Source organism: Gastrolobium bilobum, unplaced genomic scaffold (genome assembly GCF_033153095.1).
Source record: "Gastrolobium bilobum isolate Gb01-03AN ecotype WA unplaced genomic scaffold, APGP_CSIRO_Gbil_v1 utg1479, whole genome shotgun sequence".
Lineage (NCBI taxonomy): Eukaryota > Viridiplantae > Streptophyta > Magnoliopsida > Fabales > Fabaceae > Gastrolobium > Gastrolobium bilobum.
Window position 1 is genome coordinate 13,782 of NW_026896211.1, and position 144,179 is coordinate 157,960.

The 144,179-nt window shown below is 36.4% G+C and overlaps 6 protein-coding genes and 1 non-coding gene across 13 annotated transcripts in view; 1 reads left to right on the plus strand and 6 right to left on the minus strand.

The window, feature by feature from the left end:
• The first annotated feature begins 10,383 nt into the window (after positions 1-10,383).
• On the plus strand, positions 10,384-21,075 carry LOC133298259 (phosphatidylinositol/phosphatidylcholine transfer protein SFH9). Of its 2 annotated transcripts, XM_061497524.1 has the most exons (16): positions 10,384-10,488; positions 11,276-11,320; positions 11,428-11,728; positions 12,167-12,266; positions 12,507-12,773; positions 12,867-12,944; positions 15,594-15,695; positions 15,777-15,826; positions 15,919-16,018; positions 16,118-16,204; positions 16,309-16,401; positions 17,272-17,362; positions 17,893-18,275; positions 18,376-18,450; positions 20,559-20,711; positions 20,819-21,075. In XM_061497524.1, exons 2-15 carry the CDS (start codon positions 11,314-11,316, stop codon positions 20,610-20,612), a joined length of 1,788 nt encoding a protein of 595 aa, XP_061353508.1. In that variant the 5' UTR covers positions 10,384-10,488; positions 11,276-11,313; the 3' UTR covers positions 20,613-20,711; positions 20,819-21,075. The 2 variants fall into 2 exon arrangements, with proteins under 2 accessions (XP_061353508.1, XP_061353507.1); XM_061497523.1 differs by lacking the exons at positions 10,384-10,488; positions 11,276-11,320 and having other exon boundaries at positions 11,418-11,728.
• Positions 21,076-38,574: 17,499 nt separating this feature from the next.
• Positions 38,575-57,325, minus strand: LOC133298262 (endoribonuclease Dicer homolog 3-like). 2 transcript variants are annotated; one of them, XM_061497526.1, is made up of 8 exons: positions 56,869-57,325; positions 56,556-56,765; positions 50,781-51,263; positions 50,225-50,491; positions 49,681-50,007; positions 39,949-40,192; positions 39,191-39,302; positions 38,575-39,051 (listed from the first exon to the last, which is right to left on the minus strand). In XM_061497526.1, the coding sequence occupies exons 1-8, from the start codon at positions 57,031-57,033 to the stop codon at positions 38,844-38,846; spliced, it is 2,016 nt and encodes a 671-aa protein (XP_061353510.1). In that variant the 5' UTR covers positions 57,034-57,325; the 3' UTR covers positions 38,575-38,843. The 2 variants fall into 2 exon arrangements, with proteins under 2 accessions (XP_061353510.1, XP_061353511.1); XM_061497527.1 differs by lacking the exon at positions 39,191-39,302.
• Positions 57,057-75,643, minus strand: LOC133298263 (endoribonuclease Dicer homolog 3a-like). 4 transcript variants are annotated; one of them, XR_009749764.1, is made up of 18 exons: positions 75,551-75,643; positions 74,791-74,909; positions 74,512-74,692; positions 74,252-74,365; positions 73,614-73,748; positions 73,426-73,495; positions 72,953-73,017; positions 72,735-72,866; positions 72,435-72,587; positions 71,526-71,655; positions 70,533-70,638; positions 70,272-70,464; positions 70,034-70,194; positions 59,809-59,860; positions 59,439-59,704; positions 58,353-58,624; positions 57,632-58,263; positions 57,057-57,068 (listed from the first exon to the last, which is right to left on the minus strand). XR_009749764.1 is itself a non-coding variant. In XM_061497528.1 (14 exons), exons 1-14 carry the CDS (start codon positions 75,590-75,592, stop codon positions 63,212-63,214), a joined length of 1,623 nt encoding a protein of 540 aa, XP_061353512.1. In that variant the 5' UTR covers positions 75,593-75,643; the 3' UTR covers positions 62,896-63,211. The 4 variants fall into 4 exon arrangements, 1 of the variants encoding a protein (XP_061353512.1); XR_009749765.1 differs by lacking the exon at positions 57,057-57,068 and adding an exon at positions 57,484-57,631 and having other exon boundaries at positions 57,734-58,263; XR_009749763.1 differs by lacking the exon at positions 57,057-57,068 and having other exon boundaries at positions 57,484-58,263.
• Positions 75,644-81,106: 5,463 nt separating this feature from the next.
• On the minus strand, positions 81,107-105,920 carry LOC133298258 (chromatin modification-related protein EAF1 B-like). Of its 2 annotated transcripts, none has more exons than XM_061497522.1 (23): positions 105,559-105,920; positions 103,684-103,861; positions 103,524-103,578; positions 103,346-103,443; positions 101,810-103,208; positions 101,591-101,710; positions 101,166-101,432; positions 100,148-100,339; positions 99,822-99,902; positions 99,590-99,647; positions 98,983-99,497; positions 98,833-98,886; positions 97,216-97,273; positions 96,934-97,127; positions 96,793-96,846; positions 96,599-96,679; positions 88,905-89,042; positions 88,671-88,787; positions 87,509-87,609; positions 87,109-87,324; positions 86,466-86,847; positions 84,383-86,135; positions 81,107-81,647 (listed from the first exon to the last, which is right to left on the minus strand). In XM_061497522.1, the coding sequence occupies exons 2-22, from the start codon at positions 103,824-103,826 to the stop codon at positions 84,468-84,470; spliced, it is 5,991 nt and encodes a 1,996-aa protein (XP_061353506.1). In that variant the 5' UTR covers positions 103,827-103,861; positions 105,559-105,920; the 3' UTR covers positions 81,107-81,647; positions 84,383-84,467. The 2 variants fall into 2 exon arrangements, with proteins under 2 accessions (XP_061353506.1, XP_061353505.1); XM_061497521.1 differs by having other exon boundaries at positions 84,383-86,192.
• Positions 105,921-130,426: 24,506 nt separating this feature from the next.
• LOC133298269 (small nucleolar RNA snoR77Y) lies at positions 130,427-130,511 on the minus strand. The gene has a single exon (XR_009749768.1). It is a non-coding gene; the product is annotated as a small nucleolar RNA snoR77Y (small nucleolar RNA).
• A 1,605-nt stretch (positions 130,512-132,116) lies between these two features.
• On the minus strand, positions 132,117-138,957 carry LOC133298267 (pentatricopeptide repeat-containing protein At5g48730, chloroplastic). The gene is made up of 3 exons (XM_061497532.1): positions 138,411-138,957; positions 134,632-135,038; positions 132,117-132,981 (listed from the first exon to the last, which is right to left on the minus strand). The coding sequence occupies exons 1-3, from the start codon at positions 138,834-138,836 to the stop codon at positions 132,267-132,269; spliced, it is 1,548 nt and encodes a 515-aa protein (XP_061353516.1). The 5' UTR covers positions 138,837-138,957; the 3' UTR covers positions 132,117-132,266.
• A 3,161-nt stretch (positions 138,958-142,118) lies between these two features.
• LOC133298266 (G-type lectin S-receptor-like serine/threonine-protein kinase At1g11330) overlaps positions 142,119-144,179 on the minus strand; it is a 3,799-nt gene continuing 1,738 nt past the window's right edge. The window contains exons 3-7 of the mRNA XM_061497531.1: positions 144,050-144,179; positions 143,763-143,973; positions 143,038-143,275; positions 142,814-142,964; positions 142,119-142,713 (exon numbers count right to left, since the gene is read on the minus strand). The exon at positions 144,050-144,179 is cut by the window's right edge and continues 40 nt beyond it. Of these exons, the coding sequence (XP_061353515.1) occupies positions 142,405-142,713; positions 142,814-142,964; positions 143,038-143,275; positions 143,763-143,973; positions 144,050-144,179 (1,039 nt within the window). The 3' untranslated portion in view covers positions 142,119-142,404. The remainder of the gene's footprint in view (positions 142,714-142,813; positions 142,965-143,037; positions 143,276-143,762; positions 143,974-144,049) is intronic.

The following is a 144,179-nucleotide window of genomic DNA, read 5'->3' on the forward strand; positions in this document are numbered from 1 at the left end:
ATTCTTCTTAAAGAAATTTAGGCAATCAAACTCAAATGGGCCATAGGCCCATTACATGGTTATTGACCCAACCAATCTCCACCTCCATGACCATATGGGAGAAAACCACAATCAAACTCATCACTTGGAATCCATGTGTGCAAGCTCCTTGCATAATTCAAACCTCTCTCAAGTAACAGCTTTAGTCAACATGTTTGAGACATTTTTGTCGATGTGGAACTTCTTAATTTTCAATAACTCATCTTTAACTGCTTCACGTACCTAATAGTATCTCATATTGATATGCTTTGTGCAAGAATGATAAATTGAATTCTTGCTCAAGTCAATAACAATCTGACTATTACAGTAGATCACATATTCATCCTGCTTGAAACCTATGTCTTGAATAATATCTATTTTCCAACTTCTATAGCGGCACTCAGCCTCCTTAGTAGATAATGCAACATTTTTTTGTAGTTTGGATGGCCAAAACACAATTTTCCCTACAAAAGTAAACAAGAACCCTGAGCTAGACTTTCTACAATCAAGGTCACCTGTCATAGCAGAATAAGTATATCTTTCCGAGATTGGATTTGAACCTCCAAAATATAAGCACATCTTGGATATTCATCTCAAGTATATGAAGATCCACTTCACAGCTTCCCAGTGGTCTTTTCCTATATTATTAAGAAACATGTTCACCATACTAACTGCTTGTGTTATATCAAGTCATATGCAAACCATAGTATGCATAAGACTTTCAACTGCATACGAGTATAGAATAGCTGGCATGGCTTGTTTTTCTTCTTTGGTAGATGGACATAACTTCTTACTTAATTTAAAGTATAAGAGGGGTGCTAATAGATTTAACACCATGCATATTAAACCTTTGAAGCACCCCTTAACATATTTTTCTTGTGACAACCATAGCTTCCTAGCCTTCCTATCATGAACAATTTCCATGTCCAAAGTTTTCCTAGTTGGCCTTAAGTCCTTCATATCAAGGACTTGAATAATTACTCTTTCAATTTCCCAAACATACTTGCATCTTACCCAACAATCAACATATCATCAACATAAAGCATAAGAATAATAAATTTACCATAAAAAAACCTGCAAAAATATACATAAGAATCTGCATGATTTCTTTTATATCTAAAATCCACATAAGTGGATCAAACATTTTGTACCATTGCAGTGATGCTTGCTTCAGGCCATAAAGACTTTTCTTCAACCTATAGACCATTTGTTCATTTTCTTTGATTTTCTAAACCTTCAAATTGCATCATATAGATTTATTCATCTAAATTACCATGAAGAAATGCAATCTTCAAATCTAATTGCTCATCCTCAAGATCCAAGTTAGTTGGAAAACCCAAAATTGCTCCGATAAATGTCATCTTCACAACTAGAGAGAAAATCTCATCAAAGTCAATTCATTTCTTTTGTCTGAAATTTTTTACCATCAATCGAGTCTTGTGTTTCACTAGCTTGCCATTAGCATCTTTCTTAGTCTTGTACACTCATTTATTCTTTAATATTTTTTTTCCTTTCAAAAGTTTTATCTGTTGAACCATAGGTCAAACAAGACCAAGATGTGAAGTTTTGATGATCAACAAAGCACCAACTAGCTCAACATGCTTGCACAACATGGAAAGACAGTGCAATAAGTCCCAAGTAAAGCAAGAAAGCTAAATCAACATGCAAAAATGGAGTACTAACTTCAAAGTGCAAAGTCAACTCTAAAGTCAAAGATTCAAGTCAAACAAAGATAGAAGATTCAAAACATGAAGACAAATGAAAAAACATGAAGACTCAATTATGCTATATAGTTTATTATATTATTATAAAGTCTAAAGAGTTTATAAGTTTGAGTTTATAAAGATTATTCTCAAATGTGCATTATAGAAGCTATAAACTCATGCATAAAGGGAACCCTACATACACGATACGCTCATACATGACTCACACACATGAAATACTATTATATCAATGCTAGAAGCATACAGATATGTGTGAGAAGTGAGTAAAAAATCACTTAGAATTCATTCAAGTCGAAAATTTGGTTGCTATCTAGAAATATCTGGATATGGATATTTGAATATCCAAATATTTGAACTCAGAATATCCAGATATCAGCTCGATAAATATCCGGATATTGGCACTATCATGTGAGTTACTTAAAATCTGAAGTTGTAACTGTTATATTTGGGCATCGTATCTTTTCTACACCTATATAAATAATCAAGGAAGGTTTACAAATAAGATTTAACACAAAAATCATCAGAATTCAAAATTGAGATATCATTCACCATATTGGCCATATTTTGACATATTAGAGGAAATGCTCTATATCTCTTTCATTTCTTAATCTTTTTCTGAGATTCTTTTTTACATTGAACAAGGAGAGTTTGCTCCATTGCTGTATGAATGAATTAGACTGTTGTAAACAGTTCTTGGATGATTTGAGAAATCCTATGGGTGATAGGTTGAGAGTGATCAAAGGTTTGATCATAGTTCTTGTAAAAACACTTTGTAAAACGATTTCTTTGACACCAGTTGGAAGCTAGTACATAGTGGAATCTACGACATCAGTCTGGACGTAGCTCTCAAGTGGTTAGAGAGTGAACCAGAATAAATCTATGAAGTGCTTATATGCACGGGTAAAGATGAAGGTTGACTAGAATCAACTTCAACATATATCTCAATAAAATTTTGTACTTTTCGGTTAACAAATGCATCTATGGCCCACCCCATATCTTCATCATCATTGATATTGTTACCAATGTAGTATATTTTATCGTTACCAACTATAGTCTCATACTTGGCTATCAAGCGGTGAATGCATTGGTTGCCTAAGAGCTCCAATTTTTGGTGAATTATCCTCTTGAATTCAGTGTATGTTGTGCCATGTTTGATTTTTATCGTTTTTATTTTTTCTTCGAATTGGGCACCATTTAGACCTTCAAATTCCTCTCATTATGGTAGATAATTGCAACATAAGTGTTTGAACTTGAGCTCACCTTTCACACGAAATTAGGATTAGGGTTTGGTTTGGGTTCAACTTTTTGAAAAAAAAATTGGAATACGTAAGTGTAATGACAATGATTTCACAAGATTAAGGGTTTAGAGACGGTGGAGTGAAATGCAATCTTGATGGATTGGAATAGAGATGATAAACGAGTGAAATTTTGGGGTAGAAAATGATTAAATGGAAAAATGAGGCCGAAACCCACTCATTGGGGTTTCTGTCCGTGAGTTACTTGAGTACAAAACTTGTATACTTGAGTAACTTGTGTCATACTAGAGTATTTTGGAGACATACTCGAGTAGAAATTCATGACACATACTTGCTACCTTTCATCACGAAATTTACTCAAGTATGTTGGCAAGGTATTCGAGTATAAGGTCCAGTCAACAGTCAAACAGGGCCAAATTTGTGTTATGTTTAGGAAAAATGTCAATTTTTTAAAATAGTTTAAAAATGGGGCACAATGATAAAAAAGCCCCCTAACATTCCTAAAATTTGAGTTGATTCAAACAAAGTCTCAGAGTTGGATTTGCCGAATAAGCCGTTGTTTCTTTTTTCTTTTTCTTTTTTTCTCTCACTAGTGGCACACTGTTGTTTCTTTTCTTCTTATAGCAATTAAGGTAGTCAAACTCAAATGGGCCATAGGCCCATTATGTAACATCCCTGTCTCGAACCGGTTCAATTAACATACATATGATAAAACAGAAAACAGCGGAAGACGTAACTTCTGAAAATACGAGCTAACTTTTTCTTTTTCTTTTTAAATTCTCATTCGTCGTAAACGAAAATCGGGCAGAGTTTCCTCTATAAATCGGACAACTGGGGATTTTCCAATCCCACACAGAAGCATTTCCTGATAAACAGTTTATACAAATATAATCAAATGCCCATCCATGGGCGCATGCATAACTTGGCTCAGTGCCACTATATCTAACAACATGCAATCCAACACGTAAACATATCTGAATACTACCTCATCACATAACGTGCCTGAGTACCCAAATGTACATGCATCAAAGCGACAGACGTGTACAAAACATATACAGGCCATATACAAAATAAAGGATCAATATCATGATCCATCAAATGCGAAAATACTAAAATACATCAAACACTCCAAAAAGGTAGTAGCCTACAGCCACTCAAAATCCGATCTGTCAACTGCCTCAGCCACGTGTCGTGTCCCTGCCTAGTGAGGACTCACCGGGAATCTGGGCACCTGAAAATGTGTCCCCAAAGAGGGGTGAGATTACAAATCTCAATAAGCTCCAGGTTTATAGAGAATTCTCCATACCCCTGGCTCACTCCTGCATGAAAGTCAGATACAAAGTATACGAATACAACATATAACAGATATCATAACAGAACAGAGCATATATCCATATCATATCAGAGATGTGCGCCGTCATTCCCAAGGGAGGACCCCAAGCGGAAATCAACGCACGTGTTCCCGAGGGAGGACCCCAAAGCGGAACCAGACATATTAGAGGCGTACACCATCAGTCCCGAGGGAGGACCCCAAAGCGGACGTCCGGGTACTATACAATCAATGGCCAGAGATTGTTACAGAAATCATATTACAGAAGTCATATCAGAGCAAAACATATCATGTTATCAAATAACTCTATATGAATGCATCTATACAAAGCATCTAAATCACAGTCATACAGTCCAACCATAGTTCACTAACCATGGTGGAGCACTCAAGCAGGAAAAGACTCCTTAAACATAGAGCTTACCTCTTGAAGCTTTACCAATACGCTTACTTGTGGACCAAGTTACTTTTATCGCTTCAAGAGATTTCCGATCCTTCTCAATCCCTAGGCACACCTAGAGAATAATTTACAATGCATCAATAAAATGATACTATGCCATGATTATTTCATAAGCATACATTTTATCGCTTATTTTCCTTTCTTTATACTTTTGCCAATGTTATGCCAATACACAAGTCTAGACCACCTTATACTAGTTAGCATTCTTTAATTTTAATCAAGTATTCACTTGAGAATTTTCAATATCATTCATGCCATTTTACTTCAAATGCCGCGGACATACCCTTAGGAAATCAAAGTATTTTTCAACCATTTTTCGAGTCATTTCACTTCTTAACTCATCAATTTTATACAATGAGTTACAACACATTTTATTTACAATAAAATGTAGCAAAATATACTCCTATACCACCCTCTAGGTCGAACACTACAAGGACATAGACAAAGGTTCTTTTTCTTCACTTACACGTAACTTACACATACAAATACATGTTTTCATAAGGTTCCAACTTAATTTTTGGAGCATAAAGTCCCTCCAAAGCCCCACAAGGCCTAAACCTAAGGGCATATTTCATATAATTTTTCCCACTTTGGCATTCTCACTAATTTATCAAATTTCCACTTAATTCCTACACATTAAACCTTCCTAATACTTAAGATAAAATTTTTGCACAACAACCTACTCTTCACCTATGATGGCCGAACATGTAGAGGAAATCATAGGATTTTTTTCTAATTTTTTTACATACATACAAATGCTTATTTTCATTTCTTACATCCAAGACATCAAAGATTCATCATTAAATCAAAGTTTAATACACAATGCTTTCCTACCAAAACATACTCATAACTTTTATAACTCAAATCATCAAAATAATACCATGGAAATAGAGGTTCATTACCTCCCAAAGCTTATACAAGGTCTAGAAGGTGACCAACAAACAAGACTCCACCAAAAACCCCCTTTTTCACCTTGGATGAATAGTAATCCAAAAATGGAGTGATGAATATCTCCCTCCACAAACGAAATCAGCTCAAATGGAGGGGTGGAATAGCTTCCTTGGATGATTTCCTATGAGATTGGTATATTGGGTGAAAGATTTGGTGGAATATTGGAGGAGAAATCAAAGAAGACAAAACCAAAACCCTCACCCCCCTTCCATAGCTGCTGATCGGTTCCAAGGAGAGAGAAAAGAGTGTTTTTCTTTGAGTGAATAGTGATCACATAAGTCACTTATGTTTTATAGCACATGTGGCTTTTACCCGGGTATTTTTCTTTCGCGTATTTTCACTTAAACTAACCCGGAACTAACTCAAGACTACAAATGTATTTTTATTTTTTCTAATATCATTTACATAAATTTTTATTTCCTAAGGAACAACATTCATAATTCACAGCATGGTTTTTGCACCGTTTTTGACGAAATGCACTGTGAATCGCTAATTGTGCTTCATTTATTTATGAAACTTAAAACTTATAAACTTATCATTTTCTTGGGCCTATATTGACTTGCTTGGCATATATTGGACTTTCTTATTCTTATTTCATCAATTATTTATTTCTGGACTCTACCGGTTGCTTAAACAGCAGTACAAAATACCCGGTAGAAACACTATTCACGAGATTTTCACGGAAAGTGCCAGACTATACAATTTTTCGTTCTGAACTCATATTTGTCGTCAGAATTATCAAATTATGTCTCTAAAATTATTTTGCTCTTTTAAGCTCTACCGGTTAATTCACAAACTGTAAATTCTCCGGCAGAACGCACTGTTCATAACATAGTCATGATTATAGTCAAAATACTCGGAATCACTCACTGAATCTAATTATGACATTTAAATCCTTAAATTAAATCTCTAATTAAGATTTACTATTTAGGGTCATTATACATTACATGGGTACATACACAACATAATAGGAGTTCAAGTTGCCTTTGCATGATTATTCGTGCCTGTTTGAATCCTTTTACTTTTTGTTTCTCTTCTCCTTATAAGCAGAAGTTACGCCAAACAGGTTTTAAGAAAAACTCTTACAATGAAAACTCTTTTTTTATAATAAAAAAGTCAAAAGTTTCTAGGAGGAGCTTTTTTTAAGCTCTTATCAACTTTTCTTGAAATGTGTGTTTTTAAGCTATCTTTTAGGGTTTTTTTTAAGTTTTTTTTTAGCTTTAGCTTAAAAAAAAAGGATCCAAATATGCTCCTAGTTCATTGAAGACTGCCATTTCCTTTTCACTTTGTTTTGGTCCTATAACTTATTCTTTTTTACATGTTTGAATAGATGATATTAAAGTGCTCATTAACCACCAATAACTTTTGATTTCCAGTGACAATTAATTTATGGATAATATTACTCTCATGTAACATGAGAGTAGTTCTCTTATGTTACAGAGAGAATCCAAGTAGGGCCCGCTATTTAAAAGAAAAAAAGAAAAAGAAAAAGAGGCACGATTTTCGAAGTGAGAGAAAATGAGATAACTACCTTATGTAAAATGAGAGTAGTATCTCCCTTAATTTATTTCCTTTAACAATAGGTTTAGAGTTTAAGTTTTCATAATAAAGAAAATGATATTGGGAGAGTCACATTCAATATGAGTTTAACTTTACTCGAATCGAATTACACTAGGTGTAGGTTAGATAAAAAGAATTACCCATTTAGCTCTCGTATTTGGAATGTGGAACCATTAAAAGTTTAATGACATTCCATCATTTTTTTATAAGAAATAAATAAATGCACCATTAGGTGATAAAATAAAAAATATTTGTAAAGTAATATATTAAAATTTCATTAAAAATCTTTAAAATAACTTGTCAAAATCAAATGAAATTTTGATAGTAATAATAAATAATAATATATTGACATTTCTCTAAATAAAATATTATAAAATTAGATTTTTTAAATTAGAATTTTGAGTTAGCATGCTTTCTATGAGTGATCTGTATTATTATTAATTTCTGATTGAGAATTTTTTTTTAAGAAAAGTGATGTTATCATATTCTCAAGGCAATGCATGTCATGAGTATCAACTATCAACCAATGAGTCACTAGTACCTTCAAATATTTTAAAATTTTTATTCATACAGTGTTTTATATATCACTACTGTTTTATTTTTCTCATGCATATATTATAAATATATGAATATATAACACAATTTAATATTTTTCTTTACTAAATCTCGTTTATTGACTGATTGACCAATTTAATAAAAAATCAAATACTGAAAAATTTCAAAAAAATATTAACCAAATTGGAACTGTTTGTACGCATTATACCATCTAACACTGTTAAGATGTCACGTAGATTGATGACAACCTTTATAAAATATTGACCCAACAGCACGCCTTTTACATTCTCAGGCATGGCGTATTGGTTTGTGTCTTAATCTTTGCGACACACATCTCTAGAGGTAGGTTTCTGGTTTGATCCCCTATAGGTTGCAAATTCCAAATACTTTTGTTTTCGATCTTAAAAAACAATAACTGTCCATTCCTATATGCTTCGAGAACACAAGTCCTTTTCACATAAAATCACTATTTTATTTAAAAAAAAGGGCACTATTTTAGCCACCTAGCCACATAGTGGAAATTTTAAATACCTTACCACGTTGAAAAAGTTAAAATTAAATTATATTCATAATATAAATTAGGATAATTTTTTTTTCTTGGTATAACTTGGAGACAGCTCGAAGGCTATTTCTCATTGGAACAACGAGTGTACGAAGACAGTGTTTAAACTCCTGATCCAAGCAAATTCTTGAAAGTTTTCAATTATCAATTAAGCTACCCTTCAGAGGTATTTAAATTAATTTTTGTTTAGTAGTAAAATAGACTATCATGATAAATTAAATCTCTCTAAAATTATATTTAAAAAATATCGTGACAACTAAACACTCTAAAAATGCAATCCAAAATTTATACAAAAATAAAGGAGGACTTATAACAATATTTCAAAATTGTCAATAGAGATAAGTTATTTTCGGTAAGCACAAAATGACATCATTTTATGATAAAAATCAAAGTGATTTTGTAATTCTAATTTATTGCAGAGTTATATCCGTCTTTATCATTATAATTTTTTAATCTTACAATTCTAAAACAATATCATTTTAGCTCACCGGAGATAATTTTATTTCCTGAAGTAATATTTTTCTTTCAAAATTTATCAAATTAAACTCAACTTTTTTTTTTTTTTTTTATAACAATTAAACTCAACTTTACCGATACAGTTCTATCCTATTCTAAACCATCAAGCCAACTTTCATTACCCATAATTTTAACTCATTCTTTCTCCATTTGTAACATTTTAGTCTTTTTTAATAACGCGAAGCATATCCTTGCCAACGCGAAGATTCGTGAGATTGGGCGAAAGGTCCGAAGAAAAAGCACGATGAAATAGTCGAAAGCCGAACGCAATAAAACACGGCATTAGTCAAATTAATATATTTATTTTTTCTGTTGTCTTTTGTTTTTATTTTTTTAATAATTAAGTAAGCATCGTAAGAAGGACCCACAAAACGGCTAATATCACGTGAAGGTCACCCACAGAATCGGAAATTTTGCACCCTTTTACTGAAAGAGCCACCTTTAACATCATCACCGTCGTGCCTCCACGTGGCCCACAACAACTGGTCGGTGACGTTGTAGAATAGTCAATAGAGAACCACCAACTTCCACTCTACCTTATTTTATTTTAGATAGTTAAATGAAAAGAAAATTGAAAATACACATTCAATTTTTTTTGATGACGTAGCTTTATAATGAGCCTGAATAATGGTTTTTTTTATTTTTATTTTACGACTATTGTTATTCTTATAAGGAAGAAAAAAGATAAAATCTCAACAAATATACTATAATTTTTTTATTGTATTTTAAAATAACATAAAATTATATTCTTTCAAATAATAAATGCTTTGTCCATGAAATAAAATAACCATATTATCTCTCCTTTCAAGTTATTAAGTTTATCTATTTACATAAATAATTAACATAGTTTAAGAGTTAATTACTCTACCGATCTTAAATTATTAAATATTTTAACTAATAAGAAATTTTAAAAAAATAAATAATTAAATCTAAAAACCAAACACTATGACATATATATTTCATTTTCAAAATAAAAAAACTAAAAGCACAAACAATGTGAAAAATAAAATTTTAGTGTCCGTTGCATTAAATTTTAATTGCTGATCCGCTTCCAACTCGAGATTAGAGTAAAATTTATGGAGATATTAAGAGAATCATTTTCATCTCAAAATAATAATTAGAATTGATATTTAAAAAAGGAAAATTAGGGTCATTTAATTTTTTTTTTTGTTCTAACGCTCTTAACGTGGAGTCAAGAGTATCAGATCCGACCTCCACCAGCCGTTAACAAACGGCTAAACGGGAACCAGATTGTTACCAACCAACGAACCCAACAGCCGCCGTTAGCGCGTAGCCGAAGCGGCCGTTGCACGCGAATTCTAACGTTTTTGATAGCGACGTGCCTATCTTTCTCTTTCTCTCTCGTTTGTTCATCGTTTGTTCCTACGGTTCGGTTCCTACGTTGGTGTTCTTTCGTTCTTTCTCTCTCTCTCTTTGTACGTGTCTCTGTCTGCGACTCCGTACGGAATTCGATACTCCAAAGAAGAGGGGGCGCCATTTCGATCTCAGAAAGCGATACCCATTTTGCTTTTGTTCCCTCTCTCTTTCACTCTCATCAGGTATATTTATCATTGCGTCTAACGCGACGCCGTTTTACCTCAGGTTGAGGAATCAATGCAATGCTGTTCTTTTTGTCCCTTGTGGCATCAATCGTCGGTGGATGAGTTTGTTCATTGATCTGCGACTTTTGGGTTTTTGTTCCTTTCATGATCTTTTGATCAGCTCAGCTGTGATGTTTTGATTTCAATTTTTATTAGTGATTGTGTACGTGGATTCTGTGTGTTTGATTTTAGATTTCTTCTTTAGGTATTCTAGATTTCCTCGAGTTTGCATTCGTTGTTGTCAAATGTGGGTCCTTTTTTTCTTCTATTCTCTTCTTGATGCGGAGATCACATAGGAAGTGAAATGTTGATTTTTTTTTTTTTTTTTGGCATCATGGGTTAAATTTTTTGATTGATCTACAGTTTTCGGGATCTAATCCAGCTGAATGATTTACTTGTGTTACACATGAATTCATAGATAATTTTGTGGATTTCTTCAAGTGTAAGTCTTAACTGTGGAACGTTAATAGATTCCCAAGAGTTTGCAATTGTCGTTTTACATTTTACTTTAAGTTTTTCTGTGATGTAGGGGTCATGTAGGTAATGGTGTAATGCAATGTTAGTCTTAGTTGTGTCAAGAGTTAAATATGTTGATTGATCTGTTTTTTCTGGGTTTTGTTCTGTAAGGGATTTAATCCAGCTGAATAGTGTTATTACTTGTGTTATACCTTAACTGGAGAGTATTCTAGATTCTGATTTGCATATGTTGTTATTGAATGTAGTTACTGTTTTTTTCTTGGTGCAGAGGTCATCTAGGTGCGGATTGCTTGTGTCTTGAATAGAATGCCAGGTACAACTCTTGTCTGGCCTTAAGATGTTGATTTTGTTGAACATATCTTTGCTATTCTGTTTGTGTTTTGGGATTGTAGTTTTGACAATTGATGACTATGGGTTTAGGAGAAGAAGTATTAGTTGAAGAAGATGAGAGGGGTAGAAGTTTGGAGCCTGAAACATCTGAGGATGAGTGGCGGAAGTCTCAAGCCAGATCTATTAGGAGGAAAGGAATGACTGCTTCAACGAAACTCACTTATAGTCTCAGGAAGCGAAGTAAGCGTGTAGCCGATTATCAATTTGCTTCAATTTTCATAGAAGATGTCCGTGATGCCAATGAGGAAGAAGCTGTGAATTCTTTTCGTCTGACATTACTTACTAGAGATCTGCTTCCAGATTCCTATGATGATTATCACACAATGTTGAGGTAAATGAATGTGTAACAGAAGTTACTTTTCTATTGAGTATGCAGTTTCTCTTTTCATAGCTCAGTTTTATCACTTTATATGTGTTAAATAAATGGAAATATCATTGTTTATGTTGTTCATATCTCTTGATTCCTCTTCCACGGGTGCAGTTTATTCTTCCTCCTTCAAAGACAAAATCCGCACGGGGAGAGGGGGGGGGGGGGGGGTTATTAATATTACTGTCCATTGTGTAGATGAATTAAATCCACCAGTTTAATTATACGAATTGTTTATCCAGATTGCCATTCTTTGATGTTTGATAACTTTTTTTTTTCCAGGAACTTCTAATGATAATTAAAGAAATCCTGTTTGATTATTTTTCTAGACAATTTTTTTTACAAAAGAAAAATCTTTAGGTGTGCAGTATAATACAGGCTGCTGATGTTTTCATGCTGCAGGTTTCTGAAGGCCAGAAAGTTTGACATTGATAAAACAGTCCAGATGTGGACAGATATGCTCCATTGGAGGAAGGAGTTTGGAGTAGATTCTATTTATCAGGTAAAGTTTTGTAGTTGTTTGTTTTCCTCTTACATAATAGAGAAGCTATTCTTTACTATTTATGCACAAAGATTGAGTGAGCTTTGCTGAATTTTCAACTCAAAACAGCCACCCAAACATGTAGTAGAGTAAGGAGAAATCCTGTGCAGTATTCCTTTTGGAAGATTTTCCCAATATTATTTGCATGATCTGAAATTATTTCAATCTCTCCATCGCTGAAGGAACAGTGTTAATGTGTAGGAATTCATATATGATGAGTATGAAGAGGTTCAGCGTTATTATCCTCATGGTTACCATGGTGTGGACAAAGAGGGGCGACCAGTTTATATTGAAAGACTCGGCAAAGTTGAACCGACCAAGTTGATGAGTGTCACCACAGTAGATCGGTTTTTAAAATATCATGTTCAGGGATTTGAGAAAATGTTCAAAGAGAAATTCCCAGCATGTTCTATTGCAGCAAAGCGGCACATAGACAGAACAACAACAATATTGGATGTGCATGGCGTGGTAAATTCTACGTTTGCAACAACTTCATATCAGAATAGCCTAAATAACATTCTATGGAAGTGCAAGCTTCTTATTATTTTGTATATTTTGCAGAATTGGGTGAGCTTTAGCAAAATTGCACATGATCTTGTTATGCGCATGCAAAAAATGGATGGTGATAACTACCCTGAGGTAATTTAAATGTTATAGGAAGTTGAATTTAACTTGGTGAACAAATCATAGTTTATGGGCTTCCATGTTTTCTTTTGCTTTAGTGATCTTTAAAATGGCTATCTCAACTTAGGAATTCAATTGTGTGATCTCTTATGGAGAATTCTTAAAAAATACAAAAAAAAGAAAAGTAAGCAAGCTTATGTTTGTTTCCAAAGGAAGGGAGAGAAAGTGAAATGAACGAGACAGGAGTCTAGATGAACTCCATGGAAGCTGTAGAGGCCATTTTCTCCAAGGGAATAAGAACCTCATCAGAGTCCTTAGATTTCACAAAGCAAGAGTAAGGATGAACTCAAAATATAAAGTCATCTTGTGCAAACTTACTCACACTATCAAGATTCTAGGTGATTGAGGGAACCAAATTTAAATTTTTGAGGTGTAGAGTAGTGTATGGATGGAAAGGTGAGTGAAATTTGGTGGAACCAATGGCTGTAATTGGCAAACCTTGCCCATTCCCCATCAACATTTGATCAGAACCATTGAGTTGAGTGCTCGGAACTCTGAAATAGATTATGGGGATCATAATTGATGTGATGCTTAAATCAAGGAACCGCCTCTTTGATTTCGTATTCTTGGGGATTATAACACGGGGATTTCGTATTCCAGAAGATTGCGTTTTTTAACTTTGAGGTGACATCAGCATAATGGTGTGCTACAGAAAGTGCTTTTGAAAGAGTGGCTTGTCGGTGCATTTCAAGTTGCACCTCTTGCAATAGGAGTAAGGACTCAAGTTTTGCCATTGTGCACGACTTCACACGGCTGTTGATGGAGGTGTTGAATGCCCTGTAATCCTCCAGTAAACCATCGAGAATAATATTCGCATAGTCTCATAGAGTAGTAAATCCTCATCAGCTTGATTTGTGAGAGATATTCAGAATTAGATTGGCCTCCTTTTTCATGCTTCTGAGCTCAGCTTGAAGTTGTCGAGACTTGGCTCGCAATTGAGAGTGAAAGTAATTGTGGATCTCATTCCACACTTGCCAAGAATGTGTACATCCAATGAATCTTGGAAAAACTGATTCAGAAAGAAAGGAGAGGAGCCAGGAAAACAACATTTGGTCTTGTTGCTCCCACTTCTGGTGATTTTCGTTGTCCCTGTTCATATCTTTATCTCTTTCAGAGAGGAATCTCATCAGAATTTCCAGATTGACCACATAATGGTGGATATGTTGTGCCTCAATCACTGCCTCAACTTGCTTCTTCCACAGCAAAAAATTTCAATAATCTAAATGCACTGATTGGATATGAGAACAATACTGGAGCAGATTTTCTCTGGTTTACAGTGGAAGAAGATGCAGAGGGTTGATTTGTGGTTGAAGAACCACCTGGAACTGGAGATTTGGAAGTACTGCTTCATTGTCTTGTGGTGCTGCCGTAGTGCTGTGTATCAGGCCCTAGATTAGGGCTCTGATACCATAAAGGAAACTGAGTGAAAACAAAGGAAAGGGAGAGAAAGTGAAATGACAGAGAGAAGAGTGATTCTGAATGAAACTGTTATTATTGTAAAAAACTAAGATACACTGTTACAGAGAGGAACTATTTATAGAACGATAGAAACTTCTGATACAAGCTAGTGACGCTGACATAACCTAGGAAGCATGGACACTCCAAAAAACAGGGAGTGTCATGTCTGACACGGTGTCCGACGCACGGTTAACATTCCCGACACGTTGACCATTTCGACACGCGAATTTGACCATGGCCAACATGTTCCAACACGGTCAAATGGCATTTTTATAAAAATATTATTTTTTTAAAAAAATTAAAATATATTAATAAAGTTTCCACCTGATCATATCAATTTTTCCCCCTTTTTTCCCTCTTAGGTAGATAATAGATCATCTCAGCACCATTGTTGTCATTCCTGTTACGCCCTTGCTATGTCTCCTTCTCTTTGATCTCTCTCTCTCTCTCATCCCAGTTCCTGTTTTTTTTATTAAAGCTTCCACCTTTATAACGTTTGATTGTGTTCTTGATGTTCTTTTATTTTGCAATGTATTCAGTAAATAATTTTAGATTTGATTCCTTTTCTTTTAGTTTATGTTTTTGCCTTTTGAGAAGAATGTTGCTACGATTCTTAGTATTAGGTGTCAGTGAATTTTTTTTTTTGCTGTTGTTGCCATTGGTTACACTATATAAATTAAAAATATTATTTAATATTAAAACGTGTTCCAACGTGTCGAAATCCAAATTTTTTTAGGATTGACGTGTTAGAGTGTTGTGTCGTGTCACGTATCGCGTGTCGCGTCGGTACTACATAGGACATAACCATAACTGAATGCCAGATGGGCATAACTGCATAACTGAACCCGTAACAACTCTAACAGTTGTCTAACAGCTAGAGTAACAACTAACAAGTTATTCTAGGCTCAATAGCTGGGGATAGCTGTGCACTAACAGTTGTTACTCTAGTACACACATGTAGGAAAGGAACCTGAATCAGGGATACAAACTGCAATTGTGGTTAATGAACCCATGATGCCTATCCGTAACATACTGCATACTAATATTTAAATCTTACTGTGTACTGTACCCTTACCACAAAACAAAAGTTGCCTCAGGTAATTTGGGTGTACAGTCATTGTTTTGAATGTGCTCATTTTTTTTCAGACATTAAACCAGATGTTCATTATTAATGCTGGTAGTGGGTTCAAGCTACTATGGAGTACAGCAAAAGGTTTTCTTGATCCAAGGACCACAGCCAAAATACAGGTCTATAAGTATATTATTTTTATGTGCTTTGACTTTAGAAAGGAATGAGCATAGTTTAAATGATTCTTGCTGAATTTACAGGTTTTAGGCAACAAGTACCAGAGCAGATTGTTAGAGGTTATAGACTCAAGGTTTGTATTGTGTTTGTACTGTCTCAGTTAATTAAGTGCTTCTATCTCTCTGATAATGAATATTATATGATTATTATTATTTTTTTGAACAGTCAACTTCCGGATTTCCTGGGCGGAAGTTGTTCATGCCCAAATAATGGAGGATGTCTTAGATCTAACAAGGGACCTTGGAGCGATCCTGACATTATGAAAGTATGGTATTATTAGGATTATGGCTCCTGCAGTGTATCAACTCACATTTAAGAATTATTGCTCAATTCGACAGCTAATGCTCCCTTGTTCTGTTTACAGTTGTTATATTCTAGAGAAGCAATGAAGCTAACAAAATTTGGAAGTTCTTCTGCTGATAAATTAGATGTCAAGTCATATGCCAGCAAGGTCACTCATTAATTGCCAGTGCAGTAATTTTGCTGTACAATTCACAAATCTTATTCATACTCTTTTGCATGATGTAAAGCTTTACTATAACTTTTTCTTCACAGGTTAGAAGCACTGAAATATCTGAAACTGGATCAGCATCAGAAGCAAGATTGAGTCCTTCAGCCTTCGTGCAATCAGTTACTTCTAGTGAGAAAGTGAGCGGTCTTTCTATTTTCCTTATTTTTGGTTTTTTAATCTTTCTTATACATTTTATATATTAGAGTTGAAACTGTAGTCCGAAGGTATGAGATTTAGGGAATGAAGTAGGGGATGGAAGGGGGCTGTGGACTCTACTATGAACATATGTGCTTGGTCATTGGTTGAGTTTGTCTAAATACTATTTTGTTTTGATATCAACATGTGAAGTTTAATGGTTTAATTGTCCAAACCTACAGATTTCTGGTAAATTCAACAAACAGACTAGTTTTCTTTCCCTTTGACCATTGAGGATCTGCGTCGTCTTTTTTTTTTATCTTGAGATTCTCTGGGTAAAGTTGATGGTTAGTGAAACACTTTTGTTGGTTCCAAACCAGCTAAGCCTGGCATTTGGGCTAACTGAAATATGGGTAGGGATACTTTTGGTGCGAAAATAAAAAATTTGAGAATAAATTAAACCAAAAGAAAAATATCTTTAATGAAATTGGAAATCTATATAACCTTTAACACTTAATTGGTTACTTTTTATTTTGAATTCCTCTGAATAAATTTGATGGTTAGTGAGCCAGCTTCTTGGGTTCCCACACCAGCTAAGTCTGACATTTAGATTGATGGAAATATGGGTATGCAATAACCTAGATGCCAAATTTAGAATTAGAGGATATAATTAAACCTAACAAAAAAGAAGGAAAAAGATTTGGAATAAAATTGTAAGTCGATAATCTGTAATATTTTAATTGATGATTAAAAGACAAATTTCAGGAACTGGTCTATATATATTTTTGTGTGAATATAGTACTTTATCTTGGAACTTTTGTCTAAACTATAGGTTATCTGCAACTCATGTATGATATGTAACTATATTTCAGAAATGGATAAGAGACCGTGCACCTATCTGCAACCTAGTTGAGCCAGACCCAGTCAATGCTGTCAGAGAAGTTGGGGATGTTGATTCAACAAGTATGTGATCCCTTAGCATGTCTTTTGCTAATTATTAGCATGTCTTTTGCTAATTATGGGTTGGTCTGTGTTTTATTGTATTTATTGATATTTATCAGATGATAATAGAACTTGCAACATAACCCGAGATAAATTTGGTTTACATGCATGACTTGAGCCAGGAGAATTTTGATGTAGTTTTAATTTAATAGGAAAATTATTTCACTTGGTCCAGACTTAACCAAGTCATGTGACACATATGCCCTTCTTGGACTTAGCCAGGATGGGATGGAAGCTCCTAAGGCCATCCATGTTTTCAGAACAGTATGGATATTTAATGCTTTGTTTTTCTTTCAGTACCTGAGACTTTTGATTGAAATTTCAATGTGTATGCTCTGTAACATATTATTATTTATTGCTGACATGGTGTATCAGACGGCTTTATTACTTGTTTGGGCCAGTTTGACTCATTGTTTTGTTTCCTTTTCCAGTTAGGAGAATTCCTTATCCTGCACTAATTGTACTTTCTTTTAAAATGGTGCATCTGATAGGTGATTCAAGCAACAATTATCCGAGAAGATCACGGAAGAAGCTAATTCCCTGTATCACAAGTATTTGGGATCAAATCATAGTCAAAGTGTTAGCTTGTATATATGTAGTATTTGCATCCTTGGGGAAATTTTTTGTGGATCGTCTTGCAGACAAACAACGAGGAAGCCATCAGAAAACCCAGTTAGTGGAAACTAGTTCTCCGGAACAATTAAGCACTCCAGCAATAAAAGAGCCACTTTGGCAGAGGTTGCGGAATTTAGAGGCAGTAGTAACTGAGATGGCCAATAAACCAAGAACAATTCCTCCGGAGAAAGAGGATATTCTTCAAGAGTCATTGAGTCGTATAAAATCTATTGAATATGACTTGCAAAAGACAAAGAAGGTAGTGCCAGTCTCCTACCATAAAATTGGTTACTTTGAAGGACATATTACTTAGAGAATTAACTTTACTTGAGTTGATTGAGTTCCCTGCTTCATTTTAGGCACTGCTTGCAACTGCATCAAAGCAAGTTGAGCTTGCTGAGTCACTGGAAAGCTTAAAGGAGAGCAGATTTGATGTAAGTTGCTTTTACTCCTCACTTTCAGTTTGAGAAATGTCAAGATCAACATCATTGTTAGGAAACCACCTATCACCAAAGGGTACACTTAGAGCTGTCAAAATGTTAAGCCCTAGCTCATATGGGTTAGGGTCAAAAGGCTCACAACAATAGAGGCCTGCACGACCCAAAAGTCCTATGGGTTAAGGTCAATTTGTGAGCCATCCAAAGTTATAATTTTAATAAAATTCATTTCTTTTATTGGATTCAATGCATTTAAAATTATTTTAATAAATAAGTATTTATCACTTTCATAAAATATTTTATTCGAAATACGGACTTTTCATAATTTAATTTTCTTAGTGAATTAATATTTGCTGACAAATATACAATTGAAATGCAAGCAAAATTTTAATTATTATCTCAATAATGCTGAACATTCTATCAAAAATATTAAAGTGCTCATTTCTTATGATATCATGGAATAATAATATTTATTATTGAGTAATAATTACAGTGAAGATTTTTACCATTCAGTAAACTTTTGAGTATATTTTTTAGTAAAAGTTAGTTAAACAAGACTTTGTATAGCCCTATCAACTTTTCTGTTGTAACAACGGTCAGCAATTAATGATCAACACTTAGTAATTAATTTGAATATTTTTTCTTTTTCGTTTTGTAAATTTTGTCAACAAAATTGTGATGATTGATATGTTATTGAGCATGTGAAATTCATCACATGATATGATTATATTAAAATTAGATATGAGATGATGCATTCTCATAGGACTTATCCTTGCATGCAATATTTTTTGTTTTTTTGATTCATGAAGAAAAGCAAAAACAAAGGAGAAAGACAAGACACTAACGGCCACCCCTAGGGTGAGGAGTGGCTGAGAAGTCCGGAAGCACATACAAGAGTAGACCAGGAGGAGGTTCTGAATAAACATAATCATCTTCCATGTCCGGTTGATCAAGCATAGAGTTTTATTTAACTCAACAATATTAATTCTTAATAATTAGGAAAATTATATTTTTTTTAACATTCCAAAATTTGGATGACTCGGACAATGTAAATTCCTATTTTAATTTCTCTTAAATTATTTAAATTTTGATATAAGTTCATTTTTAAGTATTGGATTTATATATATTTTAACTTTAAAGTTAATTTTATTGCAAATATCATATAATAATGAAGGAAATATAATTTTAAATAGAGAAAGAAATATCTTTTACTTAAAATAGTTCAGAATAACAATTAAAATAAGCAATTTTTTTTTATTGAATTGTTAAAATATGTATTCTATAAAATTCTATATGTATATTATATTTTTATCATTATATTATATTCAATATTATTTTATATTTATAAATATTTAAATTTATACATTTTTTATATTTTTAAATAATAAAAATTTGGATAAAGAAATTTTTTTGGCATGTGGATAAAAGATATCCTAGTTTGCTAAAACATAGGGTTTTGAGGATTAAAACTATATATAGGGCTTTGCAGTCTGACCTGGGAGTGATGGTAGGTACACTTGGAAGAGCTAGGATTAGAGCTTTAGGCAAGGAATGGGTGTGACTAAGCTTAGGAGGGAAAAGAGTGTATCAGAAAGGATAAAAGAAAGAGCTTAGGGGTAGGAAAGAATTATCTGGGAAGTTCATAGGGGGAGAGAACATGCCTCTTAAAAAGCCTGCTATGGTTTCGTTTTCATCTTTTCTGCTGTAAACATCATATAAGATCACAGATGGCAGGAATGTTAATCCAATATCCATTGTTTCTTGTTCTGCTTCATATGATCTCAATCCAGTTCCAAACAGACTGTTTGACAAGTGATAAGTTTACTTATATGGAAATTTTACTCTTAAGCAAGGAGAAAAACCAACACATAGTTGAATTATGCACATTTGTACAAAGCTGGTTACATTCCGATATATTAATTACCCCTTGATTGTTTAGAAAGGTGTTTCCAGATTGAGTATATTGCCTATATCCCTTGTTATTGTCTAATATATTATTCTCAAAAGATATAGTCATTAATAGGCTTTTTGTGATATTTTTTTCCAACTAAGAACTTCAATTGATTGTTTGTATATACTGATAATGATTACTTCATAAAATACAGGGGACAAACTCATGTTGGCCAAAAAATAGTAAATGTTATGCTCCAGGAAGATGAGTACCCCTTTTCAGCAGCACTTTGCAAAGATTGCTAGTCCATTGTTTTTGATACTCTACAGTTGAATTACTACAAGACATACAGGAAATACTTTTATAGGTGACTTTCCTTCTATATTTTATATCAACACAATTTTGTAGTCTGTCACTCACTCACACACTCCCTGAAAGAATCAGTGGTATCATGTAATGACCTTTTCTTTTCAGGTTTGAGGAATCGGTGGTGGGGAGTAGATACACCCAATCTATACAATGCAGCAAGAAGTTTTTATATGAAGGTCATGGACTCCGAGTTCTTCCTTTTCAGTAGATATAACTGAGTGTGTTAACACATTATTTTTCTTATTGGCTTTTCTGTACAGTGTATACAGATACAAAATATGCTATTCACAATCAGATGTATTTATTTTAATACCAGTAGCATTTGTGCACAACGGGGAACATTTTCTGTGACATATTGTAAGAGATACGGAATGCTTAGCAGTAAATTTTGATTTTACTGGAGGATATGCTTTCCCATGGAATTATAAATTTTATATTTTATCACTCTAGTTTTTAGAGAAATGCTTCTTCGAGAAATTACTTTGTTCGACTTTATCAGGTCAACATATTAGTGAACCAATCTATGTCTTTCCGTTTGCTAGTGTTTGTTCCCTTCTTATGAAAGCTATTTTTTTCAAAACTGGTTGAATCAACTAGAGATTCAGACTGAAGAGTGGGTCATGATTTTCGGTGGAACCAAATAGTTCAATTGTTCTGGCCTGGACAGGCCCATATGCTGGGCCGGACAACTAAAGGCCCATCAAAGGTCCTACTAGTTCATATCCCTTAGGTGAGCACATAATCTTCATCATAGAGAATCTTTTTCTTCATGCACAGCTTACCATCGTACATCCACGGTGGTGAGACAACGTCTCACTGCAATAATGGGTGCAAGGGTTAACTGTTTTGGGTCGCATTTTTTCTCTCTTATCATCATTGAGGAATACCCTCTAAAAACCCATCTTCTCCAACAAAGGAGGCACTTGGTATGTAATATTTTTATGAGTTGTTATTCTGTTGAATTTTAGATTTACCATAACCTACATACATTACCTCTCGCAACCATCTTTGCCATAGCAGTTCCGATGATTTTCCTTGAGTTTTGGTTTATATCATTGATTCTTGGAACACCCGCATATAAATGTACTTCACCCCTTGAAAGATACAGACCTATCTCTTAACCCATAATAGTTTAATAATAAGTATATTCAATGTAGTTGAAAAAGAGATAATCTTATTCATAAAATTTTGTATCACATCTTTACAATTGCTCTCTATTTAAAGAGACTAAATAACCTAATGGGCTAAGCCCAAAGAAGATTCTAGAATGGAAATAAATAAATAAAGAAATAAGCAAATACACTTATTTACAGCATTCCCCCTCAAGTTGAAGCTAGTAAGCTCTTGAAACCTTTCTGAGGGAAGTCCCTTTGTTAGAATATCAGCTAATTGACGTCCAGAAGGGATGTATGGAGTGGTGATCAACCCTTCTCAAGCTTATCTTTGATAAAATGGCGGTCGACCTCAATGTGCTTAGTCCGATCATGTTGAACTAGATTATGAGCTATACAAATGGCAGACTTATTATCACAAAACAGTTTCATAAGTCCTTCACATCTTATTTTAAGATCACCAAGTATAATTCTCAACCACAATAATTCGCAAACGCCTTGCGCCATAGCTTGAAATTCAGCCTCAACACTCGATCTGGCAACCACATCATGCTTTTTACCCCTCCATGTCACTAGGTTACCACAAAGAAACATACAATAACCCGTGGTAGATCGACGATCAATTACAGATCCAGTGTAATCAGCATCGATATAAACTTCTAAAGAGAGATTGCCATTACGCTGGAACAATAGTCCTTTACCAAAGTGGCTTTAAGATACTGAAGAATTCTCTCACTGCCTGCATTAGTTTTTCTTTTGGATTATGCATGAACTGACTTACAATACTGACAGCATAAACAAGGTTTGGTCTAGTATGAGCCAAATATATCAGTCTCCCAACTAACTATTTATATTGTCCTTTATCAACTAGAAGACCCGCTTCTTCATAACCCATCTTGTGATTCTGCTCAATAGGAGTACTAGAGGGTTTACCCAATTTTCCCGCTTCTTTAAGAAGATCAAGGACATATTTCTTCTGGCTGATAAAAATTCCTTCTTTGAATGAACTATCTCTATCCCTAGGAAATATTTCAATCTCCCAAGATCTTTAATTTCAAACTCAGAGGCTAGTCGTGTTTCTAGAAAATGTTTATCCCTAATATCATCACATGTTATAATAATATCATCAACATATACAAGGAGTACAATTAGCTTCACATCTTGGGAGTGCTTGAAGAATAGTGTGTAATCTCCTTGACTCTGTTTATATCCTAAGGCCAGCATAACCTTAGTAAATCTCCCAAACCAGGTATGGGGAGACTGTTTCAATCCATACAAGGCCTTTTTTAACCTGCAAACTTTATTTTCTCCACCCATAGAGCCAAAGCCAAATGGGATTTCCATGTAGACTTCTTCTTCTAACTCACTGTTAAGGAAAACATTCTTCACATCAAATTGATTCATATCCAGTTGTAATGGGCAGCAAGGGACAACAAAGCTCTCACAGTATTCATCTTTGCAACTGGAGCAAAAGTTTCTTCATAATCAATGCCATATGTTTGAGTGTAACCCTTGGCAACTAATTGAGCCTTATATCTCTTAAGAGTACCATCAGAATTATATTTCAAGGCATAAACCCATCTACACCCTACTACTTTCTTTCCATCAGGTCTATCAATAACCTCCCATGTTTTATTTTTCTCCAAGGCATTCATCTCATATTGCATGGCTCGAGCCCAATTCTCATCTTTTAATGCTTCATATACTGATTTTGGGATTGAGATAGAATCTAGTGTTGAAATAAAGCTTTTGTACTGCAAATAAAGGTTAGTAGAAGATACAAAATGAGAGATAGGGTGTTGGGTACAAGATCTTTTCCCTTTTCTTAGGGCAATAGGTAAGTCATCAAAGGTACTGGGTAAGCTATCAGAAGTAACATGCAAATCATTAGAGGCGACATATTAGGTTCAGAAACATGAGAAGTAATAATATTAGGATAAAAAATAAGAGATTCAGGACTTACTAGTGGTTCAGACGGTTGAGGTTGTCGGTGAAGCAATGTGGGTTGCTTTCTCCTGTGATATACCAACTCAGGTGTCACAATCCTCCATAAATCTGGTGTATCAGATGGTCAAACACAAAAGAATTAGAAACAAGATGAAGATGTGTAAGAGAAGACATGGAAGGTCCAGACCCAAAGATAGAATGTGATGAATTTACTGAAGAACTGCTCTCCACCTGAAGATGAGGATTTGGGAAAAAGGACTCAGATTCATGAAATGTGACATCCATTGAGACAAAGAGTTTTCGACTAGCAGGATGATAACACTTGTAGCCTTTCTTATCAGGGGCATAACCAAGGAAGATACATTTGAGAGCCTTAGGATCCAACTTATTACAAAGATGTTTATGAACGTGGACAAAGACAACACACCCAAACACTCGTGGCTGAAGACTCTGTATAGAGGGAACAGAGGGAAATAATGAAGTTATTGAGTGAATAGGACTTACATTGTCAAGGACCCGAGTGGGCAAGCAGTTGATTAAGAAAGCTGCAGTAAGAATGGCATATCCCCAGTAGCACTTGGGTACATGATTTTGAAAAAGTAAGGCACAAGTAACTTCAAGAAGATGACGGTTCTTCCTCTCAGCAACTCCATTTTGTTGAGGGGTGTCCACATAAGTAAGTTCATGAATCATGTCCTGATCTTGGATGAATTTGGAAAGATGCTGATTGACATATTCGGTATTATTGTCGGACCTTAGTTTTTTACTTCTTTTACCAAATTGGGTCTCAATCTTTATAAAATCGAAAGAATAACTGTGGTACCTCAGATTTTTCATGCATTAAATAAACTCAGGTTACACGAGTGCAATCATCAATGAAACAAACAAACCATTTATTACCAGAAGCATGAGGAACTTTAGAAGGACCCCAAACATCAGAATGAACAAGATCAAAAGGTTCAACACTTTTAATGGTACTAGAAGGAAAAGAGACACGATGGTGTTTAGCAAACTCACAAACATCACAATGAAAACTCTCAACAGACTTAGACGAAAATAATGATTGAAATAAAGACTTAAGCAAACGAAATGGAGGATGCCCCAAACGTTTTTGATGGAGCCAAATCAAAGAGTCGGCAATAGACTGAGACTGAGTCAATAAGGTGTGATCCTTAGCATACTTTGCAGAAGATTCTGGCACTAGATAGTGTATCCCACCTTGCTCCTTAGCACCCCCATCGTCTTCTCTGTGGCGAGATCCTGAAAAACACAGTGAGTAGGGAAGAAAGTTATAGTGCAATTCAAATCTTTATAAATTTATGGATAGAAAGAAGATTAGTGGAGAGTTTGGGAACATAAAGAACATTTTGGAGATGTAAGGAAGGCTGTAAATATATGTTACCGGAACCCACAACTGATGTGTGTGAGCCATCAGCTACGACAATTGTATGGGTGCCAACAGTAGGGTTATAAGAAAGAAAAGAGTCAGCACAACAAGTCATATGATCAGTAACACCAGAATTGATAATCCAAGAATGTTTAAAATCAGTACAAGAAGAAAAGAATGAGTAGTGGAGCTCATACTAGTCATATCCAAAGTACTAGTACTAGATGGCTTACTCAGAGAATCGAGCATAATTCGAATCTGCTCCATCTCATCACGGCGAATAGAAATAAATTCCGAAGATACACAATTTGAACTCGCCATAATGTTGAGGTGAGAATCACACAAATGCAAATCCAAATGATGTTTGACTGAAGAGAAAACCCAGATCTGTAAAGAGGAGACTGTAACATCCTCGTCTCAAGCTGGTGCAATTAACATACACATGATACTAAAACATGCATCAGCGGAAGATTTGACTTATAATCTTACATTAGCTTACGAAAATACGAGCTAACTTTTTTCTTTCTTTAATCCACTTCACAAGATATATAGCATTTCATAACTTTCTTCTAATTAATTTTTCATGTGATGGAAACTAAAATCGGACAGCGTAACAACGGTAAATCAGACAAATGGCGATTTAGAAATCCCATGCTCAAGGTTCCCTGATAAACAATTCATATAATCCATAATTTCAGAAATCTCAGATATCCATCAAGGATCAAATACTCATCCATAGGCTCATGCATAAATTGGCTCCGTGCCATTATGTCTAACAACATTCATAACCAATAGGGGTGTGCATGGGTCAGGTCGGGTCAGGTTTTTGTGCCGACTCGATCCAACTTGGATTTTATAGGTAAGGTATTTTGACCCAACCCGCTTTAATTTGATCCAAGTCAGGTCTGACTTGGTTTGAATTATTTTGGACTAGTTCAGAACCGGATCGGATCTGACCTGACTTGGTTTTTGAAGTGGGTCTGACTTGGTTTCTGAAGTGGGTAAAATCCGACCTAACCCGTTTTTGACTTGGTTTCGTCACAAAATTTCGTCAAAATTTCTATGTTGCAAACGACGAAAATTTCGTCACAAAATTATTTTTTCGTCAGAATACTTTTTGTTGAAAAGCGACGAAATTTTTTCTCTAATGAAAATTTTTACAAAAATAAATTTTATATCGAAATTTAGTTTCCATCAAATGTTCTGACGAAAATGATTTCCTGCATCAAATGTTTAAAACAAAACAAGAATTTCGTCAAAAAATTTGACGGAATGTTTTTCGTTCAAAATTTCGATAGGAATGTGTTCTGAGGAAAATTTCAACGGAAATTGTTTTGAGGGAAATGTTTCATTCGAAACTTTCGAAGAAATTTAGATTCTCTAAAGAATTTAAGGAAAATATTTTCGCCGAAAACTTTCACCGAAATTTGAATTTTGTAAAGAATTTTAAGGAAATGTTTTTCCGTCAAAAAATTTCGATGGAAATGTGTTTCGTCGAAATTTTTGATGAATATGTTTTTTCGTGAAATATTTTGACGAAATTTAGATTCCGTAAAAAAATTTGACACAAAAATTTTTCTGTCAAATTTTTTTACAAAAATGTTTTTAGTCACAAATTTTGATGAAAATACTTTTCGTCAAAATTTTTTGCGAAAAATTTTGATGGAAATATTTTCAGTAAATTTTTTTGATGTAATTGTTTTATGTTAAAACTTTTCTTATAATGTAATTGTGATTTTTTATTCTTTTTTTTTTCACATAATGAGTATGAGTCAAGTTTTGGGTCAATGGGTCATTATTAAAAGAAGTCAGGTCTAAAACTGACCCAGGTAAAAGTGGGTCAGTATTTAAACTCAATTAAAAAAAAAGGTTTTTATGGGTCAGGTCAAGGTCAGATCAAGGGCAGAGCAAGTGAACCAGTTTTTTTGCACACCCCTAATAACCAACACATACACATAACTGAATACTACGTATCATATAAATATGCCTGAATACACAAATGTACATGCATCGAAAAGGAAAACATGTACAAAACACATACATGCCATATACAAAATAACGGATCAGACATCATGATTCCCAAAATAAATTGAATACGAAAAACAACATAACAATCCTCCAAAATAACAATAGCATACTACTACCCAAAATTCGGTCTATAACAGCACCTCTAGCTATGGGTCGTATCCTTGCCCCGTGAGGGCTCACCAGCAATCTGTACACCTAAAATGATGTCCCCAAACGGAGTCAGATAACAAATCTCAATAAGCTCCAAGTTTATAGAGAATTCTCCATACCCTGGGCTCACTCCTGTATGAAAGTCAGATACAGAGTATACAAGGCATCATATAAACAAATATCATAACTGAACAAAGCATATACACATATCTTATAAGAGATGTACACAGTCATTCCCAAGGGAACTCGACGCACGTGTTCACAAGGGAGAACCCCGAGCGAAACCAAAGACATATAAGAGGTATACACAGTCAGTCCCAAGGGAGGACCCTGTAACATCTCGGGCGCTGACGAGGGCGAGGAGTGATCGCCGGTGCGAAAGGGCATGGACAAGGAGCGACTCCTCATAGGCTTCCAGCGGGGGGTTACATGCATGAATGAATCGAATCGACACCCGAAAGAGAGGGATTTCAAAGACTGTGCAGGTATGAGACTGTACGGTTTGGGATAACTTATAAGAATTAATTGTTACTACCTATATTAACAAGATGCATCTACTTTTTGGTAGCCCGGGACGGAAGAACCAGTGTTTTAAAACTCCGCTCGAACCGGTCGGGTCAACCCGGTAACCGGTAAACTGGTCCCTTGGCCGATTCGAGTTACACGTCAGATCGCATATGCAGTCAAACCGTTTTTTCCCGGTCACAACCGGGTTCGACCGGCTGGTTTTTTAAAAAACTGAGACCCACCGGGTTATAAACAACCCATCCACTTACGTATACAAGCAACGCAACTTGTGATGACTTCATTCAAAATAGTTTATAAACAGATTTTTTTTTTCATCTCCTCATCGATGTGGAACCTCTTCAACCTTCAAACCAAGATGACAGTGCCAAATCTTCATACAGAGGAAACATTAGTGTCAGTTGTGAGCTTAGAAGAAAAAGGTTCTGTGGGGAAGTAACTATAGAGGTTAATGGACTTGAGTCTTTGAAGCACATAGGGAGATCTGGAAAGTCGAGGGTTTTGGTGATGGTGTTGGTGTTCTTGTTCATGACGATGATGAGGGTCTTGGGATCCGTAAGGGTGGTAGAAGAAGTTGATGGATTTGAGCCTCTGCAACATAGATGGGGATCTAGCAAGTGGTTGTCGTGGAAAATCATGTCCTTGATCTTGAGGATCTTGTTGTTCCCAGTGTTGTTGTTGGTGTTGGTGTTGGTGTTGTTGTTGTTGTTGTTGTTTGCGAGTGCCATTGGCACGGGTTGAAGTGATGTAAATGGTTCCAATAACAAGCTGAAGGACCACAAAGAAGACAGTGGGAGTGAACCAGCTGTTGAGGCCGGACCAGAATGTTGGTGCGGATGATACTGATTCCTCAAGCATGGCTTCGATTTGTAACTTGTGATGGAGAACAAGGTAAAGGGTTTTGTGTCTGCACCCTAGAGCTTTATTAGATACTTGATTGCAATTGTAAAGGTCAGATACTAATAAATTTACATGTTGCAAATCAAAGACAACCTTAAGGACCAACATGGTGGCGCCGCCGGAGGAGCATAGTGATTCGAGTGATAGCTCAGTGGTTTGAAGACAACCTTAATTTGTTTAATTATACTGTTTTTTGTGTGTGTATAATTTGTTTGAGGAAATGTCAAAATTAATATGAGTTATTAATATGAGTAATATATTTATTAATATTTATTATATATTATTTTGAAATCCGGTTGACCCTGGTTGAACCACTGACCCAGTACCTCGACCGAGTCAATGACCGGTCCGAGTTTTAAAACACTGGGAAGAACTCCATAGTTAAACGTGCTTGACTTGGAGTAATTCTGGGATGGGTGACCTCTTGAAAATTTTCATGGGAAGTGTGCGAGTGAAGAAAAAGCACATTGAAAAGTCTCGTGTTAGTATGTGGGGATAGTCATTGATTCTTGAAGCGACCGGGTGTTACAAGTGGTATCAGAGCACGACCTCTCTTCCAGTATGGTGTGGTTCGAGGACAAACCAGGCGAAAGCTGGTGGGCATGTAACATCCCGGGCGCTGACGAGAGCGGGGAGTGATCGCTGGTGCGAAAGGGCATGGACAAGGAGCGGCTCCTGATAGCCTGGTGGGCATGTAACATCCCGGGCGCTGACGAGAGCGGGGAGTGATCGCTGGTGCGAAAGGGCATGGACAATGAGCGGCTCCTGACAGGCTTCCAGCGGGGAGTTACATGCATGAATGAATCGAATCGACACCCGAAAGAGAGAGATTCCAAAGACTGAGCAGATATGAGACTGCACAGTTTGGGATAACTTATAAGAATTAATTGGTACTACCTATATTAACAAGATGCATATACTTTTCGGTAGCTCGAAACGGAAGAACTCCATAGTTAAGCGTGCTTGACTTGGAGCAATTCTGGGATGGGTGACCTCCTGGGAAGTTTTTCGGGAAGTGTACGAGTGAGGAAAAAGCACACTGAAAAGTCTCGTGTTAGTATGTGCTTGACTTGGAGCAATTAACCAGACACACCATTTATTGATTTCATCTTTTACTTATCGATTCTTATGCCAATGATATGTGATCCACATAGAATTAATGGTCAAAGATCATTACAGAAATCACAGCAGAATAGAACATATCATATTATTATATAGGTCTATATGTCAGATCCACAACAAGACTCCTAGGCGCACCTAGAATAGGGAAACCACACAAATATCAATAAAATGGTTTACAACCAAGTAATTAACCAGACACACCATTTATTGATTTCATCTTTTACTTATCAATTCTTATGCCAATGATACGTGATCCACACAAGTCATAACTATTTTATTTTTACTTAACCATATTAGACCATGGGTGGATGTTTCTTTGTTCAACAAATCCCCACATAATTCCACACCTTCACCTAGTGTTAGGATAGCCTCAACTAAAGGTGTGCATGGGTCAGGTCGGGTCAGGTTTTTATGTCGACTCGACCCAACTTGGTTTTTGTAGGTCAGGTATTTTGACCCGACCCGTTTTAATTTGATCCAAGTCAGGTTTGACTTGGTTTGGATTTTTTTGAACTAGTTCAGAACTGGGTCGGATATAACCTGACTTGGTTTCTGAAGTGGATCAAATCCGACCTGACCCATTTTTGACTTGGTTTCAAAACATGTTTTTAATTTGATTTTTTAAAGTTATTGATTTATTTTTTAAACTCATGTAATTTAATTATTTATTTGTTTTAAAATATATAAATTTTTATAATAAATTTAATATTTGTTGAATAAATAAAGGAATGCAATTTTAAGCCCCCGCACATGTGAAGCAAAAATAGTAAAAATTAATGAAAAATAAAGGATGAGAGAACGCTCTTCCCATCTTAAGATGACAAATCACTAATTTTAACAATGATATATTATAAAATTACATAATGTCTAGTAATAGGAAATTCATAAATTTAAACCCAAATTATATTTTATATAACATAATTATTATATTTTACAAATTAAATTAAATTTAAAATTTCAAACACAATTATTTATGTACATTTCACAATACTAAAAAAGATCATATTTTCGATGAAATTTCTACATTGCAAATAAAAATAATTTCGTCACAAAATTATTTTTTCGTTGGAACATTTTTTGTCGAAGAGCGACGGAATTTTTTCTCTAATAAAAATTTTGACAAAAATAAATTTTATATTGAAATTTTCGACGAAATTTAGTTTCCGTCAAAAGTTTTGACGAAAATGATTTCCTCCATCAAATGTTTTAAACGAAAAAAGAATTCCGTCAAAAAATTTGATGGAATGTTTTCAGATCAAAATTTCGACAAGAATGTGTTCACACGAAAATTGTTTTGAGGGAAATGTTTCATTCGAAACTTTCGACGAAATTTAGATTCTCTAGAGAATTTTGACAGAATATTTTTTCCGTCAAAATTTTTACGAAATTTTTTGAAAAAATGTGTTCCGTTGAAAATTTTGATGTAAATGTTTTTTATCAAAAAACTTGACAAATATATTTAGTCAAAAAATTTCGATGAAAACGTGTTTCGCTAAAAATTTCAACGAATTTTTTTTTTGTCAAAAAGTTTAACGAAAATGTTTCGGTCGAAAACTTTCGCCGAAATTTGAATTCTGTAAAGAATTTTGATGAAATTTTTTTCACCAAAAATTCTCGATGGAAATGTGTTTCGTCGAAATTTTTGATGAATACATTTTTTTGCGAAATATTTTGACGAAATTTAGATTCCGTAAAAAAATTTGACAAAATAAATTTTCCGTCAAATTTTTTTACAGAAATGTTTTTATTCACAAATTTTGATGAAAATTTTTTGCGAAATTTTTTGATGAAAATATTTTTCGTAAAAAAATTTGACGTGATTGTTTTACGTTAAAACTTTTCTTTTAACGTAATTGTGATTTTTTTTCACATAATGGGTGTGGGTCAAGTTTTGGGTCAATGGGTCATTATTAAAACAAGTCAGGTCTAAAACTGAACCAAATAAAAGTGGGTCAGTATTTAAACCCAGTTAAAAAACAAGTATTTATGGATCAGGTCAAGGTCAGATCTAGGGCAGGGCAAATGAAACAATTTTTTTGCACACCCTGGCCTCAACAGGCTTTCAGAGCATTCATTACTCCTCTTAGCACCTTAAAGCCTATATTTTCTAATTTAAGGCGGAGTGCCCATTACAAATGAGCTATCATATTTCTCTTTGTATAGTACTTAAACCTAAACTCAGACACCTATATAAGTTATTTTATGCATAAAAGTGTTCTCACTTTGCGAAATGGTATCCCTGAACGTATACCTCATTTGAAAATCGTCAAAACTCATTTTAAGGCCGTATAAAGGAGCTACCTTATTTTCTTTTTTCTTTCACCAAAGCGAAGGTTCATACACCTTAGAATATTATTCCACGCATTAAAGTGTGCTCGCTTTGCAAAATAGTAACTCCTAGCGCATACCTCCTTTGAAATGGCCATAATCACATATAAGGCCCAAAGAAGGAACTTATTTATTTTTCTTTTATCTAACCCAACCAAAGATTTAAAATATGTAATCATATAGTCCTTACACCGTATAAGTCCTCACTAGCACAAACAATCACTCTTAAAACATATTTCCTTTGTAAATGGCTAAGAGGCACATAAAGGAAATCATACCAATTTCATGATTCCAATGCTTTAGTCCATCAAATTCAAGCTTATCACACCTCTAATTCAAGATTCAATAACATATTCATGATTTTCCAAGGTTTCACAATTCAAGCACATAGGCCTCAAAGTGGCATTTTCAGAACCAAGGAATTCTTTAACCATTTAACTCCTACATTCTCTTATACATACATACATATATTTCAAAGCCTACACACATATTCAAACTTTAATTTTCATTTCAAACCCCTAATTAGACCCTAAAGGTCGAAATCTAATTGGAGAGGTTTACAAGGGATTTTTTTATACATTCAATTACTCACTTAATCCATAACAACCACACACATATAAACCTTCACTAATTATTCAATTTAATTTTTTGCACACTAAATCCTTTTTTGCACAATATAGCCGAACCTAGTATGGGTGGTCCAAGGAGATTTTTTTTTTTCAAAATTTCAACACACATTCATGTTCATCTCACATTACCACTTCATATTTAACACTAATTCATCAACAAATTCAGATTTCAACTCAATAATTTCCCTCCAAAATATGCTCATATTCATCAAGACATAAATCATGCAAATCAAACTATAGGAATAGAGGTTTCTTACCTCTAATCACTTCCACAAGGTCCAAGGAGCAAAACCCAAGCTTGTCTTCAACAAAATACACAATTTCTCTCTTGAATGAATAATGACACGCCAAGGGGAGGAGGAAGAACTTTTCACACAAGTACTTTTAGCCCAAACTAAGTGGTGGAATGGTGGATTCACTAGCCTTCCTACTTAATTTTCATGTATGGCACTTTGAGTTTTGGTGGCTAAATGGGTGAGAAAGAGAAGAAAATCAAATCAAAACCCTGACCCCCCCTTTCACCATGGTAGCTCGATTTTGAGAGTGAGAAGAGAGAAAATGGTGAGTGAATGGTGCCATGTTTAAGTGACTTAAGCTTATAAGGACATGTGGCCTTTTAACGGGTGTTTTCGTTTCACTTAATTTCACTTAATGTGACCCGGTACTAACTCAAAGCTACAAACATAATTTTATTTTTTCAAACTCATTTACATTAATTTTTATTCCCTAAGGAACAATATTAACAATTCACAGTTAGGTTTCTACACCGTTTTTGACGAAATGCACTGTGAATCACTAATCGTGCACTGTTTGCACACAAAACCGTAAAACTTATAAACTTAACACTTTTGGTCTAAACATGACTTGTTTGGCATATATTAGATTTTCTTATACTTATCACATCATTTATTCGTTTCTGGACTCTATCGGTTGCTTAAATAGCGGTATTAAATACTCGGCAGAAAACACAATTCACGAAAATTTCGCAAAAAGTGCCAGACTATACAAATTTTTGTTCTTAACTTATATTTAGCATCAAAATTGCCAAATTAGGTCTCTAACCTCATTTTGCTCATTTTCAAGCTCTACCAGTTACTACACAACAATGCACAATACCCAGCAGAAGACACTGTTCATGACCTAGTCATGATTACAGTCAAAATACTCGAAATCACATTCTGAATCTAATTATGACATTTAAATACTTAAATTTATCTCCAAATTAAGATTTGCCAGTTGGGGTCATTATAGAGACAAAACTGAGCAGCTCTGTCGTGGAACATTTTTTTTTGTGAAAAGTACCTGATGAACAGTGTGTGCTGTGAACAATACCGCGATAGAAAAAGAGTCAAACAAAGATCCTCTCGGTCCAAAAGGTCCCCGAAAAAATAAATAAATAAATTCCGGTGGCGGCTTAATGGCAATGAAAGGCAAACAAATAGGATCTCGTTTGAAGGCGGCAGTCGCGGAAGCAGAGCCCTCAGAATCGAGAGCTCTGATACCAAGTTGAAAAAGAGATAATCTTATTGATAAAATTGTGTATTACATATGTACAATTGCTCTTTATTTAAAGATACTAAATAAACTAATGGGCTAAGTCCAAAGAAGATTTTAGAATGGAAACAAATAAATAATAAATAAATAAAATTATTTACAACGAATATAAATAAAATAAATTGTGTAATTTTTCATAATTAAAAAAAATATGTTGAAATTGACTCTTTAATTGTGCTAAAGTGTAAAACAAACACTTATATAAGTTGTTCGCAAAGTTCTGAGCATTTATAAATGAGAAAAGTGTGTATCATTTTAAAGGATGTAAAGTTGTGTCATTTTAAGTGAGTAAAAGAGATAGATAAAGGAAGAGAAAGAGTGGACAAAAAAATATAAAGATGTGGGTTCCACCTCTTTATGAGAGTGAAATGACACAAGTTGTGACATTTAAAAGGACAAACATTTTTCCCTAAATAAATATTGTTAGATAATATTTAGAGAGGTTTCTGCATGTCTCTTCTCGGAGAGATGTTAGCCATTTTATTTTTAAACACGCAGAAAAATAGTGATAAAGAAAATTATTCATTAATAATTTAGTTTTGAACTTTATGATCCTGTTATTTTCTTTTCTTTTATTTTTCAAATTTTGTTCTTTAAGCGAAAGCAATATTTAAAAATAAGATGAATCAATAAGATAGTTGGAGAAGAGAATAGTAATTCATAGTTTAACTGGTTGGACATATTGAACCAGTGATTACACTGCATGACATAATAAACATTTTTTCCATAAATTATATATATAATTTTTTATAATTAATTATATTCACAATCTTTTTATGTACACAATTTTTACATTCAGAGTGAATCACAATTTTATATTTAATTTTTTATATAATATCACTTTAAAGGATAGATAGAGTCTTCTAATCTGATTCGCAATCATGCTGAAGTTCTGACTAGCCAGCGCTTGAATAAACTTTGTTGCCGGAGAGAGGATTCTTTAGAATATTGTTTCTAGGCGGGCCCGTGGAGAAGCTGGAGAAAGTTATAGTGCAAGTTTCTGCCACAATTGCGCTGCAAACGGTTCCATATTTGATTATGTATCACCAAATAATCCATGTACCAAGAATCTACAATTTCTTCCTTGTTTTAAAAACGGATGTGCATGCTGCAGCTCATGGTCGATTTGAAGAGATTACATACCAAGTTGAAGGGTCTGCAAATAGTGCTACAGAAGGCACACCAGCTGAATCACGCCAATCCACAAGCATTCATTATACCGATATATGGGCTCAGAGAGAAGAACCGGAGCTATGTGGTGAAGGGTTAAGAGACATTCGCTTTTATCAAACGACGGTAGTTTAGTTGGCGCATGTGAGTTGAGTAGCAGCTAGAGGTAAGAACATGTGTTCGATCCAGTACCATCTTTGGGAGGGGTTCAAAATCTTAATACTGAACTCGCCTCGAACAGAATTGTCTCCCGTGAAAAATACACGTGGTTTATTCAAAAAAAAAAAAAAAAACATACACCGTAACCAAGCTCGTGATGCATCAAACCTATCAACCGTCAAAGATGAAGGAAAAACCAATAAAGTGGATGACCAAAGTGGTTAATTCCATACTAGAAAGTCTCCTTCTAGGACTGTATCAGATTGTGTTTTCTTGAACTACGAGAATGAATTAGGCAAAAACTAAGATGGCTCAAAGCAAAATGCCAAATGCAGTTAAGAGAGCTTAGAGACCATCAACTAGGAGGTAAACCAAAATTAACAAGCATATCTCTTGACTTTTTATAAGTATTTGGCAAAGCTTGTACAACTTTGGAATTCGGACTAGGGGTGTTCGCGGTGGATTGGATCGGTTTTGAAAGCAAAAATCATCCGATCCAATCCCTTCGGTTTGATCATATAATCATCCATTCGGTTTGGATTTTTTTTCAAATCCGATCCAATTTTTTTCGATTTGGATTGGATCGGTTTTCGGTTTTTTGAAAATCCTAAAATTTATTTCATGATTATTGTGCAAATAACATCTTTTGTATATATTGTCTTTCTAAATTATTATTTTCTGAAATACAAAAACATTAGTAAACTATAATATAGTTTTTTTTTGGGACAATGAGATATGAAGCTCTACTAAGATAAAATTTTGTCGATTAGAAGTGATTAGATTTTTTATTGGGTTTAGTTAATGAGTCTTGGTTTAAAAATTTTTAGGTTATGATTAGAGAAAGACCCAAGTAGGTATAGAGAAATTAATATATTGGATCAGTTTGGATTTGATCGGTTTTCATCAACCCATCCAAAAACCGATCCAATCCAATTAAAAATTGCGATTTTTTCTCAGTTTTCGGTTTTTCAGTTTTCGATTTATTCGGTTTTCAGTTTTTCGGTTCGGTCACCGCGATTTGAATCGGTTGATGAACACCCCTACTTCAGACGACCTTAGGACTTATGCGTGGAGCATTTTTGTTTATCTTACAATCATAGAAGTAATCATAAGTGCTGCCAATTTATTTTTATTAGTAAAGCTTATATCCTACTAAAACTGATGTTCAATTTGTATTGAGTAAATATCTTTTTTGGTTCTCAACAAAATTTACGACGCCTTAGTCCCTAGTAAATAAAAAGGTCCATCGTGGTCCCTAAGAAATTCAAAATGGACCCATTTAGTTGAAATTTTGGTCCTTCACAAATTCAAAAAAGACCCATATTAGTCCCTAAAGGGACTAAAATGGGTCCATTTTGAATTTCTTAGGGACCACGATGGGCCTTTTTATTTGCTAGGGACTAAAACGGGTGTTGTGAAATTTACTGAGTACAAAAAAAGGTATTTACTCATTTTTATTCATTGAAACCCACATAAAAATTAATTGATAATAAAAAAATGTGTTACGAAAAGTATGCTAAAGAAAATAATGTTAACATTTCTTTTTCTGTTACATTAGAAGAATTGAGAAGAAGAAAAATGAGAAAAAAAATGAAAATTAATTCTCATCTAACAGTTTAAAAATAAATACGAGGTAAACAAGGGATCAGTTCCTTCTAAACAAGCAAAATTTATTTCCTTCCCTTTCCATCTCATAATTTCTTTTCATATCTTATTTTATTAATTAAATAAATCAAAACACAGTAAGAAAAAATAAATAAGAAAATCATATTAGATATCAATTATTGGTTGAATAAATAAGGATAACATCTGATAAACAAGTACTCATATTTTAGTATGTTAAGCTACACATGTGATAAAATAAAAAAACTATAACAACAATCGCATTTACAAAAATTGAAATACTAAATTCAAAAAATAAAAAAATATTAAAAACAAAAATAAAGTTATGAGATTTTGGAGTTGAATACCAAAATAGATATCACAAAGGTAAAATTGAGGATGAAGTGACGAATTTGAATACGCAGTGAAATGATGAAGCTTCAAAAGCATGATGGTTAGCTAAGACAATCAATGAGAATGGGTATGTACAGATCTTAAAAGACTGATATGGGATAAATGTAAACAGAGATTAAAAAAGCGAGATATGAATTAAAACATGTATAGAAGAGAGAGGGAATCTTCATATATTTCGTAAATCCTTTTGATTTTCCAGATATGAATTACCATTTGTTAGTGGTTGGATCAAAATCTAGGGATTGGATGAAGTTATTTTGATTTTATATTTTGTTACAAGCAGGAAGATGATTTTCCAGATTTCGCCAAAAGGAAAATTGATTCCCTGGTGCATATTCTATTATTGTTCCGGTCTTCAAATTTTCATATCAAAATGTTGAAATCTTCAAATTATTGTACTCTAAATCAAAGTCGTGTTTTAAATTTTGTTGAAGAATATATATGTATTAATGCTGTTGAAGATCCATGTCCGAATGAAAGAGAACGTGGATGAGCCTTAGATTTTACATGGGGTTTAAATAGCAAGACGTGTTTTCATCTTCTCACACTATCCTTCTGAATGTTAAGGCTTAAAGGACTGTTGTCTCCAAAAATAGTCAATTCTAACTTTCAAGCTACTCGGGACAACATGGTTGAACAAGAGTATATAGGTCTCCAAGTTTCTTCCATTCACAATATCTTACTAATCAAGTTTCTTCCATTCACAATATCTTTACTAATTTATTCCCGTATACTCTAAAATAAATATAAAAACCAGTCAGTGATACAAATTGGTAAAATCAATTTTGTTCTGTTATTATAATGTTAAATGCTTAGTTGAAATACCTAATGTAGACCAAGAAAGACTCTAAATAAAACAAATAAAAAGGATATAAAATTAGATGGCCGTATAGAAGAATTGATTTTGACAAAATACAATAGCTTCCTTTGATTCATTTAACCGAACCCGGCTAAGGACTTCTTGTTGTTATACTAGATGATGACAACCATTGCACAAGAAGTAGATTCTTTAGCAAATTTTTTTCTCAATGCTTCTTAGTTGCTCTTGGAAATTTCCATCAATTTTAATTATGAGAAGTTTTCTGCATCTTATATGAAAGAAATTAAGGCTTACCGATAACTATACTTCTCTTATGTTCGAGTTCATAAAGCAAGGCAATTGCTGCAGAGTCAAATGAACTCTTCTTGTCAGCTCTAGGATCTCCAGTACACTCAATGATGCATGAATTGGGTATCTGCAAGATGATTTTAGATACAAAACTGTTGAAACCACTTCTTTTGCTTGAGCCTTCACCAAATTCAATTGGAGTTCTGTTGTTGTTTTTGTGGGGGAGGAGAGAAAATAATTAGAATGAACTGAATGAAATAATAATATTTTTCTTAAAACCGTAACAGATTACAATTTGAGAAGACAAGTAATAGAGTATAAAGCTTAGTGTAATGGGATCACCTGGATTTAGTTTCTATGCATCTGAATTTTGGCATTGGCCACTGTAATATCTTACATATTCTAAAAAGTGATGTTCGAGGTCCTCCTTTCTTCAAGTCGATTGATTCAATAACTACAGAGATGTTGTTTAATGTTAGAATATTAGGATTACTATTGTATTAGTAGTCTTATCAGGAGTTCTTGGCTCAGGAGAACAGTTGTTATATGCTTTTGCTTGAAGTAGTTGCATGTCTTGGAAGGCTGTATGCCCGCAGCCCAATGTTTTTTGCCTCACCTCACAGCCTCAAGAGCACAGTTACCCTCACAGGAACAAGACAAAACAGACCTAAACTGATTGGAACAGAGCGAAAATGGCCCTGATCATTTGTTGCCATGATCTTTTGGGATATTGGGTGCTTTCAATTTTCTCACTAGCAAGCATCGGTAAGCGTTAAGAGAATGAAGATGAGATGAAATATAATTTGCACCATACTAGTTGTCTAAAGCCAAATCCTAACATCTTTCTTGTATGTAATCAATTCATATATAAAATTTGGCATGCTTCTGTTTTCCAGACAAATTTGAGGACTTCAAAGTTTTTGCTTTTGAGTTTTTGATTGGGGGTGTGGAGAAAAGAAAAGAAAATTATTAAACATGCAGAAGTTTAATTGCATCTTATCGGAAGATTAGACGTGCATGACAAACTTCATTTCATCCGTGGATTATAATTAAGTACCAAAGCTAATCATGATCAACACAAGTGAATATAAAGAGCAAACCTGTGGGGATGGAACTGATACTGCAGGTTTTATTAGAAAGATTGTTGACTGGGAAAGAATCTTCAGTTGACTCTGCTGGGCAATCACTTTCAGTAATCTTTTGCTTTCCGTTGTTAGGAGAATCTTCATCAGTTAATTGGTTACATATTTTGACTCCTATGTCCAGTGAAGATGAAATGCCAACATCACCGAAATCATGTTTTCTCCTCTTGGAAGTGCATTTGGAGTATAAAATATCCTTCTTCTGTTGCATTTCAAGTATCACAACATTTTCATTTGCAAAAGGATGAGAATAAAGAGCTCAATCTGAAATTGGCATGTTATTATGCTACCCATACATGACTGCACTATTTGCTGCTATCAATTACCACCAAAGGATTGGGTGTTTGTATTCATTAAGAAATCCAATTCATTTAACAATTTGTCAAACGGATTCTTGTATAAAAATTATTATTGATTATAATTTGTTAGGATTATTGTTGTAAATAATAATATTTATTTATTTATTTGTTGTATTGGGCTTAGTCTATTAGGTCATGTAATCTCTTTAAATAGAGAACCCTTTCTACACTTTACATACAATTCAATAATATATTTCATTACCCTTTTTCAAGTTGGTATCAAAGCTTTCGATTCTGAGGGCTCTGCTTTCGCAAATTACCGTCTTTAAAAACCAAACCCTATTCGCCTCTCGCCGCCACAAAGCCGCCGTCGGAAAAAAATTTCCGGGGACCTTTTGGACCGTGAGGACCCCTGTTTCACTCCGTTTTCTTAGATCTATCATTCTACGGAGGTTTCTTTTTCATCAGACGACCAGAACAGCTAAAAAAAAAAAATGCGATACTGTTCATCGCGCACTGTTCACGTGGTGCTGTTCATCGGATACTGTTCACAAAAAAATAAAACATTTCCTGCTTGGTTTTGTCTCTGATCTGCCGTCGTTTGGGTGTACGTTGTGTGTTTTTGGTGCTGTTTCTCACTCTTTCTTATCACTATGGCCGATTTAGAAGATGGTTCGATTATTACGCACTCTCCACATGTCTCTCCATATGTGAATATTCAACAAAGGGAGTTGGATCAACTTAAACCCGCTATTGATAATATGTGTAAGCCATCTGACCGTTCTTTGATCTTGTCTGGTAAGAACACACGTTCTACATCTCTTCTTGCTTCTTGCACTGATTTTAAAACCTCATGGATTTTGGATTCTGGTGCAACTGATCATATGACTTGTCGTACTGAGTTTTTTCTTTCTTATCATCCTATTGTTGGTAGTCATACTATATCCATAGCTGATGGATCCCATAAATCAGTTATTGGTTCTGGTAACATTCAAATTCAACCTTCCTTGTTTCTTAAAAATATTCTTTATGTTCCTCAACTTTCTACTAATCTTATCTCCACTCAAAAACTTACAACTGATTTGAATTGTTCTATCACATTTTTCTCTTCTCATTGTGTTCTTCAGGATCTTACCACGAAGAAGACAATTGGAGTTGCTAATGAGCAGGATGGGTTGTATTATCTCCTTCCAGAACATGCTATAAATGATAGCAAAAATCAGTTATTAATGACACATCATCCTTCTACTGCAGAGTCTATGATTTGGCTCCATCACAAGTGTCTGGGGCATCCACCATTCAATCTATTGAAGTCAATGTTTCCTTCTCTTTTTCTAAATCAGTCAGTTGAGACCTTCCATTGCGATGTTTGTGAATTTCCAAAACACCATCGAGTGTCATTTCCTTCTAGCACTATCAAAAGCAGTGAACCTTTTTCTCTTATCTATTCTGATGTTTGTGGCCCTTCTAAAATGCATAGTGTTTCAGGTGCAAGGTGGTTTATTTCTTTTATTGACGATTATCCTCGGGTAACATGGATATTCTTGATGAAAGACAAGTCTGAAGTACCAGAGATATTTATTCGATTTCATCACATGGTTGAGACTCAGTTTGGTAAGTGTATTAAAAGATTAAGATCTGATAATGGTACTGAGTACGTCAACCAACGCCTGTCGCAATTCATTTCAAATAGAGGTATGATTCATGAGCTCACATGTGTTGATACCCCTCAAGAAAAAATCGTCACCTCCTTGAAGTTACTAGAGCACTACTTCTCCAGACATCTGTTCCTAGTTCTTATTGGGAAGAAGCCGTGTTAGCTGCAACCTTTTTGATCAACCGCTTACCTTCACGGGTCCTTAACAACACCCGTCCTATTCATTCCATGACTTCCTTCTTTCCTTCTGTTCCCATTTTGCAGAGCCTTCCACCAAGAGTGTTTGGATATGTTGCCTTTGTCCATGTTCATAAACAACATCGCAGTAAGTTGGATCCTAGGACTCCTAAGTGTGTCTTCCTTGGTTATGCCCCTGATAAAAAAGGGTACAAGTGTTATCATCCACAAGGTCGAAATTTTTTTGTTTCTATGGATGTCACCTTTCAAGAATCTGAGTCTTATTTCCTGGGTCTTCATCTTCAAGGGGAGAACAGTTCATCAGAAGACTCATCCCCTTCTTTCTTTGAGTCTGGATCGTCCTTGTCTACTCCTACACCTCTTCCTAGTGTGTCTGCTCCTAGTGTGTCAGAACCTTCAAATACACCTAAGATACGAAAGATTTTGACACCTGAATTGGTATATCAGAGGAGGAAACAACCCATACTGTCTCACCAGCAACCTCAATCGTCTGAACCACTGGTAAGTCCTGAATCTCCTGTTTCTGATTCTAATATTATTGCCTCTCATGATTTTCCTATTTCTTCTGATACCTCTGATGACTTACCCATTGCTTCTGCTTCTGATGACTTACCTATTGTCCTAAGAAAAGGAAAAATATCTTGTACTTAATACCTTATCTCCCATTTTGTTTCTTCTACTAATCTTTTTGTGCAGCATAAAAGCTTTGTTTCAGCACTAGATTCTATTTCAATCCCAAAATCAGTACATGAAGCATTGAAAGATGAGAATTGGGTTCAAGCCATGCAAGAGGATATGAATGCGTTGGAGAAAAATAAAACATGGGAGGTTATTGATAGACGTAATAGAAAGAAAGCAGTAGAGTGCAAATGGGTTTATGCCCTAAAGTATAATTCTGATGGCACTCTTGAGAGATATAAGGCTCGGTTAGTCGCCAAAGGTTACAGTCAGACCTATGGCATTGATTATGAAGAAACCTTTGCTCCAGTTGCGAAGATGAATACGGTGAGAGTCTTGTTATCCCTTGCTGCCCATTACAATTGGGATATAAATCAATTTGATGTGAAGAATGCTTTCCATAATGGTGAGTTAGAAGAAGAAGTTTACATGGAAATCCCGCCTGGTTTTGATTCTGTGGACGGAGAAAATAAAGTTTGTAGATTAAGAAAAGCCTTGTATGGATTGAAGCAGTCACCTCGTGCCTGGTTTGGGAGGTTTACTAAGGTTATGATAACCTTAGGATACAAACAGAGTCAAAGAGATCACACTCTTTTCTTTAAGCACTCCCAAGATGGGAAGCTCACTGTGCTCCTTGTATATGTTGATGATATTATTATAACAGGTGATGATTTTGTGGAGAGACATATTCTGCAAACACGACTAGCCTCTGAGTTTGAAGTTAAAGACCTTGGGAAACTGAGATATTTCCTAGGGATAGAGGTAGCTCATTCAAACAAAGGAATTTTTATTAGTCAGAGGAAATATGTTCTTGATCTTCTCAAAGAAGCAGGAAAGCTTGAGTGTAAACCTTCGAATACTCCTATTGAGCAGAATCACAAGATAGGTTATGAAGAGGAGAGTCCTCCAGTTGATAAAGGACAATATCAACGGCTAGTTGGGAAACTGATATATCTGGCTCATACCAGACCAGACCTAGCTTATGCTGTTAGTGTTGCCAGTCAGTTTATGCATGATCCAAAGGAGAAACACATGCAGGCAGTGGAGAAAATTCTTCAGTATCTTAAAGCCACTCCTGGTAAAGGACTATTATTCCGGCGTGATGGCGATCTCTCTTTAGAAGTTTACACCGATGTTGATTATGCTGGATCTGTGACTGACCGTCGTTCTACCACTGGTTATTGTATATTTCTTTGTGGTAACTTAGTGACGTGGAGAAGTAAGAAACAAGATATAGTTTCCAGATCAAGTGCAGAGGCTGAATTTCGAGCTATGGCTCAAGGCATTTGTGAGTTATTATGGCTGAAAATTGTACTTGATGATCTCAAAATAAAATGTGAGGGACCTATGAAGCTGCTATGCGATAACAAGTCCGCTATTTGTATAGCTCATAATCCAGTTCAACATGATCGAACTAAACATATTGATGTCGACCGCCATTTCATCAAAGAGAAACTTGATAGCGGGTTGATTACCACTCCATACATTCCCACTAGGCGTCAATTAGCTGATGTATTGACAAAGGTATAATAGCCCTAACCTAATTAATTAGCAAATTACATGTAATTAAATAATTAAACATGTTTTAGTGAGTAAAATTAAGTGTAAGGCTTAATTAAATGAATTTGAGTCACTTTGGAGTTAAAAAGTGTACTCAGTGAAAATTAAGAGTATAAATGGGTACTGGCGAAAGTGCCCAAAATATAAAAACAAAAATAGTAATATTCCTAGAATAATATTCCAGACTTTTGGGTAAAGTTTGGTAATTGATGGAGTTGAATAGATAGACGAACCAATACCCGCTTAAAGTTACTTAACCTATGTTAAGTGACTAAGACACCAAGAAGAGCCCCATTTCCCCCATTTTCCCGTCGAGCAAACAGAGGGAGGAAAGAAGAAGAAGAAAGGGAGAGAGAAGAAGAGAGAGAGGAGGGAGCAAATCCCAACCGTTTTGAGTGATTCAAAAGCCTAAACCACTCTAAATCTTCCCCTCTTTCATAATCCTAGCTTAGTTTTGAGTGGGGAGCATTGTGGAGAGAGATATTGCCTCTCAAAAATTCGGCCCTTTGTGAGATTTTGGGGTTTTGGGAATTTCTACCTCCATGGGAGCTTGAGGAACGCTCCTTGCTTGGTTGGGCAACCATTGGTGGTAAGATTCTACCCCTTGAACCTCATAATTCCTTGAAATTGCATGAGTTAGGGTTTATGAATAGTGTTTTAGGGTTTTTGATGAAATGTTGTTAAATTAGCTATGTTCTAGGAAGAATGGAGCTTAGAGCATGTTGTGAAAAATGCTAGGAACGACATTTAATCGGTGAATATGAGCTTAGATAGCTAAATGAGTATATTTGAAAAATGGCAAGAATATGATGCTTGATATTGGACTTGCTTGCAATTGTACTCAATGGTTTGGTTGGTTGTTGATTATGCCTTGGTGTTGTCTAGGATTGAGGCAATTGGACCAACCTCGAGAGACCAACCATTGGAGCATGCTATGGAGCTTGATTAGCTTCATTGGATAGGTAAGTTCATGCTTATGTTTGGTATGAATTGTATAGCTTGGTTGATAGCTATGAGATGTTATTGGATGCAATATGTGTTAATTGCATTAAACCTTGTGTAGGTTTTGTTTGAGAAGTGGAGTATTGTAATTGACTGACTGTAGAATCCGTGGGTGGTGAACAAAGGTCGAATTGAAGCTTGAGGTAAGCCTTCGGACCTTGGGTGTAATTCCCTTGACTGTTCCACCAAGCCCTGAAAGGGTAGAGGTTGTGATTGTGTATATAAATGCAATAAAATAGTGTAATGCTTTGTTATACGTATGTGTATGCATTTGGTGTGGCATAGGATGGTGTTTCCCTATGTTGGTATGTTGCATGACGATGCGTAAATCATACTTGGTAGTTAGCTGGCCAGTGGGACTATTTGCATCTGAGTTTCCTTAGGACAGCTTGAGAGCTCGAGGGATTTCTCCTGGAGATGTTATTGCTCTTTGCATAGATATGTATTTACTGCATTATTATTTTGTTATTGCTATTACACTGATATGGAAGTGTGGGGTGGAGAGATGCTCCAAGGACCCCTGGTTTACTAGATATATTCGTATATCTCACCCCGTGTTGTGGGGACCCCCTTTCAGGTAAGGATGTTGCAGGAGCCTCTGGTGGCAAGTGGCCATATCTGGATTAGCATATGCATGAAGTGTTGCATTTTTTTGAGATTATACATGTTGTTTTGTAGCTCACATGTATAGAATTGTAATTATAGGCAATGATAGATTTATGATTTGTATATTGGAATGGACTTGGCCTATGCTCATGCCTTTGGTCATCTCTTTTGTTGATGGGAGCCAAGGGAATGATCATACTGTTTTGTAAGCTAAGTTCCATGATTTGTAATGAATATGTACTGTAAATGATGCCTACTTGAAATTCAATATATGCATGTTTTTTATGTAGAGTTATTGAATTGGTTGGGCTGAGAATCAATTCGGTACCTTTTGTTTAAATTGGGAAACGTTGAGAAAACAAAGGTTATGCTGCCCAAATTCTAGCTAAATCTCATGAGGAGAGGTTGGATAAGTGTTAGGATTAAGTGTTGAGGCATGAACAATTGGGGTTTGGAATGGGGGTGCATCTTCCCCTAGTCTTGGACTTGAAAAATGGGAGATTGTGAAATTTCCTGGAAGCGCGCTAAAGAGCCCTGGAGCGCGCTTTAGCGCCCTGCTGCCCCTGTGAGAGCCAATGCTCTCTGTCTCCTCGCGCTGGAGCGCCCAAAGGGGGGCTTAAGCGCCCAGGATTGCGCGTTTGAGCGCCCTGGTTTGCCCTCAAGCGCCCTTCGCTGCAGAAAGATGGGAGGCTTACTGTCTCCGCGGGTTTTAGCGCCCAGAGTGGGGCTTAAGCGCCCAGGGTTGCGCGCTTGAGCGCCCTGGTTCGCGCTTGAGCGCCCTTAGCTACTGAAGGAGGAGATGCTTCTGTCTCTGCGCGCTAAAACGTCCCAATGGGAGCTTAAGCGCCCAGGATACCGCGCTTGAGCGTCCTGGTGCGCGCTTAAGCGCCCATTTACACAGAAAGACCTGATGCTCTCTGTCTCCGTGCGCTTAAGCGCCCAGATGGAGGCTTTAGTGCCCGATAACGCGCGCTTGAGCGCCCTGTAGCGCGCTGAACCGCGCGGGGCCTGTGACCAAAACACACTTTTGTTGCTCTAATTTGTCATAACGCGAGCTACAGTGCTCCAAATGAGACGCGGTTCGAAGCCACGCGTAGCTAATGATTAGAAGAATACAATTAATAACCTTTGGTCTAAGGATATATGAGTATGATGTTAAGCTTAATACATTTTATTCCGCAATGTATTACGGTTATGATCACGCACTTGGTTATCTTAAGTTCGGCATGTTTTAAAGAGAAAAATTTAACCGGATTTTAATTGAACCATATGATTGTAACTGCGCTTAATATCATAATGCGATGTTAACAAACCGGTTCTAGAACGGGGTGTTACAAAAGGGACTTCCTTCAGACATATTTCAAGAGCTTACTAGGGGTGTGCATGACAACCATTCTATTCCCTAGTACTGTTTCTGAAAAGAAACAATTCTTTTCTATTTCTGTGCCTTGGAACAATTTCTGAGAAAAAAAAATGTGTTTGATAAAATGTTCTATTTTTATTCCGAAAATGAGAATTTTGTTTGATAACACAACAAATAATATAATAAAAATAATTCCTATTAAATATAAAAAAATTTGGATCATCACTTTCCTTTCCATATGGTGTGGTTTTGGTGGCGGCGGCGGTACAGTAGTGATGGTGGCAGTGACGTGGTGAAGATAGTGGTGGTGGTTGTGACGGCAATGGCTGCGACGATAGCGGGGTAATGGTGGCGGCGGCGGAGGTAGTGGTGGGGATGGTGGTGGTGGAGGTGACGGCAGTGGCTGCGACAATGGTGGTGGGTATGGTGGTTGGTGGTGACAACAATGGTAGCAGTGGCATAGTGGTCGTGGTGGTGACAGTGGTTGCGGCGGTGGCAGTGGTGGTAGTGACAGTAGTGGTGGTGGTAGTGGCGGGGGTGGTGTAATGGTGGCGATGGTGGTGGTGACGGTAATGACTGTGACGATGGCTGCGGCAATGGTAGTGGTGGTTGGTGACAGTTGTGGTGATGGTAGTGGTGGCGTCGTGGTAGTGGTAGTGGCGTGTGATGGCGATGGTGGCGATGACGGTGATAGTGGCGGTGATAGTGGCAGTGGCGGTGGCAGCGATGGTAGTTGTGGTGGTGGCAGTGACATGGTGAAGATAGTGGTGGTGGTTGTGACGACAGTGCCTGCGACGATGGCGGTGGTAATGGTGGTGGTGCCGGCGGCGGCAATAGTGGTGGGGATGGTGGTGGTGGAGGTGACGGCAGTGGCTGCGACAATGGTGGTGGGTATGGTGGTTGGTGGTGACAACAATGGTAGCAGTGGCATGGTGGTGGTGGTGGTGACCGTGGTTGCGGCGGTGACGGTGGTGGTAGGTGATAGTGGTGGTGGTGATGGTGGCAGTGGTGGTGGTGATGACGATGGCGTGGTGATGGTAGTGACGGGGGTTGTGTAATGGTGGCGGTGGTGGTGGTGGTGGTTACGGTAATGGCTGTGACGATGGTGGTGGTTGTTGGTGGCGGCGGCGGCGGTGACATTAGTGGCTGCGGAAATGGTAATGGTGGTTGGTGACAGTGGTGGTGATGGTAGTGGTGGCGATAGGGTGGAGGTAGTAGCGTGTGATGGCGATTGTGGCGATGACAGCTGTGCTTGCGATGATGGTGGTGGTGGTGGTGGATGGCGGTAGTGGTGATGGTGGTCGTGACAGTGACGGTGATAGTGGTAGTGACAGCGGTGGTAGTTGTGGTGGTGGTGACGATGGCATGGTGGTAGTGATGGGTGGAGGTGGTGGTAATGGTGGCAGTGGCATCGTGGTGGTGAGAGGTGGTGACGACGGCACTAGTGGTACGATGGCGGCGGCGACGATGGTGGTGGCAGTCGTGTCGGGATGGTGGTGGTGGTGGTGATGATGGTAAAGGAAGAGAGTGATTGAGAGAGATAAGTGTTTCTCATTTTGTGCCCGGGAACAAAAAAACAGAAATTTTCTGATTCTTTTTTCTGATCCCCAGTACAAAAAATAAACCGGTTCATCCCGGGAACAAAAAAATAAACCGATTTTACCAAACGAGTTTCCTATCTATATCTGTTCCCGGGAACAGAAATTAAGAAAGAATTGATTCCGAGAAAGTTGTCATGCACACCCTAGCAAGCTGGGAATAATAAATATCTATTCGTCATTGTTGTATTCCCATTAGGTCATGTAATCTCTTTAAATAGATAACCCTTTGTACAGTTTACATACAATTCAATAATATATTTCATTACCCTTTTTCAAAGTATTATCAATAGGGAATCACACTCAAAAGTGGGTCTAGAGGACATGAGTGGAAAATTGATGGTGTTTAGGTGACAAACTGGGTGCCAATCTAGACGAGGGGCAGAAGGACAGACACTATTTTAGGATTCTGACAGGAACTGTTTTAAGGTTTAGATGTTACGCCAAAACGAATCATCTCGCGTATCATGTAGAAGAGGGATTTAGGCATTGCTTGAGGGAATCCTCAGCAAAACATTATATTTATACATGATTGACAATCTCTAATATTAAGAAAATAAGGAAACTAGGAATTTGGGAAATTGAAAATAAAAATAAAAATTATACAAATCAAATCCTAATTATTTATCCCTAAAAAGGAGATATATTCGTAAAAATTAGATTTATTCATAAATAGGAGATACTTTCCAACAAAATATAATATAGTCATTTTAAGGTATACCAACAAACCTCAAGTTCCTCTAACAAACAACGTGCTGCTTCTCCTTTTGCTCTTTTTCTGCTTCTTTCACTCCCTTTACCTATCAATAGGAAATCTTCCAGCTGCAATCCAAGTTCAACATGATGCATTTCTCCCTCTTTTGTGGATTTCTCTTTTATAAAGTAGCCAAGACAATCACACAATTCATTTAGTTTACGAATGGAGGGAAGTTCAAGATTATCAGGGGTCACAATTGGAGACAATAATGGTTCAAAGGTTCTCCACACTTCCTCAATATCAAGCTCGGTATCAATAAGCATAGCCCCTGCAATGCTTTCTACCATGTCCCCAAGAGCCTGAGCAAGAAAATGGATGATAAGAATTTTATAATCAGGTAATAGTACCACAGTATACTAACTTAAACTATGTGGTTGTATAGCTAGCACAAGTGTAAGCTGTTTTCTGTGTAGTAAACAAATATATTATTATAAGAGGGTGTTCCTAGAATACATCCACAAATTTTATATTTACTTGTTTGTGTCAGTAGAAGCAGCAATTTAATTGAGAATTAACCTTTGGAGCTTTTATTCTTAATTTGGAGCTGTTTTCAGTTTCAATCATTGAACTCATGAACTCTGTTACTTGACTTTGAAGAAACCCAGAGCAGTGCTGAAGATGTGGCTGAAGATTCCTTCTTACACAACATTGTGCGAAGTTTTCATTGCTAACAGCATCCGAACGCAGATCAGACAACCTGCCAGGATCAATATCGGGGTAGCTCCGATAAAGATGCCGTGTAATTAGCAGGCCTAACACTGAATCGCCTAGAAATTCAAGCCTCTGTCCATCAATTTGCAAGGCAAGGCCAAAAGGAGGAAAATATTAGTTGGAATCTGGAAGGTCTTATTGGACATATACCATTATTTTATTTTATATTAGAATCATTGGGACAGATAGACAAGCAAAACCAAAATTTTACCGCACATTCTCAATTACTTTTAGCAGTAATCTTTCTTATTTGATGGATGGCTAAAACATGTTGAAAAATAAGGGGGAGAGAGGGACGGCGGATAATATTTGATTATGTCAATTATATATATAATCTTCATGAAATTTTTGAAACAGATACCTGGTAACAATAACAAATTCCCACTTCCAATTCTTGCTGAGATGGATGTGTTATGGCCTCCTGTAACAGGCCCTTAGTAGAAAATTCATACCCAAGCTTTAATTCTAAGGCTTTAACATCATCAGCTTTTGGGACAAAGGACCTTATTGATGCCCTGGTGATGGCTTTATGTACCAATTGGGGATCAAGCCCAACATCAATACCCAGCCACTGCATTACATGAAGTGCAGCAGTATGCCCACCCCGTACATAATAAACTCCTATGAGGGCCTCAACACAATCAGCTATGGTTTTTGAACACATCCATCTATGGCCTCTGTCACAGCACTTTCCAACCTTAACTGTTGGCTCATCAGTTTGGAATCTTTTATCCAAAGGCACTTGAAATGTATCCACATCACATCCACAAGGAACAGGGTGTATACAATGCTGCCCTGGAGCTACCCAACGACGTGGTTCAAATGCACTGTCACGTATATATCCCTGTTAAAACATTGTAACTCAACTCAAAAATCAATTAAAACCTTCAATAGTTAAACACATTTGGATGAATTTGTGCGGCATGGCAAAGGCTTGTGCACTACCCGTGCTTATTTACAAAAAAAAAACTATTCTCTGAATTCGAATCTGTGACCTTTCAGTCACAAAAGAGCATTTTCACCACTGCTCTAGGTTCACCCTTTTATTGTATAAACAGCAGTACTGAATAACTGGAATGAAAAGAACAGATTTGGGATATATTTTCTTCTACGTGCACCACAAGTGTCCCGTTATATAAATAAAAATAAAATCATGAAAATGATGACTTGAATTTAATAATATGGAATTGTAATATTGAATTGTATAAAATCTGTACAAGAGCTCTCTATATAAAGAGTACTGAAAAATCTAATGGGCTAAGCCCAAAATACACTTCTAGAGTATTCTAGCTATTACAAATAAATAGATAAAATACTAATTCTAATATTTACAACACTCCCCCTCAAGCTGAGGAATAGATATTAATCATTCCTAGTTTGCTAGTAAGCACTTGAAACCTAACTTAAAGATTTTATATATCTCAACACCCCCCTTCACATGAGAGCCCATCGGGCTTGAAGAGTGGACAATGCACAGGCTCACCTACCTGTGCGAACAAAGAAATTCCACTTGAAAGAAAGTGGGCGGCGGCGAGGATCGAACCCGGTACACCAAGGCTCTGATACCATGTAAAGAACCAATTCAACCCAAAAGCTTAAGCTGTTGGTTGAGGTTTTTTAATGGTTTTATATATCTGTTGTAAATATTAGTTATTTACTTAATTATTATTATTTGTTGTATTGGGCCAAGCCCATTAGGTCAAGAATTAGGTCTTTTATTCTCTATAAATAGAGACCTCTTTGTACAGAATATTTACACAATTAATAATATCAGTATACCCTTTTTCAAGTTGGTATCAGAGCTCTCGATCTGAGGGCTCTGCTTCCGCGCTTATTTGCCTTTACAGCAAAAACCATGATCTATTTGCCTCTTGCAGCCATCAGCCGCCACTGGAAAAAATTTTCCGGGGACCTTTTGGACTAAGAGGACTACTGTTCACTGTTATTTTCTTCGATTACAAGCCGTAAACATCGATTACACACTGTTGTTTTCAGCCGCAAACACCTCCAAACAGATCTGTCATCGCGTCTGACCTCTTTCCAGTGACTTTTTCAACCGCGACCACCCACAGACAGGTGCGCGCTCGCCGGACGACCACAGTGCAAAATGTTCAGCCGGAGAAGACAGCCCACGCGCTCTCACGCGCCACTCAAACTCCAGCGCGTGAAGCCCACGCGCAGCCACTTCCACCGGCGCATGGAGGCGCGTGCAGCCTTATTTTGGTCGGGACCACTGCCGTTCTGATCGTCTCTTCATCCTCTTTCTGGATCTGTGCTTTCCCCTGTGTTCGGACGTCGTTTGGTATTTTTTCCGTATTTTTTGGCTTCTTGGTGCTATTCTTTGACTAGTTTTTTGCAGTATGGCCTCCGACACTGAATCAACCCTTGCAAACACAACTACAAATTCTTCTACACAGTCTGTGGTGACCCCTCTTGGTCACAATGATCTTCCTGCTCTTCATCAGAATTATCGTCTGAATGGAAAGAATTATTTACAATGGTCCCAGGTTGTTCGTACCAGTCTCAAAGGACGCCGTAAAGTTGCTCATATTGAAGGACCTGTTCCTGCCAAAATAGTTCCAACATTTGCTGATTCGGATGATGAAGACTCACTTATTATGACGTGGCTATGGAACTCATGACTCCTGAGGTTAGTCAACATTGCATGTTTTTACCTACTGCTCTTGAGATCTGGAACATTCTTAAGCAGACCTGTTCAATGAAGCAAGATGCTGCCACTTGTTATGATCTGAGGAATCGGATTTTTTCTACCAAGCAAGGCTCTCTCTCTATAACAGAATATTATGGTATTATGAATAAGTTATGGACTGAGCTTGATCAGTACAAGAATTTGAAGATGGAATGTAGCAAGGATGCAGCCACTCTGACCACCTCCATTGAACGCCATAGGATCTATGATTTTCTTTGTGGTCTCAACTCAGAATATGACCCTATTCGAGTTCAAATTCTTGGTAAGAAAAAATTACCGTCTTTTTCTGAAGTTTTTCACATTGTCAGGGGTGAAGAAAGTCGCAGGGCTATCATGATGGATACCAAAATGTCCGAAGGGTCTATTATGCTCTCATCTAAAGTTACTACTCTAACTCCTTCTGATTCTAAACCCACTGATGGGTCTGCTATGATTTCAACAAAAAGGGATGGTTCTTCTCAAAGAAATTCCTTTACAAAATTTTTTGATGGTGCATCTTCTAGACCTAAGAAAGATGATTGTTGGTGTTCTTATTGTAAAAGAACGGGTCATATCAAGGATCTATGCTTTCGCCTCTATGGAAAGCAAACGGTCTTAGAAAAGATGGCAAGGATGCGTGTTCAAGCGCATTTTACTTCCTCTGAAATAGCTCCTGCACCTAATGAGACCCAACCTGCATTCCGTCAAGATGAGTTAGAACGGCTCCGAACCATCCTTGACTCTCTGAGTAAGCCATCTGATACTAATGCTTTGGCTATGACTGGTATGAGCTCCAAAACTTATTCTTTTCTTTCTTCTTGTACTGATTTTAAACATTCTTGGATTGTTGATTCTGGTGCTACTGATCATATGGCTTGTTGTGCTGACCCATTTACTTCTTATCATCCTACCATTGGAACTCATACAATAGCCGTAGCTGATGGCTCACATACATTAGTTGCGGGTTCTGGTAACATAAACTTACAGCAGTTCTTACATATTAAAGATGTTCTTCATGTTCCTAAACTCTCCACAAATCTTCTTTCTATTCATAAAATTACAAAATATTTGAATTGTGTTGTAACCTTCTTCCCTACTCATTGTGTTTTTCAGGATCTCGCCATGGGGAAGACGATTGGTAGTGCTAAAGAGCAAGGTGGGCTGTACTATCTGGTGTCACAATCTCCCGCCAATAAAGTAACGGATCACATCTTGTTGTCTCATGGTCAATCAACTGCTGATTCTTTGATTTGGCTTCATCATAAGCGCTTGGGACATCCTCCATTTAGTTTACTCAAGTCTTTATTTCCGTCATTGTTTTTGTCTAAGTCTGTTGAGTCTTTTCATTGTGATGTTTGTGAGTTTGCTAAGCATCATCGTGTTTCTTTTCCTTCTAGTATTACTAAAAGTGTTGAACCTTTTGATCTTATTCATTCTGATGTTTGGGGTCCTTCTAAGATCTCTCATTCTTCTGGAAATAAATGGTTTGTTTCTTTTATTGATGATTGCACTCGTGTAACTTGGGTTTACTTAATGTGTGAAAAGTCTGAGGTACCACAACTATTTTTTCAATTTTATAAAATGGTTGAGACCCAATTTGGTAAGAAAACCAAGCGACTTGTAACATCCCGAGCGCTGACGAGGGCGGGGAGTGATCGCCGGTGCAAAGAGGCACGGACAAGGAGCGTCTCCTGACAGGCTTCCAGCTGGGGGTTACATGCATGAATGAATCGAATCGATATCCGAAAGAGATGGATTCCAAAGGCTGTGCAGGTATAAGACTGCACAGATTGGGATAGCTTATAAGAATTAATTGGTACTACCTATGCTAACAAGATGCATCTTCTTTTCGGTAGCCCGGAACGGAAGAACTCCACAGTTAAGCGTGCTTGACTTGGAGCAATTCAGGGATGAGTGACCTCCTGGGAAGTTTTCTCAGGAAGTGTGCGAGTGAGGAAAAAGCACATTGAAAAGTCTCGTGTTAGTATGTGGGGATAGTCATTGATTCTTGAAGTGGCAGAGCGTTACAAGTGGAATCAGAGCAAGGCCTCTCATCCAGTACGGTGTGGTTCGAGGACGAACCAGGCGGAAGCTGGTGGGCATGTAACATCCCGAGCGCTGACGAGGGCAGGGAGTGATCGCCGGTGCAAAGAGGCACGGACAAGGAGCGGCTCCTGACAGGCTTCCAGCGGGGGGTTACATGCATGAATGAATCGAATCGACACCCGAAAGAGATGGATTCCAAAGGCTGTGCAGGTATAAGACTGCACAGTTTGAGATAGCTTATAAGAATTAATTGGTACTACCTATGCTAACAAGAAGCATCTTCTTTTCGGTAGCCCAGAACGGAAAAACTCCACAGTTAAGCGTGCTTGACTTGGAGCAATTCTGGGATGGGTAGCCTTCTGGGAAGTTTTCCCGGGAAGTGTGCAAGTGAGGAAAAAGCACACTGAAAAGTATCGTTGTTAGTATGTGGGGATAGTCATTGATTCTTGAAGCGGCCGGACATTACATTTTGTAGACTGTTATTTCCATTTTCTTGCCATTTGTGAAGATCTAGTGTATTTCATACTGATTCTGTTTGAAGTCAATAGAAATTGATATCAGTTGCAGTATTTGAATTCCTTATTTCTTCTCTTATCTACCTGATACCTAACAGAATAAAAGAGGGGGGGGGGGGGGGAAATGTGTGTGAAGGAGCATATGTACAAGGTTGATATTTGTTTTTTTCATATAAAAGAATGAATCAGATTATATACAATAGGTCAGGTGACTTGTTAAGTGATTATGATGTCTATTCTTTCTCTTTGCTACCCGATTCTATTAAGGAGTATCAGGACATGAACTCTGATGGAGGATGCCTTGATGAGACAAGTATTCATCAAGGATAGAATTGAAATACTCTTTACCATTGTCTGTCCAAAGAATTTTTATGGAGGTGCCTAATTGGTTTTGAACCATAGCATGAAATTTTTTGAAAACGTGGACAATATCAGACTTGTAGAGTGACTGGTCCCCTTACTTTGTTGTTGGCGCTTTGTAGGAAGAGAGGACAACTTTAACAATGGCTGGACTTTGAGTTTTCCGGTGATGTGCTACCGGTTTGATGGTGGTTATGGTGGCTGAGCTTTCTCACTGATACAATGTATCAATTCAGAAAAAACCATTTTTTCATATTTCAACACATGGAAATTTCAAAATGGTAATTTAATTAAAGGATGCAGGCCAAAATAAAACTTTTCTGTCAAAGGACATAATCCTGATATATAGGTATACACATGGACATGGTATGTGACACATGCAAAAACCAATATTTCAAATCCATAGTTCTTATGTCAAGTGGAACTGCAATAAGCTCTGAGGATATATCACCTCAAAATGCATTGATGACAAAAATGGAGGACATCCAAAACAATTCGACTCAGTCATGGCATAGATGTCAAGTACCTGTAATTTGCGATCTGTTCCAAATCTATGCAGCGCTGAATTGGAAGTAAGACATGAACGCCATTCAGATAATTGCCCTTCATGTTTCTCGGGATATCTAAGGAAAAGGTGGCAGCTCACTGCATACTTCAGAACAGAATCTCCAAGCAATTCCAAACGCTCCATTGAGAAGCTTTCAGAACATTTCATTGTTGTAAGTGCTTCAAGAATCTAATCATATAATATTGAGGTTAGATTGATTTCGTAATATGATAAAAATTCATTATGAGTAATGAAAATAAAGAGTTCATTTCAACCCAATAATTAAACACACCAATGAACTTGGTATCTGAAAGCTGCAAGTGTTAAAATCAATCTCCTTTCTTAGCTGGCTTGCTAACATCAAGGATTCTAAGTGGTACATTAATGATGGCAGTAAGTAAAATGACTTCAGAACTTCTATTGGGACATCAATCCTTACTAAAACCTCAGGTGGCATATAAACATGAACTTGTGCTTTTTCCTGAACTGGGGCTGCACACTCAAAAACAAAAGCATTGAAAAATCTAAATCTGGCAAAGAATTTAGGATTTAATTCAATACTGAAACATTTGCATAAAGTTTCTTATGCCTTAAGATATTCATATGGATTGTCAATCATTCATAGTCAAGACTCTTGTGTCAGATTAACGTCATCATCATGAATCACATTTTAACTTGATATAATGCCTTCTAACTCAAACAAATTTTGAAATACTTCAGTGGAAATAAATTACCTAAAAATTTAAAATGGAAAGAGAAAAAAAATGAAAATATGCTTTGTCAAATTTGATGTGGAATATGATATTGATTGATGGCTATACATTGTTTTCCATATACACAAAATAAAAAATATTTTATCAACTTTATGAAATTGGTTTTTATTCTATTAATCTGTATCATATTCGACAAATATTTATAGGGAAGAATAGAAGATTATTAAAAAATATGAATATGACAAACCGTCTCCAGTGAATTTTACTAGAAGATTATGTGGTTTATGACTTTGTTTTAACCGTAGCAAAGGCTGTCCTGGATACATCAGCACAATCCCATACCTGAATTGCAAGCATGTTACTAGCAAACTGAACTAGCAAATGCAGAGCAAAACTATGTGAGAGCTATATATAAACCACAATATTGGGTCAGAAAATACCAACTTTTTGTTGAAGTATTCAATGTAGGTACGATAATCTGATGATACGGACACATCGGCCCCATTGTAGCTGAAAGGACACTCTGCAGAGGTATCCGTTACAACCTCAACAACAGAGTACAACCTTCCAGTGTGAATAGCCAACACCACAACATCTTTGATATCATTTACGTCAAGCAAACAATTAGCACAGTGGACTGTACTTGAGGTCTTCTGTTCTACATCAGATGAGTCACTCCAATTTGATAACTTTTGTTTGTAACAATTCTCAGAACTCAATGTGAATTTTCCTTTCAAAAACTTTACCACTGGCACACAAGAGCTCACTCCTCTCCAGTTTACTCTCCAGGCTTCATCTTTACTATTCAATTCCTCGAGTGGCAAAAGAAAATACATTTTCAATGGGCTCCATAGCTCACTTGTTTGATGCTGAAGTAAAAATTCTCTTTTTGTTCCAGCTTCTTCTGACCCAACAAAGAGTCTTCCAAATAAACCATTAAAGAAAAATTCCTGAAAGCACTTAGCTTGCATCATCTGATAAGAAAAATGTACACAATGAAGACTGCATAAGGAGTGATTCCCAGGAGATAAATTACAACCAAATTCAGAAACTCTCAGTATACCTGTTCTGAATCCAAATACAGTTTCCCACATGAAGAAACACAAGACTTAACTGTCTTTGAGATCAAGTAAAGATCTGCCTCAGTATTTCCTACATCATCATCAACTTTTGATCCAATCAGAAGAACAAATCCAGAATAAATCTCCTCAGGGATGTTACAACAGAAATCGAATTTATAGGCATGAAAAGTGGCCCCGTTTTGACTTGGGCTCCAAGTTCCAGATAATGCATGAATGCAGACTGTCCCATGTAATTCCTTTCTTTTGGTTGTTCCTGCAGTAAACAAAAAGGTGATTCAAATAAAGCAATTAATTATATGAATGATTCAAGGTGAAACTACTAAAAAGTTACTATTAACTAATTTGATAGCATTGATAACTGAATATAAAACACAGGAAAATGGGAAGAACTCTTGCAATATGGTAGAACATTTATCAACTAAAATGCTGCCAAACAGAGCAAGAAGTTATCAACTAAGTACACAAAATAGTTTGGCCTTGAGATGATTATTTCTGGCTCCATGAAAAGCTTCATAGTAAAGCTCAATAATGCATGCTATTAACTTGTAGCTATTCAAATACTAAGGACTTGAATCTTCTATGCAATTTATCAAGATAAAAAGGAGACTTAAATATTTAGGAGATGATGGGAAAGACACTTAAATCACAAAGCTTTTGATTTGTTTATCCCATTACACCAGCACTAGAACTTTATTTATACAGGGTCTTGACCAGAAAATGACACTTATATCCTTTACATGGGAAGCACAGTCTATAAGAAATCCTTGTAATATTTTCCTAAATACTTATACTCTATAACAATATTATTATCTCAATGAAATTACTCAAGACTCCAAGTATCAAACCAAACTATTTGATAAATGGTTTCTCTGTAAAAGGACAGTCATCAAACATTGAAGCCATACGAAAAGGAATTCGAGAAATAGAATGCTATTTCCATCTTGTCTCTATACTAAAATTTGATTGAAATAAATGTAACTAGTAAGTTATCAAAACGAACTGTATTTGCTAACATCAATCATTTAAAAATTTTACATTGCTATGCGTAAATTTGTGTACATTAATACCTTCACCGGATGGTGACTTTTTCCAATTCAAGCTCATATTACTTTCTAATGGCTCTTCTGAAAAGGGCAGAAGATGATCATTAAGAGCACCCATCTGATGCAACTTCTTACATGCCTCCAAGCATACAAGCTGCTTTGACAAATGAGAATTTCTACTCACAGGACCAATTAATGTTTGAAAAGCTGCAGCTGGAGGCAAAGTTAATTTACATTCATAATGCCCACCAGAATTTGAGAGATGGAATATTGGCTTGGGAAAATAGTACCTAGTTCAATTGGACAGAAAATAAAATAAATTATCATAATCAGAAAACGCTGAACATCAAAAGTAACACATATTATGTCACTAAAAAGGTTCAAGTATTCGTACTTATCATGAGGCAGCGTTTCACAGTATCTATGGATGAGACTGACACTAGAATCTGCAGTAACACATGCGCCAGTAGCATCAACATAATATGCATGTATCTCCTCAGTCTTATAATATGCCAAAGTAAATGCCTCATGTTCTCTGTTTTTCGCTGTATTTGTCATTGAATATTCACTCCTAATAATTTCAAACAATTGATCCCTTTGCTTCACATTTTCCCTGTAGAGCTTCAAAATTTAGAAACTTTACTTTTTTTCATAAAAAAATAGATTTATTGAGACTGTTAGACATAGTATTGTATTTTATTATTATTGTTTTATTATTCTAGAAGGTTATTTGGGCTTAACCCATTAGATCATTTAACCTCTTTAAATAGAGGACTCTTGTACAGTTTTACATACAATTGAATACAATACATTCATACTTTCAAGTTGGTGCCAGAGCTTGTGTTCTGGGAAACCTTGCTTCCGTAGAAAAACCTTATCTTGTTGTGCATCATACCGGCAACCCTCTTTTCACACCTAACCCTTTAGTTAGTCATCAATTGCTTGTCCTCAATCTCGGATAGTCAGAAAAACCATCGTCAACCTCCGGTCATTGCCAGAAACCACCATCCGCCACTGTTCACCACCGCCGGAGCATTTTTCAGGTGAGTATTCCGGCCAACAACCACGCGACCAGGAGAGGCTCAAGGAGGCGACCTCGTCTGTGCAAGTCGCGTGGTCATTGAAGCAGCCACGCGCCGCCATGTGCCGGTGGAAGCATTTGGCGGCTGAGCCACTTTTTCGGCGCGTGAGCCACCATCCAACCACCGTTCTGGGCCGGACCACCACCGTCTTGCTAGCCTTCTCATCCTCTTTCCAGATCTGGTCTCCGTTCATTGCGGGCCACATCCGTTAGGAAGATATCAGCAAAAAACTGGCTGTTTGGACATCTTTTTGCAACATTTTTGCGTGATTTCTTGCTTCCTTGCAGTTCGTTGCTATTTTTTGGTCATCTCTTTTATTTTTGTGATGGAGAGCTCAAGTAATGTGCACAAAAACACTACCGGCATCATCTCCAGTACTACCCTATCCATTACAACGATGAAACTGACCAGATCTGTTACTTACAAGACTTGGTCTACCTCCGTTAAGATCTGGTTTACTGGTCAGGGACACGGTAAACATCTCACAACCAAATATGCTGAAATTCCAAAGGATCTGATTTATATATAGGAAAAGATTGATGCTCAACTGCTGAGTATCCTTTGGCAATCCATTGATCCGGCAGTTATAGACATTGTCATCCCCTTTGAGACCTACTATGACGAATGGGAGGAAGCCAAAAACCTCTACACCAATGATATTCAACAGCTTTATTCCATTGTTTCTTAGATAATGGAATTGCGCAAATCACCAGAGGCTCGAATGGAGACTTATATTGGTAAGATTTGTTCTTTGTTTTAGGAATTCTTAGCTATGTTACCTCATGCTGCAGATGCCTCTGCATACAAGACGCAGGTGGAGCGCTTCTTTACGGTCGTAACCCTTTCCGACCTTTCATAGGAGTTAGAAAGTGTTTGTGAGAATATTCTAACCAGTGCTGAGACTCCTAGCCTGTCACAGTGTGATAGTTCAACTTTCCAACTAGTTTGCGGTAACGACCAGAGTCTGCCAATGGCTCCCCCTGTCCGGGTAATAGCATAACATTGGAATCCAAAGGTGTATCAATGGGTTTACATCAACATACCATTCTCATCTAGAATATCTAGTGCATACTTCCTCTGATAAATGAAAATGCCCTGCCTAGACTGTGCCACTTCAATTCCTAAGAAATATCGAAGTCTGCCAAGATCTTTGGTCTGCAACTGATTGAATAAGTACTTCTTTAATTGATCAATCTCGACTTGATCGCCGCTAGTAATAATGATGTCATCAATATAGACTAGGAGATAGATGCACTGGCCAGAAGAGTTATGTCATCAACCAACAACTGACTTCCTGGGAGGAGCAAGAACAAGATCCCATACACCATTGGAGTGAAGTGCTGCCAATTCATCAATCATCGCCTGGCGCCAACCCGGATGAGATAATGGTTCACATGTGGTCTTAGGAATGGAAACAGACGAAATACTACAAACAAAAGTAAAATGCTGTGAAGAAAGTTTATCATAACTCAAGAAACTGTAAAAAGGATGAGGGTTGTGAGTGGATCGAATACGTTTGCGAAGGGAAATTGGAGTAACCTCTGATGGAGGATCTGGAGGGGAAGAGTCGACAGGAGAAGGCAATGAGTCAGCAAGGGTTAAGTCTGCAGGAGGCGCAGTCTGACGATGCTGATAGGTGAGAAAAGTGCGGTCCTCAGGGATGGAGGCAAGGGGTTGCTCCTCTGGGATAGAGTCACCTGCAGCTGGTAAAGACAAGTCGAGAAAAGAAACAGGAAGAACCTGATTAACTTGTAATATCTGAGTTGGGATAAAATGAAAATGTTGTTGATCAAGAAAAGTGACATCAGCGGAAACAATATAACGCTTAAGGTCAGGAGAGTAGCAAAGATACCCTTTTTGAAAACGAGTATATCCAAAGAAAATTCATTTGAAGGCTTTGGATGTTAATTTGTCTTTTCTTGGAGTGAGATCATGAACAAAGCAAGTATATCCAAATACATATGGAGGTAGAGGATAAGAATGTGCTCCTGGAAATAATGCACTATGTGGAACTTCAATATTTAGCACATGAAAGGGCATGAGATTGATGAGGAAACAAGAGATGATAATAACATCTGCCCAAAAATGGAGTGGAACATTCATATGAATTAGAAGGGTACATGCAGTTTCAACCATATGTCTATTTTTACGTTCGGTCATTCCATTTTGTTGTGGAGTGTGCGGACAGGTAGTCTGGTGTAACGTTCCATGTTTCTCCAAAAAATTAGAAAATTCAAGAGACACATACTCTTTTGCATTATCACTGCACAATATTTGAATAGAAGCACTAAATTGAGTATTTATGTTAGCACAAAATTTTTGATAAATTGAAAATAATTCAGAACGATTTCTCATTAAATAAACCCAAGTACAACGAGAGAAATCATCAATAAAGGTTACAAAATACTGAAAACCCAAAACAAAGAAAGTTCGACTTAGATCCCAAATATCAGAATGAATAAATAGAAAACGAAGCATCAACTCTTTTATTAACTCTATTTGCAAAGGAAGAGCGAGTGTGCTTTCCTTACTGACAAGACTGACAGTTTAAAGACTTAAGACTGGACAAAAAAGGAATCATATGTTGAAGCTTGGAAAGACTTGGATGACCCAGACGGATGTGGATTAGTTCAGGAGACTCCGTGAGAGAGCACGCCATTGGAGAAGGTGGTGCAGTCAGATAGTAAAGACCTCGTGACTCATTGCCCGCTCCAATCATCTTCCCCGTACCCGGATCCTGCATAGAAAAAGAATGTTTAGAGAAGGTAACAGTGCATGAAAGAGAATGAATCATCTGGCTAACATAGATTAAACTGAAGGGAATGCCAGGTATATAATAAACAGATGTCAAAGTCAAAAAGGGAGTTGGGTTGGCTTGTCCAATTCCACAAGCAGGGGCCTTAGTGCCATTAGCAAAAGTAACATAAGGTAGATTACTATAATAAGAAAGTGAAGTAAATAGATCCTTATTACCACAAAGGAGATTAGTAGCACCTAAGTCTATGATCCAGGGTCCAAGAGATGATTGAGAAAAACAAGCAACATGATTACCAGTGTCTTGAGTGGAGAGGCTGGGAAGAAACCTTCTTGAGAAATGCCTTATAGTCGGCACTCGAAAAAGTTACTGATCCAGAAGAAGGTGGTGTAGCATCAGTATGAGCAAAGTTGGCAGTTGGTGGCTTTAAGAGAGGGTACTTCCTATAGCAACGTTCTTCAAAATGTCCAAGGTTCTGAAAAAATTGCAACGAGGCCTCTGTCCGCAGCCACCCTATCCACGACCACGTCCTTGACCGCGTCCACTGTTCCAATTGGAATCATTGCCACGAGAAACAAACGCAGTTGAATCGGTGGCTGGCACATGTATGAGTGCTACTAATTTATCCTTGAGATTCAGACCGAACATCTCTTTTTCAATTAGTGTGGCAAGTCAATCCCTTGACTCTCCTTGTGACTCTCATTGGGATGCAGTTATCAAGATTCTTCGATATATCAAAAGAGCAACAGGAAGAGGTTTATTATACACTAATAAAGGGAATGCAGAGGTGTCTAGCTATTCAGATGCTGACTGGGCAGGTTCTCCTTCAAATAGACAATCCACCTCGGATTATTATTATGTTCTCCTCGGAGGAAATTTGATCTCTTGGAAGAGTAAGAAGCAAACTGTAGTCGCCAGGTCAAGTACAGAGGCAGAATATCGGGCAATGAAAAATGCAACTCGTAAGCTCATCTGGCTAAAACAATTGCTTAAGGAATTACATCTTTGTGAACACGGATCATGAAACTCATTTGTGACAATCAAGCCGCATTGCACATATCCTCTAGTCTTTCATGAGAGGACCAAACATATAGAAATTGACTGTCACTTTGTTGGAGAGAAGATTTAGTCAGGAGAGATCGAGACAGCATTTGTCAATTCCAATGATAAACTTGCAGATGTTTTCACCGAGGCTCTTAGAGGTCCCCGAATAGATCATATATGTAACAAGCTGGGAGCTTATGATATATACGCACCAGGTTGAAGGGGAGTGTTAGAAATAGTATTGTATTTTATTATTATTATTTTATTATTCTAGAAGGTTATTTGGGCTTAACCCATTAGGTCATTTAACCTCTTTAAATAGAGGGCTTTTGTACAGTTTTACATACAATTGAATACAATATATTCATACTTTCAAGTGAGACAAAGAGAAAAAATCACAAAGAGAAAGAAGGATAAAGAATCATCCTAAACAAAAGAAGAAGAAAAACAGAAAACAACCGAGAAAATCAATGAAAAAAAATCTTCCCAATCCCTCAACATATGTATGAGTGATTAAAAAGGTCATGTGCTTTATGTTAAATAGACGCCAAATGCCTAATCTTATTCCAAATAAAGTGATGTTCGACCTCGTTAAAAATTGGAGAGTTCGGCTCCAACAAAATACACCAAATTGTAGCGTAGATTTCATAGTGCAACAAAAAATTGGCCTCTTTACTTCTGTAAAGAACCAATTTGATGAAATATAAGACTGAAATGTATTTTTCATATATTGATTGACACCCAAAGGGATCTTTATATACAAATTACAAGGTAGTTAAGGAGTTTAAGTAATAAATAAAATACACAGTAACCGAAGAGGCATCACACTACTCAAAGGGACAAGTAGCTAGAAACTCTAGAATATTCTACACTCCCCCTCAAGTTGGGAGATATATATTGATCATCCCCAACTTGCTAATTAAATCCTCAAAGATGGGTTTGTGTAATCCTTTGGTGAGAATGTCGGTTGTTTGCTCCTTGGTAGGTATATATGACAAACATACACTACCCTCCTCCAATTTTTCTTTGATAAAATGACGATCAACCTCCACATGTTTGGTTCTGTCATGATGTACAGGATTTTGAGCAATACTGACTGCAGCCTTATTATCACAATAGAGTCTCACAGGTAGAGAATAAGATATCTTTAATTCTCCAAGGAGCCTTCTTAACCAGATTCCTTCACAAATGCCATGGGCTAGCGCCCGAAATTCTGCTTTTGCACTGCTTCTGGCAACAACAGTTTGTTTCTTACTTCTCCAGGTCACAAGATTTCCCCAGACATAGGTACAATATCCTGAAGTGGATCTTCGGTCCATAGCAGAGCCAGCCCAATCAGCATCTGTATAGATTTCTATCATCCTCTTGTGTCCCCTTTTAAAGAGCATTCCTCGACCAGGGGTGTTTTTGAGGTACTTGAGGATTCTATAAACAGCACTAAGGTGTTTTTCCTTAGGAGAATGCATGAATTGGCTAACCATGCTAACTGCAAATGCAATATCAGGCCGAGTGTGAGATAAGTAGATCAGCTTCCCTACCAACCTTTGGTATTGCTCCCTGTCAACATCTTTTCCATCTTCAATTCCCAATTTAATATTGGGTTCAACTGGAGTTTCTGCAGGCTTGCACTCAAGCATACCTGTTTCTTGTAGCAGGTCTAGAATATATTTCTTCTAAGATAAGGAAATTCCCGCCTTGCTACGAGCAACTTCCATTCCAAGGAAATATTTGAGAGATCCAAGATCCTTTAGTTCAAACTGACTAGCTAAACCCCCTTTTAAAGATTTTATTTCCTCCCAGTCATCACCTGTGACAATTATGTCGTCAACATAAACAATGAGGATAGCAATTTTGCCACTATCGGAGTGTTTAAAAAATAAAGTGTGATCAGTCTGAGCTTGGATAAATCCTCTTTCTTTAACAACACGAGTAAACTTTTCAAACCACTCTCTAGGGGATTGTTTAAGTCCATAAAGAGATTTCTTCAACATGCATACTGAACCATCTCCCTGTTCAAAACCAGGTGGTGGATCCATGTAAACTTCCTCATGTAAGTCCCCATTTAAGAAAGCGTTCTTTACGTCCAATTGATGCAAGGGCCAATCAAGGTTGGCAGCAAGTGATAGTAAGACTCAGATAGAGTTAAGTTTGGCAACGGGAGCGAACGTCTCCTGATAGTCTATCCCATAAGTCTGAGTAAATCCTTTGGCAACCAATCTGGCCTTATATTTGTTGAAGTTGTTATCTGCATTAAATTTTATTGTGAACACCCATTTGCAACCTACAGTTTTCTTTCCTCTGGGAAGTGCCACGGACTCCCAAGTTCCATTTTTTTTAAGAGCATCCATTTCTTCAAAGACTGCATCCCTCCATTTAGGGTCATTAAGTGCCTCTTGGATAATTTTTGGTATTTTTGTACCGTCTAATATAGTGTTGAAAGCACGAAAACCTGGAGATAACTTTTCATATGAAATGTGATGAGAAATAGGATGAGCAGTGCAAGATCTAGTACCTTTTCGAAGGGCAATGGGCACATCTAGGTCAGTTGTACCAGTGTTCTCAAGTGGATTGCTGGAACTAGGACTCGGGTCAGAATCCTGGCAGTCTAGAGGATCTTGAGGAGATTTACGCCTGATGTAGAATTTTCCCCATTTACCGGGAGGATCTCCAGTCTTTGGTACAATTGCTATCCTTGTCTCCTGTACATTAACTCCCCCTGACTCCAAAGGTAAAGAAACAACAGATGTTTCCAAGGGTAAAGGTAAGACAGTAGAATTATTTGGATTCCAAGACTTGTCTTCATTTATACCAATAGACTCCCCCTGAAGAGAAGTCAAGGGAAAAAATGATTGTGTTTCACAAAAAGTAACATCCATAGAAACAAAGACCTTTCGAAGAGAAGGTGAGTAGCACTTGTAACCTTTTTGATTAGGAGGATATCCTATGAAGACACATTTAACAGACTTATGATCAAGTTTGGACCTTTGATGTGGAGGAATATGAACAAAAACCACGCAGCCAAACAACTTTAGAGGAAGGGAAGAGAGAGCCCGAAAGGAGGGAAAAGAGCGGGTAAGGCAAGATATGGGAGAATGAAAATTCAGGACGCGAGAGGGCATCCGATTGATGAGATATGAGGCAGTCAAGACAGCCTCCCCCACAGGTATTTAGGGACATGCATTGTAGACAAGAGGGCTCTAGCAACTTCAATGAGATGTCTATTTTTTCTTTCAGCCACCCCATTTTGTTGAGGGGTGTTAGGACAAGAACTTTGATGGATAATACCTTGCTTGGTTAGGTAATCACCAAGAACAGAATTAAAATATTCAGATACCATTGTCAGTTCGTAGGATTTGGATAGAGGTCTGGAATTGAGTTTGTACCATAGCATGAAAAATTTTAAAAGTGGCTGCAGCTTCAGACTTATCTTTTAGAAGATATACCCAGCATACTCTAGAATGATCATCAATGAAGGTAATAAACCAACGAGTTCCAGATATATTTTTTTCACGAGCTGGGCCCCAAATATCACTATGAATCAATGTAGATGGAGACGAAACATGATAATCTCTAGGGAAATAAGAAACACGAGAGTGTTTTGCAAACTGACAATCATCACAAAAAAAGGAACTTGGTTTTTTGTTGATAAATAAGTTTGGAAACAGCTTTTGAAGATAAAAGAAATTTGGGTGTCCTAAACGACGATGCCACAACAAAACATCATTACAATCGCCTGATAAACATAAAGAGTGATTTGCAAAAAATCTCTTTTCATGTGAATCTTCTTCAAAATAGTAAAGCCCTTCTTCCTCTCTAGCACTGCCAATCATCAGCCCCGAATCCTGTTCTTGAAAAACGCAGGTTTTGGCAGAGAATTTAGCAACACAATGCAATTCAGAGGAAAGTTTACTAATAGAGATAAGGTTACAAGTAAGAGAAGGGACATGAAGGACAGAATTCAGAGTAATATGTTCAGAGAGCTTAATGGATCCCTTTCCCGCAATATTAGAGAAACTACCATCAGCAGTCCTTATTCGTGACTGGTGATAATAAGGGGTATAAGAACAAAACAGGGATGCATTACCTGTCATATGATCAGAAGCTCCCGAATCAAGAATCCAACGACTACTATGATCAACATGGAATGTCATACCTTGTTGAGCAACATGACTAGTTGCCTCAGCAGATTGAGACATCACCTTCTGAAATTGCTCATAATTCTTACCGTTTAAACGGTGGTTAGTAATCTGTATAGCTGGGTTGTCTCCGGAAGACGAAGAACAGGGAAGAGGAAAGACACCGGATGATTTTTCAGAATGCTTATTCTCAGCCTCAATATTTTCAACTTCCATTGTTCAAAATAAAAAAAGCAAAAAAGGAACTCCAATCGTTCAGAACCGGAAAGTCACGAAGAGGAACCAACTAGACCCAGCAAGAAGAGTGCTCCAATCGTGATTTAAACCCCCAGAACAGGAAGAGGAAGGCCAGGCGAGCCGTTCTGTGAAAGCCGCGTGACAAACGGAGGCCGGCAGGGCGGCGCGTGGCTCACACGCGCCGGAGAGGCAGTTCTGCAGTGGCGGCGCGTGGCTGACTTTCCGGCGACGGGGCTGACGTGGGTCGACTCGGAAATGGCTTCTGAGTCCAATGGTGGCCTTGGTTTCGTGATTGGAGGGGTCCAGATATGGTTTCTGAGTTATTTTAATAAACAGTGAAAAATGGAAAACGGAAGGAAACGTGGAGGTTTACAAGATGACCACAGGATAACCTGCTCTTGATACCATGATGAAATATAAGACTGAAATGTATTTTTCATATATTGATTGACACCCAAAGGGATCTTTGTATACAGATTACAAGGTAGTTAAGGAGTTGAAGTAATAAATAAAATACACAGTAACCGAAGAGGCATCACACTACTCAAAGGGACAAGTAGCTAGAAACTCTAGAATATTCTACACAATTCAACCCAAAAGCTTAAGCTGTTGGGTGAGGCTACATTAATGGTTTTATATATCTCAACACACCCCCTTACACGAGAGCTCGCTGGGCTTGAAGGCTGGACAATGCACTGTGCGAAGAAAGAAATTCCACTAGAAAGAAAGTGGGGGGCGGTGAGGATCGAAGCCGATACACCGAGGCTCTGATACCATGTAAAGAACCAATTCAACCCAAAAGCTTAAGCTGTTGGGTGAGGCTACATTAATGGTTTTATATATCTCAACAACTTCTACCAAAACCATGAAAAATAATAATCAAAAACTGGTCCACAAAGCTAGGAGTTGGACACATCCAAATTTCGCCAAAAATGTCTAATAAAGAATACCGTAAAGAGACTACAGCAGCACAATGTCAGAGTACATGAGGAACAGATTTTGAGCAAGCTTCACACATTACACACATAACAGGAGAAAAAACTTTATGTGGCCATCTACAACATGTCAATTAGTATTAATTCTGATTATAGCAATCCAGATAAAGGACTTGATCTTAGAGGGAGCTTTGGATTTCCACAAGGCCATATCAAGAAGAAAAGTTTCCCTATTCAAGGGGTTTATCAAAATTTAGAAACTTAGAATCTAAAAAACAGTAAGACATATAAACAGCATAACTCACTTAAGAGTAGGCAAATATTTCTAAGAACTTAGTGTCAACCACCCCCATATATCTACGTACAAGTGTGTGTGCATGCATATTACGCGCATGAGCATATCTACATGTTAAGGAAGAGAATGCTTTACCTCTCAACCATCATGACAAATAGAGAATTATTTTGTCGAGCCCGCCCCCTTGACTGGACATAACTACGAACTGTCTTGGGCAGATCAAAACGTATGACACAGGAGCATTTTGGCACATGAATTCCTTCCTCAACAACATCAGTGGCAAATAGTATATTGACCTATATAGAAAGCTTATTCAACAGAATCTGTCTATCAAATATTAATATTTATTTGATAGATATGCTATATATAATACCTTTCCACTGGAAAACAGATGTAAGATTTCTTTCTGCACCTTTGGTGCCACCGAATCAGTCGATGTATTGCTCCCAGTCAAATATGAGACTGTAAAATGGGACAAGAACTTAACCTTCTTCACAAATCTGTCAATGACTTTAGCTGTAACAATTCTTTCAACAAATACAAGGCATAGAACATCCTTGCTTTCTCTGTATCAAAAAGATGATAGTTAATTTCCATACAACCAATGTTGAAAAAGGTTAAGTACATAACTTACCCAAATGATTTAAGGATTTGTATTAGTTCATATAATTTTGGAGACATATATCCCAATTCTACTGCATTTGAAAGGTCAAGACCGAAGTCTCCAGAGTTGGTATCATCTGAGCAGAAAGAAAAAAAAGAAAAAATCAGAACACAAAGGATACGTGATATGTAAAATGCATCAACAACATTAAAAGAAGGGAAAAATGTTTCTGCAATTAATGCAGATAAATTATCTGCATTTATTTCCAAAACGATGTCGTTTTGGTATTGAAATCTTAAAATATTATAAATATAAAGACTATTATAACTCTGAAATAAATTAAAATTACAAAAACATCATGATTTCTGTCCCAAAACGACGTCGTATTGGGTTTACTGCAGATAACTTATCTGCAGTAACTGCAAAAAAAGTGAACCCTTAAAAGAATTTCAGCAACTGCTGTTTCAAAAGGATTAAGCTATAAGAGAAAGAATGTAATAAGTTTTTCTTTCCTTTTAGGTAAGTAAAGATATTATAAGAAAAGAAAATTTAAAAAGCATATGAAATCCATGTTGTCAAATTGGAAACTCCTATGAGGGAATATATGAAATAGGGAACTACAGAAGCCCAGATGATATTTCACAAATTACTGAATCTCTGTTACATTGGAAACATATAATTAGTATTAAATAGTAATTATAATACGAGGCACAACTGCGAGTATGTATTAGATGGACAGTGCAGATGACATCAACTACACAACTGCAAGTATGCTACTCAAACTTAGCTGAACCAGATACCAAAATCCTTCAGTAAAAATGGTTAATTTATGCATTAGATTAAACATCATCCCAAAGCACTAAATTGTCATATATTTTCTAAATTTGTAGGCATATATGGGAATGCATTGAAAAATTATATATATGAATCACAAATGATTAGTTTAAAAATAAAGAGCATTAGCTGATATAAGAAATTATATTATGCTATGAGCATTAAACAGAAAGCGACATACAAGCATACCAGTAGTAAAATAGGCTCCAATAAGTTGTAGCAATTCATTAAAGAAATGTGCATACTGCGAACAACCTTCGCTATTAAATTCACATTCCTGTTGGGGAAATGAGCTGTTCTCCAGACAGAATTTAGCAGCCTATAGAACAGATGAATAAAAATGTTACATGACAACCGCATCAGCAACTAAGAGGAAGATATAAAGATTTAAGAGAAAGCCTTGACTACATATTAGCGTTAATGTGACAACTAATAGCCATGTTATCAGAAGTGTTCATAAAAATAAGTAACTACTGAAGCATTCAGGATAGTATTAACAGATAAAGTTTTGTGGGATTAGTTTATTAGAAACGTAGTACTTAGTGAATCCAACGTGAAGGATATAAATGACATTATTATAGTTTTATTATCAATAAACGTACAAGTGTAAGGGTGGAATATATATGTATTTTCCTTCACTTTTTTCTCTATTCTGTCATACAAATTAACATAGTAACAATTGCTATGCATGGAGGAATAAGAAGTCTATGCATGCCGATTAGATACCATCTAAATCAAAAGGTTTCCGAAGTTGTGGCCAATCATGTATATATCTCTTGTTAATTTGTGGAAGGTCTTCACAACTACACGTGCAGAATAACAGGTCTCTTCTCGTGATAAATAAAAAAGATCAGACACAAAACAAACCAATAAAGACTGTATATTTTGTATATGCATAGTTAAAACTTTTATTCCAGTGACTTTTTTAAATGGCCTGAATTTAGTTGATCCTAAGAAAATTAGTAGTAACCTTCCACCATGGTGAATACTACCTGAAACTTCTGTGACTTGGACTTTACCAAAAAAGAGAGCATAAAGGTATCAAAATAATAATATTCTCTTTCAGATGTACTTGCTCTCCAAGGAGTATAAGCATACCTCATAAGCACACACAAGGCCAAGATCATCAAGACAATACAAAATCTTTGAATAGTCGTTGAATAATCGCTTCTGCATTTTCTCAAGTTTATGACGAATGTCTTTGTATTGACATTCCACTAACTGTTGCAGTCTCAGCAATGAAGCATCGAACTGGTAAAACAAAAAAAGTTCCCACTATCCTTTCATGTTCAACGGAATATAGATTGAAAATGATAATAATATTTTGCTTGTGTCAGTATGTACACATGGGTGTTTCCGTCTGCATGCGGAAACATGTGTACTACAGTCATAGACTACCTGAGACCATAAACCTTCCATCTTTAATTTCAAATCCTTGCTGAGAAATTGTGCTTCATTATAGAACCTACAAGTTTCCATAGCAGAAGGCACACATAGTTCCAACTCTGTCCTATCTTTAATAGCATAAATCTGCAACAAAATATTTTAGAATTTCACAAACCATCAACCAGATTTGAAATCTAGATGATGTAAAGACTGAAGTAAATAAACATTACCTGAGAATCTAAAATGCTTTCAAGACTAGATATCTGACCATTGCAGTCCATAGCGGATGAAATAACTGATGGAAAATGTTGAATTTTAGAATCCATATAACACTTCAAACTAATATAGTATAATGCACTGGCTAAGGCAAAGTTCTCATAGAGGCTTCATGCAATACTTATTCAATTTTATTATCACAAGTCAACATATATATATGATATATCGACATACACACACAAAAATTTTTGTTTCTTTTCCTCCTTTCCAGATATTATTATTGTATTACCTTGGCAAATTAAAGACAATCCCTTACACACTTACTTGAGAAATTATCTAGATATGCGTACATCACAGAGATGCTATGAGCATAAAGGATAACGATAGAGTGAAAACTTGAGAAATAAAGGATATAAATGCAATTTTGGGCCTTCCGTGTTTGAAAACTTCATTTCATCCACTTTTTCCCCAAAAAACTAATTATTACCCTTTCCAACTACTGGTGATGCTGTCATTCCAAAAATCTTTGGCTTGTTACTAGATGTGTGATAAAATTCCTTCACAGAAAAAGATTATGTTAATGAGCCCCCTTATAACAATAAGAAGTTCAAAGATAGTGAAAAACAACTGCAATAAACAAGCAGAAATATTTTGCTACAAAATCTGTTATTTAACCTTCATTATTTTAACATAAGGATGGTTCCCACTTGCACGATGGCATTCATCAATAACCAGCAAGCTGACTCTTTTCATATTGAAGAATGCCTTTCTGAGGCCATCCAAGAGAATTTGTGGTGTCATGACCATTACCTGTATGATTGCAAGAAAATGGATGTACTAATAACACCTAGCAATATTCTAACAGAGCATTATATATATATATATATATATATATATCAACACAAAGAAGTACTTATGAGTATCCATCAACAGTGATAACTTCATGTAATCAACTGACTGAAGGAATGAGAGACACAGAAGAAAACATTTTCAAGAAGAATAAGACTAAGCTATTTCACTAAACTTGATTCACCTTTTCCATATGCTTAATTAGTCCATAAACAACTTCACTGCGACTTTGCCCTGATTCTTCAGTATTCTCTTTTCTGCTACTAATCAATACATTCTCTTTTCTACTTAGTTTCTTTTTGCTCTGATTCTCTTTTTGTAATTGATTAGTAGCAGAGGATACTGAAAAATTAGAACAAAGTCACAGTGACGTTGTTTATGGACTAATAAACACACCCAAAAATATTGGCATATAACTAGTCTTTATTATCACTAATTTTCAACTGATTAAAAAGCAAGCTTACATCATGTTCTTCAATTTCCTTCTCCCAGCAACTTGAATTCCAGTCATCTATTCCCTTGGCCCCATAGTATTCTTCCACTGCCAGATCTGTGCAGTCCCTGATAACCTCGAATTGCTGCAGTTACAAGGATCACTAGCTCAATATCTTTGTACCATAAAATGCTAAAAATATTAATTCCCTTCATTCTTTTGTTAATAATGAAAAGAAGAATGGTTTAAGGATCATATAGTTAACAATGATGAAAAAAAAAGAGTTCATGCCTGATTAACAAGATGGACAGTGGGAGCCAAGAAAACAATCAATTTCTTTTGATCAGTAGATTTGATAAATTTGCCAATGTGTCTAATAAGCATCACTGCTATCATTGTCTTTCCAGCACCAGTATCCAGCACTGCAATAGTATTCCTCTGCACTGCAACTTCAAAAACTTCAGATTGATACCTGTAAGAAACACAAACAAGAAAATTTACAACATTCAATTTTTATATTCTCCACCATAATTAAATAAATAAATAAAAAAGTAAAGAGAAAATTAACACCTTCTTGGATTGAAGCTTTTGGGATTACAGGAACATTGTGACAAAGGAACATTCGTCGTGTCAGGATTGGGAGTCATTGGATTAAAGCTTGTCTTGTTGGGAGAAGTTTGTTGTGTGCACTGCATCAAATTTGTATTCATGGAAGAAAAAAAAAAATCTCAAACCTATTGTGATAAATGTACTTAAATGCTATTATAGAGTTCAGTGAGAAAGTCATGGAAAGTGAGGGAAAATCAGAGAAAGAGTGTAGAAGAAGGTTCTGGAGCAAGATGATGATGACTCAGTAGTGATTCATTCATCTAATAAAACTACTAAACTGAAATTAGTTAAATATCCTAACAACTTATGAGAAAAGCTTTACTGTACCCAGGAGTAAACTGAATTAATACACCACTAACATCAATGTCGGTTTCTACTTTCTAACCCCACCTAAACTTTCTCTTACTAAAGTTGCATTAAGAAAGGCCAAAAAAGTGAGGGAAACAAAAACTACAACATTTTTTTAATGATTTAATTCCTACATAAATGATATAAGTAGTTTAACGATAACGGAGACTGATAGAAAAAGATAAGCAATGAGATAGGTAACAGGAGACAGAAATGATGTAGGTAATTGAGATTCTGATCTAACCGTTTTGGAGAGCAATAGGTAAGATTAGATAGTAGAATAACATATGGCTTCGTTAAAAGAAAAAAGGGTTTTAAGGGAAAAAAATGGAAACTTCAAAATTGGAGAAGAAAGTATTGACTTGGGTAATACTGTAATTGCAGAGCAGAAACAGAAAAGCAGCCTCATTCCCATTGCATGGCAGAACGTAGGAAGCGTGATTTCTGACACTGTTAAGAGAATGAGAGTTCAAACCTCTGTCGAGTTTAGAGAAATCATTTGTCTTGTTGAATTGGATTTAGAAGAACGACAAATAAAAATAAATAAATAAATAGAAAAACGAAGAATTGGACTCAGAATTACAAAATAGGTTTTATATATGTGATGTTCCAGAAACTTGTAGGGTCATGTTACTCTAAAAAAAATGATCTCACTTTGTGTTTTTTTTTTTTCTTCTTTTTTTAGTAGGACCCACATCAAATGTATTAAAGTATGACACTAAAAGTTTCTTAGAAATATATAAAACCTTTACAAAATATAATAAATAAAAACATAGGATTTGGAACGTAAAGTGTGGCTCTCAATTTTAATTTTATCATTATGTAAAAAAATAAAAAATTAATTAATTTAGTCGTTACACATGCTACTGTTTACAACGTTATTTTCGTCCTGTGATATTGTTTTAGAGAAATTATTTTATAATATTGTTGGAGATTACTTTATTATGATATGAAGTATTGAAGTTTATGTTATTTTCTATTTATTTTTTATTTTTTAATAAATGATGACCTCCACCACTTGTAATATCCATGACACGAGAAATGTTTTCCATGTGACATGTAGGGGTGTTAACGGGCTGAACCGAGCTTTGTTCTTAAAATGCTAAGTTTGTTACCTGTTATAAATATAATTATCGGCCTGTGACATGACTTATTTACAAAAAAATAAAAGTCTAGTTTAGTCTGTTTAAAAAAAAAAATTAAGACAACAAAAATTTATCCAAACAAAATATACAATCAACAACACTAATAATTTCATAAATATTCATAAATTCAATAAATATCCAAATAACATAATATAGAACAAAATCATTCAAAAACTCTGTTTAACCAATAAAATGGGGTGAAAAGGATTGAGGAGAAAGAGAGGACTATTACAAGTAATATAAAAAATATAAAATAAAAATAAAAGATAATATACTAGGCCAGCCTGAGAGGCTTTATGGCCGAACTTTTGAATTGGAGCCTGAGGCATTTTTATTAAACGAGCTTTTATATAAGTTCAAACCTGATGCCAACAATCAATTTTAGACATGTAAACTCAAATCTTCACGAGTCGAGTCAAAATTTCCTAGTTCGTTTAGCACCCCTAGTGACATGACAAAAGATAAGCTTATTATTTTAACCATTAGAATTGCATGATATTATTATGAAGCATCCGTTCCGGTACGTAGACTAAATGATACAATGCAAGCAAAAGTTCCTAGATTCATGGAGATATAGAACAACATATAAGTTATCATGCTTGCATATCCACCATTTGAGTCTCCAACAATTATTCCAATAATTACATATCCGATTTGACCTATGGACGAATACGCAAGCATACGTTTCATGCTTGTTTGGGTAATAGCAATGAGATTCCCCAATATCATGCTAAGAATAGCTAGGATTTCCAGAAGAAGATGCCATTATGGGGTTTGTGAATAAGTGATTGTCTGATAATGAGCAAGAAATATACGTCTTTCTGCTAAACAGGATGTATTCAGCTCATAATTCATTAGATACTTTTTATGAATGTCAACTAAGTATCGTAAGTAAATTGCTCCCGGTCTATCGGATTTTTGTTCAAGAATGAAATCTTATTGGAACCGTCCAATTCATCCTTTAAAAACGACTTTTCAGTATTTTTGGTCCTTGCATGGAATACTCTCTTTTTTTTGAAGAAGAAAATAAATAAATAAAAAATGAGTTTCCAAGTTGTATAAAAAAATACTCATTTCTTATTTTGTCAATGCACTTCATTGCATTATAACTCCAAGTTGTATATGTCCTCAGCCAAAAATGTAAAATTCAATATTGATGCCCCTTTTGCGGCGCGCGAGTTTTAGGAATGATGTGACAAACTCCACGGTGTCTTTCCTTGAAGGTGCTTTTAGGTTTTAAGGTAGCTTCAAGTAACCATCAAAACTAAAGAAATTGTAACACTTTAAAGGAATTCAGTTCATTCATTAGTTTTGTTTCTTTCATGTGCTTTTGGTGATAGATTTGCAAGCTTAAGACCATAATAATAATATATATTGAAAAGAGTCACTTCAATATGATTATGCATTTAACCAAAATCTAACGTTCAATACTAATTTTTAATTATATATATATATAAAGAAGTATAATATTGTAAGAAAGTGTTTAGATTTTGTTATAGACATAGAAATTGTAGGACCCACACTTGTTTTTAAAAATCAAAAAAATAAAAAAGTGTGGGTCTCACAATCTCTATCTCTATAACATAACTTAAACACTTTCCTACAACATTATATTTCCATTTTCCATACATATATATATATATATATATATATATATATATATATATATATAGAGAGAGGGAGGGAGGTAGGATCCTTTGATACCGGTGTCAATTTGAAATTTAACACCTCATCTGAGAGCCATTAGATCAAAAAATATCAGCGACTCTGATTTCTAAGATATAGTTATAAACAAAAATAGGTTGACACCGTTGTCACATGCTTAGAAATCAGAATCGTAGATCTTTTTTATCTAATGGCTATCAGATAAGGTGTCAAATTTCAAATTTGATACTGGTGTCAAATGATCCTACTTCTCTCTCTCTCTCTCTCTCTCTCTCTCTCTCTCTCTCTCTCTCTCTCTCTCTCTCTCTCTCTCTCTCTCTCTCTATATATATATATATATATATATATATAAAGGTTATACTTATAACCTATTTTTTTGTTTTCAACCATATATATAACGGTTATTATTTATTACGAATTAATAATTAATAAATTTAATTTGTGAAAATAATAACCGTTGATTGACAAAAATCAATAATTAAGATATGGTTGTAAAAAGTTATAAACAAAAATAGGTCGTAAGTATAACCTTCTTTATATATATATATATATATATATATATTAATTTTCCAATATATACATGTATGCTAAACATTAATTTGCAATTACATGCATGCATGTTAAACGTTAATTTATGCCAATAATAATAATAATAATAATAATAATAAGAACTTCGTTAAAAATTTGACAACGATCACTTTAAAAGAGAGAAAATATCAACAAATATCACTTAGAAACTCAGATAAATATCAATTAGATATAAGTATGTTAAATGAAAAATATTTGTCTCATAAACGGGGATGGTTTTTCGTTGCCTTGGTTTTTCATTGCTCTGAAGAGTGTGGTGATGAAATACTTAAAAGGTGCTGTAACACGCAAGTTAGTGTTAGTGTGTGAATAAGAAGGATATAAGGAGTAAAGGTTAAAATAAAAAGAGAACATAATATGAATCAAGCTGATGCCTATAGAAATGATGAAGATAACATGTTACCCATGTGTTGAGCTCTGATAAGATAGCTTGAACGAGCTATAGTTGAGACTGAGGGTGATCGATTGAGAACCCCCAAAAATTTTTTATTAAATTTGCATAAAAATACAATTGTAATCGAAATGATATAATACGTTGAAGGAAGAAAATATAAAAGACAACTATATGTTGAATAATTTTATATTTCATTTCATACTTCCTCGATGCCATGATTAAAATATCTAACAAAGGCTTATGAGGCCATATACAAGTAATCAAATTATTAACAAGCAATAGATGATTTTTTGCACACCAAGCTATCCTAAGTTGGTGGTGTTCCACGTAGTCCACTAAGCCCAACTAGCTTGTGTTTTTGGTATTCCTCAGTTGGTGGCATTGTGTAATCTTGGTCACGCTTTGAGATCTCTTTGCTCCCAAGTGTAACGTGGCATACTTTTTTTATGCCCAGATCAATATATAACATAAGTGTATACACTTTGTAAAGGGTAAGAGTGGTAACTCAAAAAAGCATGTTTGACATTTTTTTTAAAATCAAAAGTTATTTTTAGGCTAAAATTAAAAAAAAAAAAATATTAAAACGTAAAACTAAAAAAAAAACTATTTAGTGATTATATAAAATTTTAATGATTTTTTCTGGGTTTTAAAGAAGAAACATAGAATGATTTGTCATTAAAGTAAATTATTAAGATAAACGAAAAATAAAATAAGAATAAAAAAAATTAAAATAAGTACCCAAAACCTGATATACATGAGCTTTTAACTTTTTTCCCTTTTTATTTATTATAAGAAAAAGATCTTTTTATGATAAGAGCTTTTATAAAAATATGTTTAACTAAACTTTTCCTTAAAAAAAAAAAAAAATCTATTAAACATACACAGAGCATAATGAAGAAAGATATTTTATATTCCAATGGCAGATCAAGTGCTAATATCCTATAATGCACCGACACCGACACGGGACACGCCACGCCGATATATTAATTTTAAAAAATGTCACATTTCCACACGCTGAGACACGTTTTGATATGAAATAAAAATTTTAATATATAATATAATTTATATTTAATACATATAAGAGTCCATAATAAGTCATATAATCAATCAAATATTTAAATTTCATAACATAAATAAAAATAAAAATAATTTTTTGTACTTTGTTAATTTTTTATGTCAAATTTCATAATAGAAAAAAATTAATTTATAAATTAATTTTTTTATATTTAGTTAATAAAATAAAATTAAGATTAAAAAAAAACGTGTCTGAACGTTGACCGCGTGTCCAAAAAAGTTGACTGTGTGCCGGACAAACATGTCAGAGAGTTGACCACGTGTCCCCAACTATTGACCCTCGTGTTGAAATGTGTCCATGTCGACACACAAATTTTTCAAAATTTGCATGTCCGTGCTTGCTTGGTGATATCTATCCATTCTATTACATAAGACATTTTCTAAAAATTGGGTTGCGGAAGATGCTGATGCTTAAAGGTGAGATGTTCGGATGATAGGATCCGAAGAAAAACATCACCTTGTCCTTCACATAATAAATTATGCCACAATGATAAAATGAATAGATATTTTTAATACGTTAGTGAATCCTTTATCTCAAAACTTACCCATTGAACTTGAAAAGATGTGGCACTTACCATAATAGGCCCAAATAAATCAGGTTTCCCAGGTAGCACCAAATATAATAAGCATAATACTATTACTTTAACAACATTTATTAGTACTTGAAACAGCATTTAAATCTTTTAACTGCTAAAGATAGCATTTATCCTGCAATTAGGGAATTCTAATGTGGTTGTGAGAGGAAGATGTTAACAGGTCCTGCCAAAGGAGGAACCATACAATTCATTCTTATCATACTGAATAGACCAGTTTCCTGTTCTTGCAGATATCGAAGCAAAACATCATTATCTTTCAATACAACATAGAAAGCACTTCCTCGCACGTGGTAACATAAATAAAAAGGGCACTTAACAATATCATCTTCTGCAATGAAGAAAACTGGTGACAAGTTCTAGCAATCTATCAGAACACGACCCCAGTAATAGAGGAATACAAAGCATCAACTCCTGAAGGACAAGATTAAAAAAAAAAAAAAAGGAGAAATGCATAACCATTTGGAACTAAAAATTATACTGCTTCTTGATACACAAGGAAATAAGATAAGCTCTGACTAGTTGCACTTCAGAAACTTAAAATTGGTTACGAACTTGCAATATTAAAGTATTTCAACAATTGCAGATGGTGGTGCCGACATAATAAACACACCATTGGCCGGTTCATACATCAGAACTCGTATTCACAAAACTTTGAATTGGCTTTTGCTCATTAAAATGATAGCTATCCCAATCATCTAACAGGGTAAAAATACATTCACTAATCTAGTAGAACAAAAAGAAAAGTGTTCCTCTGCACACGGGCAGAAAGAACAAGACAAAGAAGAGACGACCCTGTACACATAACTCTATATTCGTCTCTTCCCAAAAAGGAAAATGGGAGAAAACCCTCTAAGAGCAGTGGTAATATACAAGATTTTTGGAACAAGAATAAAGTTAAGAATTGATGCCTACCAATGTAATTTTTGTTAATCTTTTAACAGTACCTGCAGATAACAATGGATACCTGGCTCCGTATTCCAATGCCCTCATGAATGTGACCAGCTTCGTCTGCACAAAACCCAAAACTTAATTGAGACCTTTCTTTAATTATAAATTCTACCAAGAATAAAATAGATAAATGCACCCAGAAAGGAATAATCAAAAGCCCAGATTCACACTTCAGACAAATCTGATGCACCATTGTTAAGAATCCTGGAACTTAAGCAATACCCATTATTTAGAAAGAGCATATTTCATAAATGGATATTCTCTAGGAGAAAACTAGAAGGGTTTATCACACCCAGGATACATGTCAGCCAAGAGAAAAATTATTTGCATAGATCTAAAATATACCATAGTCAGTTGCATACACACCATAGAAAATTGAAAGCAACGCTATGCAGCTGTCATGCCTGTGTCAACTATTCCACATAAAAATTATTTCCTGTGTTTGTATTTCAAGTTCTTATAAATAATTAATGAGTTTAATGTTTCTCATATTGTAGGAGATATATTTATCTCCTACATACATATAAAAGTGTATGGGGCCATGTTTTCTCCTTCTCCGTCTTCTACTCACACGAGCACACATGGGCCCCACACACTTTTATGTATGTGTAGGAGATAAATTCATCTACTATAACATGAGAGACATTCAACCCTTAATTAGTACATCAACATCAATAACACATTTATCCCAAACTAGGTGGTACATGAACCCAAATAAAAGGTACGAAAAATTTGAGAAAAAGATAAAAATAATATATATATAAAGCAGTAGAAAATTAAAAGAAAAAATAATAATAAAAATAAAGATATGTAGGAGGACAAAAAAGAATAAGAAAGTAGGAAATAAAAAATAAAAGGAATATAGGGGAAAAGAAAAAGAAAAAGAAAAACACATAAATAAATAAATAAGAGAAAAAAGATTGAAAGGAAGAAAGAAATAAAAGAAAAGGAAAAAAAAAAGAGGGAGATAAAGAGGAAAAGGATTTGAAATGGACCATCTAGAACATAGGAATAAAAATGGGTCTAACCCTTCTCCATGCTTATAGCTTTTCTCCAATGCGTCCCTAAGACACACAGTCTGCCAATCTATATCTTACTCCATTAAGTCTTGTTTTACTACCTTCCCCCAAGTAAGTTTCGGTCTACCTCTATCTCTCTTTGTATCAAGCTCTTGATAACAAACTTTTGTTCTTACGGAATCATCCAAGGGCCTTCTCATTATGTACCCAAATCACCTCAATCTATGTTCTCTCATCTTTTCAACTACCGGTACTACTCCTATCTTTTGTCGAATATCTTCATTTCTTATCTTATACATCCTTGTATAATCACACATTCACCTTAACATTCTCATTTCCGTTACTCTCATTTTACGCTCATGTTACCTATATACAGGCCAACATTCAGCTCCATTAAACCCTTAATTAATACATATAAAAGAATTCTTGCATCTTAGCATATACCATTAATCAGTTTAAATATCCATATCTCTTGATTAAAATACGGAAAAACATGTTGGTAAGCAGATACATGGAGGAGAATCTGAAGTTAAATATAAAAGGGTCTGCTATGTTTAAAATTAGAAAGAATTTATATTCCTGGTTCTAGGTTGCCTGCTAGAATGATACCTAGCTCCCTGCTTCTATTCATATATGCACATCCATCAAATATCAGCTGTTATTAGAGCCGTGGAAAGACATAAAGCAGAAATGGACGAGTTATTTCATATGCTTGAAGATGTGACACATGCAATAAATGATATGAATACAAACAGAAACATGGGGCCTATATAGAACTGGAACGGAAACAACCCTTTAGGTGTAGGGGAAGAAACCATTACAAATTTGAATTATTTTCCAATCGAGAATGTCTGTCATGATCATATTGAAGAGGACAATCAAGCTAAAATAGTTGAGAATAAAGAAAAGGTTGATTAATAGATATTTGAATAGAACTAGTTTTAATTGAAAAGTTCAGTCAATAAATTGTTTTCAGTTGATCGATCAAGAAAACATCAAAATAGAAGACAATGAGGACCAGAAAATTAATTGAAGTGTATTTTCCATGTAACTTTTTTTGGGGAAAACGGGATTTTCAACCCCATTAACTTTCCAAATTTTCAGGGTTACAAAGCCTTGATTTCATTTGGATATATCTGTTCTGTTCTGTTCCATTTAGATTCCATTCAAAAATCAGTTGATCACATAAATCAAAGATGCATGCCAAATGGAACAAGGCTTGGTGGTTGTTGTATTGAATTGGGTTATTTTAAGCCACTTTGAGGATATTGTATAAAATAGGAATTCCTAGAATATTTTTCACCTAAAGTGAGGTTTACCATGTCTAAAACGATATACAAACTGACATTTTACTTATGATTTTTTTACGAAAGATAATATTATATTGAAAACAGCAAAGGAAAAGTTAACCTCCTTAAAGACAAATACTATTCCAAGGATTCCAATAAAGTTTTTATTCGAAGGATTTTCCTTGTAAAGTCCAGGGTTTCTACCTACTGTAGGTAACTAGCGTTCTAGGTCATCTGCCAAAACCCACACCTAACCCCAACACCAATCAGCAGACACTTCAAATATTGCAGAAAAATAAAACTCAAAAAATAATGCCACAGTTGACAAAGTGAATATCAACTCCTCATATTACAATTGATATTGCGGAAAAAGCTTTTCACTAACATCATCACTTAAGAAAATCCCAAAATATAAATGTTTCATATGCCTCTTGTGTAAAACACACATGACTTTTATATACAAAGGCAAAACAGAAAATAAAAATACCTGTACACTGCTGACAAAAGGGCATATAAATTCCAATCCTGATAGAACCGAGCACACTCACAACTGCTCCATCCATTAGAAGTCATCATTCCACTTTAGAATTAGGTGGACGAATAAGCAAATTGTTCTGCCCTGGTTGTACATTTTGAATTTGTTGCTGGGATTGATGCTGCAAAGCCACGTCTTTGGGAGAATGCTGTTCCTGCTCCTGTTGCTGCTGCTGCTGTTGTTCTGGTGTCTGGTATGACTGTTGAGATATGCTGGGTTGTGATGAAGACTGTTGTTGAAGAGGCAGTGGCTGCTGCTGCCACTGCGCCCCAGAATTATGTGCATGTGAAGGCAAGCTAGCTGATAACTGTCGTGGGCCCATCCCTTGAGTAATAATTGGTGCCTCATTTCCAGCTGAATTTCCAACAGGTGTGCTCCCCAAAGAGCATGCTTGAGTAACTGGATTGGGTATATTGGAATCAAATGGTGGTTCTGATGTTTTCCACTGAGAAGACACAGTAGGAACAACATTTGGCGCACTACCCAAACCCATACAACCCTGAGGCATTGCAGTGCTTGTACTGACTTGAGAAGCACTGTTTGCAGGCTGTGGATCAACTTTAGGTGAATCAGAGTGTGACAAGCTTGATAATCCAGAATGCACCTGACAGTTTTGTGGCAACATTCTCTGAACATTAGATTGAGTTCGATTAATTTGCTTAGACTGTGGCTGAGATTGCAGCTGCAGTTGATGTTGGTTAGAAGCACCAACAGCTGCTTGTGAAGGTGACATTATATGACCTGAAGTAACCAATGAAACATGTCCTTGAATGCTACTGTCAGAAGGCGATACCACTGGCTGAAGTTGCTTTGATGAATTGTTTGTTGGATCAGTCTGTAGCTTCTGCTGCAACTGGGAATGATTTGAAGAATGAGCAGGACCCAACGGCTTGGATGTTTGATTTGGATTTAAACCAGTTCCGGGATATAAGTTTTGGCCCTGCATCATGTGAATGATTTGGTCCCCTTTCTCAACAGTTTGGCTTCCTGGAGGTACAGATAACCCATTCAGATGAGAAGGATCCACAGAGTTGTTCTGATGGATCAACATGTTTCCTCTTCCTATTCCCTTCACAAGCTTAGCCTGCTGTTGAGACTGTGCATTCTGCGGCTGATTAGGATGCTGCCTACCAGGCTGTTGATACTGACGCTGCTGTGGCTGTCGTTGTCGTTGCTTCACTGCTTGATTAGTCAGCCCACTAGCACCTGGATTCCTGCTGAACCCATGTTGTGGCAGGTGATGTTTCTGCTGTTGGTGCTGAGATGACACTGGATTCAAAGGGGATGATGGTGTTACAGGGGGAAGAGATACTTGCTGAGGTGAATTTTGCGGTTGTGCCTGGGAACTATTTTGCAGAGGTGATGATATGGGGAGTTGTGATTGTGCCTGAACATGTGGAACCAATGCATTTGACACGGCAAGCTGTTGCTGTTGTTGTTGGTGCTGGTGCTGCAGATATCGCTGCTGTTGCCTTTCCTTAGCCAATCGGATTGCATAAGCTTGCTGTGAATTTGTAGCATGATTCGGACCTTGAAGATGAGGATGGGGATTGCCGAGATGGGACTGTTGATGGGAGAGTTGATTTGGCTGCTGGGCATGGGCTTGCCCTGGGTATGGCTGAACAGGTGGTGGAGTTGTCTGATTATTGAAGGCAGAACTCATCCCACTAAAAGAAGGAATGCCTTGGTTGTTCCCTTGAGTGACCTGCATCGGAAGTTCCGGAACTATCATTTGCCTTTGATGTTCTTGATTATGGCCAGGCTAATGAGTGGGGGGAGAAAAATCATTAGAAGAAATAAAATAGAATCACCATAAATGTTACATTTTAAAAAGAGAAAACCAATCAAAATAAAACTAACTTGTTATAAACTTATTGCCTAACAAAGTCCAAGAGAGGCTATTGGAAACAAAGTAAATACTAGGATGCTGAGTTGGATGGATATTAAGTTTTCATATCCACCAGTGCAAATTACAACTCCACAATGTTACCTACAGAGCCAATTAAACCCAAGAGAGAATAAGAACACTTCTCACCCTCATCATATGTACAGTCTCACGAGGTCTCAACATTGAGTTGCCTTGTCCAGCACCAACTCCAGGGTGCATACTTACTGGACTTGACATCCCCGCCATACTAGAAGAAAGCATGCCCCCAGAACTGAGCATAGATGATGATGCCATTCCTTGAAAACCTGGTCTTGACATTGCAATGCCCCTGTTAATACCACTCATCATGCCCATACCATTTCCCCCAGGCAGCATGCGAACACCACGATCACTTCCCGAATGACATCCAGGAACAGGCATGCTAGACTGCTGCATGTTTCTGCCAGATATCATTTGATTATATTGTTGCATTCTCTGCTGTTCATCAACTGATAAAGGTGAAGTTCTAGGAACTCCATATCTACTATCCCTGAAAAAACATGCAATCCCCAACCATTAAAACAACCACTCCCAATAAACCCCGACTAACGACGATAGAGGTGAGGGCAATCCTTGTACAAAGCCTTAACTTTGCATATTTGCAAAGAGGCTATTTCCCGGATTCAAACCCGTAACCTTTCGGTCACAAAGGCGCAGCTTTAACACTACTCCAGGCTCGCCATCTTAACCCAGCCATAGAATAACTAAAATTTTTATGAATATATAATTGCACAGAAAGAAATGTGCACACCTGACAGAGGCTGCCATTGGACCAGACGGTGATGACAAGCTGTTGCCAAGACCCATACCAGAAGACGGTGGAATTGAAGGATTGAGCCCTGATGAAGGAAGTACTGACGCTAAAGAACCATGATTTGATAATGCTAAACCACCACCATGAGAACCTTGATACCCAAGGGATAGAACATCCGGGCTTGTTCCATTTGTATCACAAAAATCAAGCGGCCTTCAACCAGAACTCAAACATGATTAAGATACTTGTGCCAAGCAAAATAACAATGTACATCCAAAATGCAAAAATTACGAGGTAAACCTAACTATGGCTAAATGAGCAAACTAGGCAATTCAATAGTATTCATAGTTATAAAACTTCCTTGTTACCCAAAAAGATAAAATGAAATAGAACTTACGTCAAAACAACTCCATTCAAGTTGTTTGGAACGACTTGGGAAAGAGCAGCATTATGCGAACTATGGACAGGTGCTAAATGTTTTAAATCATGGTTATCCTTCTGCATTTAAGCAAAAAAATTTCTAATTAGTTATGTTATAGAAACTAAGCAGAAAAAGGGGCAGCTTAGTTTACTTTTTTAATTTTCTATTCCTACCACCCTGCTAATAGCTACACGCCGATAATATTCTTTAGAAATAATCACCAATCAGCAGTGTATGTCACTTATCAATAAGACTTTACCACACAAAATCAAAGGGTCAACTCCAAAAAGTTAGGTTAACAAAAAAGTTTTGCTCTTTGCTAGGCAATCACATGTTAAAATCAGAATAAGAATGTATGAAAAATAATGATTAAACGCCAAACTTCTTGTTAAATAACTACAGAGTATTTGAATAATCATACATGAAAGGTTATTTGAACTAAGATATAAAAAATAATCTTAAAATTAAAAGCTAAAACTGACGCAAGACCAAGAGATTTCTAAGATCATAGCAACAAGTTAGTTCTTGTACAATAATATAAGCCTGATGCTGTAATGCAATTGGATTTTAAAGTGATATTCATACAACTGCAAGCTTCCCTCAGTCCAAGTTGAATTAACCGATTTTTCATTAACCACACTAAAATTTATGAAGAGTAAAAATTCTCTAGTAATATCTCTAGTGATATGTTAGCTGATGTTAGCTAGTTGAACAGGTGCAGTACTACCGCACCTCCTAGAATAATATTGCTAGACCCTTGCAGCTAGGTAGATAAGCCTACGTGGCTTTCTGTTGCAACAACTGTTAACTGCTTCAACAGCTTCAGTTAAGTTCCGTTAGTTTCGATTAGTTGAAGATTGCTCTGCAAGTCATGGGTACCTCTATAAACACTGTTTCTGTGATTCAGAACAGAAAGACAGAAATTCTCAGTTTATCTCCTGTTCTTTCTTTTTCTCATATTTTCTCTTCAAATAGATTAAAATTCAACTGATCATTTAATTTAACCACTTGTGATTTGCACTACCCATTAACCATCTAACTTAATTCAGTTATACAAGTGGTTGACGTTGAATAGATACCACTTTTAAATGTCATAGCATATTACAATTCGCCTAATATGAATGCTTTTGACTCAAACCTGATTCTTGCGGTAACGTTGCTTGTGCCCAATCTTGATAATTATATCAAAATGAGACTTCAGGGTATCCTCCTCCATTGGCCCTTGCAAACGTTGAAACAACTGCCTGGCACTACCCTGCTAAAGATACAAAAAATTCTAACCAGTCAAAACTGCAAAACTTAGGTCAACAATGACGATCCACTAACATGTGAAAGCAAAATAAACAAAGAGAAATAATAAAACTATTCATGCCTTTGGAATTCCTGGTAGTGTAGATGGATAAGACTGAGAGGACCCTGAATCTTCAGCACTATCCGCACCATCCCCAGCATTTCTGTCCATTAAAAACTTGTGACGCTCCTTGCATTCTTTTGGCTTCCGAAATATACACTAGAAAAATTGCAAAATTGCATGCCTTCTGTTACAGATCCAAGAGAAAGATAGCCGAGAGATAAAGAGAAAATGAAAAAGAACCAGTGTTACAAGGTTCGCTCAAATCCCCTACATACTATGTTTGGGAACGTTCCCAGAATGATTCAAAAAATGAAAAATATTGCGGTGAGCATTCCAAACTTTAAAATAGTAGCAATAAAAACAAGCACAGTAGTAGGGGTGTCAAAATGGGTTGACAGTAGCATGTCTTAACAACACAATGAATGGCAAAACCTCCATGGCTGACAGTTGCAGAAATGATGGAAAGAGTAGGCAAGATGCAACCACTTGCAAAGGTGACAAAGAGGAGACGGGGTTGCCGGCTGGAATGTAGAAGATAAAAACCTAACCTAATGCCCAATTCTACAAAATGCAGAGTTTCATTTAGCTTCTTTCTTTCTTTCTTTCTTTGGTTGAAAGCTTCTTTCTTATCCAAAAAATTAAATCCTAATGTAGTACTCTTCTAATCTCTAAGGATGAATTAATAAGCTTCAAGGTTTAATATTTAAAATTTGGCAGGCCCATCCATACTGGAGATAAAACAGCTTAGAGTTTGAAACTTACATATAAAAGTTAGTGAGTTAACTTAAAAATATACTTTATAAAAAAAGGCAAGATATACTTACCACCACAAAAGTTTACCACCCTTACAACCAACCTAATCACCGTTGATTTCTATCAATCTAACGGTTATAACTTATTAGAAATTAATAATTAATTAATAAGAGCGACCCAATAATTCCCAATAAATTATAACCGTTAAATTGACAGAAATTAACGATGATTAGGTTGGTTGTAAGGGTGGTAAACTTTTGTGGTGGTAAGTATATTCTGCCCCTTATAAAAACATATGACAAGAAAAATAATAAAAAAGATATTATGGGCCATGGTTAGTTTTCTGAAATGGAACATTGGGCCTATTCATAATTTTTTTATCACTTAATAATATAGTCTGAAGTTCATGCAGCTATCCAAATTAGCGATCATCTTAAGTGTATCCTCCATTCCATGTACCCAAAAAGTTCTGTACAATGTACATGTACCCATACCAAACTGTACGTGATTTTTAATTGATTGACAAACAGAAAAAGCAGTGAATTCTCCCTCCCAGGGTTTCCCCTTTTACAAATGAGCTACTGCTTGGTTTCCCAATACTGAAAAATCTGAATGAACCCCTCCACTACTCTTTAAGCTAAGCACTAAGCCCCTGTTCTTGACAACTCTAACCACCTAACCAACTCCGTAACTACTTAACTGATTTTTCTTAATTTCCATTGTTCTCCTGTCCTGGGTACTATCAATGCCATTTCCTTGATGGTCAACCTTATCCCCAAGGTTGAAATTTGGGAGTCCTAATGCATGAGAATTCCTGCTGTTCACCTTCCCCCTGTGCTTCTCCCTCGGGGTATTTCATCTTAACAATCTACAAAGATCATAACCCTCATACTTTTTTCTAGGTATTAGTGTAACTTTTTGTTGAGATATAAAATTATTAATATAGCCTCACCCAACAGCTTAAGCTTTTGAGTTGAATTGGTTCTTTACATGGTATCAGAGCCTCAGTGTACCGGGTTCGATCCTCACCGCCCTCCACTTTCTTTCTAGTGGAATTTCTTTCTTCGCACAGGTAGGTGGGCCTGTGCATCGTCCACTCTTCAAGCCCAGTGGGCTTTCGTGTGAGGGGGCGTGTTGAGATATATAAAATTATTAATGTAGCCTCACCCAACAGCTTAAGCTTTCGGGTTGAATTGGTTCTTTACACTTTTACTGTTTTACCTCTAGCGCATTGTGTTGTGATACTCCTTAGTACATCAAATACTTACCTAATGGGTTGTTAGATTATAACAGTTTATGGTTCATTAGCCAGACTAGTTAGATTACTTAGTGACTCATTGCCGAGTCACCTTTGTGCTCTACAAATAGAGCATGTGTCAGAGCTCAATGTAGCTTCACTCTTCTTCACATGTAATAACATTCAGAACTTCTCTCTCATCATCTCACTGATTTCTCTCTTTGGCTTCACACTCTTTCTCCTTCTTGCCTTGCATGGATTCTTCTCTGAATCTCAATATGGCATCAGAGCCCTCCTTTTGAGAGGCATGAGCTCTTCAACCTCGATGGCATGATAAACTCTAGGGCTCGGCAACTAAGATCTGAGCTCAAATCTATAAAAAAGGGTTTGAAATCAGTAAAGGAGTATCACGCACAAATCAAGAACCCGTGTGACTCACTAAAGGCGATTGGAAACCCAATTTCAGCTGAAGAGTACACTATATTAATTCTGGAAAAGAAAAGCGTTTGTGATATTAGTCGCTGATCTTGGAATGGAACTAAAGGCACACGTGCAACTGCTTCTCAAACAAAAAGAGTCCCTGCTCTCATACAAAGCAAGGTGCAATTGAAGATGATACTCTATTCCACGGCCAAAAAAACAGAGGCGAACAGAACATACCTCAGAGAAATTTTGCCTCCTCTAATGGTCAAAACAAAGGTAGAGGACGAGTTGGAGGAATTGGAGGACATTCTAATCGTGGCATAGGGCATGGGAGCAAAGCCAACGTGCAATACCAATTGTGCTTCAAGACTGGTCACGATGTTAGCTCTTGCTAGCATCGTTATGATGAGAACATTGTTCCAACTTTACCACCACCACAAAACTCTCAATTCTTTAATCAACCACAACCACAACCACAGAATCAATGTCCCTATTAGTAGTACATCAGACACACCAATTCTCAATTGCAAGCTCTAATGACAACACAACCAAGACTTCTACCTACACCTAGCTCAGTCCCTGTAATTGAGTGGCTCTATAACTGAAGCGCATCAAGCCATGTCACTGGAGGAGCACAAAAATCTTATGCAAAGTCATCAACTCCCTAGCTCTGATCAAGTTCTTATAGGCAATGGTCAAGGTTTGCCAATAACAGCCATAGGCTCTTAAGATTTTCTTTCTACTATTGATTCTAGTACTCACTTACTCCTCTAGAATCTGCTCTTAGTTCCTTCTATTACAAAGAACCTACTTAGTGTCAGCAAATTTGCAAAAGAAAATGTTGTATTCTTTCAATTTCATCCTCACGTTTGTTTTGTCATATCATAGGATTCACATAAGGTTCTTCTCCAAGGCACCACTGAACCTAATGGCCTTAACCGATTCCCAAACATTCAGTTGGTAAAGTCAAGTACATCAATAGCAGCTCCTAATCCCGATAATGTGTACACTCAGCCTTTTACTAGTAGTTTAGTCTTTAGTTTGTATACAAATACCTTAGTAAATTGTATATTCAATAATGACTGTAGCTGGGTCCAAACTCCAAATTTAATTTCTTAGTGGCCCAAGAAACAGACCCCAGTTGTTGGGTCCATAGCTGAAGCAGAAATTATATGGATTAAATCTCTTTTTCGTGTCTTGCAGCTACCATCATCCACACCTTAAGTCTTTTGTGATAATTTGAGTGTCATTGCTTTGTCTCATAATTCGGTACTGCATGCCAAAACAAAGCACATGGAACTTGATCTTCATTTTGTTTGTGAACGGGTCCTTGCCAAAGAACTATGTCTCTCATGTCTCTGCTTCAGATCAAGTGGCATATACTCTCTCTAAGGCTCTCTCACCCATCAAGTTTGAAGATTGAAGACACAAACTTAGGGTCCTGTATTCTGCCCTGCAGCTCCAATCCCCTTAAGTTTGAGGGGTAGTAGTATAACTTTTACTATTTTACCTCTGTAATGCATTGTGTTATGATACTCCAGAGTACAACGGATACTTACCTAGTGGGTTGTTAGATTGTAACCATTTACGGTTTATTAGTTAGTGACTCAATGCTGAGTCATCTTCGTGCTCCACAAATAGAGCATGTGTCAGAGCTTAATGTAACTTTACTCTTTCTTCCAATGTAATCAAATCACATTTTCTCACCTTCTCTCTGATTTCTCTCTTTAGCTTCCCACTTATTCACCTTCTTGCCTTGCATGGCTTTTTCTCTGAATCTCAATAATAGGTACCTGATGAAACCAAATGGTTGGCCACACTGAAACATCTACCCTATTCCTTTCTTTGGATATTATTCCTGATATGGCAGCTGAATAGCTCCTCTTTCATGGTGGGTACACCTACTAGCACTGGAGTTCGTTGAATGTCATGGAGCTCTATTCCCCTATACATTGGTCTTAGTAATTGGTTGGGCCAATGGCATTATTGAACAGGCCTTGATCGTTGAATCAAGCTAGGTAGCCCCACTCAGGCTGCCACAATGGACCATTTGGAAACACCCAGGTTATGTTGTAAACTTGACCTTAAAGCATGATCTTGAGATCCCGAGAGGAGTTCAGTAGCACCAAGGCAGTCGAAATCGAGACATGTGTGTGTGGGCGCGCGTGTATATAAATATACACATAAATCACTAAAAAAATTTAGTGAAACATAAATTGAATCAGCATAAGACGATCACAATCACATAAATGGGCTGACTAGAGCAGTAGCATAACAAAACAGTAAAAAAATATGTATTAGAAATTACTATATATCTATATTATTACTGTTTTATAAATATCTATACTAATACTAATTAATCGATAGTATAAATTGTAAATTAAATAAATAACCAAATTATTAATAATTTAAATGAAATATTATAATTATTCATATTTCTATTCTGCTTTTTGATATTTTTTAATATTAAATTAAAATTTAAATAAAATAATAATATATAAAAAAATAATCATTAACATTCATAATAAATATTCATTCAATATTTTAATTTTTTAATTATAATATACATTATATAGAAATTTTTTATTCTATATGCTTTCCAATATCATCGAAAACCCAACTAGTCCAATTCGACCATTGCCGGACCCATACAGGAGACGGGTCTCCCAACACCATTTTCTCCATTTACAGGATTCTAAATCAGGACATTTGAACAAACTCCTTACCATTTCAATCAGTTATTGTTGGTAATTCTTTTATTTCTATAGTAAATATACAATTATTAAAAAAAATTATAATATTATACATATACAATAGTCAAAGACCGAACGTTCCAAACCAGCACAAGCACAACATAAGAGAATCAAATGGGTTTGTGTTCCAGTAGCAAATGCAAGAAGCAACAGCAGGAAGCGATAATGGGCAACAACGTACAGCTTGAATCAGAAAATAGCACAAGCACAACGAAGAGAACGCAATGGGCTTCTGTTCTTGTTGAACCCGCAACAAAAGCGAGAAGAAACAGCAGGGATCAGCAGCAGATGCATCTCAGAGTTCTAAAAATAGGAACACAAATGGGTTAAAAACTGGGTTAAGGCCAGGTCTAGTGTCGGGTACATTGTGGGATTGCCCCGACCTCAGATCTCTCATGATTATACACAGCAATCCTATGCTATCCAAACAATTTGCAAACCAGCAAATGAACAGGATTGTGAGGCAGACTAAAACACATAAAATTGTGCAATCCTACAAGCTTAATCACAATTTTCAACCATGGGTAACACGCTGCTTCTCTTCAGTATCTCTGGCGGCCAGATTTATGAACTTTGTGACATAATTAGGATTGTGCATCCGCACTTAATATTTAACCCCAGACGTTGAATATCACAAGTTACTACTCTGAAATCCCCGATGATTGTGCCACCAAGATTATGATATCCTAGATATACTCATAAGCCAATACCGTTTGGCGCAAGGTGATTAGCTGTTCATATACGCTGCCCAAATTTCTTCCCCCAAATCTTTGTATCATAGACGCCAACAACCTTTCTTAGATCAAGTCCTGCGACTTCTTCCTAAAGCAGTGAACAAGTGCATCATCAACCTTGTAAAGAACCAATTCAACCCAAAAGCTTAAATTAAAGGGTGAGGCTACATTAATGGTTTTATACTTCTCTAACACGCTCCCTCACACGAAAGCCTACTAGGCATGGAGGGTGGACAATGCATAGGCCCATCTACCTGTGCTAAGAAATTCCACAAGAGAAAGTGGGGATTGGTGAGGATCGAACCCGTGACACTGAGGCTCTAATACTACGCAAAAAACTAATTCAACCCAAAAGCTTAAGCTATTAAGTGAAAGACCATCAATGGTTTATATACATCTCTAACACGCCCCCTCACGAGAGCCCACTGGGTATGAAGGGTGGACAATACACAGACCCATGTACCTGTGCTAAAAAATTCCACAAGAGAGAGTGGGGGGTAATGAGGATCGAACTCGTGACACCGAGGCTCTGATACCATATAAAGAACCAATTCAACCCAAAAGCTTAAGCTATTAAGTAAAGGTCCATCAATGGTTTATATACTTCTCTAACAAACCTTTCCTAGGTCAAGTCCTGTGTCTTCTTCCTCAAGAAGTGGAACCAATGCACCGCTGATCCTTCCATGTTTACAAATGCGAGTTCACTAACATATTCATTTTTATCTATTGCACCTCGAAGAAAATCTCTGCATGAGAAGTCAAACCCATCAGGTCAATGCCATAAAGTTTGGCTATTGAATCTTTCTTTCCCAAGACAGTGATTAATCAAAGAAGGCTCCGAATCATGCTCAGCGCTCTCTTTATTCAGTTGTGAACTTTTCGTCTAAAAGTGGGTCATTGATAGTCTTCTTCTACCTCAAAGCTAAGCCTTGTTTCTTCATCCACTTTCCAATACTTGTCAAGTTACTTCTATACCATGCATATTCTTCCGAATCTCCACCACACTAGAATCCAGAGAATGTAATTGCACTCCATGATTGCTGGTTGTTTTCCTCAAGAACACTGCCAATTTGTCCAAAGCTTCTATCCTCAATTCCATATAATTGCCAATAAGAGATTCGAAAAGTCAGACAACAATAGTGTTGACACAAGAGAAAGAGAGATGAGAGATAAAGAAGAGAGAGAAAGAACAGTCATGTGATGATAGATTGATTGACAAACAGAAAAAGAAGAGAATCCTACTTTCAAGGCTTTCCCCTCCTATGACCAAGCTACTGCTCGATTTCCCAATACTAACGGATCTGAATGAATCCTCTTCTACCCCTCTCCTACTATTTAAGCTAAGCCCTAAGCCCCTGTTCTTAACCTCTTAACCACCTAACCAATTCTATAACTACTCAAATTGCTTTGTCTCATTTTCCTTTACTCTTCTGACCTGGGACCCATCAACTTCAGTGATAATCCAATAAAATCCTAAAAATACAAGGAATAAAATTTCTATTAAGAAAAGAACCTCAGTATTTAAAACATCATGATGAACACGACAACACAGTTCCAAAAGATATCACAAGTTCATAACACTTCCTCTTGAACTGGTAGGAGATACACTATCAGTATTCTAATTGCTAAAATTTTGTTCCTGAATCTTATACACAGCTTTCGTATGATGCTAAAGGAGCAATTGGAGGGAGTCAATAAAAAGAAAAAGATCTTTCAAGATGAATTTTCCGTGATGGATTGTGACAAAGATAATTTAATATGTCCTTCAACCTTGGCACCTTTCTTTTATATGTAATATTTGCATATAATTACCTTGAATTGTAGAGAACTGTTGATAGCATCACTTACAAGCTCCCAGTTTGGACCCATATCATGAACCAGGACAACTAGAGCCTGCAAAATAAAGGAGAATAGAGATAAGCCTTGTCACAGTGATAGAACTAGAAATATCTATTCCAAAAAGGACATAGGAATAAATTAGAGATAGCTAATCAACTACAAACAACCTGCTCTTCAAAAAGTGACCAGGGGCTTCCAGAACCAGGCTGCCCAGCAGAAATCTGTAAGAATGAAAATAAATAAATCAGTATGGTGACAAATGAAAATTTGCAAGAACAAGACCATCTCTAAGTTCACACCAAAATTACCTTCAGGGATTTGGTTTTCCTGCCCCTATCTCGCCCACTAATGATTCTAATAAATTTGCTTGGATTGGGCATGTTACTCATTTGCGAAGCAGCTGGGGAGGGAATAGAATTAGTTATTGGAGTAATATTGTCAAAAGCATCAAGTGATTGCTTCATTGTCTTTGGCTTCTTCACATTATGATGCCCATACAGACCTTCAGAACAGGACAGTTAAATATGTAAAGCATGAATCGTAAACAAAACAAATTTCTAAATACATAATCACATTAAAAGGTGTCTTACCACCACTTCCATTGGATTCAAAGTGGTGACTATCCAATCTCTTCTTGTAATGATCCCTCTGCATTGTAAGGACATTAAGACACCATAAGATAAATATTGCAGAAAATATTGTGAATAAATAAATAGGAGAGGAAAAAATTAATGTTCTCCAAAGTCTAATCTAAAGCAACATTAAGAAAACAAAGATAAATATTGGGAATTTGGAAGTGGTCCAAGGCACACAGAATGTCATAATAAGTTTCTAATGTATCAATAAGAAAACAAAGATGGACAGATTCTTTCTATTGTACCAAAAACAGAAAATACTTTGGATCTGTTTTTTACCATACGTAACACAACCAGCTCCAACAACCCCCTTCCCAAGGCCAATATATATTTATATGGAGTTTAGAACTTAGAATGTTTACAAGGTTGTTGTATTTCTATTTCTAACCAATAATACAATTTCTGATGATTTTTTACTTTTAGAATCCTAAAATGGCTTGTACGATTTATTTGATAAGGTCTGGCTTTTTTGTTGTGCACAATCTAAAAGTATATAGCTTTTGACTGGGTGATCTTATTTTTGGAAGGGAACATAGCTATGCTGAAATATTATTTTTTTATATGCATATAATAAAACACTAACATTTACAAAAATAGAAAACAAAGATTTCAGCAGAACTTCATTCCCTTCCAAACAAAAACCAACCAGTTATATACTTTTAGATTGTGCACAACAAAAAAGCAAGACCCCATCATATAAATTTTACAAGTCATTTTAGAATTCTAGATGTCAAAAATCATCAGATATTGTATTATCGGTTAGCAATAGAAATACAACAACCTTGTAAACATTCTAATTTCTAAACTCCATATCTCATCTCGCCATTATTACCTCTTATATCCCCAGGTAACAACATCCAACAAGCTTATATAGTAGAAATACAGGCACCAAATTTAAAATGAAATAGGTACTATCTTCCCAATCTCAGTTCAGTTCAAAGAAATCAAAATTCATAATCTTCGACAATTTCTCTGACCTCCCCAAATTAGATTAGAGAAAATGGAAGCTTTCAATTTCCAATCAAGATTTGCATCCATTAAACACTTGTGCGGCTGTTCTCAAAAAGAAATAAATGCATAATTAACTGAAGATTGGCTAGTATGGAAGGGGGGTTAATTAATAAGCTTTCTTAACCATGCCTGCATGTTCAAAATCCCCCAAGTACTCTAAATCGGGAGAACTTTAAAATTCTCATAATTTCTTTCGTTTTTAATGTTTCTCATATTGTAGGAGATAAAACTATCTCCTACACACATAAAAATATGTGGGGCCTAATTTTTCTCTTTCTCTCTCTTCTCTTCAATGGGTCACACACTTTTATGCGTGTACCCCTTTTTTTTCTGCATGTGGTGGTTGATGGGTTACATGATAATCCCCCATTCCCCTCTCTTATGTAACCCCACTATCATAGCACATGATGTAAAGATTTCACATTAAAACAATATCATTTTAAAAACAGCATATTTATAATTTATGCCAAATTATACAAAGTTAGAAACTTAAGTTTAGTTTCATCTTGTCCAAAGGGGAAGATTGGCATCATGGCAAGGAAATTTTATTACAAAAAATACCTGTTCACTTGGAACAACAGAATCCAACTGCCATCCCTGATCATATGCAGAACCCTGTACAAATAATTGTTAGGCAAAGTGGAAACACATTTATCAAAAATAAATTAAAAAAAAATACAAATGTCTCAAAATGATAAAAATTTTGTTTACCAGAGTCTTGGGCTTCTTCTTCTTTGTTTTAACTGATGTTTCTCCACAGTCATAAGGTAACTGCTTTTCAAAATCTCCAACTGACTCAACCTCCACACTTTTCTGGATCTGTGATCCAACATGTAAAGGACTCTCGTCATCCTGAAAGGAATTGGTATCCCCGCTCGAAGCATCTGTCTTAGCTTGAACCTGTACTGCCCCAGTGACAACTGCAAAAGGACTCACAACTCTATTATGCCTAGAAGCAGTACGCATGCGTTTTGTTGGTATTGTCCCAACATTTAGACTAGCAGGCCTTTTTCCAAGTAGCATGGATGGCTGAGTTCCACTTGAATAGTGTGAGTAAGGCAAATCAGTTCCAACTTCACTAGACCTATGAGTGTAAGACTTTATCCTGTTTTTGTGTTTCTTGTGTACAGATTTTGATGATCTGCTACCCTCATAGACACCAGGCAAACGATAAGTGCTGGTTTCTCCTTCATCCTCATCGTATGCAATCTCTTCAGACCCAAACTCTACATATAAATTTAAAAATGAAAAACAAATCATCATAGATTCAAGACTGATCAACTATGCACATAAATAATCTAAATAGTCCCAACAGTACCTGCTGCAGTATCATACATAGATGTTTCAACTTCCTCTTGAATGCTACTACCAGTTTTCTGAAATATTTTATTTTATTAGCACCAATAAGTTAGAAACAAAACATATAACAACAAGGTTATCACCAAAATACCTTAAAATCTATAAAACTTAAACACCATTCATATGAAGCACTATACCATCCAGGAATGCATACGCTAGTATAATTAGAGCATATACGATCCTAAATTTACCTCACACTGTAGGAAATGAGATTCAACAGATTTTCTGTATGCATCCATGGCAGTAGGAGGAACTGTATAGAAGAGACTTTCCTGAATATTAAAAATACAGCATGCAAAAGGGGGTTAAAAAAAATTGATTATTATAACAAACTAATAGCAAAAGTAAACCACAATATCATCTAATAAATCATATTGAAACAGCCACATTAAGTGCACTTCAAAAACAGCATTTTGATTTAATTGACACAGTGAAAATAAACTTGAGAGAGAGATGGGTCAGCAACGTACAAAATTAATAAGCTAATCAAACAAGAATAAGGTAACTTGGTCCATACTTCTGTAAGATGATCCTCCCATGACATGTCAACAGTGCCAGAGTCAGATATCTTCTCAGGTGTTGTCGGTCCATCTGCTTGAGAGGAAATTCCATGAGATCTACTATCCTTTAAGAACCTCAAAGCATACATACGCACTTTAAGTGCCGCCTTTTCTCTGGGATTTTGTCCCTCCAAATATTTGCTTGACTCCTGGGCAAAAACACCAACACTCAAGCATCAGTAACAAATAGTTGATAATGTAAAAAAATTAGTTTAGAAAGTTAAAAAATAATCACACAAAAAAGTGTCCCAAATCACCTAGATCATAATCATAACAAAAACATTCAAATAATGCAATAGTTATGAACCTTTGATATGCAACTAACTAATGCAAAAAACAAGCTGCCGAAATCATACAAACATGCATTAGCAAGGATGACAACCATGCCCCCACACAAAAAGGCAAGAATATGATAATTAAAATTAATACACGAAGCACAGAGAATGAACAACTCTTAAACTAAATTTTCAAGTAATGCTAAAAAATTCAGACGAAGTCTCCAAATGCAAATAATAAGAAGATATAGTGCATTCCGAAATTTAGCATTCCAGTGTTAGGGCCTAAATAATAGGAATACCTAATTGCACCAAGCATAATAAAGTCCATCCATTATTGCACATTTATTTAACTCAACAGCCAATATATAAAACAAATCAACAATAAAACAGAACTCAAACAACAACACCATCTTTGCATATTTTATATAAAATTACCATGAAGAATAACATCTAAGTAGCTCTTTCAAGTGCGGTCACAAAATACATATCTAAAGCAAAACACATGTTATCAATAGGAAAATTTTCTGTAACATCATTTGACTCCGAAAGGAATATTTTCTTGACACAAACTAATTAAACAAACTAGTACTCATATAACAATGAAGTCCTATCACCACATTGGCCAAAGCAGTGGCCAATAGAGAAGGATCACTTTTTTTCTTGGATGAAATAAAAGGTCAAAGTAAATAACCAGCACCATATCAAAATTTCTCCTCATGTCCCCAGAAGCTTCAATTGAAACAACTTTCCCGGATTCAACTGAACCACCAATGCAGTTACGGTCAGGAACATCATTGTCAAGAAGAAGCTCAACAGAATGCCAAAACTGCATGACAGCCTTTGCCATGTTGTGAGACAAAATTTTCATCCCTAAATGCTTGTTTTGTTTTTCAAATCTTAACCGAGAAGTAAAAGATGCCTGATGACACAATTTTGCAGCAGCAGTTATCTTCCATAGACGCTCCTACAAACACATTTAGGAGTGACAAAAGAATGTATTAAAAGTCAAATATCACTTAAATTTAATAAGGATTAGCATTCTTGATGTCCTTAAAAGAGAAGGACCCCACCACAGAAGTGAGGGGAGAACAAGGAGTCACTAGGGGGACTAGAAAATAAAACCTGTGCAAAATCATTTGCCAACCATGCCATTTCCTCAAGGACAAAACCCCAATGAGACATTTGGTGGATCTGTGTTGGTAACGTGCGAACAGATAATTGTGCAATCCTCTTCCGCTTGACCTGTTTCACATATGATATCAGAACTTTATAGTTTACTGGACAAACACCCAAAATTTATGAGCAAAACAGTCACTAGAAATAAAAACAAAAATTGAAGACCTCAATAATTCGAGCCTCTTCTAAAATAGAATCTTCATGAGCCTTGTCTGCTAACTTCAACTGGTGCATAGAACATGGTTGACAGTCAGACGCAACAGTAGTAACCTTTTCAACCAGAGCAGTGTGAAGAGTTGCTGAAAGTGATACATCCGAAGGAACTTGAAGCCTTTCACCGCCGTCTTCTCTGATAGAATTGGAACGATCCACCAAGACAACATTTTCCTCTTTATCAGCTTTTGATATGGTACTGTCATTGTGATGCAGTCCCTTACTATTGGAAGAATCCTTCACCACATTTTGCATGCAAGAACTATTAGTATGGATGTCTTCCTCAATTTTGACCATACTACCACTACCAGAATGCTTTTGATAACCAGCAGTAAGTTCATTGTTAACAGTACCATCACTTTCACCAGTGTTGATCTTACTCTTTTCTTTTACAACTTCACAGCCAGTTAAATATAGTTTCTTCTCAAATTCTGATGTTTGTTCCATAGCATTTCCATTTGCATCAACATTCTTTGTAATAGTACACATATCACTATCGTTATTTACATCTCTAGCTAAAATAGTTTGTGTGCAGGAGGACTCCGAGTCAAAATTCTTCATGCCCACTGCAGCACTGCTATTGCCTTCATTTGGTACACCTTTCCTGTCTACTTTAATATTGCCAAACCCATTTGGCTGACCAGAACAAGATTCATTTCCAGGTTGTGTAGTAGCTACACAAGGTGAGGGCTCAATATCACATGAGGCTCCTGGGTCCCTTTCTTCAACCGCGTTAGCTTCCCCAGAAGCCGAGACAGGTGGTTTTTTTACAGTATCATCATGAGAAGGTAGAATACATTGACCTTCTTTGAAGTTTCTATTCAAGGTAATATCTAATTTGTCTTCAGGAATGCTACCACTGCCACTAGCTGTTTGATGAGTACGGAAACTAACCAATTCATTATCCAGTAGATTATTAGATATCGGTTCTTTACTAAGTATCTCACCATTTAAACTAGCAGGCTTTGGCTTAGACAAAGAAGGCACATTGTGGTCCTTTTGTTTGTTTGTATCAGATATTAATCCCTTCCCATCCCTTGAACCCCCCCGAGGACCATGATTTGGTCTGGACCTCCTTCGAGAATATGGACGGACAACAGCCGAATCTTCATTCTCCTTAGCATTTTGACTCCCACCAATTTGAGAAGACTGTTCTGATGGAGCAATATTATTCCTTTTTTTTGAATGCAGAGACCTTTTTTCACCTTCAGGCAACTCATTCTCACCATCAAAAAGTAAGAGGTTATCAGCAGTGTTTGGTTCACTGAGAGAAGGAGCCCCTGGTCTAGCACTACTGTCAACAGAGTCACCATGAGGGGAGGCAGTCAACACAAAACTACCTTTTGCTTCACTGAATCACATTGGAAAATAGAACAAGTGAAAAAAGCAATAAAGCATCATTAAGCGAATTAATACACAACAGATATCCATAAACAAGTAGCACATACAGGTGATAAAATAAAGGGAAACAAGAATAGAATACCCAACCTGGTCACAAACTGCTCTTGATGCTGATCAGTGAGTGATGTGGACTGAACACTAACTGAAGCAGCATTCCCTAACTTAAAGTCCAGAGGATTCCCGCCCTGCAATTACAAAGCACGGGTGATCATCATTTACATAGAAGTGTTGTTTACCAGAGTGCTTAAGATCAAATCTTTCATACTTTTTCAAGAAATTCTAGCTCCCTTCTTCTTTCTTCACGAAAATCAAACTCCTGTCTGTTATCAACATGCATGTGTTATTTTTTGTGCAGAAGATAACATCGGCACTCGAAAAACACAACCAAACAAATAATGCAAGTAAACAAAGAGTCTTCCCATCACCTGAGCTCTGCTTGAGCCTTCTGAATTGCTGCTCGGCGCGGAGAGGTTTTCAAACCTATACCAACTCCACCGTCAACAACACCTCCCATGGAATCAACCTCAGCATTTACAAGGAGAGCAGATTCTGAGTTGCATCCATGCATTCCCACCCTTAAAATCTACGAGCTTCACTTCCCATCTATCAAACGATCAGTCAACTTTGTAAAGAAAAGAGGGTAAATAAGACACAGATCCAATATACATAGAAGCTCCTAGGGCACAAAACTTCCTCGCCGGCCAAACATTAGTAATGTTAACAATATTTGGCAATCAAAGCACCAGACACACAGACATTAACTTCAAATACACACACAGAGACATATAAAAGAAATGTACTTTGAAATAATTAGTCTGAAATAGGTGACCTGCTTTTCAGCAAGATTTAATTCAGTATTTAAAAAGTTCCCACAAATTAAAAAGTCAACTCAACTCTCTATGCCAGGGTGTTAATTAGGATGTCTAAATGACAATCTTGAAAACAAGGGTTGCAATGTTCCATATTGATTAAATATGAAAGGGGAACAGGTGTACGAAACATAGGTTATGCAATTATTATGTATCAGGAAAGAAAACATTTGAATCGGGTGTATATTTCCAAGCTTTCAATATATAAACACCCTTACACTGCAAGCCTGCCTATCCTCATGTTATTATTAAATTAAATAATACAATACACTTCATTAGAAAAATGAGCAAGCAGATGATGATTTGAGAACATTTTGTGGATCAATATCATGCACAGTACTACCGTTAGGAATCTTTCAATAATTATACACTTGGTATCAATTCAATATATTCATCAAATGATAGAGGATCTATCACAAAAAGTAAAAATAAAATCCAACCAAACTCATTTGGTAATAGAAACTTGCATGTGATAATTTAGTTCCTTTATACTAATTGCTCATGTACCTTATCAGTCAAATAGATATTTCCATTTCTATTACAATTGAGCTTCAGACATTACTTTAGCATTGCAAAGGATATCTGCTTCCACTAGGTAGGTAACTGACATGTGATAAGAACTCCGCATAAGCCACAAGTTATATTACTTTCAAAAGATATGTAACCTAAGTAGAAAAAGTGAAAAACAGAGTTCATCTTTTTATGAAATCAACAAAAAATTTCAAACAACATGCTAGCAAATTTCTGCAACACAATGGATTAAAGATCATTGTTATGCTTTCCATAAGGCACCGGATTATATGAATCACTTAAAATATAAGAAGAATGTCCAGGTAGAAAGCAAAAAGGCAGCCCTCCTCCCCAAGCTATAAATGATTACACAGAAAGAAAAATCCACGACCAGAGAGTAGAAGCAAACTAGCAGCACACCACATACAATTTAGAAAGATACCAACTAAACTTATAGCAAAAACCTAAAAGCTTTGGTAGTTAATACGTGAAGTACTAGTCACTATACTTGTCAAAAAGTATATTTGGCAACTATTGCATGCATGAAAAGGTTGCCGCCAACGATTCCCTTCAAATTTTTAAACTGTCATCACCAGACACATATTTAAGCTTCAAATTACTACCTCCCCACTTAAACATTCGCATTCTGATTTGTTTCCCGATAAGGGTTAAAAAAATTCCCCTCCTTTAACAACATATTAATGCAGCAGCCCGTAAACAGACACAAACTCCAGGTACAAACCCAAAGCCATTCCATTTCGACACAATGCATAACACAGTCGCAACGAGAATCAACGTTGCACAATTCGCCCAAAAGTTTAAAACCCTAACCACACCCATTTCCACGGAATTTCCCCAATTCGTACAATTCTAGGGTTTCAGGGAATGCCAATAAAACAACAATTAAGCCAAGAAAAACACCTGAACGCGCTAAAGGGTCGTCGAAATTGGAAACTAGGGCACAATTCAAGGCCGTCCCACCTCAAAATTCTTCTCTCCTAGGGTTTTGGAAAAGGGGGCTTCCCTTTGTTCAACGGAACGATGGCGAATTTGCCCTAAAACCTAACGTTGGGCAAGAAATGTCAGCCATGGAAGATGGGTTCCCTCAGCGTTGGGTATGGAAGCGTGGCTGGAGCAATTGGGGTCGTGTTTCTCTCTCTATAAGTTGAAGAAGAAGGGTTGGTTTTGTTTATTATTGTTGTTGTTGTTGTTCGTGTTCGAGGTGAGAGAAAGGGGAACTATGCGACCTCTGCTAGAGTGGTGTGGGCTTTGGGGCATGAAGACGACGACGCACAGAGAAGGTGGATTTTGAGAAATTGGACGTACATTTTGGGCTTTTATTGCATTTTTCTTTCATGAGATGTGATTAAGTCAAAATTAGCTTTAATGGTTATAGTTTTTGTTTGTTTTGTGATGATATAATTAGGAGAGAGGCTTTGATCATTTGATTTGATTTTGAGGAAGATGGTGATATAATGCAAGTAAATTCCTTTGTTTGTTTTTTTTTATGTAATTTAGGTTCTTGTGTGCTCGAGATGATCTTTTCAAAACTGATTTTGAGTAAAGTTTAACAAGAAAATCGTTATGTTTTATTATACTTCATTGGAAAAATAGTTGTAAAGGATATTCATTTTAATTAAAATTATTGTCTTTTTTTTTTGGTACATAAAATTATTGTCTTTTATTTAAGGGAAAAGTTATATTTACAACTTATTTTCGTTTATAACTTCTTACAACCATTTCGTAACCGTTGATTTCCGCCAATCAACGGTTAAGATTTTTGCAAATCAAATTTATTAATTAATTATTAATTCACAATAAATGACAATCGTTGATTGACACAAATCAACATTTAAATTATGATTGTAAGAGTTTGTAAACTATTTGGGTTGTAAATATAACCACTCCCTTTATTTAATTTTTAAATTTAAAAAAGTCTCACTTTCTTGCAACGTGATTTTTGTTTTTCTCATCATAAAACATAATAATTTTGACTAAAATGACACAATTTTATGATATAGGTAAACTAATCACGTACTTTAAACACAGTTTAAGAGAAGACAAACGCTAATCACATACTTTATTAGTAAAACAAAATATGTTTTAGAGTGTTCGTAATTATTGTGATATATCATCTTTAGGAGATATTCAAATTGGTTCATAGCTTCGCGACTAGCCTAATTGTGGCTGGATCCCGAGATTAAGATTTTAAACCCCTCCCAGAAATAGTACCAGAGAAGATCGAACACATTCTCTAACCTAATACAATTTATAACCTTCATTTCAATGACTTTTTTAGCCCTGAGCTACAAATCTAAGAGAATTGTGGTTTAAGGTTAAGGCTAATACCATATTAACCATAACTAGTTGATTATTTTTTTACACGTGTATTTTCTCTCACACGATATTTTATTCTTTTCTTACTCTCAAATAATTTTGCTCTCTTTTCTTACTCTTTCTTGGCAACCAAATGCTTCAACCCCAATTATTAAGTTTCTTTAACCCCTAATTTCTCTCTCGCCAACGAGATTTGCACATAGTAAGTATGCAACACTTTTTTCCTCCCCTTTCTCTTTCACAAGTTATGTCTTTGTAATGAGCTAGATTGCTCATTGTGTGGTATGTTGAGGTAAATCCTTGTTTTAGAGGCAAATCCATAACTATATAAGTTAATATTATGCAAATTATTTGTTGGAGGATACTATAAAATTATATTAATTGTAATATTTGCTTTTATCTAGCATTCAAGATATTTAATTATATTTTTTAATACTAATTCTACTTTCAATTATAGGGTTTGTCCATGTATTGGTTAAGCGCATGTTCTTTTTTATCGTATAACATGGTCATGTCTAATATATTTAAGGATTAGTGTTCTTGAAAGTGTGCAAAGGTGGACTTTTTATCACATAAAGATCACCAATGTATGGTAAGACATGAATTTTTCATGTCCATAACGAGAAAAAATGCAACACTTGCATTGACCATGCATGCATCCCCATGGAAACAAAAACTCAATAGAATTTATGGGAAGACATAAAGCTCGTACTTTTGGCTCTTTAATGCAAGAAACTTTTTCTTGTATGGTTGAATTTCTTCAAGCTACTCTGATGGTGATCTACATTGTCTCTGCAATGGCAACGATGAATGCTTCACTTGTAGGGTTGAATCTCTCCAAGCTCCTCTAACAAAGATCAACACAATCTCCGCAAATAGCAACGAAGAATGCTTCTTCTTGACTCCCTGCAACCTTGAGTGATTTTTAGGCTATAGAACAAGGTACGAACTCAAGTGTTTTTGGATGATAGAAAGAGAGAAAAAAAGAAGGAGGCACAAAGGCAAAGGGAAAGGGTGAGGATTTGGAATCAAATTCAAAAAGGTTAGTGGAAAAAAAGAAAGGATAAACTTGTTTATGTAATGATAGTACCGTGCATCCTTGTGAGTAATGGAGAAGGATGGAAGTTAGCAAGTAGTGGTTTTAGTTGATAAATTATTAGTGATATTGTATGTTAGTAATATCGCTAATATATTAGTGATGTTGTTGCTAAATGAAGCATTACTACAAGTCTTTGGACTTTTTCAAAAACCAACCTATCATAAGTGAGGACAAGTTAATACGATAAAGAGAATAATGAACAATAACATAACTTTATTCCACTAGGTGGTATGGAGTTAAAATATAACATCAAATTACACTAACATTTATTTCTCTCTACCATGTCATAAGTAACCAAAAATTATGAATCATGAAAGTGGACAAATGAGCGCAAAGTTCTACTAATTATTGTGTGCGCCGCAGGAGTATGTTGCATATACTATTAATAAGAAAAACCAATCGGTGGATGACAATATCCAATATTAAATGACTAGTGGATAAACAAAAGCATATTTTTCAGTATAGATTTTTTGGATAAATTGTAACATCTGAAAATTTTCTCCAAATAAATGTATCTATTCTGAAAACACTTTGAATAAGATGACCAACATGAAGTAGAAACACGACACCAATTGTTAGGAATATGGCTTCCATACTCAAGAGGGGATGAATTGAGTTTTAAATTTTTTTCGCAAAAGCCCCATTCTAGTTTCTAAATAATCATTTCAAGCAAACTTTGATATATGAAAATTTAATTAATACATTCAAACAATCTATAACATATAATATAGGGATCTATTAATCTCATGTTGCATGAGATAATTATCTCATGCAACAGAGACAAGATAATGGGGTCCACCATTTGTAAAAAAAATAAAAAATAATATGGACCCCACTACTTTATCTCTGTTGTATGAGATAATTATTTCCCTATAATATATCTTAAATATAGAATATATGCTAGCATATACAAGATATCAAAGAAATAATTAAAGTGCTAAAAATAAAGAGTTTAGAGTTTAGAGGATTACAAACACGATATATCATGGTTCGGTCACCACCACTTGTGAGCTACGTCCAGACTGAAGCCACTAATGGTTAAACTTCATAGGTTCTTGATAAACCGCTACAATCTTTCAAGACTTCAAGTTCTTGGATACCTTACAACCACCAAGTTTAAGGGTACTTGGCAACCTTTACAATTCTCTTCAAATTTCCCTAGATATTTGGCTACCTTTCAAACTTAATAGGTTTCACAACCCTTTCAACTCATGTCTGCAAGAATAAAATGTTTGAATAAGGATTTACAATCTTGAAGTGTGGATAATATAACTTGAAGTAATATGGGTATATGAATTTTCAAGACATGAGCTTAAATATGTATATCTTTGAAGAGTAAACACCATTTTTGGTCCCTAACAAAAAACGCGGTCCCCACTTTAGTCCCTTACAAAAATAAATTAGTCAGTTAGTCCCTAACAAATTCAAAGCGAACCCATTTTGGTCCTTTTGAGGGACTAATATGGGTCTTTTTTGAATTTGTGATGGACCACAATTTCAACTAAATGGGTCCACTTTGAATTTGTTAGGGACCACGTGTGTAGCGGCTTGTCTGACATTAAGGACACAATCACGTATAGATAGGTCATCGGATGTGTTCCACACACGAGTGGAAATGTGTTTCTCCTGCAACGTGAGTGAGGAGAGAACAGTCGGATGGACCAAGGTCCATGAAACTTTGGTGTGGGTCGTGCTGCTCCATGGATCTATTTACAACACAAATTATATTACAATTACAACATTATAATATATAAAAAATAAATACTACTTACTAAGAAATAAATAAAAATCAAACATTATTTAATTATTCTATAATCCATAAATAAATAAATATTAATAATAAAAAATAACAACATTAATATACATAGCACAATTAATATAATTAAATAATACATAATTTTATTAAATAATGCATAAATAATATGACACAATTAATATTATTAAAAAATAATATGATACAATTACTAATTCCTCTAACCTAAGTTGTCTACCTATAAATAAATAATATTATTAAATCTTATCAAATATTGCATAATCAAAATTATTAAATACAAAATTTAACAACATTAATATTAAAAATTTCTAACCTACATTTCAACCTATAACTAAATAATGCATAATGAACAATTTATTGAATACAAATTTTAACAACATTAATATACAATTCTCCTACCCTATGTTTTCAACCAATAACTAAACAATATGGCACAATTAATATTACTACTTAATGCATAATTAAAAATTATTAGATGCTTGTTATAAAAAAAAAAAATTATTAGATGCTAAATTTAACAACATTAATATAAAAATTTTATAACCTAAGTTTAAGCCCTATAAATAATATCAAATAATTAATATTATTAAATAATACATTAATATAAAATACTAAACCTAATAACATTAACATATATATTCTATCCTATTTGTCACAATTGTGTCTTCTAACCTAAGATTTCATCCTACAAATAATAATTAACATTAATTAAATAAAACTAAAAAGCTGTAAAACAAATAACTTGAGAAATTACTAACCTTAAATGTAGAGAGAAAGACACAATGAGAGAGAAAAGAACAATGAGAAAGAGATAGAGGAGTTGGGTGGGCGTGGGGGGGGGAAGGGGATTATAAAGGCTGCCAAAAGTAGCCGTTGCACCAAGTTCGTTGCCCACCCCAGCGAACTTGGTGCATGTCTGCCATGTCGTTACATGTAGTTCGTTGCAGTGGGCAACAAATTTCATTGCATGTCTGCCACGTGGCGTGGCAGGTTAAAACGTGCAGGGGCATTAATTGAACCAAGTTCGCTACCTGGAGTTGCGAACTTGGTGTCCACTAGGAATGTGACACATCAGCAAACTGAGTTCGCTACAGTGCTCAGCGAACTTGCCCACGTGGCATATTGGAAAATAACACTATTCGCGTGACATTTAAGTAAAAAAGATGGAGAACATGAGTGACATTTTGGTCACTGATCTGGATAAAATATAATAGGCCCATAGGAGGCCCAAAGACATATAACGAAGCCCAATCCCCTGAGGGCCCGGAATTCGGCACGATGTCCACCATAGCGCATAACGCGACGCGATGCACCCATCGCGCATGAAACCGCCCAATTGCATAATTTCAGAAATAAGGAAACTATCTCAAGAACTAGTACGAACCCACCACACATTTGTACTAATAAACAAAGGACAGCACCATCTCGTCACTGCTCTATCAAAGTAGCCTGACATTAAGAGATAAGGCTATTAAGGCTCTAGCCAAACCTGCAGCCCAGAAATGGCCACTCAGAGTTCATACCGTCTTCTGAAAGCGGCATCAGAACCACTATATAAATAAAGGGTACATGCCCATGTATGATAATCTAATTCAGTAAGAATACACATATACCTGCAACTGATACTGACTTAAGCATCGGAGTGTCATTGCAGGTGCCCTGGAAGAACCCGCACAGTTAAATTAGGAAATTAATTATTATAATTATGATATTAGGAAATAATTCCATAATTGACCTTGAATGATTATGAGAGAGCTTACATAATTATATTAAGTGATTAATAAGTTTGAAAGTCGCTTTTCTGACGAAAAGTGCAGATACCGATTCTGCTTCTCAGTATAAATGCGCACCGATGAAGAATCCCAGAAAATTATGAAAAGTATTTATATATCACTAGAATAATATCTTGGACTAGTATAACAAGTTTGGAGTCGAAATAATGAGAATTGACGTCAGTACCGATACCGGCTACGTAAAAGTGCGTACTAGCAAAGTGCTGCGAAAAATAAAATAAAAGTATGAAAAATTCTAGAAAAATGGCTAGGTTCAGAATCCAAAGTTTGGGATTAAAATGATAAGTGTAGCTATTAGTCCTAATACAATGTGATTAAACTTAAACGGGCTATAAATACCAATTTTACACAGAACCCTAGGCCATAATGTGCCTCCTACGTGAAATTTCTGAGGTGTTGTGCTCTCCTTCTTGCCACCACCCTTCCCCTCCTTTGGAAACCTCAAGAGGACACATTTCCTCTTGATTTCCTCACAAGAACTACACGTTTGAGAGAGCATAAGCTTTGAGTGATTGAAAGGTGCTCCATTTCTTAGTTGAGCTTCTGTGTTGGTGAGGTTTAGAGGGCTGAGTTTTTGAGTTGGGTTGTGGGGGTCATCTTCTTGGCATTTGGAGCTTCAAGAATCCATTGTTATGGGGAAAGGACCTTGCTTGAGTGCCATTTTCGTGGTCCCTTGAAGTCAGAACCTTGGGACTGACTTGTGAGCTACAAGAGCACTTGTAGCTTCTGTTTTGGAGCCTTTGGGTATGTTCCTTACCTTTGATCATGAGTTTCTTAGATAAAAGTTGAGTCTTGGCATGTAAAAAGAGATGAGTAGGTAACCAACATGAACATTAACCTAAATGGGTATAAAAATGCATGCTTGGACGTTGATGTGTTAAAGATTGAGTCATGCATGGATATTTTCGCAAAATGCAGAAACTGCATTCTGTCGCGAAATATCCGGATATGATATCCCGATATTGATATCCGGATATGGCCCGAAAAATATTCGGTTATTCTGGAAATTTCGTGTTAGTCACTGTTCTGTTCATACAAAATGGTATTTTGGTAAGGGCTTATTACAAAAAAAAAAAATGGTATTTTGGGTTTGTGGACCCATGATTGATGGAGTTGAACCTCTGTAATGATTAAACTAAGTCAGAATCAATTGAATTAAGAGTTTGTGGCTTTGGGAGAAGCCTAATGGCATGTACGTAAAAGGAAAACATTGTTGTTATGTCATAAACTTTTAGATTATTAATATTGATATGATTGCTGGTCTAAACAGATTGTGATTGCACTGTTTGGGGACCTTGGGCTGTTGTGGATTCTTGACTTGGAATTGATAGCTTGCGAGGTAAGCTTTCGTATCCTCGGTTTTTCCCATGTTTGGTTTCACCATACCTCATGGAGGGATGGTTTATATGCAAGGTGTGCTTTTATGAAATATTAATTTATTGAAATGCTATTGAGCTGTTAAGTGCAAATGCCTTATGATATGTATGTAGTGTTCCACCTAGATAGTAAGCCTGAGTATGTAGCGTCATACAATATGGTGATCATGTGGGTGGGTACAAGTAGCGTCTTGTACTACTGTGGATGTAGACGTATGCAATTCCTGCATGTTCTCTCGCTAGTAGGATTCTGACACGCATTGCATAATTATATGCTGCATTGCACAGATTTTGGAAGTTATATTGTTTATTGTTTTAGAACTTATATTACACATGTAAGTGAGCTTGGGGTAGAGAGATCCTTGAGGACCCCTTGTCTTACTGAGATTCCTTTTTAGGGATCTCACCCCACGTTTGGGGCACATTTTCAGGTTCAGGTACCTCGGAGGTTGATACCTCTGGCGGCAGGAGGCCGGAGCTTAGTTGACTGATGTATGCATGTTTATGTTGATCTGCTTGGATGCTTATTTATGTTTTATTGTCATTATATTGTTATTCGAGCTGAGACTATGATGGGCTTTGTTGCTTTCTTTGGTGAGCATGGAGATTGTCCATGCCACATTGATTATGCTTTGTTTATTTAGACTCGTGTTGTATAATGAATCAGGATTTTGTCCAGACTACGTGCTGTGGTTCCGTGACTAGATACACATTCATATATGAGGTATTCCAATTAGTTATTTATTGCAATTTACATACAGGCGATCTTTTGAAAATGAATTAAGTAATCAACTTGGTTAATAATCATGACGTCATAATTGAAAAGGAAAAGTTAGCTTCCGCATTTAATTAGCTACGCCATTACCATTGTATGTTAATACACCGGGTGCACACGAGGTGTTACATTTTATGGTATCAGAGCACTTTCTAGGGAAAAAGCCTGTATGTATTGCAATAACTTAGGATGTCTTGTTATGCGTTCCTGTCTTGTGAATTTCTCTTTGGGTTTGCCTATGATAATGCTTGTGTGATCACATTGTATGGGCTTGATCAAATCATCCTTTGTGTAACATGTGCAGAGTTACGGCGCCTTCTAGGAGAACTCGGGAGACGAATGAGGATCAACCTGATCCTATCCTGACTGCATTAGCTGAGATGCAAGCGGCTAGACAAGTCGAACAGGAGGCCACTAGAGTGGCCAACCAGGCTATGATGGATGTCATTAGAGAGGCAAACCGGAAAGCCATTGATGTTGTATTATAGGCGAACCGACTGGCGTATAAGACCATGGTACGGGTCGTATCAGAGGAGATGAGAATTGGCTGTAATGACGGCCAACATCCTCCGTTGCCACCACCTCGGTCCCCACATCAGTTTGGGAATGGAGTTAGAGGGATACTGGTTAGGAGTGAATCCTCATTGCTTAAGTGCATCAGGTGTGGAAAGACTCATAAGGGTACTTGCGGGCAAGATCAAAAAATATGTTTCAAATGTATCCAGCCAGGTCACCTTGTCAAAAGATGCGTTATGAAGGCGGAGCAAGCAACAAGGGTACAAATTGTTACAGGGTGTCAAATGGAGAGGATAGCTGGATCAACATCTAAAGACTTCGATACCTACAGTCAGCAGGGCTGTGATTTCGAGAAGGTTCGTGTGAACCACGAGGCAAAGAAGGTCAAAGAATCTGAGGCGAGAGGAACTTGTGGTTCCACCAATTGGAAGGTTAGAAAATTTGGGGGCAGAGGTAAAGGGAAGTAGCTACAGGCAAAGCAACTGTCCAACAAATTCAAGAGGACTACTACTCAGGCAGGCAACTTTGCTAGATCTTCGACTATCCCGAAGTGTATAGGTTGCGAGAAGGAACATTTGGGACGTTGTGCTTCGGGTGAGCTGATATGCTTCAAGTGTGGTAAAGGTGGGCACATTGCCAAGGATTGTTTTACACCCGTTGCTAGTGCAACAGTCGTCCAAGATGTTTCACTTCAGATGATTCTTGCACCACTAGAGACCGATCGAGTTCATGCGTTCAATCATTCACAGTCGGACAGAGCTCTGCACCTTGCGAAAGGTATAACTCATGTTGGAGATACTTTGGTGATGTATTGTTTGACTTAGGGACGACACACTTATTTCATTGCGAGTCCAATTGTTGTGGGGCTAAACTTGCCCATAATTGAGCTTCCTCCATTTCCGAGGGTTATTACCACTACGGGAAAGAAATGCGATGCTTCATCTATTTATCTGGATGTGGTATTTTCGTTGGATAGCCGAGACTGCGTAGCAGATCCTATTTGTCTACCCAAGTCAACCTTGAGATCATTTGGGTACAGACAGACTGTCGAGAAATTATGTGTTGAATGATTGTGATTGCATAATATGATGTATGAATTATGTTTATACATTGAATATTGTATTGAAGTGTTTGATAATATGACCTGAGGAACTAGGTTGATTGAGTGGGTTATTGGCCATAAGTGTATTGTGGACTTTTCCGGGAGGGGATGTATCCGAAGAGGTTGCCTCTGAGGAGTTCCATCGGATGCTCAGTTGATGTGTGATTCATTGAGTGGTCCTTGTGTACGAGGTATACAGGAGGCTGGTATGTCTAATTGTTCTTTGGCTGATAATCTATGTCAGGGGCTTTCCTTTGGGGATTGGATCCTAAGAGTGTTGACTCTTGGAAGTCCCATGAGGGCACCGAATTGAGTTTGACTCAGCAGGTGGTTTGGGTGCACGAGGTGGACAAATCAATCAATTTTAGTTTGCCTCATGGTATAATAATACATTAAGAGAATTAAAATATGAGTTTAAACTCTCTAAACACCAAGTGGTGGGATGAGTAAAATATACGAAGAGTGGCATGCCAAGTTGGCATGATAGGTAAGATGCCTTATGGCGTTACATCTTGTGATGGTGCTTTATTTTAAAAATGTATGAGAAGTTAGCTTATTGCTGGTGAGTGAGGAACACTCTCTAGTCAGGTTTGTTGAGAATGTGAAATTCTCTTTAAAGAGTTAAGTATGTAACACTTGAACTTTGTGGCAAGGCAACGCGCGATCTTGTATATGCGAGTCAAGTGCATGTAAAGTTAGTTTTATGGGTTGAGTGGTCTCCATGAATCTAGGTTAATATGTAAATTATTGATATGTTTCATATGTAGTTGACATGTTAACACCATGGATAGTGCTAAGCATGAAATAAGTACGATAAATTGTGGTAATGTATCAATGTATTTCACCTTTATTGACTTTCGATTTTGCAGATGCCATGAAGATTGAGGTATACGATTGTATGGAGTATTTGATTTATTATGTTATTGGAATTGAGAATTTTGCAGGTGTACGTGAACTAAGGTACGTTACTATGTGAATTAGCATGTTAACTAACAAGTATTGATTGAAATGAACATGATTATGATTTCGTACTGTGAAAGGAATATGATTTTATTTTGAGAATAATGATTTATAAAATTGTAAGCCAAGTTGAGGTTAGAGTCATGGAATAGGACCTAAACTCACCCAAGTTATTGTGAGGAATAGAGTATGTGGGGTCAGGTCACCTCTATTGATAGAATGACTGGTGATCCCAGAGAATCGAGTGACGATTTTGATGTTATTGAGAAGTTTCGAGATCTGATAGTGACCTCTTTATTTGGGGGTGCACTTCTCGAGATGAAAACGATGAGAGTTGAAAATGAGCTGATGGAAGAGATCAAAGAGGCGCAAGTGCAAAGAGGGTGCCTGGATTATGTGAAGAACCAAGATGGTGTGTCTTGGAATAAAAAAGGGTTGCTAATGTCTCAGATGAGGACTGTAATTCCTCGAGGTCCTTTGACCGCGCGAGGGGGTGGGGGTTGATAGAGGCTCATAGGGACCAATTCACTGTCCACCCCGGAGCCACAAAGAAGTATCAAGACTCGAAGAGAAATTCTGGTGGCCGGGTATGAAGAAGGACATAGCGGTATATGTGTCCAAATGTTCGAATTGTCAGAAGGTAAAGTTGAACACCAGAAACCGCCTGATAAGTTTCAACCTCTTGAGATACCACAGTGGAAATAGGAGAGCATTTCCATGGACTTCGTAGCGGCCTAAGACTCAGACTGGTTGTGACTTTATCAGGGTCATTATGGACAGATTGACTAAGTCTGCCCATTTTCTTCCAGTAAAGGTGAGCTTCACTACAGAGCAGTTGGCCAAGCTCTATATTCGCGAGATTGTGAGGCTTCATGGGGTGCCCGAGAGTATCATCAGTGATAGGGACCTGAAGTTCACATCTCGGTTGTGGGAGGCGCTGCAGAGAGCTTTTGGTACTCAGTTGAGATTGAATACAGCCTACCACCCTCAGACTGATGGACAGACTGAGTGGACCATCAAGACATTGGAGGACATGTTGAGGGCTTGCACATTGGAGCAGGGCTCAGCATGGGATCGGTACCTACCGCTGGTGGAGTTTTCGTACAACAACAGTTTCTATGCTAGCCTAGGCATGGCACCCTACGAGGCGTTGTATGGTAGGAGGTGTCGAACTCCTACCGGTTAGTCTGAGGTTGGAGACCGTGAGTTGTTTGGCTTGGACTTTGTCCAAGATACTACTCAGCAGATCCAGATGATCAGGGAGAAGCTGAAGTAGGCGCAGAATCGCCAGAAGAGTTATTATGATGATAAGCATCATCCACTGGAGTTCAGTGAGGGTGAGCACGTGTTTGTGAGACTAACACCTGTCACTGGTGTTGGTCGGGCCCTCAGAGTGAGGAAGCTTAGCCCGAGATTCATAGGGCTATATCAGATTCTTGGTAGGGTAGGGCCTGTTGCCTACCGGCTTGCCTTACCTCCGAACTTGGTCAACATCCACGACGTGTTTCACGTGTCTCAGCTTGGGAGGTATATTGTGGATCCTTCACACATGGTGCAACCTGATGATGTGGAGGTTCAGGAGAACTTAAAGACTCCCGTCGGACCACTCAAGATTCTTAATCGAGGCGAGAAGAAGCTTAGGAGTAAGATCATTCTGATGGTCAAAGTACAGTGGACAGGAAGAACTACTGAGGAGTGAACTTGGGAGCGAGAGAACGAGCTTCTCCGGTAATACCCCGAGTTTCAGGAAATGTATGCTTCTGATTTTGCGGACAAAATTCTTAAAAGGTGGGGAGAATGTAAAAACCTGCATCGTTAAATTATGAAATTAATTAATATAATTATGCTATTAGGAAATAATTCCATAATTGACATTGAATGATTATGAGAGAGCTTACATAATTATATTAAGTGATTAATAAGTTTGAAAGTCGCTTTTCTGACGAAAAGTGCAGATACCGATTTTGCTTCTCGGTATAAATGCATACCAATGAAGTATCCCGAAAAATTATGAAAAGTATATATATATCACTAGAATAATATCTAAGACTAGTATAACAAGTTTGGAGTCGAAATAATGAGAATTGACGTCAGTACTGATAGCAGCTACGTAAAAGCGCGTACCTACAAAGTGCTGCAAAAAATAAAATAAAAATATGAAAAATCCTAGAAAAATGGCTAAGTTCAGAATTCAAAGTTTGGGATTAAAATGATAAGCGTAGATATTAGTGCTAATACAGTGTGATTAAACTTAAACGGGCTATAAATACCAATTTTACACACGACCCTAGGCCATAATGTGCCTCCTCCGTGAAATTTCTGTGGTGTTGTGCTCTCCTTCTTGCCACCACCCTTCCCCTCCATTGGAAACCTCAAGAGGACATATTTCCTCTTGATTTCTTCACAAGAACTACACATTTGAGAGAGCACAATCTTTGAGTGATTGAAAGGTGCTCCATCTGTGTTAGTGAGGTTTTAAGGGCTGAGTTTTTGAGTTGGGTTGTGGGGGTCATATTTTTGGCATTTGGAGCTTCAAGAAGCCATTTTTATTGGGAAAGGACCTTGCTTGAGTACCATTTTCGTGGTCCCTTGAAGTCAGAACCTTGGGACTGACTTGTGAGCTCCAAGAGCACTTGTAGCTTCTATTTTGGAGCCTTTGGATATGTTCCTTACCTTTGATCATGAGTTTTTTAGATAAAAGTTGAGTCTTGGCATGTAAAAAGAGATTAGTAGGTAACCAACATGAACATTAACCTAAATGGGTATAAAAATGCATGCTTGGACGTTGATATGTGTTAAAGATTGAGTCTTGCATGGATATCTTCGCGAAATGCAGAAACTACATTCTGTCGCGAAATATCCGGATATGGGACTTGTGATATCTGGATATGAATATCCGGATATGATATCCGCATATAGATATCCGGATATGGCCCCGACAAATATCCGGATATTCTGGAAATTTCATGTTAGTCACTGTTCTATTCATACAAATTGGTATTTTGGGTTTGTGAACCCATGATTGATGGAGTTGAACCTCTGTAATGATTAAACTAAGTCAGAATCAATTGGATTAAGGGCTTGTGGCTTTGGGAGGAGCCTAATGGCATGTTATGTAAAAGGAAAACGTTGTCGTTATGTCATAAACTTTTAGGATTTTAATATTGATATGATTGCTGGTCTAAACAGATTGTGATTGCACTGTTTGGGGACCCTGGGCTGTTGTGGACTCTTGACTTGGGATTGATTGCTTGCGAGGTAAGCTTTCATGTCCTCGGTTTTGCCCATGTTTGGTTCCACCATACCTCATGGAGGGATGGTTTATATGCAAGGTGTGCTTTTATGAAATGTTGATTTATTGAAATGCTATTGAGCTGTTAAGTGTGAATGCCATATGATATGTATGTAATGTTCCAAATAGACGGTAAGTCTGAGTATGTAGCATCATATAATATGGTGATTGATAACTCTCCCAAATGAGAGTTAATTTAGTATTTTTATGATGAATTTGTTGCATAAATTCCATATAAGTTGACCTCTTTGCATAATAATTGAGCTAATTATTGTATATTTATGATTAAGTGCTTTGAGATGACTAAGTATGGAAAATAAGACAATATCCCTTGATTTTGTGTAAGAAAAGATGACTTGTTGAATGTTTGTCTTCGTAGGGAAAATTGACGTAGGAATGCTGTCGCAGAGAAGCTAACGAAGTAATGATATAGCAGCGCTACAGCATGACAGCGTGGATAAAGGGACAACCAAACTTTTGAATTTCAAAAGTTAGTTATTCTCCAACAATACACCAGCAAGCAAGGGAAGCTTCTGAAGATTTAATTCAGAAACCACAAGGGTCAAAGACAAATTCAAAGATTGAATCTTATCCAAATCCCAAAGAACAAGGACAACAACCTTGATTCGGTCAACAACATTGGCACAAGAAATCCAAAAAGATAAAGATCCTATCCAATTGAGTGCCAACAAATCCGAAAATCCCAAGAATCAAGGACAACAAACTCAGCTCCTATTCAGTCAACAACAACATTGGCACAAAGATTCCAAGAAGATCAAGATTTTATCCAACAAGTGCCAATAGCCCAAGAATCTACGGATACGATAAGGCTGCAGCAACAAGATTCATGGATTATAACTCTTAACCCAAAAGCCCAATTGCCCAACCATTTTTCCTATTTAAGAAGAGCTCCCCCACGAGTAACAGAGCGGAGAAACAGTTCGGAACACAGCGAGAGAGAGGTCAGAAAGGCAAGAAAGAAGGGAGGGGAAGAATGTAGTACCCCTCCCACGTTTTAGAGAGAGAAAGTAAGGTTCTTGGAGGAGGAAGAGCTGCTGGAGAAAGGCAGTGTCGACGTTTTCCTACAACATTCGTTTTCATCTTCTTTTCTGTTTTCCAATGAGTTATTTCTTCCTTTTCTCTGTTTTATTTAATTCCATCATGAGCTAAATCGCTCTATAGGTTAGATGATAAAGTACCTATGCTGTAACATTGAGATGTATGCCTAAACTTTGTTTATGTTAATGTTTAATTAGTTATTCAACGAGTTTGCTTAATCTTATTCATGTGTGCATGTCGAGAGATACATATGCGATATTGAGGAGGTTGGGGCCCAGAGGTTTCCTAATCCAGACCCTTGTTGAATTGTGTGGATTAATCAGGTTAAAGTTAACTTAATTAAGTTGTGGGTAGAGAGATCATTCACACCACATAGCCTAGAACTTGAACTTGAACAATTCAGTGATTAGTTTGGCCATAGAGATGTGGGAATTAGTTATTGGGTATATATGTTAGGTTGGCCAAAAGCCCCAGCATACTTTAGTGTTCGGTTACTAGTTAAACATTGATATAGCATTGTTAAAGCATCGTTTCAGTATTGCTGTATCAGGGAAATTGATCCTGACCTATATCTCATCCATCAACTTAATACCTATTATTTTAGTTTACTGTTTTCCTAATTTCAATTGTCTTTTATTCTATAAACCCAACCATCAAAAATCAATCTTTTATCTACTTTCTTTACTTAAATAATCATTGCTTTATAACTCATCTCCATGGGAACGATACTTGGACTCACACATCCCTTTATCACTTGTGACACGTGCACTTGCGTATTTGTGTGATTGATTTAATTGATTGCAAATTGCACAACAGTGATCCTGTGGGTGGGTACAAGTAGCGTCTTGTACTACTGTGGGTTATAGACATATGTAATTCCTGCATGTTCTCTGGCCAGTAGGATTCTGACACGCATTACATAATTATATGCTGCATTGCACAGATTTTGGAAGTTATATTGTTTATTGTTTTAGAACTTATATTACACATGTAAGTGAGCATGGGGTGGAGAGATCCTTGAGTACCCCTTGTCTTACTGAGATTTCTTTTTAGAGATCTCAACCCACGTTTGGGGCATATTTTCAGGTTCAGGTACCTCAGAGGTTGATACCTCTGGCGGTAGGAGACCAGAGCTTAGTTGACTGATGTATGCATGTTTATGCTGATCTGCTTTGATGCTGACTTATGTTTTATTGTCATTATAATGTTATTCGAGCTGAGACTATGTTGGGCTTTGTTGCCTTATTTGGTGAGCATGAGGGTTGTCCATGCCACATTGATTATGCTTTGTTTATTTAGACTCGTGTTGTATAATGAATTAGGATTTTGTCCGGACTACGTGTTGTGGTTCCGTGACTAGATACACATTCATATATGAGGTATTCCAGTTAGTTATTTATTGCAATTTACATACAGGCGATCTTTTAAAAATGAATTAAGTAATCAACTTGGTTAATAATCATAACGTCATAATTGAAAAGGAAAAGTTAGCTTCCGCATTTAATTAGCTGCGCTATTACCATTGTATGTTAATACACCGGGTGAACATGGGGTGTTACATACCCCCCTCCAGTTTCAACCATCGCGCCAACAAAGGACTAGAGGCTTCACATCATCTTTAACAACCCTCAGCCCAAGAACCACAACAACCTTATCACTTCAACCGTGTGTGATTAGGCCCAGTACACATTGACCTGTCTGTATTGTATTTGGTCTGATCATTGGCGCCATCTGTGGGAAACTATCATTTAGAACCCATTTCTTTTCAACTTAAAAACATGGTTGATACCAGAAGCAAATCCCAGAACGGCTCCAAAGGAAAGCAGAAGGAGACTCCTGCCTCCTGTGAGAAATCAGCCTCATCGGTTGCACCACTTCCCATGCACCACGAAAACCCACCTTGACCCAACATTTGCTGAACCTTATCACACAGCAGAACAAAAAGATTGCCCAACAGAATCGAGATTTAGCTCAACTGAAAAAATCACGAAAAGCTAAAGAGAAAAATCAGGGAAAAGAAAAAGAAAAAGAAAAAGAAAAAGAGCCTAAGAAAGAAACTGAGAAAGATCTTGAAAATTCTGACGAAAGTGAGCTGGTACAGGAACATTCAAAAGGAGATCATGGACCTTCAGGTCACAAAAACAAAAAAGGTGAAGAGGTAAAATATACCAACGAGAACGAGAACTCTCATGGGAATTCTAGAACAGTTTCACGAATCTTTCACCCATTCACCCCATGTATCATGAACGTCCCTATTCCTAGAGATGTAAAAATTACAACTGAGAAGTACAACGGGAAGGGAGACTCGCAAGAACATCTGGAGCAATTCCAGACCAACAAGATGGCACAAGATGTAGTCGACCCAATAGCATATCGGTTATTCCCAATAACCTTGTAGGAGGTAGCACTTAAGTGGTACTCTGCGTTACCACCCAATTCAGTCCAAAGTTAGGAAGATTTAACTAGCCAATTCCTTATACGGTTTGCAACAAGCAAAGCGCAATACAAATCCACACATGCTTTGAAAACTATACGACAAGGACCACACGAAACACTGCGCGATTACCTCAACAGATTCTTCGATGAAGCGCTCTTAGTAAGAGACCTGGATCCACAAGTCTCCCTATCGGAAGGTCCTTTCTCTATGTCGTTGGCCAAACAACGTCCGCGTACTATAGAGGAATTACGAGCGCGATAAGAAAAATTCATTAATCTCGAAGATTATAAACGACCGCGGGATACTCCCAACATTAAGACAGAGGTAGATAATTTTGAGAGGGATGTCCAAAAGAATTTTCAAAGAAAATTCTGTGAAAAGAGAAAGCGGGAGAGGTTTGACAATTATACTCCCTTGAACATATCCCGAAGACGGATTTTAAAGGAAGTCTTGCAAACGGGTTACGTACGCGTTAACAAACCTCCACCATTGAAAAAAGGAAGTCAACGCGAAGAAACCAAATTTTGCGAGTTTCATAATGATATAGGGCATACCACTGATGAAAGTTTTGATTTGAAAAATACAATTGAAACACTTATCTGAGCTGAAAAGCTCCAAGAATTTATTTCTAGTTGCAGGGAGTATAAGGCGCAAAGAAGACGCGATAGAAGTCCTGATCGCGATCAAAATCCTAACTGACAGAGGGCATATCCCAGGACAGATTATAACATCGCCCGAAATAATGATCGTAGGAACGTGCGTGACGATCCTACTGATAGACGCCAAGGAACTCCACCACGAAATAGACAACATGCCGCACAACAACAACAACACAAATTGCCCAATAATGCGGCGGCAGAATTAGCTACTATTGTTGGAGAAATTGCGAGAGGAGGCGCGACCAGTTCACAATGCAAAAAGCATCTGAAGTTCGTGATGACAGTTCGCGACTATGCACAACCCTCCACATCCTTTTTCAAACGTCAGGCCATAAGCTTTAATGATGACGACTATGGCGACATCCTTCCTAACCATGACGACCCACTAGTGATCTCCACCTGCATGGCTAATCTCCAGGTAAAACGTATTATGATTGATAACGACAGTTTTGCCGACATTATTTTCTGGGACGCTTTTCGCGCGATGCACATCCTAGAAGAGCATCTAATCCCTGGATGTTCGGATTAAATTAGTTTTTCTGGAGAGGGCGTGCAACCCAAAGGCAACATTGAAAAATGGGTAACTTTTGGAATAATGCCTCTGGCACGTACTATTAAAGTACATTTTTACGTCATTGAATATGCATCAGCCTATAATGTTATCTTGGGAAGATCAACCATTGCCTCTTTAAAGGCAATCATTTCTATGCCTCATCTTTTTATGAAACTCCACGGTTCTTCTGGCATTGTCGTTGCCATTAGAGTTGATCAAAAAGCAGCACACAGCTGTTACAACACTAGCTTGCGAGCCAAGACTACAGTCCAGCGCGATGGCAAAGGAAAGGCATCAATCAATATGACAGATTTGGACATGCGTGAAGAGTTACGCGATACAAGACCCCAACCAGATGGGGAATTAGAGGATCTCTAACTGGGTTCGTTACCTTAAAATGTTACAAAAATTGGACGACATCTCCCAGAGATGGAAAAGAAAGAATTGGTGGCAGTATTACTAAAAAATAAAGACCTTTTTGCTAGGACAGTAGCTGATATGTCAGGAATAGACCCTGATGTAATATGCCACCATCTGACCCTTGATCTAAAAGCCAAACCCATCGCGCAAAAGAAGCGCAAAATATCCCCGGAGAAACAACAAGTCGTTGAGACCGAAGTCACAAAGTTGCTGGATGCAGAAGTTATAAGAGAAATCACTTATTTTACCTGGCTTTCTAATGTCGTGTTAGTCAAAAAAGCCAATGGGAAGTGGCGAATGTGTACCGATTACACAGACCTTAATAAGCATTGTCCAAAGGATTTTTATCCTCTTCCCACTATTGACAAATTAGTAGATAATTCCGCGGGGTATCAAATTCTTTCCTTTATGGATGTGTACTCAGGATACAACCAGATATCCATGTTTAAACAGGACGAGGAAGCCACAACCTTTATTATTGAAAAGGCTACTTATTGTTATAATATGATGCCATTCGGCCTTAAAAACGCCGGTGCCACATACCAACGAATGATGAACAAAGTCTTCAGCCAGCAGATTGGCCAGATGCTCGAAGTATATATTGATGACATGATCGTCAAAACAATGACTACCTCACAACACCCTCAAGATTTAGAGCAGGTGTTTCAACAATTGCGCAAATTTAGATTGTGGCTTAACCCAGCCAAATGCGTGTTTGGGGTTCTTGCGGGAAAATTCTTAGGATTTATGCTAACGCACAGGGGCATAGAGGCTAACCCTGATAAATGCAAAGTTGTCCTCAATATGACCAGCCCTCAAAATATTAAGGAGTTGCAACAGTTAACCGGAAGAATCACAGCTCTGACCCGGTTCCTTCCAACATCAGCACAAAAGTCATTATCTATGTTTAAACTGTTGCGAAAACAAACAGATTTTAACTGGACTCCAGAATGCGAAGCAGGATTTACTGCCTTTAAAGAACATTTGGCTAAACCCCCAGTCTTGGTAAGACCTCAACCACATGAAACCTTGGTCTTATACCTTTCGGTTAGTAACGAGGCCATCAGCGCGATTTTATTGCGCGAAGACACCCAGGGACAACAGCCAATTTACTTTGTTAGTGAAGCCCTTCAAGGACCAGAATTGCACTATCAACAGATCGAAAAGGTCGCTTTCGCACTCATTCTCACGTCCCGTCGTTTGCGACATTACTTCCAGGGACACACCATCAAGGTTCGAACTAATCAGCCTCTTAGACAGGTTTTACGGCAACCTGACCTGGCCGGACCAATGATTTCTTGGTCAATAGAATTATCAGAATATGATATCATTTACGAACCGCGCCAGACAATCAAAGCCCAAGTATTGACTGATTTCCTTGTTGAAATGACACACTTCCAACAGCCTTGGACATATGAAGATTGGACCATCTTCGTTGATGGTTCCTCTAACATCAAAGGAAGTGGGGCAGGAGTTATTGTTGAAAGCCCTCAAGGCGTTACAGTGGAACATTCTATTCACTTTAGATTCAAAGCTTCCAATAATCAAGCTGAATATGAGGCAGCTCTCGTGGGACTCGCAATGGCAAAGGATTTGGGAGCGACAAGAATAATCCTCAAAAGTGATTCGCAACTAGTGGTGGCACAAGTACAAGGAGTTTACCAAGCAAAAGAGACCCTAATGGTAAAATATTTGGATAAAGTACGAGTGTTATTAGCTGATTTTGAAAGTTTTAGAATGGAACACATCCCCAGGGAATAGAATTTCAGGGCAGATATTTTATCCAAACTTGCCAGCACAAAGGGACCTGGAAACAATAGATCAGTCATCCAGCAAAGCGTCCCTAATCCTAGCATCGTAATGGCCGTAACTAAACGCCAAGCCCGCCACTCTCAGAGCGCACGACATATAATCGAGGAGGATGAGATGCAACCAAACGATAAGGAAACCTGGATGACACCAATTTGGAATTACCTGACTAGAGGAGCAACGCCTCCCGAACTGCGCGCGACAAGGAAACTAGCGCGCAAGGCTTCATTCTATACTATCATCAGTAAGTAGCTGTATAAAAAGGGATTCTCTTCCTCAATGCTTAAGTGTTTAGATCCTCAACAAGCTCAGTATGTCATCACTGAATTACACGAGGGAATTGGTGGTCACCATATGGGAGGCAAATCTCGCTCCAGAAAGCTGCTTCGCGTAGGATATTTTTGGCCCACTATGGAAGAAGACTCTAAGCAACACGTGCGACATTGTATCAAATGTCAAGAGCACGCAAATTTACACCACGCTCCTCTTGAAGAGTTATCTTCACTCATATCCCCGTGGCCATTCTACTAATGGGGTATGGATGTCTTAGGACCATTTCCAATCGCAAAAGAAGGAGTAAAATGGCTAATAGTCGCGATTGATTATTTCACCAAATGGATTGAGGCTGAGGCTTTGGCCACAATATCAGCCAACAAGATCGATGATTCTTCTATCGAAAAATGCTATGCGGATTGGCCACACTCAGCTTCCCAGAGGTCGCCAACCATTTGTCCATTGGCAGCTCTTCAATGCGGGGACCAATTTCTCTTCCTTTGGCATACATGTCCTTGTCAAAACCCCAGCCTTCCCCGAAGTAAATTAAATCTGGGAATCCTACGTCAGCCTCAACGAATTTCCTTTTCTGTCCCCTTGGGGAGTTTTCCACTTCTTTATTTTCAGGGGGGCGACTTCGGTGGCGGCAGATGGGGAACCTGGCGACTTCATTCGCGCGACAGCACCATCACTCGATTCTGCACTAGCCGAAGTAGCCACAGTGTGGGGCGCGTTAGGAACAGAAGAACTGACACCTTCAGCAACCCGCATCAAAGCAATCTTCTGCAGCTTAGTAAACGAAGCCACCATTGAACTATCTGCAACAAATCGAAGAGTCCACATTAGAAATATACAACAAAGTGATAAAATAAATAATTCTTTCAGCTAACACTACAACAAATAAAAGTCAAATTACCCAAAATGGCTCGAATATCTTCATCAGTATATTCATTCAAAATCGTAAAGGTACTTAAGTAACCCGAATCATCTGATGCTTCACGCGCGATGTTACATAAAGTAGTCACCTTATGTTGTTCCAGATCACTCAAGTCATCAAAGTTGTACCTCTATTGGTTGTACCTTATATTAAGGCTCTAGCCAAACCTGCAGCCCAGAAACGGCCAATCAGGGTTCATACCGCCTTCTGAAGGCGGCATCAGAGCCACTATATAAACAGAGGGTACATGCCCAGGTATGATAATCTAATTCAGTAAGAATACACATGCACCTGCAACTGATACTGACTTAAGCATCAGAATGTCATTGCAGGTACCACTCCTCCAGTTTCAACCATCACGCCAACAAAAGACTAGAGGCTTCACATCATCTTTAACAACCTTCAGCCCAAGAAGCAGAGCAACCTTATCATTTCAACCGTGTGTGATTAAGCCCAGTACACATTGGCTTGTTCATATTGTATTTGGTCTGATCAATCACTGTTCTCCTATACTCAAACTCTAAGAGATGATATCTCACTTAAAACAAGGCTAGAATGTGTATGATATCTCAAACTTTAAATCTTTTTCTCTCCTTAAAATTGTTATAGTTGTACATTATTTGAATGTTTTCTGTGCAGTACATTTACGAATTAAGTTTGAAATTCATTTGTAGTTTTAACAAAATTATTCTTGTACCTCCGGGCCTAATTAATTAAGTGTATTTATTTTATGTTTTGTATACACACAAGACGTATTAGTTTAATTTTTGATAAGAAATATACACTCAAAATGTTTGCATAACAAGTGAGAATAATATTTTATCATTTGTTTAATGCAGCACTAAATTACACCTAATAAGATTATACGAGGTAGTATTCTTTGATACCAGTGTCAAATTTGAAATTTGACATATCATTTGAGAGTCATTAGATAAAAAAAGATCAATGTCTATGATTTGTAAATATGTGACATTATTAATCTTTTTTGATCTAATGACTCTCAGATGAAGTGTCAAATCTCAAATTTAAATCTGACACTGATGTCAAAAGATCCTACCTCCTCCGGGCAAGATACAAAGTAGGTATGACAGGAACCTTAAATTAGAGAACACGTGATGATAACTACAATAGAAGTAATAATTATTGCTGTATGATTCCCACAAAAGCATGATATAGTCACTGTCTCATTGTTGCAAGTATGCGTACAGCTCAACTTTCATCACTATTCTATTGTCCATTCACAGCATCCAATACTCCAAACAGGATTTTGGACACTACAATCAATGACGACAAGGTTTTTTTTTTTTTTTTTTGGAATTCAGAGGAAAGGAGAATATTATTAGATTGAGTCTAATATACAAATAATGGTTTCATGAGAATGGAAACAAAATTAATATATTTATCAAAATTGACATTTTCAATCCACAGTCGACTAACTTTAATAAGTTAAGTCATCACAACTGTTTATTACAAAATTAAGGAAGGGATCCTTAATATGACCACATCATATGCGAAGTTATATGTAATTTTTAATAACAAATTAAAAGTCAACAATTAAAATAATCCTTTCATCTTTTTTCGCTACTAAAATCTTCTCAAATGACTTAATCATATTGAAATAAGACATAAGATGCATCTCCTGTATTTTATAATTAGAATATTAGTAGTCACAATGGGGTATAGTGAAAAATATATAATTTTATCTATTTCATAAACAGAAAAATATTTATGCAGTTACTGCAGATAAGTTATTTGTATTTATTCTCATAACGACGTCGTTTTGAGATTGAAATATTAAAAATTATAATTATAAAGATTATAATAACCTTGAAATAAATTAAAATTACAAAAACACTATGATTTCCGCCTCAAAACGACGTCGTATTGGACTTACTCATATAACTTATCTGCAATAACTGCAGAAAAAATGAACCCTTTCTTAAATTATGGAATCACAGTCCCAACACTAGTGAATTCAATGCTCTAATATTTATTTTCTAGACCTCAACATGACCATGGATTGTCTTACATTAAAATTTCACCTACGAAATTTTTGAAAATTGATCATCTGATGAGTTATTTAATATTGATCATTATTTATGGATAAATTAACAGTTATGAGAGAGAGAAAAAAAAATAGAATAAAGAAACGATAAAATCATCATAATTGATTTAACCATAAATCATTAGGATCCTGTCAATCGATATGGTCACGTTAAATAATATCCGAGAAAATTAAGGATGTTCGTGGTCTGGATTGGATCGATTTTGAAACAAAATATCATCCGATCCAATTCCATCAGTTTAATCATTTAATCATCTATTCGGTTTGGATTTTTTTCCAAATCCGATCCAATCCAATTTTATTCGATTTGAATTGGATCAGTTTTTTGAAAAGCCTAAAAACAGAATTTATGAGAATTATTTTTACCAAAATGAGGGAGTATTATTTATCATTTTATTGTAAAATTATGGGATGTCTCTAAGAAAAATTTGTGATTGTAATTTAGAACATTATTGATTACTGCATTAAAAAAAATCAATTTTAAACATTATTGAAAAGTAGGTTCCATCAACCAAAATCAGAATCTAACCCACAATGCAAATGACATTTCAAAGGGAAGCCTCAGTCAGCCAGAAATTCACATCAAAGGTAAATTTATTCAGCCGGTAATTCCAATTCAATCAAGTCCTCATCCGCTTCATTAACACCAACACACACAAAAAGATAAAAACAAATATATGAGAAGTTGATGGTTTGAACAAAAAAAAACATAAATGTAATTGCACAAATTGGCTCCGCAGATCATAGAGTAGAGAAAGAATTCTATGATCCAGATTCCAGGCCCATAGAAAATTTAGATGCTGTCACTCACATATAAGAGAGTAAAAAAGGAAAATGAAAGTCAAAACAGGGATAAAATGAGGAAACAAAAAATTAATTGTGAAATGGATCACCACAAATTAACATAGGAGCTTAAATCCCCCCCCCCCCCCAATAAAGTAATAGATTCACAGATTCCTAGGTCTTTTCTTGTGTTTGTCATTTTTAGAAGCTGAGGTTTGATAGGTCAATGAGTCATGTGTTTAGAATTTTTTTATATGATTTTTGGGTTATAATCGGAGAATAGACTCGAGTGTAGGTAAATAATATTAATATATTAGATCAATTTTCACCAACCAAATCGAAAATTGATCCAATCGAATTAAAATTTACGGTTTTTTTTTTTATTTTTGATTTTTCGATTTTCAATTAATTCAGTTATCAATTTTTCAGTTTGATCATCACAATTTGAATCAATTTGGATCAGTTGATGAACACCCTTATAGATAATATACTCTCAAATTGTCTATCAAAAAAAAAAAAAAATATACTCTCAAATTTTTTATATCTATCTCTTTCCTCATTGATTTGACAAATTATAATTAAACTCCATCAATTTAATGCAGGTAGAGAAAAAGATAAAACAAAATGCTCTCATGAAAAAAAAGAAAAAAAGAAAAAGAAAAAGGCGCCCATACCTCCATAATTGAGGAAGATTTTAACCCAAATAATTATTTAGAATATCACGCCAGCCAAAGCTTCTACCATGAGGTAACATGCTACAAATACACCAAACAACAGAGAACAAAACAGAATGGAATGGAGAAAATAAGCACAAGGTTGAGCAGCATCAATTGGCTGCTTATGTGGAATTAAACTGTACTGGAATTTAGATTGCCACGGTCATGCTATTTAGCTATCTTGTAACTGTCATCATGATTCAGAAACCCTGCCATTATTGTATTTTCAAAAAGGCTTACAGCAAAAAATGCATCAGAAAAAACCTTCCATGGAAAACCATTTTTTTTTTGTTTTGTTTTGTTGTACAAATTAAACAAAACTAAAGATGCAGTTACTGTCACCAAGATGAAAGCTTATTCCTTATGCTTGAATTTCGACAGTGAACCCAATGGAACATCAGGGAGGCAATACTGCCCCATTATAACAGTGGCTATCATGCCTTATCAATTTTAAGATGATGACTTCATAAAGGATCCATTTGCTTGAGTTTTTTTTTTTTAAAAAAAAAAAAATTAAAGAAAAGTACTTTTTTTAATTAAAAAACATGTTTAATTGTTTTTTTTTTACAGAAATTAGAAAAGTTTTTCAAAAAAAAAGAAAGTAATATATAAAAACGAAATTTTAAAACTTTTTCCCAGATGCTAAAAAGAATAACTTTTCAAATGAAATTTCTAAAAGCTTTTGTACATAAAAAAAAAAGGAAAGAAAAAAGAAGCAAACTTACACAAAAGAATAAGGTGTTTACTGCAAAATGAGAGCCCTCCCTTCTAAAAGATGGAAAATTTAGAAACACCCGACTTCAAAGTAGTAGATATATTCCACATATGCACAAAGTAAGCAGAATCATAGGCAGCCAAACAATATTGGAGCAAACTTATCAATAGATTTTCTCATCAAAAGTCAGGTTTGTGTCTTCTTAATGGAGGCCTCTGCACTGTTGCAAGGAGCTCTTTGAGCTCCTTAGCATGACTCTTCATGCCCTTAAATGAATAAGCTTTAATCATGGTTCTATAAGTAATGATATCGGGTTTACAACCCTTCTGTTGCATCATCTCAAGCACTCTCTTCATCTCAGCAAAACACTCTAACCTCCCATAAGCATCCACCAAGCAATTAAAGAATACGGTGTCCAGTAATACATCTGAATTCTCAACAAAACGAAGGACACCACCAATCTTTTCAGGTTTACCTGCACGTGCATAAGCCCTCACAAGCGAGCAAAGTGTAACACAACTAGGTTTTATTCTCTCTGACCGCATCAGTCTAAACAAATACTCCATCTGTTTGAGATCCCCAGCCTTCCCAAAAGCATCAATCACAACATTGTATGTCACAATTGTCCAAGAATAATGGTACTTCTGCATGTATTCCATTACAGCACTCATTTTCTTGTAATCCTCAACCTTGCCATAGGAATCCAAGAGAATATTAAAAGTCTGAACATTAGGTTGAATTCCAGAAGTCTGAAACTTATCATAACACCTCTCCATTGTTTCTATTTGCCCTATGTTGCCAAAGGCTCTGAGTGTTGAATTCATGGTCCATACATCTGGTTGGCAATCCCGGTCAGCAAGCATTTCCACTAGTGTAGATTCCATTTCTGAAAACCTTTTAGAACAAGAAAATTACATTAATAATCAGAGATATAAATATGCTATGAAATCATGCTGCAGCTGGTTGCTAAAAGAATAGAATTAAAACACAACCAAACAAGCTAAAAAACAAATGAACAACTTCTTGTCAATTTTAGTTGGAAGGGAAGAGGGGTGGCAATCCAGGAATGGATAATGGTCCAAATTAGCAACAAAAATGCACTATGTGAAAGGGCTCATTTTTGGCAATCATAAAGGTTAAATAAAGCTGAGAGCAAGCCATGGAGTAGTAAGGTTCTTACTTCGTAACCAGAAGGTCACAGGTTCAAATTAAGAAAATAGCCTGTTATGATCCTACTCCAAGGTATGGGACTTGGAATCCCACACTGGAAACATAAGGTTCTAGTGTTGGGTTTAAATGGACTTTGAGCTCTCCTACCTCATGGGCTAGCTTTTGGGATAACGCTCTCCCAAGGTTCACATCAATTGGTATCAAAGCATTCCACTATGTCTCCCGGTTGTAATCAAGGCGCGGGTGGTGACGTTGACATTGCAGTGTTTGTCCAGGGCTAGGAAAAGACTAGTGCAATACCAGCTCACATGGGCACCGGTGCTGAAGAGCATGGTGGAATATTATGATCCTACTCCAAGGTATGGGACTTGGAGCCCTACATCGGAAACATAAGGTTCTGGTGTGGGGTTTATATGGACTTTGGGCTCTCCTACCTCATGAGCTAGCTTTTGGATTGAGGTTCTCCCAAGGTTCGTATCATAGCCTCTTTTCAAAAATGCAAGGATAAGGTTGCTACAATTATCTAAAGAACCAATTCAACCCAACAGCTTAAGCTGTTGGGTGAGGCTACATTAATGATTTTATATATCTCAACATGCCCCCTCACACGAGAGCCCATTGGGCTTGAAGGGTAGTCGATGCATAGGCCCACCTACCTGTGCAAAGAAAGAAATTCCACTAGAAAGAAAGTGGGGAGCGATGAGGATCAAACCCGGTACACTGAGGCTCTGATACTATGTAAAGAAGCACTTCAACCCAAAACCTTAAGGTGTTGGATGAGGGCCTCTTTAATTGTTTATATTATTCTAAAGAACCAATTCAACCCAACAACTTAAGTTTAAGCTGTTGGGTGAGGCTACATTAATGATTTTATATATCTCAACACGTCCCCTCACACGAGAGCCCACTGGGCTTGAAGGGTGGACGATGCACATGCCCACCTACCTGTGCGAAGAAAGAAATTCCACTAGAAAGAAAGTGAGGGGCGATGAGGATCAAACCCGGTACACCGAGGCTTTGATACCATGTAAAAAACCAATTCAACCCAACAACTTAAGCTGTTGAGTGAGGCTACATTAATGATTTTATATATCTCAACAAATTAACCTTAACCGCCCTATAAAGTCGGGAGTCTTATGCACTAGGATTTTCCCTTTTATATAGGTTAAATCTTCCAATCGTCTGGTTATCTTTTCGTTGCCTTTTAAAAAGATAGAACCTCTCTACTCTCCTCATCGATTGGTTGTATCTACAGTAATGATGGAAAGGTATCTACTATCTAGTTGATATATTTTATTTTTCATGTTCTCTTAGCAACCAGACTAAGCATGTAGTACTTTCAGAAGAAGCTAAAAAGACAGGTAAATAGTTTACTTTTTTGCCTTCCCGTATGCATCAATAAGGGTATTATACGTAACAGTGTTGGGTTTGATTTTGCGAATGGCCATGTCAGACAAAAGACTCTGAACTTTGTCAAAGGCAAAAACCTGCAAGCAAGATTTTATGAGGATTGAATAAGTCTGGACATCTGGCTGACAACCAGGTGTACTCTCCATTTCCTCAAGAAGAGAGAAAGCTCTGTCCAAGAGACCACTCCTGCTGTAGGCAGATAACAATGCAGTGTATGATTCACAGTTCAAAACACAACCCTCATCAACCATAGCATCAAAGAGTTCGTGAGCTTTCTCAGGTTGCTTACATTTTCCAAGCATGACTATTAACTTGACGTATACACCTGCGTAAGGTCTGTACCAAAGCTGTTCACGCAGTAGTTCAAAAACCTGAAAGCACGAGAGCATGACTTAAATGATAATCAAGTCTTCCTATGAAGAAGACAGTTTCACTTTCACAAGTGTGTGTTTAAGAGAGAGAGTGGAAGCAAAAACATCTCAGCCATTGTTTTAAAATTCACTTAACTGTGCTTATAAATCAAATCATGCAAATGAATTCCAAAATTATTTTCTTTCTCAATACATGAAAATTAAGTCCTTAAACAGTAAAGATCACTTTCTCCATCAATCTAACTCTACCTTCTGTTGCCACATATCTTCTATATCCCATTCCCAAATGCAAATATGCTTTCCTTGTATCTTTTCTTTCTACCTTCAACAATTCATATTTCTTGAATTGTATCCAAATAAGTATTGGCACTTCCTCTCTTCACTTCCCCCAAGAGATAGAGGAATAGACAAAATATATAAAAGGAGGCAGGGAGAAAGAGAGAGAGAGAGAGAGAAAGAGAGAGAGAGAGATTAACATACTCTAAAGCTATCCAATAAAATACAGGATATGGAGGATGAGGGAAAAAAGTATGACAAAAGAAAACATTCCTGGACATTTTCTTGAACATCTCTATAAATATTTTGATGAGTATCGGAGTCCAAATGCGAAAGAAATAATAGGAACCAAGCAATCCAAATGGAATTAAACACAAACACCCAAGTTTAATACAGTGGTCTGAATTACAATGAAGGATGACAAACAATTGAAAGGGAAAATTACAGAAAAGGAATTGATTACAGACACAAGCCAGAGTGATTAGAGAGCCTCATGTTCTCTCCAAGTCCCAACTCAATCCCAGTGTTCCCAAAGATTAAAATAGAGATTGCCCCCTCCTCTTTTATTTCAATCCTCATGTCGTGCCAGCAACGTGACCTCACAAACCCAATGCGACCTCAACAAACTCCAACTAACTGAATTCCCTCCTCACCCACTTGTGCTGACTCATCATTAGTGACATGTGCTGACTCATGAATTAATTCTCTGTACCTCTTCCTCCTCCCATAAACACTCCCGTACTTCCTAGTCTTCTTGATTGTATCATATTTATACTAGATGATTAATAGATGAGCTTCTTTAATAAATAACCAACATTTATAATTGGACAGGTCACTGGATCTATAAAGGGTTAGGTTTAAGGGCCAGTGGTTCAACTCAGATCAAACTGCAGTTGAATTGTGATTTTTTATACACATAAACATGAGATATGATGCTTAAATAAATATGAATTTTATAAAATATATTATTTTATTAAAAATAAAATATCTAAATTACTAACACATTACTAAATGACATTATCATACATATATATAAATAACCTTTTATTATTTGCAAAATTTACAAATTAAGCTTTCAAAGAAGTATAGTATGTTATTTCGAACTTAGAAGCAAGTGTACCATATATGTAGTTAGATTTATACATAAATTAATATTAGATATAATTTTTTGTCATTCCTCGCGGGATGTGAGTTGACAACCCTTAAGCTGCTTTCCTCTCAACTATTACTCTTTTAAATAAGATGACACAGCACAATCAGGTTCTGCCGTGTCACCCCAACCAAAAGGGTCTAACCTGCTAAACTGATTATGATTTGTCTGACTTATGGTTAATCAGAAAGTTTGAATTTGACTATGATCTCTTTAGTGCTCGGATGGTTTCATATGCTAATTGAGTTTCAGTCGAAACTGGCTGGTCCAATCTGGTTTTTCAAACAAAGAGACTAATACTATTGTATATAAAATCCAATGGTTGTGGCATTTCACTTTGGAGACTCATGCTCCACTGCACCATGTGATTAAGAGCAAGTATCATCATCAAAGAATGATTTAGAAGCCAAGTTTGGGCCCAACATTTATGCTTCCTGTATACTGCTATGTTTGATGAAAGTGTTGTAATTGGATTCTCGAATAAGAAAAGCTGTACTAATTGAGATCTTAAAGAAGCAATAAGTACTCCATTCATTCATAGGTATTTTTTCCTGTTCAAGCCTCAGTAATTTTAAGGAAATTATACTCTTTTGCGAATTATTTTTTCTTGTCTTCCATTGGCATCCATCTAATGATCTACTTGCCCTAAAGCTAACTAAAATTCAAAAAAACCAAAGATTATCAAGGTCAAAGCTTCTTGCCCCAAGATATTTTTACTTACTAAGAACTTAAATAAAAATGCAATAAGCACTGCATGCATTCATAGGTGTTTTTTCCTGTTCAAGCCTCAGTATTTTTAAAGAAATTAAACTCTTATCCAAATCAGTTTTACTTGTTTTCCAGCCTCACATCCATCTAACGAACTACTTAACCAAAAGCTAACCAAAATTCAATTAAACTAAAGATTATCATGGTCAAAGTTTCTCATCCCTTTCCTTTGAACTCTCCTTTTCATGTTTTGAAGCAAAAGTTTACTCAGTACAATCTCAAGCTACAGAACAGACACCAAACCCAAATTACCACGGGTACAACAAAATCCTTATAGATTTGGGTTAAACTGGAAAAAAAGTCAACTGCAAAAGTTACAAGCTTGGGGTCCTACGGTAATGAAAATGATCCCCGATAACAATCACTACAAAGACAATAATTTTTTGACACCCGATTTGTATTCTCTTGCCTAACCTAAATTGCCATACAATCAAATACCACAACATAAAAACTCAACTTTCATCTACCTAAGCAGGGCACACCCAGAGTCCCATACATATTAGTTTTTTTTTTTTCTTTTATATTACTTGTTTTAAAGGGCAAATCATACAAGGATTGCCCTCACCCCTTACCTCGTTAGTCGAGATATAAGGTGGAGTTTTTGTTGTTGTTGTTGTAATATTACTTATTTTGCATCTTCGAATCCTACTACTTGCCAAAAAGCTATCTGATATTCAATTTAAACAAAGATTACCCTGCTAAGTAAAATCCCAAATAGAACTCACAACCCATTTGTGTTCTCTTTCCTTTTTCGCAATCCAACAATACTCCATTAAGCCCCAACTTTCATCTCATTTACACCTATACTAATCATGTTAAGCAAAACTTGAAATAAACAACACACCCCATATGTGTTCTCTTCCCTGAGTCGCCACACAGCCCAACACTAAGCCATAAAAAACTCAACTTTCACTTCATACACAACCCAAGCAAACAGAGTACAGAAAGACAACCATACAAAACAGAACAACCCAGACTCCCATTTTCTCCACAATACCCCAAAACCAACCTAACAAAATTCCATATCCAATCACTCAAACAAACGAAAACATAAAGAAACTAAGCTTGAGAGAAGACATATACATTGTCATACAATCAAACACTACCCCATTAAACCACTTTCATCCCAAAATATAACAAATAATAAATAATAAATAATAAATAAAACAAAAATAGACCTTGAGAGCAGATTCCCAACGCAGAGCCGTGATCCTTTCATGGAGGGCTTCAAGGACGGTTCTTGGTAGAAGCTTCTTAGAGTTGGTAGGACCCTTCTTCTTTCTCTGGTCAATGATGGCCTTCGTGGCCTCTCTCCGCAGTATCACAGACACTGCTTTCTTCGAAGCTATCTTCCTGTTCACCATCTCCTTTCTCTCCTTTGCTTCCTTTGCCTTCTGCTTCTCTACTTCCATGGCTATTCTTCGTGTCCTATCATTCCTCACCGCCACTGTTGTTATCGGTAGTTTCTCTGATTCGGCAATGGATGAAGAAGTAGAAGGGAGTTCAGGGTCGGGTTCGGATCGGGTCAAGGCTTGTGCCCGTATTGAAAAGGTTCGACGAGTGGTAATGGGTGGAGGTATGGTGGTGGTGGAGAGTGAAGCCATTGGATTTTGTTTGCTACTCTTGAAGAGGTAACAAGATAGGTATATGCCAAACAAGTTAAATTATTTTTTTATTTTAATTATTTTTACAAGGAAAGTAAGTACCTATATGATTTTTTTATCAACATATATAAATAAGACTCAATAAGTTTGACACGTCGTCTGAGAGTCATTGGATCAAAAAGATTAATGTTGTTATATATTTACAAATCAGAGTCGTTAATCTTTTTTATCAATGGCTCTCATGTCAAATTTCAAATTTAATACTGGTATCAAATGATCCTACCTTTATAAATGAAGAGTTTTATTAATATCATGTTAAAGGAGATAAGTTATCTCATGTCATAGAGACAAACACCACCTCAAAAAAATAAAAAGAAAAGAAAAGAAAAGAAAAATGTGATATAGTTATCGAATGATGTGTGAGAGAGAAAACTTATCTCATGTAGCATGATAATAGTTTTTCCCATAAATAAAATGGAAAATGATTCTTTTATAATTTTTTTTTACAAATTACATTAAGTATGACAAGTCATACACTCTTGATTGAAGTATGACCTGTCATACCTAGTGTAGTTTATAAGAGTTTGTAAATAAAAAATTTGTAAATATAACCTTCACCAAATAAAATTAGTTAAAATTTTACATTAATTTAATAAAAAAATCTTTACAAATTATTATGGTGATAGCTCTAAACCAAAATTATTGCTTTTATTATGATATTTTTTTTTGCCAAACTCGCACAAAAGTAACCGATATGAAAACCAAAAACATTAATGAGAATAACTTATTTTTTTTTAAGTAAATTTTTTTACATCATAACAAAAATATTAAATTTAAAATTTATATAACTACAATTTAAAAAAAAATTAATGATTTTATTTTAATTTTTAAAAATATTATATATATAAGATTTCACCTAAAATTTCATTTCAAAATAGTTAGTCTCTTAGTTACTCTTTCCATTTTATTATTTTGAGTCCATAACCTTAATGCAGAAATTGCAGGGGTTGTCCCTAAAAAGTCCGAAGTTGCCACTCTTGAAAAGAGGTCCCACTAGCCTTGCAACTTCTTCCTTGAGCCGAAATAGAATAGTAGAGGAAAGACTTGAGCTATAGCCGTATACTCTTTCAATGAGTGAGGTAAGCTATGAACTTTAACGTTTTTCCCTTTGAATGATTCTATGAGCTGTGCCTTAAGCCATTAATTGCAATTAATGATATTGAATTTAGTGGGAACATGATTTGTTGTGATGTATTTCATGTTTAGCAACTTTGAATGGATTGATTGATAATGCCTTATGACAAATGAATGAGTTTTTTTTTTTTTTTTGGATATTCAATTGGATTGCTTCGCGATTAGTCTGATTCGTGGCAGGTCTCGGATTAAAGCTTTAAACTCTTTCCAAAGACAGTATTAGGGAGAATCAAACATATACTCTCACCTGCTCAATTCTCTGACACCAAATGAGCTACCATCATTTGATTTGATGAAACACTTTTCTAGTATTTTGATGACTGATGTAAGCCTGGTCAGTTTAAAAAAAGAGTGTCTTTTAGGAATTTCATTCCTAAGAGTGAGCTCACCCATGGACACAAAAGAGATAGTCTCTAAGGAATTTCCTATCTTGGGATGAGGGCCACAGAGATAATAGAGATAGATAGTCTCTTGGGAAAATTTCTTATGTTGGGATGAGTCTCATGGAGGCACAGAGGACAAGTGTATGAAATTATGTAAGTTTGAGATGCCGATCAACAAGTATGATTTTAAGGCCCTAATATAGTTCTAGTGCTGGCCATGGAATTCCCATGTGAGAAAAATGTTTCAAGGTTCTAGAGCTTATTGAGAGACTCCCTCTCACCCCTCGTGGGCTGCCTGTTGCAGGAGCAGAAGAAGGAAAAAGCAAGGACATAAGTACTCTAAAATGAGAAATGCTAACTTGTCTAGGCTGGGATTAGAAAAAGGCTGTTTTGTCTACTTGTTTTTGGCATCAAGGCTGTTGAATGTACTGAATTGTTTTATAATATTTTGGTGGTTGTTGTACCTGTCAGCCTAAGTTAAATTAAAAAAAAATTGTTTAGCAACTTATAATATCTTGGACAGTATATGATATAAGTATTTCGGTCCTTGGAGTTATTGAAATATTCAACTGTGATGAGTCTCATATTAGTTGGTAATGGACTAAGTGAAGTGAATATAAATAGATGGACTCATGAATCCAATGCCTTAAAATTCTGGATTAAGATATGATATCGAATCCACTTGATATGGTGATATAAACCCCCACCAACCTGCTGGAGTTGCCAACATCATGTAATTGAACCTTGGAATGAAAATATGCCTAGCTCCACGTAATTCAATGTTCAAGCTGCTGAATATTGCTATTTAATTCTTTTTCATGTAAAAGTGTAAAGATTAAGAGTCACAAACATGAGAGACAAGAAAGGGAAAAAGGGATGAAGGACTTTTTTTTTTAATACACCGATCTTAATTACTTCTTTGAGGCGGACCATAATTCTCCGGTGTCCTCATATGTTTAACCATTCGGGTCGCCTATGAGACTATTCCGAAATTAGGGAAAGAGAGCGGTTAAGGACTCCCCCTTCCAACAAATACACTTCCTCGAATTCGAACTTGCATTCTTGTTCTTGAGGAGGCCTTGAGCCGCTACCACTCGGCCAACATCATCTTGGTTGAAGGACTTCTCTTGGTTGAAGGACTTCTCTTAGATCGCACTAGTTTATTAATAACCTTACTAACCACAACTTTATTATTGAAATGAACTGCATTCTAAATGACCTTATGGGAACCATGACTGATTGTTTTTATATATATAAATATCGAATTTCATTTTCTTATGAATTTAAATGATGTGTACGTTGTAATGAACCCCCTTGCAGTGAGCTGCCTAGTTCTCTTAGTTGTGTAATTAACCATAGGAATAGTATATATATATATATATATATATATATATATATATATATATATATATATATATATATATAGGCAAATGGGACGAGTTTTGTATACATGGAAATTTTGGAACCAAACTGACATCTTGAGAGACCAAATTTTTTATGATATTTACTCGTTTTATAAATTTGAACCCTTTAAACTTGATTCTCAGGACTCTAGGTTTGGTACCACATTCTTTAACAATGAAAAAGACATTCTTACAAAGTTCCAACAACCTTAATAATTTCAGTATTCTCATCATTGTTGTTGAGATATATAGTCTCACATTGGTTATATGTGCAACTAATGTGGAGTTTATAAGGTCTTGCGCACTCCTACCCTTTGAGCTAGCTTTTGGGGTGGTGTATCCCAAGGTTCTTTACATGGTATCAGAGTCTTGTCGTCCCCCACTCTTTCTCTTGTGGAGTTTCTTAACACAGGTAGGCTAAGCCTGTTGCATTTCCACACTAAGCCCAAAGGGCTCTCGTGTGAGGGGGCGTGTTGAGATATATAGTCCCACATTGGTTATATGTGCAACTAATGTGGAGTTTATAAGGTCTTGGGCACTCCCACCCTTGAGGTCACCTTCGAAATTTTCACGAGAGCTCCAAGTTTGCTATCTGCCATGGATGTCTGTAATACTAACATTGTTGATGGAATGCAATCTAAGGCTTTCATCAGACGATAGTGAACTAAGCATAATCTGCCTCAGGATGAATGCAGGTTGCCTTGGAGGAGGAAGATCCACAATCTCACTGTTAAGCATAGAAATTACTGCAGCCATATTGGGCCTGTCTGCAGCAAATTCTTGTACACACAGAAGTCCTATGTGTATGCACCTCATAATATGCTTTTCAAGGCTAGGATCATATATTCCTGGATCCACTAAAGATAAAACATCTTCTTCCTTCCATTGTATCCAGACCTAAGAATGAAACAAAAATCAATCGATTTTAAGTTTTATCAGAAAAAAAACTACAAAGCTTCTTCCATAATAATGCCAGGGATGAATTTTAGAGACTTACAAGTCCCAAGAGGGTAAGAGAATTCTCATTGTCATACAAACTTGAGTTTTTTCTTCCACTAACAATCTCTAGTAGCAAAACTCCAAAGCTAAAGACATCTGATTTCTCTGAAAACACTCCTTGCATTGCATATTCAGGGGACATATAGCCACTGCATTGAAATATAACAATTCATTCTCCTTGTATGTGACTTTAACCTTAGACAAAAAAGAAGGCACACTTACTATGTTCCCACAACCCTTTGGGTATTTCCCTGATCTTCACTGCCTCCAAAGATTCTTGCCATACCAAAGTCTGATATTTTTGGATTTAGTTCCTCATCTAGCAAGATATTACTTGCCTTCAAATCTCTATGTATGATTTTTAGCCTGGAATCTCTGTGGAGATAAAGCAATCCTCTAGCTATTCCTTCTATTATGCTAAAGCGCTTTCTCCAATCCAAGAGTTTATTTTCTGATGGATCTGCAAAAGTAAAAACCAGAAGATGCATAGCGTGCTTTGTAGAAAACCTATATTAGCATGCTTTCAAGAAAACTCACTAACTGTGAAACCGTTGTTCATTTTTTTCAATTAATCAGAAATCAAAACCACTCCCCTTTGAACCCAACTAGCGAATATGGGGTGGAGGCAATGCTTGCACGCAGTCTTACCCTTGCATTCATTTTCTTTTATGAAAAAAATAAAATTATGAGATTAATAAAGTGGTGCGAACAAGCCTGGAGCAGCGGTAAGGTTGTTTTCTGTAATATGAAAGTCACGAGTTCGAGTCAGGAAGTAGTTTCTTTTCAAAAATGGAAAGGTAAAGTTGCGTATAATTGACTTATATGGATTGCTCTTACCCCTACCCTTGTTAGTCCTGATTTAATGAGGAATTGTTTTAATAAAGTAATTCATGAAAACTTTAATTTGAATATGAGACGGAAACTAAAGGGCCATTCAAAGAACTAACCAAACACAAATGCATCCAAACTTCTGTTTGGCATGTACTCGTATATCAACATCTTTTCCTCTTCTTCAATACAGCAGCCTAGAAGCCTTACAAGATTGCGATGTTGAAGCTTAGATATCACTACAACTTCATTCATGAATTCTTCTAGCCCTTGTCCAGATGCTCTAGAAAGTCTTTTAACTGCTATTTCCTTACCATCTTGCAGTTTTCCCTACAATACAATATCAAGAAACAGAAACTATTAACATTGACTTCAAACATGATAAACTTTGCTAGATTTAATATACCTTGTATACTGCACCGAAACCACCCTGGCCAAGTTTGTTTGATAAGTGGAAGTAGTTTGTGGCAGTTGCAAGCTTTTCAAAGCTAAATTGTAATAGCTCTTGTAGCTTAGCTTGTGATAATTCTCCAATT

Coding starts and splice junctions, on each gene's coding strand:
- LOC133298262 (XM_061497526.1), bottom strand. CDS start 57,033: ATGCCACCTGAGGTTTTAGTAAGGATTGATGTCCCAATAGAAGTTCTG. Junction 56,766..56,868: donor TTCAGATACCAAGTTCATTG/GTGTGTTTAATT, acceptor TTATATGATTAG/ATTCTTGAAGCACTTACAAC. Junction 51,264..56,555: donor GAACAGATCGCAAATTACAG/GTACTTGACATC, acceptor ATGTTTTAACAG/GGATATATACGTGACAGTGC.
- LOC133298267 (XM_061497532.1), bottom strand. CDS start 138,836: ATGGCTTCACTCTCCACCACCACCATACCTCCACCCATTACCACTCGT. Junction 135,039..138,410: donor GTTGGGAATCTGCTCTCAAG/GTCTATTTTTGT, acceptor TCGTGCTTTCAG/GTTTTTGAACTACTGCGTGA. Junction 132,982..134,631: donor GCATACGGGAAGGCAAAAAA/GTAAACTATTTA, acceptor TTGTTCTAAAAG/GTTTTCAGAAATGGAATCTA.
- LOC133298263 (XM_061497528.1), bottom strand. CDS start 75,592: ATGGGAATGAGGCTGCTTTTCTGTTTCTGCTCTGCAATTACA. Junction 74,366..74,511: donor CTGTCCATCTTGTTAATCAG/GCATGAACTCTT, acceptor TTGTAACTGCAG/CAATTCGAGGTTATCAGGGA. Junction 63,234..70,033: donor TTTGTCATGATGGTTGAGAG/GTAAAGCATTCT, acceptor TTTTCTATGCAG/GATCCGGGTACGGGGAAGAT.
- LOC133298258 (XM_061497521.1), bottom strand. CDS start 103,826: ATGCATGGATGCAACTCAGAATCTGCTCTCCTTGTAAATGCTGAGGTT. Junction 99,648..99,821: donor CTCATTTCCTACAGTGTGAG/GTAAATTTAGGA, acceptor AAAATATTTCAG/AAAACTGGTAGTAGCATTCA. Junction 96,680..96,792: donor GGTCACTTTTTGAAGAGCAG/GTTGTTTGTAGT, acceptor TTTATTTTGCAG/GCTCTAGTTGTCCTGGTTCA.
- LOC133298259 (XM_061497523.1), top strand. CDS start 11,418: ATGGGTTTAGGAGAAGAAGTATTAGTTGAAGAAGATGAGAGGGGTAGA. Junction 11,729..12,166: donor GATTATCACACAATGTTGAG/GTAAATGAATGT, acceptor TTCATGCTGCAG/GTTTCTGAAGGCCAGAAAGT. Junction 12,945..15,593: donor ATGGTGATAACTACCCTGAG/GTAATTTAAATG, acceptor ATTTTTTTTCAG/ACATTAAACCAGATGTTCAT.